Genomic DNA, 134,044 nt, shown 5'->3' on the forward strand with positions numbered 1-134,044 from the left:
GCTTTAGCAGTCCAGAGTTACCCATTTATGATAACCAGCCAGTGTAAGGAAAAGGTGTCATGAAGCTTCTTTACCTCTCAAAAGAGCTAAATTTCTGAACAACGCAGAGACATTCGTGTCACGTTTACTAGAGATGTATTGGGGATCTTTAACGTTTACACTACTCCTCGGGAGAATTGAGTTCTGTTCTAAGATTTAGTGAGTTAAAACATTTGTCAGTCTTGTAAGATGCACATCAAGAAAAACCTGCACTTTGAAAAAGAAACAGGAAAAAAAAATCAACAACGTTTTTGTACACTAACGTGCCTGCTTTTGTTGATAACTTCTTACTGTAAAAGCTTTCAGAAGTCTATAGTGAAAATGTTTGGTAAATTCACTGCAGTTTAAAATCGACGATTAGTTCCTTTACTAAAACAGCTGAGATGTTGCTAGGATATGGCAGTTACAAGGAAGTCCAAATGTCATACACATTCCTTTTTGTAAACAGGTTCTGTGTTTTTATGCGAGGCAGGATTTCTTTTTGGTTTACACAGGTGAAGGTTTAATTCTATTTTGTACAACTACATGGTTTACCTTGTAAAGAGTTCCATTTTACCTGTTACGATCCATCAATCTGGTAAGCTTGAATATTAAAGTTTTATTTGAAATATATATATATTGTAAAACAGCCTTAACCGGTGCAGTGGTCACAGTTTTAAAGGAAAAAGGGGGACGAAAAAAAAAAAAAGATTTAAAAAAAAAAAAAAAGAGATAACCATCTTGGAAGGCATCTTCTGAATGTGTTTTCAGAGCAGTATTTATACTCCTGTTACAGAGATTTATTTTATTTTTTTCCTTTCAAAGAGGCCACTTTAATTCTGCAGGAGGGGGAAAATAACAATAATAATAATAGGATTGTACACTGTTAATTCTTTCTGAGCTTGGAGGTGTGAAAAAGGCAAAGAGAGAAACTGGTAAATACTGTTCCTGGATTCTGCCTTGGAATGCCAGAGTCAAGGTGGTGTCAGAAAGTGCCAGCTAAGGAAGTAGGTATGGCACGTTGTCTTTACATCTGCCCAGGACAGGCAAAAGCTTAATTTCACACATAGAACCCAAAAGCAGCTCTCCAGATTGCTTTCAGTTCAGCACCCCCAGGCATCCTATGCTGAAATGGAGCTTAACAAAAATAACCTTTCTGATCCTCCAGTTTGGAGCCTGCTGCATAGCATCCCCGTCTCAGGTACCAGAGAGAGAGAGTTAAGGGAACGCAAAGTTACAGTATATTTCTGTGGTGGTGGAAAATTGTTCTAAAACCTTTAGCTGCAGAGAGACTGACGTAATTTACAGCCTTAGAATTGGAGATAGATGATTTTAGCCTAAAAATAACCAAACCTTTCCGCATTGTTTTGTTTTCTAAAGTGTTTTCACTTGCACGCTTTGTATAACCTGAAATTCAGAATGCCTTAGAAGTCTTGAGATTGCAAACTGTGGTCTGCGAGTCTGATAGTGACAGCTCTCACCTTGGGAAGACAGTCAGAAGCAGCATGGCTAGGCTGCCAGGGGCTGCAGAAATCTGAGACAGCTCCTTTAGGGCAGCAGATTTCCTTGTGTAGAGGGCTAGGCTGAAACATCTGCCCTGGGCACGTCTGATGTTAGCGCTGGAGATGGGCTCTGTGCTGGCTGCGTGCTGGCTGTATGGTTGGTTGTGTGCTGGCTGTATGGCTGCCTGCGTGCTGGCTGTGTGCTGCCTCTGCAGATTACCTCCTTAACCCCTTACAGAGAAGTCAATTAAAAGTCTTTACCTATGATACCAACTGAGGCATAGAATCAAATTGGCAGCATGCTGTCTTGCTTACGTACCCAAAATATCTTGCAACAAATGAGTTACAAAAGTGAGGAGGCTAAAATCCTTACATAGGTCTTTGTGCAGATGAGTTTATAGCACAGCACAGCACCCTGTGCTGAGTTAAATAAAAATTGCCCAGCTGCAGAGTGAGTTTGGAAGACAGACCAGAAAGGTGCCTACATACAAATTGAGAAGTGAGTTGTTGGCTTTAAATAAAAGTAAAAAAAAAAAAATTAAAAATACAATTGGCTGTTCATGGAAATCGTATCTTAGTTTTAATTAAGGAATTGATTTTTGACATAAAAAGACAGTATTTTACATAACTCTTATAGGATTTGTGAACTAGACAATTCTGAAACTCCAGATGTTCCAAAGATCAGTGCTCAGGGAAACAAATGGGAAGTCGAGAAAGCTACCTATTATACTCAATTGTTTAACGCGAACAACTTGAATCTATGAATTTTTAAGATTGTTAAATTCATAACTTTCTTTTGTGTGTGCGTGTGCACGCGTGTGCGTATGGGAGTTTGTGTTTTATTTGCATCTGTTCGGGATGCCATTGAATTAGAATATTTCTTTGTGGCTTAGTTTCAGTTCCCGGATTTCTATTTCCTTCATTTAGGTTTTGACCCCTGCAGGAGCTCAGTTTAGTGGTGGACAGCTTGCCAGAACAATGTCCAAGTCGAGTTCCCACAGAAGCCAGTAGGCATCATTTCTTTGACTTCAGTGGGTCTGGGCACAAATGATACTTAATACCTATTCTAATCCCCAAAGGAATATTGATCTTCTGGCACGACGGGATGCAGCAGAGGTATATTATTTCTCAGTTACTTATTAGTTGTATGGACGGCCGTATTAAGGGAGGTCACTTATGGTTTTATATACATTTTTTTAAAAAATGATAATAATAATAATTGGCAGGCAAATTGACCAAACAAGCCATGTTTTCTTAAAGATGGTATGCAAGTGTTTCAGGTATCTGGTGAGTAACTTTTCGGATAAAACACCACACGTATTTATTTCTCAGTGAGAAGAAGCTTATAACTACAGGATTCAAGATGAAGCTTCACGAGCATGATTGCAGTATGGTGAAGCCATTTTTAGCAAACCTGAATCATCACTCTATCTTCTGAGCAATAATGTTAGAGTGTATAAACTGTACTGTGCCGAAATTGAAAATAGGCTGGTGTGGGAAGCATTGGAGCGTAGGTTAATTACCTGAGAGGACTCATCCCGTCCCTCTGTTTTCCATTCTCTGTCACATGATTGTCAAGGCGAATGCAAACCTGATCGATTCATGTCACCGGAGGATGCTAATTACCAGGCTTTTGCCTTAAATAGCAAAAACGGTGAGAGCGGAAAAGAGATGTTGTGTGTGTGCTATCAAATCTCCATTTTGCTCAGCTGAAGTAATGACAAGACTGCTTTTTGCCCCACGGCTTGTGTTTTTAATTTGCTCACAGCTTTACTCACATCTGTTCAATGGGAGGGAAGAATAGATGCAGCTCTGCTCATTTGGTGACATGGAGTACTGATTGGGTTGCAGGCTGCTCCCAGCCTTTCTGGTCCCTCTCACAGGTAACAGCGGTGAGTCAAGGGATGAAACAGTGGAAAATCAAGTCTGCTGTCTTTGAAGCGACAGGATTTGCCTTCATCTGGAAAAAAAAAAAAAAGAAAAAGAAAAAAAAACTTAAAAAAAATGTATTCCCACCAGCCTATTAGCAATTCACATGAATTCTTTTCACACTCCAACATCCTTGCTTAAATCTGTTACTTACACTTTGCATTGTAATTGACAGATTATATGTGAATTTAAAAACAGGAAAAAAACAAACAACAAAACGATGCTTGAGGGAATTCGTATTTAAGTAGTACAGATATTACTCAAAACTTTGATTTCACTGTAGGACTTCTTCGGTTCACCAAAAAGCGCTATAGTGGCTGGTATAACTTAAGATATATTTCAGACATAATGTTTAATCATCAGAAAAAGATTCTGAATGTTCACATGAGGAGGGCAGTCTGTTTCTGCTTTTGGACGTAGTACATATGAAAAACTTTTCCTCATTTTGCCATTTAATCCAAGATTGATCCTGAACAAAATGTCAATAATTGATCTTGTAATTTTAGGATCAATAAAATACATTTTAAAGCACAGCATATCCTATAAGAAAAGCCTAATGCTCTTCATTTAATAATCTCCTCTGTCTTAGACTGATGCCTGATATTACAATCGAAACTAGAGATTTAGTTACCCTTTTCATTACAAAACACGTTTTCCAGGCACTTGCAACTTGTACAAGTGGAACCCTGGCAAAAAAAAAAAAAAAAAAAAAATCCCTGGTTTTGCTGTGAAGTCCAGTCTGTTTCAGTAAGTTGAATATTTCCTGGTGACAGGATGTTCCACTGTTCTAGATGCATTCATTTGGTAAAAATCTACATCTGTCAGTCTTGTATGATGGCAGTCTTTATGTGCGCTAACGTTACCGCTCCTTCATTGCAGGCTCCTGTCTCCAATTAAAGTGTGTAGGGGTAAGACTGAATTCCTCATGGTTGCTGTCCACTTCTTAAATCTCTTCATTACCTTGCAGGGGAACGTGACTACTGCTTAGCATACATTCCAGAGTCAATATCTAAGAGCAGTTTAGCAGGTCAAAGGTGATGTCCAGGAAGCCCATGCAGTGCTATGAGTAAACCTTCCTATCCAGGCTGCAATAGCTCAGCATTCAGGGTGTTCTGCCCAAAAGGGGGCACTGCCTACGCAAAACAACAGCTGGAGACCTGAACACCTTAAGTTGCGTGCAGGTCTCTCATATTTACTTTCTACCGCAGTATCAGTGCTGAAGCTCTTCTCCTACATAGCTTTCTAGGAGTGAATCCTCAGCAGTGTGGGTGCCTCACAGAACAGCTGCACACGAACTGCTGTTCCCCAAACTTGGTTCAAATCACAGCCACTCTTTCTGCTATCCAGCTGTGCTATGGGCTTTATACTCGGTGTGTCAGGATGTGGTGAAGGCATCCCAGAGTTGACCTATACGTCATCCTGATGTTATCCAAGATAACCTGAGCTTGAAGATTATGTCAGTTAAGAAGCCACGACTCTCCCCATAACAGCATATTTTCATGCATAGTGGAAAACAAGACTTAAAACTGATGTCCCCTTCCTTCCTTCCTTCCTTCCTCCCTTCCTTCCTTCCTCCCTTCCTCCCTTCCTCCCTCCCTCCCTCCCTCCCTTCCTTCCTTCCTTCCTTCCTTCCTTCCATTCTTTCCTTCCTTCCTTCTTCCTTCCTTCCTTTCCTTCCTTCCTTCCTTCCTTCTTTCCTTTCCTTCCTTCACCTTCCTTCCGTCTTCTTCCTTCTTCCTTCCTCCTTCCTTCTTCTTCCTTCCTTCCTTTCCTTCCTTCCCTTCCTCCCTTCCTCCCTTACCTCCCTTCCTCCTTTCCTCCCTTCCTCCTTCTCCCGTCCTCCCTTCCTCCTTCTCCCTTTCTCCCTATCCTCCCTTCCTTCCCTTACTCCCTTCCTCCTTTCCTCCCTTCCTCCCTTCCTCCCTTCCTCCCTTTCCTCCCTTCCCTCCCTTCCCTCCCTCCCTCCCTCCCGGCCCTCCCTCCCCCTCCCTCCTCCCTCCCATCCTTCCATTCCTTCCATCCTTCCATCCTTCCATCCTTCCATCCATGCAGCTGCCTCTGATTTCAGTGAGTTTATCCTGAGGTAAGGAGTGGAGATGATGATGCAGGCTGCTACTCCTTCACTCACTGAGCTTTAGCTATCTGAGACCCCTACGAGCTTTATGGAAATAATGCTTTTAGTGAAAAATGCATTAAAAATATCTCTGACTCATCTGCTGACCACAGAAAAGTCAATGTCCTGAGCAAAGCTTTACAGTAGATGTATCCTAACAGCAATACAATCTAACAGAAGTTGCTAGAGTTTCACTTCTGGATTTCTGCTCTTGGCTGGTTTCTGTCTAGTGGGGTATTAAGAAGTTTGTTTCACGATCTTGGCAGATGAATCCTTTGTTTCAATACAGTACACAGAGATTAAACACCTCTTAAAACAGCATGAGCATTTTCACCAGTTGTTCTCCTCTGTGGCCATTGTTAGCAGAGTATGAAGCAAAGTGTGGGAGGAAAGAAAGCTTATCGTGATCCTCTTAATGGGTTTGGAGGACTAAACGTTCCAAAGCATTCATTTGTTTTATACTGAGACACTGGACTAGGAGATGGAAGAATACCCATAATATCAAAAAGGATTATTCCTAAGAATATATTTTTGGAAACCTAATGCTTGGGTTTAGAGAAGATTCTTTCAGAAATTTCTTTTTCTTTTTTTTTTCTCTTTTTTTTTTTTTTTTTCCCAGGTTCTACATTTTAAATGAAATTTCATTTCACTAGAGTAATCAGTAAAATCTCTGGGATTTAAATTATTAAATTTAGGGAAGATGAGTAGAGCTGTCCTATAAATTAATGCATGCCACTAATCCCTGTAGAAGTTGTGCAAGCATCTTGGCACATGAGGGGAATGGAACTGTACATGCCTTTTGCCTTTTCCTCACAGCTTTTCCAAGTTGCAGTATGGAGAGGAAAGATCCAGATGAACATATCCCATCCTGGCCTACCAGTCATGGAGTTTGCACAAGCTACATACAGTCTTTAAGCATACATAACTAGTGCATTCATGGCTAAATGAATGCCCTGACAAAGTACTCCAATAGGTGCTGTTGGTGGCTGATCTGAACAGAGGCCCCTCCTGAAAGCTCTAGACCAAACAACTCCCAGCAATGTGGGAAAAAAAGTCCATCCAGAAGGAGCCCACACTTGCACCAGAAAGCAGAAAGCCACTAAGAAACGTTGGCTCTCCTGCAGGTTGTAATAGCTATCTCTTCCCAAGTGAGCTGGAAGCTACCATCATATGTGTCGTGGTTTAACAACCATAGGCTGCTGCTGGTACTACACAGGTCATCTAAACTACACGCCCAGAAAAACACAGGAAACTGAAATGAGGGTTGAAAACTACTAAATCAATGCAACATTTATGATGTAAAGATCTGTGTTCATTCTCAGAGCAGGGCCTCTTGCCTTCCTTAGGAACACACTCAAATGCTGCAGAGGGTGAAAACACTTTTTATGCAATACTGAGCAGTCAAAATCATTAGTAACCAAAATAAGATAGGAAGACAATCTACTGCCTTCTGATTCATCCCTTGCTCTAAATTGAAAGAGAAGAAACTCAGATACAGCTCTCTCTGCATCAGCTCATGGTCCAAAAAAAGGACCCAATCCAGAAAAGGGAAGGATGCACACTGTCAAGGCTATTCTAAAAAGCAGCTAGTGGAAATGCATCTTGAAGCTGTTGCTAAGAACTATTGTTTGTCATGCTTAACAGAACAGAAGGGTGCTTTTTTCAGCGTTTTGGGAGCAGTTTGCTACACAAAACAGCATTTGGCTGGCAGAGAGGCTTCCTTTTCAGTAATGTCCTTGGAGAACTACCAAAAAAATTTGAGGGACACCGTCATTCAGACCTAGGTGGGCCATTACTTAGTGCTTTGATCTTCACGTTCTCATATCCTGTGGATGACATACAGTCAGTCCTGTCTTGCCAGTGGGAATGAGCAGTTGACTCTCATGGATTTAATAAGGGAACAACTTCTGGTTACCTGCAGTGAGCCCCAAAAATGTGTGCACTGTGAGGACGCAAGCCAGGACATGCTGCAGCCCATGTGAAATGCAGTCCTGTCCTCTAGGCTGGGGAAGGCTTATTGCTGTCATGATGCCAAGGCTCAAGACCTGCTGTAGTTATCTTGGGTGTGTGTGTAGAACTGCTGTATGGTCACTTTTACAAAAGCAAAATCACACACAGAATCACAGAATCACAGAATTACCCGGGTTGGAAGGGACCTCAAGGATCATGTAGTTCCAACCCCCCTGCCTGGCAGGGCCACCAAACACACGCCTTTACTAGATCAGGTTGCCCAGGGCCCCGTCCAACCTGGTCTTGAACACCTCCAAGGACGGGGCATCCACAACCTCACTGGGCAGCCTGTTCCAGGACCTGACCACTCTTCTAGTAAAGAACTTTCCCCTAACATCCAACCTAAATCAAGTGGAATGGGGCTGTCTAATTTCCCCTGAACACCTCAGGAATGATCACGTTGCAGAACAAGTAAGGCACTGTCCCTGGGTTCATTTTTCATCCTCTGCTCCCCACAGCATCTTCTGCAAAGGAACAGTGTGCACACACTTAGTATGCTGCCTCTGTGCTTAGGGGGAGAGTGCTAATGGCATGCTGAATGAGGCAATAAATAGAAATGAGCAATAAGACATGAGAAAACTTTACCTGTGGCCTATGTTTGGCACACTACAAGAACTGTATGACACTCTTGAGTTGTCCTTCACTGAAGACTATGGTCTTCAGTGAAGTTAAGAACTATGGTAGTTCTTAACTGCTTAAGGTCTGCAAGATCTAGAGTTCTAAGAATGAGCATTCCTGGGAGTCCTCCTGCATGAACTTAGCTCAAAAAACAAAAAGCAACTCTGGCCCTATTTCAGTAAATGCATCTCTTCATCCAAGCATGAAAATAAAAAGCATCAACAGGGCAGAGCTGTTCATTCATTCATAGTTCATTACTTTTTCATCAAGGGCAGTAAAAAGACAAACATTAGCGTTAGCATCTCAAATCCAGAGATTTGCTTCACTGTGAGAGGTTATGAAGCTGCTGATAAGGAAGCAGCAGAAGGTAATTACACCAAAGGAAAATGGATATTTCACAATTCTGCTGTCATACTGTTCGTAATGTGTAGCAAAGAGTAACAATGACAGGAATTTCAACTTGTCTTACATATGCAGCTGGAAGTGCTTCAGATCTCCAGATGACTATTCAAAAACTGTTTTATATATGAGTAGACTAGACATGCAGTCCAGTACCAACTGTGTTCACAGCTGCACACTGGTAGTTCTCAGTTTTGTGTGTGCACAGCCAAAATGAGTGTGCTGGCTGTAGATAGATGTCATCTTCATCAGCCAGGTCACTGCCACTGGTGAGGCAGACTGGCCATGCCATTTGTCACTGCAGCAGAGCAGAAGCACCCGTGCTGAAGCATCACATCTCTGCAGCAGCACAAACATTTCCAGCACTTTCTGGCCATATGTGGGTAGGTGGAAGGAAATGGAGTGAGAACTGGGCACTTAACCAACTGAGTACAAGTGGACCAATTGAGGAATAGTGGGTGGAGTTATAACACATACAGAGGCACATTTCTTCACAACCTGTCCAGGGCATACACCTGGAGAACTTCAGCATGTAGGGACACTGTGGGGAAAAAATTTAACTGCATCAAGCTGGAGAAAAAAACCAAACCTCTCCACTGCAGTAACGTCTTGGTATTTCCAAGAAAAATTGTTCATCATATTACAGAGCAAAATGGAAACCCACCAAAAAATTCTCAGAGAAAGTAATTCAAGCGGAGAAATCCAGCACGAACTGGGGAGAAACTGATCTCTGAAAATTTCACACTTCTTTCTTTTGGAACAGTCACGTCAATTTGTCCTTTGCATTTTCAGCTCTCAGGCAAGAGAGAAGCTGATAGGAGGCAGACACTGATAAAGGCTTTACTGGCAAAGTGTCAGGTAAAGGGAAACCATTTTTACATTTCTGTTCTGACAAGAGAGAACAATATATTCTAGCCTGGAAGCTTAGATGGCAGAAGCAGCAGTGATTAATTGCTCTAATTAGGGCTCCAAATAGGAAAGAGCGAGTTTCCTGAGCTATTGCATTCTAAATTTCCTCACTTCTATGAATAACTGTATTGCTCAGAGGAGAAGGGCATCAAAGTGCATCTCCAGAACAAACATTTACCTGCTTTAACTTAGAAATACAACCAGGACCTCAACACAAATAACTAATGAAAAGAGACAACAGGCTATTCCAGCACTTGGGAAGCAACATAATAGCCTGGTTCAGCTTCTATCTGAATGAGCCTTATAAATCCTTGCATGAGCTCAAAATGGGTAAACGTGTGGCTTGTTTGCCACATCTATGCTTCTTGGTTCCAGTGAACCACCAGTTTCAACATTTCACAGCATCAACAGGACACACTAAGGCTAACCAGCAACAGGGCTGTTACCTTGATCCCTTCATTGCAGAGACTTGTTTTCCTCTACCACCTCCACCCACATTCCATCCAGCAGTGACCTTTGTGGTGCCAGTGAATAAATACCAGCTCCCAGTTTTGACCTCTTTGATGAGGACAAATGGAAACAAACCATTATAGACAACGGAATGACACCAAAACCTGTCTCTTTTCACCAGAAGCAGACCAGAGCATGTAAAATGCTGACAGTCAGCTTTGCCAAATGCCTTATGGGAAATTCTGAGTGCATTTCTTAAAAACAAACAAACAAACAAAAAATGGTTGATGTTTTGCAATAGATAGATCAATGGATAGATGATAGATAGATAGATAGATAGATAGATAGATAGATAGATAGATAGATAGATAGATAGATAGATAGATAGATAAAAAGGAGAAAAAACCTTTTACTTTGAATATATCCTACGCAGTCCAGGAGTCAGCCAACTTTAACAACACTCTTCTGTCATATGCAGAAAAAGCTTTTGCTTCAGCTGAGTCAAGCTGCCTCATTGACAATCAGATGTACTGGCACAGAGCATCTAATCTGGACTGTGGCCATCTACAAGTAGCTAGAAGCACACAAATAATAAGGATTCATCACTGCACACTGCTTTATATGAGAAGGGCAGTGAGATGCATATGTCCTTTTTCTGGTGTTTCTTTGAACTGCTCAGTTGGCTGACTAACAGAAAGCACTAACACAGGCCATCGGGAGAGGAAGCATTTAGCACAGGTGCATGCCAGCAGTGCTTCACATGCAGTAAGTACAAAACTCCTGCCACTGCTTCAGCATATCACAGGAGTCTGCAGCACTACATCTCCAGAGAGCAGGTCATCCAGGGCTGCACAGGGCTGCAGGCTGGTTCTAGAAACGTTCCTGCCAGTAGAAGCAAAGTAGAGCAGGAACGCACAAAACAGTCTCCACTGCTGATTGCACCCTCTCATTTGTATGCTCAGCACCCTTCCAGTAATGAATCATCAGCCCAAGTTCTACTCAGCTCACCATGGCTGCAAACACTGCAATGGCACTAAACTGGGGGGGAGGAGGGTGGGGACAGATTAATCCCCACATAAAGAAGCACAGGGGATACTAAATGCCCATGGAGCTGGCAATTATTTTTTTTTGTTGTTGTTTTTTAGCCTGCTGATTCAGAATGTGACATAGCATACAGATACCCATAGCACAGATCAATATAGGAGAGATACACCATGGTAAGTTCCCTGCATTGCAGTGTGCATCATCAGTAGAACAATTTTATTCCCCTTAATCATTGTGCTTTAGAGAACAGCCAAATTACCCATCTATAGGCACGCTTCCTTTCATCGGGAGAACTCTTCATCTCAAGACAGGGGTAGGCAATGCTTTCTGTGGGGGAAAGGTGCTTACAGCCCTTTCCAGTCATCAGAACAGTCCAGGAAAAACCCACTGTGCTTTGGAGAAAATGTTACCAGTTCTACAGGCACCTGGGACCAGACATGAAATAATTCCCACCAGTCACATCTCTGGAAGAAGACATGCCTGCTCCTGCCAAGAGCGGTGGATACGTGTGGAGATAACAGTGCAACATGGCGCTTTTTCAAGACTTTATGAGGAAAAAGTGTGATTTTTTGTTAACAGCTCATTTTTGGCTACAGATGTCTATGCACCGATCCAGTCATGTGAAGCAAAGCACAGGGCTAAAAGAGCTTTTGGGACACTACCAAACCAAAGCTCAGATGCCTCCTTCATCTGAACACTTGCAAAGCACACATTGTCAAGATCCTTTCTGGAGGAACTGAGGGAGCAGAGAGGGCAGTTCCCCATTTTCTTATAATGGCACCCTTACAGCAGTGCACAAAGAGAGACAAATATAAAGTATGTTATCTAAAGAAACAAGAAAACACTAATTTTGGATGAAGGAATTATTAAATGGAGGCAGAAAAGAAGGGAAGGAAACTGAAGAGGTGAATTTTTTGAGAGAAATGGAAATGCAGAGGTTACATGATCCATAAGGTATGCAAACTGGCCACACATCCCAGCTCATGACTAGAGAATAGTTTCCTACATGGTTCCTTAGCCCACAACTGCTCATATCCCTCTTTCTCAGTGACAGACAAGGCAACATTTGCTATTTTTGCTGTCCAGCACTGCTGTGAAAAGAAGCAACATCTCTCCATGCCATTACAGCCAAGCCAGACAGCATCAACGGGCCAACATCCCTGCACAAACACACTTGTTCTAGGATTTAACACACTTCCTTTTCCTACTGCATGGTTGCTAGGGAGCTCCTGAGGTTCCCTGGATACAGTGCAAGAGATAATAAAATTCTCTCATCTGCCTGAACTGAGCAGCAACTGTTATCAGCAATTCCTCTTGTCTAATTTCCTTCTGGTTTTGTTTGCTTTACCCCCAAAGCACTTCAAAGACAAGGGCATTGACTGGGACTGTCATTAGCAAGAAGGCTCTAAGACCATGCGCATCAAACCTTTTTGAACTGAAGCTGTTAAGCACATCAGCATTTTTGAGCCTGCTTGGAGAGGCAGGGAGGCGTTCCAAGGCTGTGATCAAACATTTACACCAAGACCAAGTCCTCCACACTTAGACTGTAGATCAGCAGCATTTCTGGGGTGCATCCATGGCTCATCCTTACCTCTTTGTTGCCTGAGCTATCTGTTGCCACTCTCCTCAAAACGTGGGAGGTTAACTAGTGTCTGCAACTAAGCCAAAGAGCTAAATGTCTTTGTAACAATCACCACAAAACTCGTGCTTCCTGGGAAGACTCAAACTGATGTAGTCTCTGGAGAACAGCTGTCCAGAAGCAGAAAAGGCCAAAGGAAAAATACTGGCTGGCATCATCAAGTAATACCAGAAAAGGGAAAACATTCCAGATTCACTGATAATTCCTCTCCCAGCAAAATCTGGAAAAGACAGTTTCTTCTGTCACATATCCAAACAAGCCAAGAATCAAACACACTGCACCACTGAAGCCACATTCATGCATCTTCCAACTTAGCTGGAAATCTCAGTGTTTTTCTGTATCCACAGTGCCTTATGTTTAAATCACACTATAGATGCTATCTGCAGAAACAGCACAATGGAAAATTCTGCAAGACTAGAACAGCAGGTACAGACGGTCAATGTATCAGATCCAGCTGAGATCAGGCACTAACGGTGTTTCATTAACTTATCTTGGCTTAAGCAATAATAAAAAGCTGTCTGTCCAAGGCTGTTAGTGCCCTAACACATCACAGGTATGCTAAAATTCCAGCAATATTAAAATAACTGTACCAGTCAGCTCCAAACCTTCTTCAATACTCTTCCATTGTTCCAGGGACCACTCAAAGCCCTTTCATGAAGGTAGCCAAGCACATCTCCATCCATTCAGTGGGAGTCACCCTGCTTACCTTCAAAGCCTGGGACACTGTGAATGGACAGTGAAATTCCTTTAGGTCTCCCAGATACTGGCCATGGAAGCGTGACTCCTCAGTTGCATTACGTTTCCATGCCAGGACAGAGGTGCTGAGTGACTGATACTCGAGTCTCCATATTCCTTTGGTGAAAACATGTCTCAGGAGTGCCTGCGCTTCTTTTGCAGCAGTTGACCATGCAGAAGAATGACAGCATCTGCACCTTGAGACAAGCAAGCATGGAGCCTAGAACTCAGAGAAGAAGCCTGCAGTCAACACTGTGCCCACTTTTTGCTTATATATTACATACAGGCCATAACACCAAAAGAGATTCTGCTGGCACTCCAGATGGAGCAGGCTGGCTTGCCTCTGTGCAGAAAGGCAGTGGCTGCCAGGTCACAGCTCCCATTGGGTCCTGAGTTATGAGATACCACCAGAAATAAGTCACGGCCACTATGGACAGACTGCATTTGGCCTGGCTCAGCCGGGAGCATGGGGTGCTGTCTGCCCCCTCAGAGTTTGGCAGGAGCCATGTGTCCACCACTCTCAAGCCCACTCTGGGCCTTGGCAACACATTACCAAGGTGAAAGACTCAGCGCAGCAGCAGGTCTGAGCTGCTCAAATCCAGACAGCCCAACAGAGTTATTTAAAACACAAACCTGCCTGAACCAGCTTTTCCCACAGCCTGGGAAAATGTTAATTTCTCTCAAGTTTATCTCCTTTCCTAACAACCTTTTCATCCAGACAAGCAGTCAGGGTTGTCAGGTAAAGCAGTCTCATCAGATTCATTAGCAGCAGCATGAAGGGCGATATGACTCCCATGTCCATGTGCAAAGGTGAAACATACCAATAAATGAGACAGTGTTCCAGAAAGTGCTCAGTATGACTATTGGAGAGCACCACATGGTCCTCCTACACACTCTGTGCTGAGACAAGGGCATAGGGAACTGCTGGGTGAAGCCATTCATGGGACATAATGCATGCTGATGACAACACGCATCAGCTGCTCCAGGCCAGGGTAAAAAGGTGAAAGAGCACCATGCCAACAGTATTTTGCTTTTGCAAAGCATCTGGGGCAGGAAAAGATTCTCCAGACCTACACAAACATGGCACAGTAAAATCATAGGAATTCCTGCCTCCTGTTAATTCCAAGGTAGGTATGTGTCAGACAGACGTTAGCACTGAGAGCTCCCACTGTCCACAATTGCTCCACACAATAATCTGAGATGTTCAGGCAAACTGAACATACACTGGCACAGTGTATCTTAAAGAGTCTCAACTAATTTCAGAACAGGCACAGACTTAACGTTCAGCTTGACAGAGCTTCTCACTTCCAAGCAGAAGAGGAAAGGAAAATGGGTGCCTGGAGCACAGCTGCTGCTCCCTATAATTCATTGCCAGACCATTCTTCCCTGCAGGCAGTTTCTTCCATGTGGGCCTGTCCTCCTTGCCATAGCCAGTACATACCCACGGGCACAAGTTTAAACTGAACAGGGACCAAGATACAGCAGGAGAAGGTGACCATGGCTGCTGACAGGGCCCCCTTTTTATTAGACGATGATGCTTTGTGATATGGCCACCACGCCTGTGTCATTTTAATTCTGCGAGGAATATGGGGCCCTGCCTCTTCCTGCAGCTTCAGCAGCAACATTGTGGCAAGCCAATCTGCTGGTTGCATTTAGTAAGCCCCAGCTCAGCAAAGATCAGCTTCTCAGCCGCCACAAACAGCTGCAAGGGATTATTACAGTGGACAGGCACAAAAGCCCTTCCATGGTGGCCATCTTGCACCCACTGTTTGTGGATAATAAATCAAAGCTGCAAAAAGTCACACTAAACCTGGTAGCCATGTTCTGTGTAAGAGATATGATCATGGGAGTGGTGAAGTACCTGCTGCATTTCATCTCCTCCCATCTTCACAGATCCCCTGCAGGACAAAAAGGTGATGTCAGCTCGTTTCTTTTTCAGACACCATCTTCAGTCTTGCAATGCCAAAAGTAAAAGTTACAGAAACAACAACAACAAACTAATTAAAAAAAAAGCAGATTTTTGTTAAATTCCTACAGACTAGCATTGATGAAAATAGTGCCTAAAATACATCACTGAGATTTCCCTGCAAAGTACAAAACTCAGGCAGGTCTTTGAATGCATGACTAAAACCCATGTCAGCATGGCGCTGATCATCTCCCTTCGTCACCCTCAGCATTACACATCCTCTGCTCTCCCATCCACATCTCTCCCTAATTTACGTCTTGGAGAGGATGCCTCCCACAGGGCCAGTAACATGTGGTGTCAGTTCGCAGATGTGGACCAGGGGAAATCAGCAGCACATATGTCTAGCATCATCTAACTTAAGTGAGTGAGCTGGAAGCAAGTACTCCGCAGTCATTAGAGAAAGGCTTTTCCACAGCACAAGGCAAGGCAGGAACATCATTTAAAGTGCAGTGAACTGCCCTCTGGAGAAGCACGCTAGTGCTCACAGTTAGATTAGGAAGATAATCTCCTTGGATAATCATTGGATTTGCCAGAGAGACCGTAAATTATGGAAGTGCAAGCACACAGTTGTGCAGAATGTTGCAAATATTGGGAGTGGGACCCAGCTCAGAGTTACCATGGCTGCCCCACACTCCCCAGGTGTGGCATGGGACAGCAGCGCATGTCCTGTCCCTGGCCACAGGCTGCTGAGCACCAGCTTAGAGGAGGCCTGGGCTGCCAGGGCTCTGAAATCAGCCATGCCTGCAGGCAGGGCACAGGCTGCCCCATGGCTGATTGGAGGGCGGCCACCATTACTGCCAGCTCCAGGGCAGGGGAGTACAGCACTCCAGCTGTGGGGATAAAAATAGGAGAGGCCTCCCTTGCTCCCTTCAGCCTGCTCAGTGAGCACTCACCATGCTGATTCACTCCACTTAAACGGTTTTCTGCCTATTTTCCTCCTCAGCCTTTCCCAGCTGCTCCTTCCTCCTCTGGCCCGCAGGTCTTTGGCCACCCTCCCCCTTCATCTTCCTCCTGCCCCTCCTTGCTTCCCCAGCTCTTCCCTACCCCCAAAAGTTTCTCTTCATCCCCACTGCAATGTTGGGGGCATCACAAATGTGGGTAGGGAGTATGCAAAATACGCATTTGCAGCCCTGCCATGTCTTCTGCTTGGGGTGGTTGGCAGGAAGGTAGGCCTGGTGCGAGCACCAGGGCTGCAGGTCCCAGCCTCTGCAAAGACAAGGGTGCAAACAGGGCACCAAGGGGAATCAGCGCTGCAACTGTCCTCCCACAGCCAGTGTCACTGCAGGGCAGCATGCTGCCTGTGCCTGGAAGGAAGGCAAAGGGTGAAGTGAGCCACATGGCTGCTTGGAGCAAACCCAGGGTGCAGTCTGCAGCAGCTGCAGATGGGCTAATTTTGTCTGTGTTCTTGGATTTGTACTGTGTTAAAATGAATCCAAAGTTTTATGTTCTGGCTTTATGTTCTGTTTTTGCATGTGTTATTACAGGGCTCCTTACAAAGGACTTTAATTGCATTTGTAAACACAGAATCTGTGATGGTAGACAATTCCAGCAATGTAAATCCTAAAGGCTAAAATCTTTTGGTCAGAATCAGCTGCTCCACGGAAAGACATTACAGTTTTGGGTACTGGGTTATTTCCAAGCAAACTTCTTGTAGGATATTTCTTTCCAGCCTCCACTGCAGCTGAAGTTTGGTCTGTGCCTAAAAGCATACTGACTGAGCTGATTACTTTTGTAAAACTCCTTTTTGCAGTTAGAGGTGAATACCTGTTTTGGTGCTGTTTATGAAGGCTGCGGGCTTTAGCCCACTAATGAACATTAGAGAGTGCAGCTTTTAGTTCAGTGTGACCTGTTTGCTAGCTACCAGAGTGGCACAAAGGAGTCATTGTGGTGTTTCACATGAAAATTCATAGGTAGAGAGATACCTTCAGGAAACATTTGTATTCTGTTCCCAAAGCTGCCACGTCATGCTTATATAAGATGTGGAGCACTGACCACTTACACCGATATTAATTCACTCTTCTAATGTTTTTGAAAACTCAATCCTGTCATAACTGTGCTATACAGAAAGTAATAACAAGTTTATCATAGTAACACTGGCATAAATCAAGAATTATTCTTCTGAAAATACAAACCATTGAACGTTTATTCCAATCAAACATAGCAGAATCTGTCCCATTCTCTGCAGAAAAAGTGCAGTGAAAATCAGAATTTACGCTAGCTGAAGCAAAGCATCTCTGGTGTAGGAGATGCATAATTACACTGAAAATGTATTTCCCAAAGGGAAAAAATATCCTACAACTTCTCATTAGGTAATTGCAGATCCTGTTATTAGACATGTATTATCTACCCAGTTCCTAAATGGCACTCATCCCTTCCTAAGGTGTGAGGGCAGAGTTACCACTCAGAACACTTTAATAGGTTACCGTCACTCAGGAGAGCATAAAAGGCCAGCGCTCAGCGGGACATTCAGCACCAACTCATTAAGGCAGTTGTTTGGAGTCATCCAAGAGCCTTCCCTCATTACACAGACCTAATGGCCATGAATTGCTTTCGAGCAAAACTTGTAGTTCTGCAACAGGTGTCTGCTGATTTTGGAAGGTCCCACCTCCACCTCAAGGCGGCAGACCTACTGGTTCCCAGCCATCTGCATCTCCTGCATGCAGGGACACAAGAGACACATGCATAGAGTGTAGCTCAAGCACCAATTTATTGCTGTGTTACAAGCTGTTATATACCATGACACGCAACCACCCTGGATCCCTGTGACCCCTTGTGACCGCCCACACCTCACCCCAGGTCCACCCTACTACCCCACATTTCCCCCCTCCATATGACAATTCATATGATCCTGTAACAGTACCCCACGTGAACCCAGTTTCCCTACACCCCTGGAGATACAAAGCAGATGGTTATATCTCTTGGTTTAGCATATCTGGCAACAGAAGGTAGCGAGCACTGACCAGGTTTTGCCTGATCAAATCGTTTAGCATTTGGAGTAGCATAGGGACGAAGCACATGATCAGCAAAATAATCACAACCCATGTGAGTGTGGTTCCAAGAACACCGCCGAACCACAACCAATTCCAGAAGTCGTGGATTCCCAGCTTGCTGCCCCACCAGTCACGACTGATGTACCCTTTCTTTTCTGAGATCCTCTGCATGGCATCCTTTGCTCACTGAAGGGCAGTAGTGATGTTCTTTTCCCTGTTGAAGCAGCAGAATCCCTTCCTTTTCTAGATCAGAGCAGCCCAGCCACATCCTCGCTAGAATGTAATCCACCGCCATTGTTGTTGCTGACAGACCCTCTCGCACAGTTTGCATGCTGTTGATTACACCAGTCAAGGCCTCCTGTGTTTGGTTGAAGTTCTTCAGGGCCCAACAGGCAAGTCTTTCAATGGTTTTCGTGTTCTGGATTATTTGCAGCCATATGATGAACACCTTGAAAAAGGTCTGAGCTCTGGTATTCAGATACCAACCATCATCACAGTCCAGATCAAGGGTAGGGTCAGATAAACCTGCAGCTTGGCAGTGTCTGCTAAGAGTGGCGTCCTCGATACAGCTTTTCTCTGTGGGGCCAAGCGCCTGTATTTTGCATGACGGGATCTGCAGGGGCACAAGTCTGAACTGGGTCATTTAGGAAAACTTAGATTGCCAGTTTGACCCATTTCAATGGCAACCACTGTGGCCCTTTGCGTGTATCAATGCAGGCATATCCATGCCTCATGATGAACAAGTATACATTCAGTGCCCCATGGCCTGCACCCTTCGCTGCGGATGTGGACTTGTCCTAAAGGGATGCTCTCTGCTAACAAATGATAGGTAGTCTGCCGTTCAAGGTGATTCAGGCTGAATAACACGGCACGGTACAAATGCATGGGGACAGAGTTCCGGCCCAGTAATCTCTCCCCCGTCCTTAAGAGCATCAAGGCTGGCCTTCAGTGTCCAATGGGCATGTTCTACAATGGCCTGACCCATGCTGTCTGTGGGAATACCAAAAAGATGGTGGATGCCCCAAGCTGTCAATGTTGTTTGTAATGGCGTTGAGTTCTTAATTAATAGCCCCAAGAAAGCAGGGTCCATCTCAACAGTGATGGTTTCTTGTAGCCTGCGCTACAAGAACCCCCCATCATGGGAACACCACACGTGACATGCTGACATACCTGAAGAGAAGTGGGCGGCCCAGCCGCCCCTAATGTAATATCAGCATAGCTCTGGCATGCTGTAGCAGCACATGCACGAAAATGCCCTTAAAGATATCCTGTCGCATTAAGGCAGTCTCGCATCAAGCATCAACTCTGGAGACGTTGAAAGAACAGAGACAACAACAGTTTGTATTTAGGTGATAGTTCTTGTGGGACTGCTAGGTCCGTTGATCCTTTTAACAAATCAGTGAACAGACGCATTTCTTGCTGTGAAAACAGAGAGCACTGCAGCCATTGTAAGACACCTAACAGAATCTGGAGCTGGTTTGGTGTTCTCACACTTGAGTCAGGGACAAACACCCTCTGAGGTTAACTACACGGGCAGACAACTCAGTACCCAGATATTTGAACAGGGGTTTTGTCTGAGTTTTGTCATCTCCTATAATGAGCCCAGCACCAGCAAGACTCGCGCACCTGTGGGACAAGCTGAATGGGCAACTTGGAGGCCAAGAACAGTAAATCATCCATATAATGGAGGATGATAATAGAGGGAAAGCGCCACCTAATAGGTTCTAATGTGCTGTGGACATACATTTGACAAATTGTTGGTGAATTCTTCATGCCTTGCGGCAGAACCACCCATTCAAAATATTGGCCATTGTGGCACCTCTCCAGTGGCCCCTACTAAAAACCTGACGGGTCTCCCATCTTCAGGAGTGTCCCAGCAGAAGCCAACACATCCCGGCCCAGAAGGCCTATGGGAATGTCCAAAATGTACGGCCATAGCATGGCAGATTCTTGCTCTTGTTTGCCATCGAGCCATACAAGTGTCACAGGCTTGGCACTCCATCAGCCTGCACTGGGACCCCTGATGCCACCTACCATCCAAGGTTTCCGCTCTAACGGCCACATCCAGGGCCATGAGCTGAGAGGTACAGTCATGACATCAGCCCCGGTGTCCACAGGGAAATACGAGGAAATGGAGAGTGGTGCAGGATCCACTGCCCCCTTCAGGTGGATGTGCACTAGCATTTTAGGGCGATTTTCCAGATTGAATGTAAGCACCATAACAGGTAGCTCCGGGAACTGCTGCTCATCTGAGAGTAGGGACTGAATCATGATACCATCCTCTTGATATTTCTGTGGGGGAATCTCTGTGCCTTGCTCCAGGGCCAAGGCTCCTGCAACCCAAACACCTGTCTGCAAGGGTGACATTAGGGGAACCTTCACCACCCCTTCCCCAACCGTTGTGGTTTCCTTTGTATTTAATACTCATCCTTGTCCGGGCAGGGCCATGGTCCCACCCATACCTGAGCAAGTGGTTTGTAGTTCAGGGTCCAGGGCTGAGGCCGGGCTGCTGCCCCAGCAGTGACCCAGCTCCCCTGTTTCCCTGGTCCCCTTTAAACTTCTGTGGGCACTGACAAGCCATCTGAGAGCCCCCACACACCCAGCATTTGAGAGGCCCACCATTCCACCATGTGGTTTTGCCATTATTGCAATCTTTTGCACTGTGGCCCATCTTCCTGCAACTGAAACATGAACTACTTCCTGACACCTGCATCACAAACACCTGTAGAGCTTGTGCCATGGATCAAGCTTCTTGGGCTCTACCAAAATCACACCCACACTATATCAATTCCCTGGTGGTGGCAGAAGCAGGGAGGGAAGCCAACACTGCTTTACAGTGAGAGTGAGAGCCCCGAATGCAAACGTTTGTGAACCACAATATCCTGTTGTTCTAGAGGTAATGTGCTTCCTGATACTGCTGTCTGTACCCTCTCAGACAATGCGCAAAGTGTTCATCAGGTTTCTGCCTTACAGGGAGACAACTTGGTGATCCAGACTGTATGCTAGGCATACATTCAAACACAGAATATGTAATTTAATTTCTTTGTTTAAGCAGAATAAAATGTCTTGGGAATTTCCAGTGTGATGCCTACTGTAAAAAAGAACAGGTCTTACCATCAGCTTCATAGATCTTGTGAAACCTTGTGATTTTGTCAAAAGATGAAGTTTCCCCTGATGTTTTGGGATTCTGGGATCACACAGGCATAACTTTTAATCTCACTTTGTAAGCCTTTCGCTGGTACATAAAATCTAAAAAGCTTCATAAACCTCCCATCCGCTTGCCCCAGTCATCCCATCCACCTACCCAGCCCAGCAAGAAAAAAAGATTAAAGAGAAGCCCACTACAATCTTTACATCTCTGTCACAGTATTCTGCGGAATGAGGTAGGGGGGTTGGCAGGAGGGACAACTGAGCAATATTTCCAGGTGGAAAAAATATTAAAAGTCATTGCTACAGCAAAAATTATATTCCCTGATAATAATCTGAGCTATTATAAGAGATTTGTCCTTACATAAAAGAGACTGGAGCATTTAAATTAGCCTTAACATATTAGATTGAGATAATTTTCTCTAATTAACCATTCCAATTTCTTCCTAAATGACTTCCCCCAGTAAGTCAAAGATACTTCCCTTCTTAATTCTGTTACTACCGTGTCTAAAATAAGTCTACACTCGGTTCCAGATTGTATTTTCTGCCACAGCAAACCTAACAAAGCACCTGATAACGCATGTAGCTTCTGCCTCTTGACTTCAGAAGATAATTAAAGTTTTCTCTCACCTTCAGATAACAGTGTATCAGGGGGATTTTGTGATCTCACTTCTATGAGTTCAGCAAAGAGAGCCATGGCTGGAGGTGGCTGGAAGGTGCCATGCTGTAAGGACCAGAGTTTAGGAAGTCGGGGAGAGGGAGAGACAGTGGCCACCTGGTGCCACAGCGGTGGCTGCACCAGGCAGAGGGACTCAAGGCAGGCAGTGGTGCCAGGGAATGGACTGAGTGATGAGTCCTCAGCAGGGGCAGATGGGGGAAAATGAGGGCAGAAATGAATCAACAGTGGGTACAGAACAGTGGCCTGCCCCCAAAACAGACAAGTTTTTCTTCACACAGCCTCTAACATAGCTTGCGAAGGTGTGAAGAACAAGATTTTAAGTGAATTGTCTTAGCGTTAGCACAGGCATATCTCCAATGTTATGCTTGTCTAGTAAAGCGTTTGTCACAGATCATAGCCAGAGACCAGCTACTGGATCAGGATGGTGCCCATCCCTTCCAATCACTGACATTCTGTGATTCTGCAGTTCTCTGCTTATGATTACAAGGGTTCATCAGCAATTGTGGGCTCCTAGAATCAACAAGAAGACAGCATGCCTCCCTTTGCCATGTGGAGGTTTCCAGCAATCCATGAGACATGAAGATACTTCAGTTATTCAGCCACCATGTTTCTCAACACGGAGAGCTGTCCTGTAATCAATCGCTGAGAGGCCTGCCCAGCACAAGCCCCACCACAGACAAGCCTCTGCAGTAACCTCATGGCATCGTCAGCACATGATCCTCAGTGCATCACAAATAAGTTCAGCACAGCTATTTTAGTGTGAAGCAAGTACGTCACTTGCACAGGACACACCATTTCATCTCCAGCATATGGACTCTGAATTTCTGAATAACAGCTCTGGCCAGGCCAATGAACATCTGGAATTACTGGCAAATGCCCAAAGACTGCAGATTTCAGCCAAACACAATTTCCAACAAAGATGGCATATCGGGAAAAGCAGGAAGCATAACAGTTTTATGAGCCCTGAGCCAGCCCATCCTGTCAAAACTGAAATCTCCTACTCACTCATTAAAAAATCAGCTTTCCTTACAAGCGAAAACAAGTCATTTCTGGCTTTTATTAAGGAATTTCATCTGAAGGAGCAGAGTGATCCAGACTTTCTGTTCTCTCCCCTTCTCCTGCTCATATATGTGCTCTGTTTTTCCTGGCTTTGCCCACTGACCCATGCCCCATTCAAAGCCAATGGAGCCACTAAAAAAACTTCTGACAATTCAAGCCTTGGGCATTCACGCAGTTTGTCAGGGGAAAACTGGCCTTCATGCAATCCAAAGCCATTTAGACTGCAAGCTCCAGAGAGGCCTTGGGGTTGACCAAAGGGAGGTCCCCATGTCTCCTGAGTCTCACCTCACTTCTGCAGCTGTTGCCTGGCATGGAAGCACACCAAAGGCAGGCTTGTTTTGGGAAAAGATGGTTGCCATCCCAGAAAATGCTACGAATAAAGAAAAAGGAAATAGCTGCAGCCAACCTTCCCAGAGGCCAGGACTCAAGGGGAACCTGGGAAGTAGGGAGCGCATTTGTGAGAGTGGCTATGGGCTGCCAAGGGGCTATGAGGTCACTAGTGGTGCACATCACCCCAGTCTACAGCCTGCAGTCTGAGATGTGCATTCCAGCATCACAGCTCTGGTTGGAGGAGTGTTACAGCTTTGGGTAATAAATAGTCCCTTTTATTATCTAAGTGAAATGTGTTTAAAAAGGGAAGAAAATTGGGTATAAAAGCAGCTTGTATCATGTACTCAGTATTCTTCTCAGCTCCTACCAAGGGAGGCAGGGCTGAATCCAACTGATTTTCAAAGCTCCCTTGCAAGCAGAAAGTATCTTCCTTACAGGACTTCAGCGATACAATACATATTTCACCAAGGAAAGCAGAACATCCTCTCCTAGGGAGCGGGGGTTTGCTATGAACAAATACCATGTTTTACTAAAAAGTGGAGCAGATCAGCTCACAGAAAATGTCTGTTCCTTTTCATTCAAGAAGTCATACAGTGTCTCAGAGATGGCATCAACTACTCCCACTGCTAGGGAAGAAAACCACGCAGGCGTCTAAGCACTGGAGTTAATCTTTGAGATAACAAGAAAATTTGACCATTTGGATAGAAGGGAAAACCCTACTGAGCTTTTGTGTGAGGTCTTATAAAGCATCAGTACAGCCTGGTGCAGCAATGGCAGTGAAGTAGTGCTTCAAAGCAGCTGCAGTCAAAGCCACATTGATAGCCCAGGCATAGGTACTCAGTTTGTTTCACTCCCAGTCTCTGATCCCAGGCTGGTTGAAATGATTTCATGCCATCCAGATCCTGCCCAGAGGAAACTTGTGCCCAGCTGGCAGGGTGATTTTTTCCACTGTCTTTTCCAGACAGACAGTCCTGGGAGCCTTATGCCCAGCACTGCTCCCTGAGATCATCACACAGATTATCACCATGAAAAGTTTTCCTGTTTCATAGGCACAGTAACAGTGCATGGGATCCAGAGGACACAAGAGCTATCTGCCACAAGGTATGGGTGTGCTGGTCCCCAAAAGAACAGACACAGGTTCATCCAACCAAGCTGACTTGAGAAGCTGTTTTAATTCTGCAGACCACATTAGAGCAGTGGCAACACAGCCTGCCCTAACACAGGTAGTTCCACAGACAGGGTTTCCCTTTAGGATGGCATCCATGTCTTGCCTGTGTTGTCTTGTCCATGTCTTGTCTCCTTGGCCAAAGGAGGACAACCAGCCTTCCCACGTGCATGTGAAACAGAGAGTGCTCCTGCAGAGACCCTTCCTTCCTGCTGGCAGGAGCACATAAAGGCTCAGTGGCAACCTCTGGTGCATGACTGAGACCCCACCAATTAACCCTGCAGGTAAAAGCTAACCTTCACTTCTGCTTTGAATTTATTTTCTTTTAACCTCAGCTGCTGGGTCCTGCTATCTGACTGGCTGGTTGACCAAAAAGCCCTTTTGTCATCATGTTCCTGCTTCCACCAGGTACTTACAGATTGGGATGAAGTCAGCAGTTGGCCTCCTGTGTAATAAGTCAAACAAATTGAACTCACAGCTCTTTCATTACAAAAGCAAGTCTTCTGGTCTCCTAATTGTTCTCACTGCTCTTCTCATGGCCTCCTCTGAATTGCCAGCATGTTTGTGAATTGCAGGCTCTAAGGCTGAACAAATCATTTCTTCTGCAGTCCCTTCTGCAGTCCCTTCTACAGAGCAGTACCCCAGTGCTGTTTCTTGACTCTCACCCTTATGCTGGGACCTTTTTCCAGGTTTTTTGCTGGTAGTTGAAAGACTTTTGCTTGCCCAGTTGGTCTTTTTGCACACAGCTCAAATGGTCATGTCATTTAATACAAAAGCAACCTATTTCTGCAATTATATTTTCCTTTGTGTACGTTGTAACTTATTTTTCACCCCTGAATGTACAGCAGTAGTCCCATTAGTGGTCGCATCCTTTTCCACACCCACCCTACATAAACTGCTTAGACTCCAGACAGCACAAGCTGGAGAAGACCTCACAGGTCCCATCCCTGCAGCCCACCACTGAAATAGTGTCAGGAGCATTCCAAGCATGGGTAACCAACATCAGATTCACAGAATTAGAGGCTGAACCTTTCTCTTGCCAAACCGTTGTTTCCCCAGACATGCAATGAAACATTTCCCAAACCGAACCAGCACACCTCAGTGGGCTTTAATCTTATCTATGGCTGTTCTGTTCCTGGTATGTCAGGCAAACTAAGTGCTACCACAACAGGTACCATTTAAAAACAGAAGGATCACTGACATTGAGAGCCACAGGAACAACCACATCCCTTCTCAAAAGCATCTTAGGAGAGTCAATCCTTGCCCAGCAAACTAATTTGACTGTGGGCAGAAGCCTTCATAGCAACAAGGGCAAAGCGGTCCAGCAACGGGTTGCTTCTCATCCAAGGCCATCCAGCTTCACAGATCCCATCAGCTATCTGCTTTGGAAGGGCTGCAGGGGATTTCTGGTTACTGGGCTCACTTTTCATTACATGTTTTATGCAAAGTGCTCCTTGAGCGGTTATTGCAGATTTAAAGATTTTGCTTAGCACCAGTGTGAGCCCAAAATACAATGAGGCACTGAGGCAGAGAGAGCACTGGGAAACACTTTTTAGAGAAACATTTGTTTAGAGTCTTTTTACTTAAAGGCATTTTGATAAAGAGTTCCACTGGATTCTATTTAAACAACCTCTCAAGGTCTGTTATCATGATCCAGCTAAGGCAAGAGCGTGGTGGGTTTCTATTTGGTTTGAATTATTTTTACAGCATGTCCAGGAGGTGCCGATAGCCATAGCTTTTGTTGGTTAACAAATTTCTGCTGTATGAACCTGTCAAACTAGAAGAATATTTCAACAACTCCCAGAAGCTGTTTGTCTTCACTATTACTCAAGACACTCAGAAAACAAAAATTGATATTTCATTTGTTTAACACAGAGTTGTTGTTACAAGGCACTGAACACAAAACAAAGGAGCTGGAAGGCTGAGGCAGTTTTGGGTAAGGGGAAAACCCCAAGTGCAGACATTGCCCTTCAATTCTAACAGCATAGCTGCTAGTACAGTGCATAAGGAAAACAAATCATTAAGTTCATGTACTCGAGGTCATTTTATTAGAGTAGACGCAGATTAGACATATTTTATTTTGTGGAGTTTTTGGTTTTGGGGTTTTTTGTTTGTTGGTTGGTTGTTTTGTTTGTTTGTTTGTGGGGTGTTTTCTTAATGGAGAACTGTGCAGAGCTGTCACATTTTTGTAGGTGCACATGCACCTGTGTATGCGTGATGTCTTTGTGTTGAATTCCTTGGCTATGTAGCAGCAACTTCAGTAACTTATAAAAGTGGACTTAGGGAGAGCTGCTGCAGCCCATGCATGGGGCACAAGCACCCTCAGTACAGCACAGTTATGGAGATATGCCCCAACTGCTGGCTCCAGCCAGTACACTCCAATCAGCAGGCCAAATGAAAAAGAGCATGAGGTTTTTACCATGTTGTAACTTCAGCCCAACTTTTTGTCATTCTTTATCTTCCATGTTTAGAGAAATTGCTGTACATATGAACACACACTACAGACAGAGTGTTAGAAATGGGAATGTGCTCACACGAACTGAGGAAGGGTCCATCATGCACACTGCAAGTAGAGCTGCAGAGATGTCTGCCCAGAGACTTAACTGGGAACTGGACACTGGTTTCACCATCCCTACAGGCTGCTCACACACTACAGTACTCCTTTGTTTTTAGACTATCTGCCATAATATCATAAAAAATGCACTTGCAAAGGACTGCTGCTCCTCACTACACCACCTGAGGTGTGTTTACCTCTTTCTCTGCACCACAGCTGGCCTTAGGGTCAGCAGGCAGGAGGTCAGTGGCTGCTCTGGCTGCATATTCCCCAAAAGTGCTATTGTCCTTTCCCTTCTGTACCCAGGGCACAGTGCTGTGACCACCTCCTCATAACTGTAGGATGGAGAAGCAGGTGACAGCCTAAAGATGTAACCTCAGATGCCAAGGGGACCCATTCTAGATCAGCTGGAAAGCCCAAAACTCCATTAGGTTGTTGGGGAGAAGAAAATACGAAAGATCCCCAAAATCACATGGCTCCCAAGGGACAACAGAGCAGCCAAAGCTACACCAGGCAGAAGCTTGCTTCTACATCACATGGCTTTGGCACACACCTCTCCATCCACCATGAAGATTCAGACAAAAGGGTGTTCTCTCTGATGTGCAGTGGTCATTATTTTTACACTCTTGCTACATACAAAAAAACCAAAACAAAACAAAAAACAATAAAACGTGTTATACAATAGCAAATAACAATATTATTTTCTGTAAATTGGCTAAGATTAGTAGCTCTGCATGAAGTTCTCAGATCACCAAAACTGACTCTTAGACTAAGTAGTTTTTAAACCAATTATATCTGGATGGATATTAATAATGCTACAGTGATGGGCTGAGGGAGTGCACACATAAACACTTAATGCTAATTCAGAGCACATACATGCTGCCAGCTCCCTGCATTTCTCAGAAATTCACATTTCCTACTCTATGTCTTTTAACTGCCAAAGTCGCATTATGATCATTTCCAACTGTAGGTATCTTAATTTGGAAATGATCACTTCAAACTGTGTTAAAGCTTTAAGCATCCCACACAGAACTGATTGCTCCAAGATCTCCATTATTCTTTTTAGCATAGTGAATGCACACTTAATATTTCCTAATAGGTACTCAGAAGCTCAAGGCAGAAAAGACTTCTAAAATAACTCATGCTATTTTAAGAGAATCCAATTTAAACAAGTGCCAGCTAAAATATTTCTAGATTGAAAAGTTTTCTATAGTAACTTGTAAATGCAAAATCAGTCACCAGGACAATTCTAGCTGCCATATCTTCTTATCACAGAGCTACAGTTCAGTCCAGTTAAAAATTCCCCATTAGAAAATGGAGGGTGTGGGCTGATCCTTGGATTTTTATCTGAATATTTTAAAAACATACTCATGTGTTTCAGCCACAACTTGCTGTGAAGGTCGGAGAAATGCTGGAGTTAGCTCAGAAGTTCGCAAACCCCCTGCTGCACATCCACCAGGGGAAGCAGAGCTATGGTCTCCAAGCATAGGCTCATTGCTCAGCCTCCCACTGATGTCTAGTCTCCAAGTTTGGGGCTCCTGACACCAATCACAACCTTCACCAGAACCTGCATCTCAGACAAGCTCATTTGCACAAGCAAGACTAGAAGGCCTGATGTACCTCCCTGGCTCCCTATCTAAATATCCACTACAAAGCAACTAAAAGTTTATTTGTGGTAAAGAGACATGGAGAGAGGAGGGTGGGGGAAAAGAAAAACATTAGACCATGACATAAAAAGGAGGTGAAAACTTGGTGGTAGGCACACAGGTGACACATCTGTTAGGCAGCTGTGTTGTTTGTTTCCAAGCTGTTGCTGCTAAAGCCTATGGGAGATGTCGTATTCTCGGCCCTTTTGAAAGCCACTCTGCGCTGCTCAGCCTATACATCTGACTTGCAGCAGGTGTTTTGCAGCCTCCTGCAAACCATCCCTTCCAAAGATACTAGGTGTTGTCTGTGCCCAGACAGGCATGAATTGAGATGCAAAGGCCAACAGATTTCTATACAGAGGGATGTCAAAATCTCACGTCTCTGAGGGTGCTGCTTAGCATATCCCCGTTTTCCTCAGAAGGCCATCTCCTACCAGCCTGTATCAAAAAGCAAGCAGGCTGCAGCAGCTGCATTGGCCCCAGGGAAGCAGCTGCCAGGCAGAAATACTGCCATCCCAGGCGGGCCCAGGCTGCACAGACCTCCAGTGCAGCACAGCCTGCAGAGAAGCAGTTCCCACAGGCAGGGAGGTCTGAAGGCTGACAGCTGCTGCTGGAAGCCGCTGTGATCAGTCCCACTGGGGACAGGGAGGCCACAGCAGCCCCAGGGCTGTGCTTCTCCCCTGATGCTGTGCCTACTCGCCGTGGGACAGCCACACTGCAGCTCTCTTAGCACAGGCACAGTAACCAAACCCAAATGGCTGCGTCTGCAGAGGCCAGCCCTATTACCAAGGACTGTCAGAAGTTTCCAGCACCTTTCACCCAGGCTCAGGCAAACACTACCCAACTTACAGAGCACTATATGAGGCCCACGAGTCAAATTGCTGGGAGACAAAGCAGCAGAGATCTCCAGGCAGTGCCAGTACACAGCATGGTACATAAGGGCTTTCTGTCTTCACTGATGCTCCAGATATGCCAAAGCTTTGCACTTGAAAAATAACCACTCCCAAGACAGCACTTACCCGCTTGGAGAAACAGTGTGTCTTTCTGTACTGAAGGAGCCAGCCGCACAAATTAAGAGCTCTCCACCTGCCATTTCAGTTATCAAGTCTCATCCATTGGCACTCTGGGGTCCTCCAAGCAGTCCCTGGTGAATCGCACTCTCCCCTGCCAGCATCTCATCAGCCAGCTTCCTGCTTGCACCAGCTGTGCTCTGCAGGGTAGCGTGCCTGCCAGCACCCTCCCCACTGGATTAGATACCAAAGTTCTGTGCACACCTTCAGGTGAGTCTGTTCTGAGCAGGCCACAAGTCTGTTGTAACACTGTGCAGTTTTTCTTTCAGGCTCTCTCTCTGCATCAAGCCACACTTCTGCTCATTCAATACAGTTGGATGAAAACGCTTCCCTTTTCATCACAAATCGTGTGTAAGATGATGAGAACACTTGGTCTTGCTATCAGGAAAGGCTTCGGCAGCTTCCCTCACAATCTTGCCTTATGAGGCACCAGAGACATTACTCATGCCTAGACACACTTGTGAGTGTGAACATTCGCAAGTCAAAATGGAGTCAAGCCTTGCCCCATATGCCATCCATCTAAAAGCCACTCCAGGGATCACAGAGACCTCCCCTGCTGTCATGTCAAGTGGCAGGGACTATTTTCTGAGTGTGATGTTACCAAGGCCTTCTCCAGCCCACCTGTGCTGAAGCAGAGTGGCCTCCACCACAATTCCTTGCAGAAGGCCACACACTGGGAGATGTTTCATTTGGCTATGTGCAATCATGTCACTGGAGATAGATCTGCAGCTTCTCACTGTTCTCACTGTGATATATTTTAGAGCAGGCCTCTTAGAATCAGTAAATCTCTTTGCTATTAGGGAAAGAGCCTATATTAAAATACACCTATGGATATCACAGGCTCCTGGCCCTTTTCCCAGTGGTGTATATCCATCAGATGTACATATACTCCTTTGTGTACACATGCATACAGCAAGAACTTGGCTGATTTTTACTTTACCAAATAAAACACATTCTCTCTTGCTTTGAAACAGTCCTCATCTCTCTCAGCCACGATACAAGAAGTCTTGCCCTTCCCCATGGTCCCTGTGCAGAGAGGAATCCCACCCAGATCCCTGCAGGTCCAAGTGCAGGCTGTGATGAAGGTGGATCTCCTTGGTTCCCACAAGGATTTTCAGCTTGCAGTAGGTAGCTCTCTGTCAGAGCCATACCTGGTGGTAAAGGTTCTCTGTTCCAAATGCCTAGCTCTTCACTTGTAGCCATCATCTCTCTCCCTGCAGGATCAAAATTGGACACTGGAAAGCTGTGCTTGCCAGGTAGCAATGTTCCTTCTGCCTCATCAGTTACCAGACTCAAATATTCATGATTTCTTAAGTTCTTGTCTCATATGACAAACAGTAGTTATGAAGAAGCCTGCAGAAAATGCTGAGATGGATCACTGTCATTTAATTTACTGGAGTAGGATCCCAGCGCCCTGAGTGTACATACCCAAAGGCAGTAATTACCAAGTGGAGGAAGAGATATGAGCTATTGAAAGGAGCCCTCCCTGCTCTTGAATCCAAACTGGGCGTCATCTTTCAACACAGATATGTGAAATACAGGAGGTAAACAAACACAAACACGGAAAGGCAGGGACAAAGCTGTGAGATGGACTCTAGAAGTAGTATGTGACACTGATATTCCCTCAAGCTCTCTTGTGTGTACCTGAGTAGTGTAGGACTCTGTAGCTGCAGCAGTAACAGCAAGAGAGAGCAGAAGATGCATGGGAAGTAGGAAAGCTGTCCAAGAAATAGAAAATGCAAGCCAATGCACACACAGTTCTACTTGCAGTCATCTTGCACGTTCCTGTAAGAGGACAAGTTCAAAAAAGCTGTTGTTTTCTTTCACCAGCAAAGAAAACAAAGAAATTCCCAGCTGCTATCAGGACTTCAGGTTTGGTCCTTCTTAAAACAGGCCTCCCTCCTCTATTCACATGGGAGGACCTTTCCTCAAATGTTACCTTTAAGAAGAAAGCCAACTCAAGGAAATGAGATGCATCAAATCGCTCTTTTGTAAACATTCATCGATGAAAAAAAGGAAATTGTTCCATGCTATTAATTCTAGTAATGCTCAGGATATAATTTCCATGGATATTTGTATACTGCATTTACAGTTTTCCCAATACCTCCCTGTTTTTCTACTTCCACTGCACCAAGACACAATGCTTTGAAAACATCTGTAGCTGTGAGGGTGAGCATGGTAGGATCCTATGATGTTATGGCTTGTCATCAAACCAAGCTGAAGATTAAAAGGCAAGACAAAACGCTATGGATCATCACAGCAAGTTTGAAAGTGTGAGAGAACGCTCATGAGAAATCATGCAATGTAGAAATGAATGAGTGTTCCTCAAAACGGAGGTGACGGGTACGGTGTACAGTAAAAGTAGGCAATCTGAATTTTCAGCTCTTATTAATGCTACTGCTCTTCAGACTGGTCTCATTTTCCAGGCTTTTCTTTTGGAAAAGACCCTTCTTTTCTTGGTATTTCAATTGAGCAAGAGACACTGCTGAAGCACAATAAACCTTTCCCAAACATCTTGAAAAACAATCTCAACCTAACATCTTCATGAAGGATCCGCTCTGACCCTTCATTCACACATGCCCTAGTCTTCCTTGAAATGTTCTCTGTCCATTATTGCTTCTTGTAGTTTTCGCTGCCCCATCTGGCCATTTGTATTTAATTTCAAGTACTTCATCCCCTTTGCTCTTCTTCTCCCCACATTTGTCCTTACAAGTCCTTCTCCTTCCCCCTGTAAAGCCTCTTCTTACCCCCAACAGTACTGCTCAGGGAGGCCGTGCTGGATTCAATCTGCTAAATATGGACCACAGCCTTGAGTACAAGAGTAGCTGGATGCCTGCATCATCCCTCGAGAGGGCTTTCTCCACATGCTTAAGCATTTGCAGGATTTGGATCTTTGATTCTGAAACCCTTGAGTCAGAGGATGCATCATTCTCTTTGCATGATCAACAGCACTTAAGGCAATTACACTCAGAAAATAATACTAAATATGCATATGCCTACATAAAAGCAGCATGACACTGACATTTCAAATGCAGAATTAAACTGATTTGGCCTTTATTTTCTAAGAGTACTTAAGACATTTTAAACAATACAGCATCAGGCAAGCAAAAGATTTCAGTGAGAGGAACTGGAAACGATTTGCATGTTAGGGCTCTCTTGGCAGCATGAACACAGCTCCCTTGATTTCTGTGGAAACGGAGCAAGGCCATAAAACAATAATACTAAAATGTCCATTCCAGGCAAATAGTATCTTTAGAAGGTTTGGGGGGGATGACACGGGTATAGAGACAGCAAAAAAATCTTGCTGGTCTAAAGAAGAGGATCCAACAGTGGGTGAAACCCTACCAGAGAAGTTACACTTGCTCTGTATTCAGCAAAGGCATTTTAAAACCATCACATACAGAAATACGAACTAATTATAATCTTTGCTTCAAAGAGGAAAACTGCCCAATCTCTGTGCTTTTGTTTCAGCTAATCTACGTTCGCAGCACTCTTCATGCAAATGAGTACATTTGTTGCAAATGGAGTAAAATTACTTTGCTAATCATCCAGTATTTTATCATCAGAATTTCGGGCTTTAAATAGCTTGTTTGTGCTATACCTGTCTGCTAGCCATGCACTCTTTTGATATCTAACAATGGCTTTGCCAAATTCCTGCCAAAAGAGCAGGCAAGCAGGCTCCAAACAAGAGTTTTCTAGGGTAGGCAGAAGGAATGACTGACCAATACTGGAAGTATTGATGATGACAGTAGGACCGGATCTTGGAGGTCTTTTCCAACCTTAGTGATTCTCTGATGCTGGGTCAGAGGCATACTGGGAGGCAGCAATTGTGAGTTTATGTATATATGAACTGTTACTCCCAGTCAGTTTTTTTCCCCTGGGGTTTTCATAAAATGGCTTCATTTGGCTCATTCAGAGATGCTGCATGTGTGACAAGGGCACATGGGATTTGCTGTACCCTCCCCGCTGCCTACAGTCTCTTATTGCATTCTGTCCCTGCACCTTCCTGGCAGTGCTCTTTCTGTCCCACTGTCTGTCATCTCAGCTGTCACAGCACTTCCCCATCCTCCCTCCAGACCTGAAGCATGTGAAGCAAGGACACCTCCTGAAAGCTGCCTCTGGGAGTCAAATAGGTGAGAGGAAGAGAACAGTTCTTCATGCCTTTGTCTTCAGTGTGCTTCATGCATCAGCCTGCCTGTGCTTTGTAAACCAAGGCTGTGTCCCATGGTGCTATTCACCAAAGGATTTATCACACAGAGGTGTCTCAGTGCAGGTGCCGATAAGGCATGCTGTGTTGCAGCCTCCTTGGTAGTATGAGCATGTCTCTCTTTGGTGGTACAGAACCACAGGCAATCTCAGTGAGTTATGGGAGGGCGGGAGGGAAGCTGAGAGTTCCAGCAGACAATGCTGGGCCCTTTCGCTTAACACCAGGAGCAGAAGGGAGGTGTTCACTTACCCAGAAACACGCTACTGTCAGAGATACAGACATCAAAGAAACTCACAGTACACCTCCAGCTGTGGCAGTCCTTGCTACCACTGGGGAACAAGATGATTTCTGTGGCCCAAGGCGTGCTTCAGCTGCATGTCTTCTTTAATTTGACCTCATGCCCTGCCACAGAAAGGACCTGCACACTAACTTTGCTCAGTAACTGCTTTGCATAAATGGTGGCTAATTAATGAGACAAACCAGCAAGCCTAAACTCTCCAGCACCACCTCTGCGACCAGAGACCAGCTTCTTCACAAACAGCTTTTGCAGCATGATAGATGCTTGGGGTGATGTAGGGTTAAAATAATGACCCATTGTGAAGTCCTACATCCAGAAACAGTGCTCTGCTATCAGCTTCCATTTTTCATAACAGGAAAAACTCAGCCCATGTGCAACCATGTAGGGCTGGGTGCACATTTGCTGCTTGTGTCCCGTCCGCATCACCACTGGTTTTTGCAGTAGATATCCTAAATACATGGCAATGAAAAAATCAGCGGAGTGAAAAAAAGCATGACAGATGAAAGCTTTACCATGTATAGCCGATTTAGAGACTAAATGCTATCCTTAGTGAAGCCCGTCTCTAAGTGCCTAAAAGCCTCATTCTTGAAATGACAACAGCCTTGTGCAGAAAGTGTGTTGCTGTGAGCTATGGATCAAATTTCATCTTCAGTTTAAGCTAATGTGATACTGAGCATGTGCCCTCCTCACTGAGAGGGCCTGGGAAGGACAGCAGTGTTACATAGAGTGGAAGAGACAGCTGCTGAAAAACGTGGTAGCTCCTGATAGCCATCCAAGGGTTTTACCAAATGCTAGGTGTTATTAGGTCCTCTGGGACAACCTTATGTACAGCCCTCCTTGGGCAAAATGCACGAATTTGTGCCCATCAAAGCCAAACATAAAACACCATGTTAAAGCTTACATCTCTTACTATATATCTGTATCTATATCTATATATATAAATACAATACAGCCTGGAGAAAGCAGCCTGAGAGGTTCCTGGAATGTGTAGAAAGTAACTTCCTGACACAGCAGGTAGGAGAACCTACTAGGGGAGGTGTTGTCATGCTAGATCTGCTGTTCACAAATAGAGGACTGGTGGGAGGTAAGGTGGTCATAAGCTGTCTTAGGTAGAGTGACAACAAAATGATAGATCGATTCTTCTGGCATTCAGGAAGTGGGGTCAACAAAATCACTGTCTTGGACTTGCAAAGGGCAGGCTTATAGCATGGACAGGTACACCCTTGGCTGGGTGAAGAACAGGCTGGAGGGCTGATCCCAGAGAGTGGTGGTGTGTGGAGTTAAATCCAGCTGGGGACCAGTCATGAGTGGTGTTCCCCACGGGTCAGTATTGGGGCCCATCCTGTTTAATATCTTTATTGATGATCTGGATGAGAGGACTGAGTGTATTCTCAGTAAGTGGCACAAAATTTGTTGCCTCAGCTCCTTCTGGTGATGACCAGATTTGCAAATCCTCCTGGTTAGATTAAGGTAAAATTAATACTCAAGTTACAAACGCAATCATTGGCCTTAATAAGAATCTCTGTGCTACAATTACATTAAAATACTGGCACTCTTACAGTTCTGTCTATGCTGTGAGGGTAAACAACACAATTTTACAAGAAATCTAAGTAAATCTTGCATTACTCAACAATGTTAAGAGAGAAGAAGAAAGAAGAGAGAGAGACATGGGGCTTGAACACTTCAAGATGATCTGAATAAAGCAGGTAAAGGAAGAGAAAGAATGAGGAAAAGGGAAGAAAAAGGAAGAAAAAAGCCCATCGGAATGAGCAGACCAGAGAAACCCCTCCCTCTGCATACTGAAGGAGGCTGCTGCCTGAAGGACTCATAATGGGACATGATGGGAGGAGTATCTGGGGACTCCTTAACAGTTACTACAGGATATTTTTAGGGGATTGAGAGAACACACACGAGTTACTGTGTGATGCTTAGGGAAAGAACTCAAAGCAGGGAAAAAGAAATATCAGGATTGCTTGGAAAGGAACAAAATGTGGGAAAATGAAGGAAAAAGTGGATAAAAGGGCTGGCTGAATGAAAGTGGGTTGTTGGTGTATTTTGACACAGAGCCCATCATTTCATCGTTGCTGTGTACTGCATCCTCTCATTAAACCCTACTTCTGTCTTCTGAGTGCTGATTTTTAGTGAACTCAATGGAACCCAGGCTGGTAAGGGGCACTTACCAGCAATTCTATGCACCAGCAAGCACAGCATAGCCGCAAACCTCTGGGGTTCCTCTGTCCAGATGCCAGCAGCAGGGCAAACATAACATGTACATACAGGCACGTGTTCATGTATTCTGAGTGTCCTGAACAGCTGGAGGAGAAGAACAGGACTGGGCTGCCAGAGTTGCTCAGAGTTTTGCACGTGCTGTGGGTTTATGTGGGCACCAGAAAAGCTCTGCTTGTCTGTGTGGTTGTGTGCAGTGCGGCACTGTGCTGGTGTGTGCCTGCCAAAAACACACGCTCAGTCTCACTGCTGGAAAGCCATGTTCCAGTGTCTCCGCATAGAACGAATCATAGAATGGCTTGTGTTGGATGGGACCTCAAAGATCTAGATTTAAGCTCCCTGCCTCCTCATCCCTGTGGCCTCCACTGTGCTCACTCCGTCAGTGCTGTACCGGGGAGCCCAGACTGGATGCAGGGCTCCTCCTGGTAGCTGCACTTACTGGCTGGGTGGGAAGGACCTCTCTGATGATCAAGAACAGCCCAAGTCATAGCAGCCCCCTCAGACTGCAGGGCCCCTTACTAATACATGTCAGGATCCCTTGTGCTCATCAGGATCCTGGAGCTGTTCTCTGTCTGTGGACCCCATCTTGCAGCACCAGCCTGGAGCAGGGCTGCCATTTGCCCAGGCTTCAGGCTCCTCCAGAGGAGGTCTTCTCCTACAGTTCCTCCAAAGGGTTGCATCTGCTGCATCCTCTTATTCTGTGACTGTGCAGTTGTGGAGACTAGTATCATTCCATTTGCAAATCTCGGATCAACTGGCAAAACTTTGTGTTTGTTAAAAATAAAATCATTTTTTAGGTGATTTTTCAGTTCATCTGCTTGAGGTGAGAACCAGCTCCTTTCTTCCCTGCCCGGGCTTTGTTTGCAGCCCAAAAGCTGATAAAGAATCCATATAGAATGTAATTCACCAATACTCAAAGAGAACTGATGATTCTGAAGCTGAAAGCACCATTTTCTGGTGGTATCGCCTATACTCAGGTGTTAACACTCCACAGAATTGTGGTCAAAATTCCTCCTTCCTATCCTGAAGTCTGAGATAACAGTTTTTCCAGGCCATTTATTTTCTCCTGGATATGAATATTTTTCAGTTTTAGAGGAGAAAGGAGACACTGTGATTAATTAAGCAACCCAAAGCAATTCAGAGTTAATACACAGATCAATTTAGACCCAGCCGTTAGATGGTGTACCACACACCAACTAGGAGCGGCAAACAGAATTAGTAAGGAATGAAAGATACTGTGAATGTAACCAACAACTCCTCTTTTGTTATAGGATTCTGCATCCCAGAAGCAGCTTCTCCCTAACCCGCCCCCATCTCTTCATTAGCACCTTTGCCTTTGAGGCAAACCTCCTAGATACTCATTCTGTAGTAGCATTAGGGATTGCTCAGGAGTTAACCAAGCAAACGGAGGTGTCAATAATCTCCCCTGTGTCGCTAGGCAACAAGATACCAGACAATTACTGAGAGCGATGAATGTGGTACAAGTGTAGGACATCCCAACCACAAACTGTTTTCAGTATTCCATTCTGACGACGTGCGTCCCGCCCCAATGTCCTCCTCTGGCCTTCCCTGCAGCTGCTGTGTGATTTCCGTCCATCACGCCCGCACGTCAAATGAAAAACAGTTTATTTGAAACACTGAACTTTCAAGAGGTCACAGTGAATGATGCTCCAGCATCCAGCAGATAGGAGAGCAGCACAACACAGCCAGAACACTGGAATTCTTTTACCATCATACAGTTAAATAAAGTCATTAGTGATCAGGATGTCCTGTTATTAATATTAATGTAGGTGCCATATATAAAAAACAAAAAAGCTTTTTTTTTTTTTTTTTTTTTTTTAAAGATTTGCTGTGATATGAGATGAAAACCATCTAGCTGACCCTTGTAAATGTGCTGTCACCTACCTAGGGCTTAAAAGCATTTCCATTTTAGATTTTCAGCAAACAGTGAAGTTCCCCATGAGCTCCTCTTTTGGTACACCTCTGATAATCTATTTAAATTAAATCCTAATGGCTGCTAACATGGACAAAAACACCAGGGAAAATAGAAAGTAAAGACTGATGATTGGTCTTTCCTTTATCCCGATGATCAGGATAGCTATCAGTGTTTTTTTTCCTGACAGGAGCAAGGAAAATGTGGTTAGGAGTGTGTGGTGGCTACGTATGGCACTAAGAGGAAGGTGATATAAGCACACCTGGTATCCCTGTGGTACCTCAGCCCACCGTGCTCTGTCCCTGCTCATGGCTTACGACTCTCCATGCTAGAAAACATGTTTCAGCCTTCAGTTCAGCAGCCATCAACCTGGTTTACCAATTAAACGTTAATGAAAAGAAATACAGCATTTTAGCAGTAAATGAACTCTGCAGAAGATTCATTACTTTGTCAGTCCATTAGTGTTTCTCATCCAGTGCCTGAAGTACAGAAATGCAGATGGAAATCTATCACAGTTAATGACTGCACTCAGGAAGAAAATACTGCCTTTAATAAAAATGCTAAGTAACAAAAAAAAAAAAAAACCAAAAAAAAAAAAAACCACTGAAAAAGCAAGGAAAAATAAAATAAATTAAAAAAAAGCCTCTTACCTGAGATATCTGTATGGTTATTCCATTATTTAGTTATATGTTCGATACACACAAGGAGCAAAACAAAACTCATGGCTAATGAGCTCTGCTGAACAGCAAGAAGACATCTCACATATTTTTAGGGTGCTGTAGGCTAAGAAGCTAAAAAAGAAATCACATGTACAAAATATTTTTTTCAGTGCCTGTGATCAGCTACTCCATACCTACATCAAGAACTACCTTTGGAAATTCAAACTGCATTTATATATATGCAATTATTTTAATTAAACCACAAACACTGAACAATTAGGCCTTTTTTCATGTTTCAGTGAACAAATCACTTAGTGTTTTTTTTTGTGTCTGCACTCAATGCCTTTAGTAGTGCCTTCTTCCTACACGCTGATTAAATAGATGTGTGAAACAAAAACCTTTCATTGCCTGTGTCTCAGGAAAAAAAGAAACCACATTCACATGTACAAATATATACAGATTGCTGACTTAGAGTTAGGGTAGCCCTTACATAAGGTTACAAGTTACTATGAGTTTCCTGGAGGGGGAGTGAAGGGGGGGAGGGAACAGAGCAGTGTTTAATGAACTTTTGCTTCTTCATCTTCCAAGTCAATAAAAAGAGCCAAACATAAAAGTTGATGGAAAAAAGTCAGAAGCTCAAGAATGACTTAATATGAGACATAGTGTTCATCTCTTTACCAGAGTAGGTATTTTTCTTTAAAACTCAAGAACATTCACTTAAATCTAGCCTTTAAATTCATTAAGGAATTGGAAGAAAAAATCAGTGTTAGATATCTCTCCAAGTTACATCTTAAAAATACAACTTGATATTTGGCATACAGCAAAATTGACTGTCATGTAATATTGCAACTCAGTTATTCAGGCATTGTCATAATGACAGCTAAAGAACAAATTTATGTATGATAAGAGAGAACAGTTTATTTCGGTTCAGCATTTTTAAAGCAAACTGTGTAACACAGGTCAAGCCCTTCAAGCCTTGTATGAAACTGGCTAAAATACACAGCACTGTTCTTCACACTCTGCTCAACAATTTGAAGCCTCTGTCCTTCTTCCATTCCAGAGACACACGAGGCATCGCAGAACAGAACTGTGTGCTACATGCTTATTTTCAGTCCTGCACATTCTGAAAGTGGTTCTGGTCCATGGCTGTAAAGAACAAGCAGATAGCGGCTGTGATGAACACATGCACTCCCTCGTAAAGCAGCTTTGGCGAGAAGACGCTCCATATGAACAGGTGGTACCGCAGGCCTGTTACCAAAACGATGTAGATGGCAACTGGGATGGAACGCATCAGCGCATAGCAGAAACATCCGTGACCCACGGCTGCGGAGTTCCTGGTAGAAAAAACAGAGGAGCTCATTCTTGGGCAAACACAGTAAACACATCCTTGTTCATCCACTCTTTAGCATTAGTTCACATCACCATTCACAAATCTCCACTTTGTGTTAGAAGGCTGATTTCTGGTGCAGTGATGAAACTAGGAATGCTTTTCCTTACCACCTCTATATATCCTACTGTGTGTTAATGATGTTTAGTGTTTGCATAAATACACCGCAATAAGAGCACCCAGTAGTTCACCTCAGATGTAGAAGTTTCTTTGTTTTAACACACTTTGCTCTAATTGTTAAAGACTCCATTAAGTAGTTTCAAGACAATTTCATCTCTTGTTGGCCGTCCAGTGCCCTTCCACAGGGTCTGCCTGTCAAGGCAGAAAAGAAAGACTTCAGCACTCCTCCACAAAGCTGCCTACCCGTACAGTAGATGATCAGATGGAGCCAGCCCTCCTCATGAGGAGCACAAAATGTGTCAGAGCACAATGCTGACCAGAACCAGAAACATATAGAGCACTTAAAATGTTTTGCTATCATCAGAAAACTTTGCAAGGCCAGCTCCAGAGAACACTGCATTCTTAGGCTCACATGAGCAATACGCTGTGTCCCTGTCAAAGGAGCTCAGCTAGGACCACTTCATTACAAGAGATGGCCACCCCACGTGCAACCTACATGGTCCAAATATGCCACGTTGAGGTATTCTTGTGGTTGACAGGAGTCAGGTGAAAATTGAAGTGAAATGGTTTTTCTGTACTTCAAATGTTCTCCCTCCTCTAAGGCGCCAACACCTTGGCAGCAGTACCAGGTTGGCACATGTCCTCTTTCCCCAAACCACATCTGCTGTGATTAACTCACAGCAAGTTCAGATGCTTACCTGTCCAGACAAAAGGAAGGAACAAAGCTATTTCACAAGATTAATGCACAGAACATTTTCTTTCCCCCATCACAGTATTTTACTTCATCAGTTCCCAAAAGAACGCATCGGCAAAAAGCGGAAATGATTTACACTGAAATTCTTGTCTGAGAATCTGTTCTGCTCCTCCCGGTTCCTAATTACGATCTTGTTCCAAATAATAAAAATTTGAGATGAGTAGCACTTCTGTGAGATGCAAATTAGTCACTTATAACTAAGCAAGCTACAGAATGCAGTATTTTACATGAACCATTGAACTTATTATTCTTTAAATCAAAATAATTAGGATACACTCCTGTTTTCCTGTGAAATCAAGAGTAAAATTCCCAAGGCTTTCAGTGGAAGGAAGAACAGAACAGGTCATGAAAGCAGAGCTGAAAAATGAACTCAGAACAGCAGGAGCAAATGATTGCAAAGCATGCTTTCATTTCACAGATAACTCTCCCTCGCTGCTTAGCCAAAGGGACTGGGGCATCAAGGTGTCTCCTTCCATCTCCTGCATAGCTACTTTAGCCTTGTACAGCCTCAGCTTGTATAGATAACTAGCTTTATGTTTAATAACTGATTTTGCTGCCAAAGAATAAATAAGCTGCATTTCAGTCAGTCTTAGCTGTTTTCATGTTGCTATGAGTAAAACCAGTATATGCAGTAGTTAGATAATACAAACAAATAAACGAAGGAAATATTTTTCTTGAGTGAGGCAAGCAAACAGGAAAATTTTAAATCATTTTTTAGAATTAAAATAAATAAATAAATAAAAGCATTTGATCAGTCACCTGGATGAAATGGTGGTTGCGGCTACTCCACTTATTAAGCTCCACAATAGGATTTTCAGTTGAGTTGCAAAAGAGAGAAGTTACCCATCTAGGTCTTATCAGAACCCTGCTTTTTAAATGCAATTTTCAATTCACATATTTTTTCCCAGTTCATGGTTACCTAATAATAACACTTTTAGTACTCCACTAAGCGAAAGCTCTTAATTGCAAATAGATTATGACTTTGCGGTACTTCTAATGGCTCCTTTTAAAATCATGAAGAAATTGGTTCTAAGATTGAGCGGAATTTACTTCTTTGGCTCAAAAATTAGGTAGATAAAATATTTCAGATACTCACATTTCATACTAGAACAAAAGCATGCAGTAATCTTGATCATTAACATTTAAATTCTCTAATTCTGGATTACGATTACTAGCAAGCAATCCCCAAGTCAATAAGTAAGTGCTACCATTCTTTCTCAAGTTTGATGTAGTAAAAATAATGAACCATTTACTGCTTGGATAATACACTTACTTGTGAAAGGTCTTAGCATGCACTTAATCTCTGAACAAAACACAGTCGCCTACCTGCAGAGGGAAATCTTGGGACAGTTTCACAGTACAGTGCAGCAGAGCAATTTAGAGAAGGCAACAGAAGCAAAATGTTTCCAAGCTAAACTGCTAGTGGGGTTCAAGAGCAGGATAATGAGGTAGCTAGCACCTGGTATGGCAAGTCACTCACCTGTTGTTGCAGAATCAGCACGGGAATTTCTGAGCACAAGCAGTTAGTATTACTTGGCTACCCTGATGGTAAAGCAACACCTTAGTTCTTCTTAGCAAAGCACGTGGTGCTTCTGCTGAGCACCCAGTTTGATGAACACCTAAGTGTCATGGCTTTATAAGCTCCTTCTTCTCCTTCTACACATAGAGAGTGACGACAGGGTATGTGCAGGGCTTAGCAAGGCTACAAGGAAATCAGTGCCCGGTGACCAATCCGCTGCTACTAATGTGACCAAGTCAGTCCAGTTATTTCAGATGGATTCTATTAATCCAGAAGAGCTACTAGGAGAGCACAGAAAGCTAGCTGCAGCAGGTCACGCACCTGCCCTACCATTTAGCAGCTAGATTAACCAGAAATGAATACCCTGGTAACTCGTCCATGCTTCAAGAGTGAAAAAAGCAGGCAGAAAGAAACATCAAAAGCATCAACCTGTAACTTCTCCATACTGAAATGTCTCTGCAGCAGTTAATTCCTTTTCACGTTTGAAGAAGAGTAGAAAGAGAGGGATGTAAATTAGACACACTAATTCCATGTTCTAACAGAACCAGTTCAATATCTCGACATCTATGTAGTGCAGGAGGTTTGTTAGAGAGAGCCCAACCACTAATATAGAGCTCATTTAGCAAGCTGAATTGAGGAGGCTGACAATGCATATCTAAATTTCACATAAGACTGATGCTCAGGACTCTTAGATCTAGAAAAACAAAGGCTTTCAGACTTGCCACAAATAACAATACAGACTGACATTACCAATCTTTACGTATATTGACTGCAAGCAGTAAATATAGTCTAGAGCACTTTTAACAAAATCCTTCTTTTAATTGAATATTTATTAAACAGAAAAAAAATTGCCAAGGAATTATACTAATGTTTTTCCTAGTTCTTTGGATCTCCTAAATAATGATTGTCAATGTACTGCCAACAAATCTTTCACCTCTCACTCTCCGTGTCTAACATACTATTAAAATGGGTTATATAAGGTTTGTGAAATGAAAAAATATGGTGTCAAAATCATGAAAGAAAAAACACTCCTCTTGTAAAAGCATGTTTCCCATTTATACAGAATATCTGGCAGATGGAACCACACATTTTGTAGCTTTAAATGAAGCTAAAAAGCTCCACAGGCAGCCCTTTGAATGCTACCACAGGAATTCAGAAATGCATTACTCTACACTGTTTTCATATTTGACAACAAAATTAAATAGACATTTTAGAAAAATGCACATATATCAGTGAGAAATGCTGCAGCGTTATCACTTTCTGGGATTTGAGATGGAGAATGTATGTTGGGAGGGTTCACTAAGAAACCTGCCCAATACTTCCCACAGAAGTCAGACTCCAGTTTTTCTGTCCTTCCATCTCCTTCTGTGTGTTTTGGCTGCACTTCGCTGCCTTGGTGACCTCTCACTGGGGATACTGAATGTCCCATATTTATATTTGAAGGTAATTTTTACTGTATTAGATTTTTTTATTACACTAGTGTTACCCTCTAGTCTTCCTGCAGTTTCAGTTTACACGACCTCTGCTCAGCGCTCTCTGAGAAACAGCTGGAACTTTTGTTAAGCCATCCTCTACAAACTACTTAAAGGTTTCAGTCAGAAAAAAACTTCATAGTACTCCACGTGTCCGTCCGAATTCAAAGCATCTATAATCCATAAGATTATAGTTCTAACCAAATACCAATTAGTTTTGCAAGCAAAAACAAACGTGCCACTTTTCTCCCATATGCTCTACTCTTATCTAGGATTATTCTGGACCAGGTCTGAACAGCAACTCTTAGGGCAAGACACCAGCTGTACACTTAATATGCCTACAAATTCCTTCTAAAAATTTACCAAGCAGCCTTGAGAGATACCCGTTAGACCCAGTTCATGCCTTGCATGTGCTCATTTTGCCAAATACTGATTTTTCAACTCATAAAAGACTTGACTTCTTTTGAACTTCACTGGATCAGACTCTACCTTCCCTCAGTAGAAAGAGAAAGCACTTCACTAGCACAAATATCCATGTCTATTTCAGAGTTGCGGTCAAAGAGATAGCTAACCTGTACTCTAGGCAGCATTGCAGTATAATCTCCACATTTCTTCACCACAAAGACACCAGTCCGTTCCAACAGTTATCTTTGATTCTCCAATCCTTCTTTCTCCATTTAAGCTGTGACAGCCAATAATGAATTCCATCCCTCCTTTAAAGAAGGAGTCACGTGAAACTGAGTACTCTGCTTGATTTGTCTTCTCTGTCACACTACTTCTGTGCAGGAACGTAGTTGTATATGTGTACATAGTGACTGTCCCTGCCTGTTGCCAGTGCCTCAAGCTTCCGCATCAAGCTCTACCCAGGTTAAACCTTAGGAAGTGTTACCCTGCTCAGCTTCAAGAAAGCCAACAGAAGTTAAATCAAGCCACTCTTGTTGTCACAGGTCCAGACTTTAAAGCAATAAGGTATAAGCAAATAATTAAAATTCCTAACAAGCAAAACAAAACTCCTGATTATTTTTAAGCTCAACATTAGTCAATTTTCCGCAAGTATTCTCCCAAAATCCACTTAGCATTTCTGAAGACTTCCAGCAGAAAAGAGCCTGAAGCATTTTACATCAGCGTCACACAAGCAGGGAAGAAGAAGGAAATTTTTAGCTTGATTTTCTGTTAAGGTGCACCTTCAGGCTTTCCTGTCCCCTCTGTACACAAACAGCTCTTCATCATCTCAGCTAAAGGTGTAAACAAGCATTCCATCCGAAGATTGTTCCAGACAGGCAGGCTATGCGGATACTTAAAATAGACTGTTACCGTGTTACTTAATTAAATTCAGACTGACCAGTTTAGAATATACCCGTCCAACAGGGCAAATGAACAGTGTCACCAAGGCATTTCCAGGGAGAGGAGGCACAAATTATTTAATACTCACTCTTCGGCAAAGAGGACACAGTCAGCTCTTTCTTGTATTCTTCCATTACAGTAGCTATTTTTAATCTTGTGGCTTAACTAATATAACAGCTCTCTCCTCAAATTACGCCTGCCACCCCAATAACAACAAACACATTTGAGAAGAACTCATGCACTTTAGGAAACAGTGTGAGAAAAATGGATAGGAAAATCCTGGATAAAAGCAGAAGGAGAGCATCCCACGTACAGTCCTATCCACAGCTGCCTGAGCCAGGGAGTCCATTTTCATTGGCCACAGCAAAAGACTGAAAACTAATGGTAAAAACAAAAAAAAAAACATCTGCAGCCAGAATAGGAAAAAAATCTGCTCAAATATAAGCAAAAATTCTCTTGCTTTTTACAGTTAATGTTTCCTGCTGACCAAATGCTGTGCATCAGACCAGAAGGGAATGTCACTTTTGAGCAGCTCTACAAGTGCAAAGATTGCTTCAGCAAGCGGTGCTCAGCTGATATTATGCAGATTGGCAAGCCAGTATAAACATCTGGAGGTTGCCACTGTGCTCTGGAATTTGTATTGTCAGCGAGAGGAAATTCAGCCATGACCTCTAGCCATCACAGCGAAGGAGAAACCTTCAATAACATGGAATAAAGTGGACCAAAGAGGATGTGCATACATCATCACATGTGGCCCATAAGCAGAAACTGCAATTAGCCATCCTGGCTTACCACTGTCAACATCCATTTTGAGACACTGCATTCCGACACCTCCTGCATGCTACTGATTAGACACATCTGAGAGCCTCTAAAACAGAAATCAGCACTAAGTGTCTGCAGCTAGAAAAATGAACAATAACGAACTAAGGATTTTCTAAGTCCCAAATCATGTCATTTTCATTTACCATGTTCTTGCATGTATTACTTCTACAGCATGTATGACTAGATCATTAGACAATCTGGATAAGTAACTGGCACACTGAAGACAAAAGCATAAGCATTTCCAAAATAACTCATTTTAATTCTACTCACAAGTGAGAGGTATACGTCCTTGTCCTCCAGTGACTACAAAGGAAGTTTATCCACTTGTGGTTTTATCTTGGATCTGCCACGGTTAACTCTAATATTTCAATATAAAAGCTGAAATCTGTTTTGAACTTAGATTTCAAGGTACTTTCCAAACATGATCTACTTAAAGAAAGACGTGTGAAATGTTTTTTTCCTTTTTGCCTTGTTCTGAACATTGTTTCCTTCATCCTATCCAGCTGAGAATTAATAAGAACAAAATTGTAATACTTGTCTTATTAGGAGAACAAATAATTCTTCAGAACAATTATCAGACCCAGTAACAACTTGAGATTATCTCATAGAAGAAACTCAAGAAAAATGAGGGAAATTCAGTAAGATGCTATGTGCAGTCTGCTTGGAAGTTCTTGAATCCTGCTAGACTGATCGTGCTTTGTAACATTAAACTTTGTTAAGGGCTATAAGGACATGCTCTGAGCTCAAATCCCTAAGTCTCAGAAAGTATTGTGATAGAATTTTGTCTGCTCATATCCCATGCATTTGACAAGCAAAATCATATCAGCTAGCAAAGAACACTGGACCAGAAGGAAACAATCATACTGACCCTGTCACACATATGTGCCAGTAAAACTGGTAAGTAAAGGAGATAAGAACTCAAAGTCTTTCTGCCATATGGTTTCATCTAAATGGGCAGCATGCATAAATAAATTGTGTTTTCTTAAAGAACCTTGTCACACCACTTAAAGAGAAGGCCTAACAGTGTTTTTCATAAGGTTGATTTTACTTTTCACAATACCTAACGTACGTAGCTTAAAACCTCTACATGATTATAAGTGTAGGCTGCTGTCTCAATTCTTGCAATGTGATTTAAATTTTCAGCAAAATCTCCAACAATGTGCAAATATACAGGAAAAATAGCAAGGTATGACCACGAACAACAACTAACATACAGGTTACATCTAGAAACATTTCTATGTAAGAATAAATGTATAAATACGGCCCTCTGCTTCAGGAATCACCCTCCTGAATGACTCCATTCCTGCTTCAGCAGTAATATAAGCCACTGAGAATCCAGCAGCATCACACAGCACCTGCTAATTGTAGGGAAAAAATATGCTTCAACCAGAATACTTCTACTTCTGAATTAAAAGGAAGAAATTTCCAACGTACTGAAAAGAAAGACGAATACAGCTTCCAACTTTCTTCACAGTTTTCTCTTTGGTATAGCATGCAGTAGACTCCTCTGCATAGCCTCATTATTCCACGTGGAGCAATGAGACATACCCCTGGGATTATGCAAAGGATGTCACTATTAAGCCCAAGTATCACACGTGCTTTTTCCTTTGGCAAGTTTACTGGAGTGTTGGAGCTATGAATAATGTGCGTGAAGTTGAATAATTAAAAACAATACTCAGCATTAACATAAAGATTGTAGAGCCACACACACACTCTCTTGCAAGCAGAATGGAGTACTGCAGGATCTGTAAACCCACGCTCTAGCATTTCTGCAAACCATGAGGCAATTTTAATACCATGGAGCACAAAAGCAAGAGTAAACAGAAATTTATTCACCTAGGCAAGGAATTAGGTGCCAGAGCTCTTTGATTTTTGAGGAAGATGCTACACTAATTACAGACACTCTCCCTCAACAGACTCAAACTGAGCAGAATGCAGAAAAATAGCACAGGATTTTTCACACCATAGTTTTCTAATATTGTAAAGCTCTCACCTTGGGTTCCAATAAAATAATAAAAAAAAAAAAGTGGAGTACACAGGACATGTGATAAGTTTGAGTATGCTTAGTGACCAAGGAACACAAAGAGACAGCTCTGAAGAGATCTGAACGTCATCTGATGGACAGAAGGATAAAGAGAAATGGGGACAGAAAGAATAAGAGTAATAGTGGGGAAGTGGAGTGAGGAGTAGGGAAGGATGAGGGGAACAAGAAAGAGCTATCAGAAGAGATAACAGAGACCAGAGAGGAGGAGAGGAGGGAAAGGGGAGGAAAAGAGAATGTGCATGAAGAGAACTGCATGTGCAAGGCAGGGTGGTTGTGGCAGTGAGAGTGAGGTGGGAGAAGCTTGTGCACTGTCAGGAGGGCGAGAGGCAATGTGGAGAGATGGTGAGAGACAGGAGAGGACACAAGGGAAATGGTAGAGGTCCAGGAGAGCAGAGAAAAGAAAGAAGCAAAAAGCACACAGTGAGCCGAGTAGCATGGAGAAGGACATAGAGAAGAGCATGATGGAGTGGTAAGTTGGGAGAGTCAGTGGGAAAGAAGAGAAATGATTGGAAGGGAGGGAAGAGACAAAGCTGGAGAGCAGAAGGAAGCAAGGGAAAGGCAAGCAAGGAGCAAAGGCGGAAAGGGGAAGGAAGGCATGAAGAAAGAAGTGCAGGGAAGGAGAAAAGAGACAGAAGGCAAACAAGAGGATGTGAGGACATAGGAAAGTAGGAGGAAGAGGAAAAAAGATGCAGAAAGAATGAAAGAGCAAGGTAAAACTGGAGAAGAGTAAGCAAGAAAAGAGGTTTGAAAAGGAGAACAGACAGACCACTGAGGGAAAGACAGAAATAGAAGCAGATGAAAAGAAAGCAGTGTGTGGCTGAAAGAGGGAAAGAGCAAACAGTTTCAGGTACATGGAAATAAAAGCAAAGGTAAGAAGGCAAGCAAACAAGAAAGTATAGGGAGATGGGAATAGTATGTGTAGACATGAGTGGCACAAAGTGAGGTAAGGGAAGAAGGCAGAAGCAAAAAGGCAGAGTGAAAAGACTGAGCAAGAGGTAAAGAGACACAGTAGTACAAATTCAGCATGGCAGAGGAAAGGAGGAACAAGAGGGGAGACAGATTAAGAGCATGAATGGTGGAGACAGAGGGGAGCAGGAGAGTGAAAAGAAGGACAGCAAGGAAGGGGACGAGAGTATGAGAAAGAAAAGGAAAGAAGGGACAGTGCGTCCAGGAAAGAATAATTAGGAGAAACATTGATGGGGAGGGAAACAGCAAGGGGTAAATAGGAGGAATAATAGCAAGAGAAAGCAGTGAATGGGAAAGAGAACAAGTGAGCAGGGGCTCATGGCTGAGGGAATGAATGGCATAGAGAGCGTGAGGCAAAGGAAAAGCAAGTGCATAAGCAAAAGCATGCAAGAGAGGGAAAGAGGGGAAAGCTAGTGGAGGGAAGGAGAGAGAGAAAGAAGTGATTTCAAATAAAAGAGAACTTTTATCCAGAACTCAAGAAAAAAAGTAAACAGAAAAAGGGACAACCAAGAAAGTGTGAAGTAAGAGGGAGAGAACAAGGTGGTGTGAAAGAGCATGCAAGAGAAGGGAAGTGCACGTGCAAGTTCCTGAGAGAAAAAGCTTGATGGTGAGCGTATACTGGCTCTGGCTGGGATGGAGTTAATTCTTCATAGCTCATAGGCTGTTTTGTTTTCTAGAAATTCTCATGCGACAGAGAATGAGTGCATGAGAAATGAGCAAAAGGAAAAGTGTCAGTGCAAGGAGAGCTGTGCAAGAAAGAGGAAAGGCACAGGAAAAAGATGTAAGCTATAAGAGTGGGAATGTATGAAAGGAAGAGATGGAATGCACACACAAAAGAGAAAAAATGTGACAGATTGGACAGAAAAGTGCACAGGAGAGAGAGAAAGCATGCAAGACAGGGCTAGCATACAAGAGATGGCAAGCATGCAAGAGGGAGCAAAGACTGAGCATGTGAGAGGGAAGGAAAGACTAAGCAGGAGGGAGGTAGAAGTGAGTGAGAAGTGGGAAGAGCAAGCACCACAGAAAAACAGACAATTGAAGAGCATCAAGGCATGGAGAGGGAAGCTGCACTACAGAGGGAAAGCATATGGCTGAAGGAATGCAGTGAAGGTGAGGGAACACGCACAAGAAGGAAGAGAAAAGCATGAGGATGAAAAGGCTCATACGAGGGAAAGCGAAATGGGAGAAGGGGAGAACCCACAGAAGGGGGATGCCTATGACAGAGGAAAACCAAGCAGAACAAAGGGGAGAAATGAATGAGAGAAAGTGTGTAAAAGAAGATGTTGAAGCTTAAGGGCATAAAATTGCAGCAAGAGATGGAAAGCATATGTGAGAAGGATTACCATGCAAAACTGGGAGCACGGGAAAGCTCACTAAGGGGGAAGGGAAAGAGTAAGGGAATGAGTACAAAAAAAGGACTATGTGCAGGACAACACGAACAAAAAAGGGAAGGGGCTGCATGAGAAGGAAAGTGTGTCCAATAGACAGAACACATAAATTGAAGGAAAGTGAAAAAAAGTGAGGGGTTTGCATGAAGGGTGGAAACCTACATATGCAAGAGAAGAAACATGATGTATAAAGAGATGGAAGGGAGATGGAAACTTGAGATGTGAGGAAGAAAGGAGCAAGAGAGAAGAGAGAGGGAAGCTGTGTCTGTGAATAAGAGAAGAGTGTGCAAGAAAGCGCAAGGAAAACCATTTGACAGATGGGGAAAAGCATATGCAAAAAATAAAAGCATGCATGAGAAAGAAAACAAGATAGGAATGGGGAGCTTGCAAGAAAAGGAAAGATTGAGAGAAACAGAAATAGGAAAAGTGTGCAAGAAAGAGAAAATGAGCAAGTTTTCATGAAGGAGGAAGAGAGAAAGCAGGAGAGAACTTCTGTGAGAAGCAAACATTTGAGAGAGAGTGCACAAGAAAAGAGAAACACTTTGTGGGGAAAGGGGGAAAAGGCATGTGAGAGAAGGATGGGATGCTGCAGAGATTGTAGCCAGCACATGAAAAAAGGGAAAGAATATGTGAGAAGGAAAACATGCTACTACGGGAAGCTGTGTGAGGAAAGAATGGTAGAGTGTGCAAAAACAAGAGATGGGAAATGTGTTGACAAAGAGGGAAAGCCGAACAAAGAGAGCAAACATGAGCATGAGAGAAGAGAGGGAAGTGTGCCAAGAACTCCAAAGACATAGTGAGGGAAGCCCAAGATATGTACAGAAGGAAGTGAGGGAAAATAAGAGGGAGACACAGAGAAAAAGCACATACATAAGAGAGATGTGATTCATGCATGAAGACGGGAAAGAAAACTACGGCATCACAGAACACTTACAGACTGGGAACGTGAGCAAGTAAGACATGCAAGTGGCATATGCAATTGAGCTACAGTGCATACATAACACAGCAATGAATCTCCTCTGTATTTCTATTTTATATCTCTCCTTGTTTAGTTTAAAGCCAATTTTATCCCTTATCCCACCCCTATGCTCCCTGATATGGGAAGCATAGTCCATAGGAAGCATCAGTCCCTTCCTATGGGAAGAAAAGCATGTGCAAGAAAGGGAAAGTGTATGCAGGAAAGAGAATGAAAAGCACACATACAAGAGTAAGCAAGCACACCTAGGAGAGTTAAAGAACAAGAAAAAAAAAAAAGAACTGGAGAAAAGGTACAAGAAGCAGCAATGGCATGAGATGGATCACACAAATGAGAGGTGGAGCAGATAAGACGGAAAGTGGATAAGCCAGATCACATGCAGTAGTGAAGCTGCAGAAATTAGAAGAAAAGAATGAGAGAGGGCAAGGCAGCCAAAGATCTGTCACTACAGTTAAGAAACAAGGCAAAAGAACAAACAAACAAACAAAAGAAAGGCATTAAATGTCTCCACATTTTCCTCAACTTACTTATGTGACCACCTTTACCACGTGAGATCACAGAATCATAAAGGTTGGAAAGACCACAAAGAGCACCTAGTCCAATGATCAACCCATGCCTGTGACCGCTAAACAGAAGAAACAGGCATCAGAGATGCAAGAGTAGGAAAGACACAAAGACAGAGGGAAATCAGATATAGATAGAATCACAGAACAGTTTGGGATACAAGAGACCTTTAAGACCATCTAGTTCCAACCCTCCTGCTAGAGACAGGGATATCTCCCACTAGAGCAGGTTGCTCAAAGCCCCATCCAGCCTGGCTTTGAATACATTCAGGGTGGGGACATCCACAGCTTCAGTGTGCAACCTGTTCCAGTGTCTCACCACCTTCACAGCAAAGAATTTCTTCCTAATATCTAGTCTAAATCTACACTCTACCAGTTTAAAACCATTGCCTCTCATCCTGTTGCTACCTGCAACAAAAACAAAAGTCCCTCCCTAGCTTTCCTGTAGGCCCCCTCCAGGTACTGGAAGACCTCTATAAGGTACCCCCAGAATATTCTCTAGGCTGAAGAGCCCCAGCTCCCTCAGCTTTTCCTTGTAGGGGAGGTGCTCCAGACCTCTGATCATCTTTGTGGTTTGCTCCAAAAGCTCCATGTCCTTCTTGTGTTGGAGGCCCCAGAAAGCAAGTGAAAGACGTGTGACAGTGCAAGCACATGAAAAACTGGGTAAAGCACATGAATGAGAGCAGGGAAGTATGTGAGAGAGTAAGAAAACACATCCATGGAGAAGGAAAATGTCTTTCAAGACTGAGAAGGGAGGGAGATGAAAGCCGGAGAGAGATGCAAAGAAAGGGATGCCTGAGAGATAACATGCATATGGGAGAGCAAACACTCATCAGAGAGAGGGAACATTCATCAGTGAGAGAGTGCAGTGAGTGTCATCTACAGAGGGAGTAGCCAGTGGCAGAGAGGGAAAAGTAGAAGCAGGAGACTGAATGCTTAATGAGGGGAAGTGCTAGAATGAAAAATGTTGCAGAGAGAGAAAAGTATGCAAGGGGTGGGGAAAACAACAGACTTGGCAAAGAGGGAGAGAGGAACTGAGACAGAACCAGGCAGGGGATCATAAAAGACTGAGGAAACCATGGGTGAAAGAAATGCTAGTCATGGGAGCCAAACAGTGTCCATGAGTGTGTGGGGGGAAGTGCAATGGAGAAGGTTAAACACACACTGAGAGGCAGAGAAATATGTCTGCAGAAGAGAAGTAAAGCAAGGGAGAAGTTGCAAGAGCTTGGGAACAACCCAGTAAGAAAGAGGAGGAAGCACTAGGAAAAGAGAAAGCAAGAGGGAAAGTCTCCTTGCAAGAGGGGAAGATTTTATGAGTGAGAGAAGCATGCAAGAGGTGAGGGAAGTGAGAGAACATGAGAGAGAAGACCTAATAATCCTTGAGGTCTTTTCCAACCCAAGCTATTCTGTGACGGTTCTGTCAAGACATGTTAAAGTGTGAGCACCAAATGGAGATAAGGAAAGCAAGGAGTGGAAAAGCACTTGCAGCAGGGAAAGCATACCAGACTAGGAGAGCACACAGACAAGGGCAGAAACATGCAATTAGAAGAAAACACAAGTAGATGAGGAAATACAAGCCAGTGAAGAAAACTGCAATGGACAGAGAGAATGCAAGACTGGAAAGCAAGAAGCAGGAGAAAAGGGAGGAGAGTGCAAAGGGAAAAGTGTGAGGAAGAGGCAAAGTGAGAGAGAGAAGCAAAGCGAGAGTGAGGCAAGGGAAATGCCAGCCAGAGCAGAAGCAGGAACAAGGAGGAGAGTGGGAGATACAAGGGGAAGGCTCAGGTTAGAGATTGAAAGTTTGAGGGGTGGGAAGAGCAAGAAATGGGGAATTTGATAATGTGAGAGAGACTGGAAACCATGTGAAAAAGGAGAAAATGGAGAACAGGGAAAGGAAGTCAGAAGGGAAAAGCAAGAGACAATCAGAATGCATGGCAAAGACATACAAGCAAGAGGGAAGGAATGAAATAGAGAAATGAAGCATGTGCAGGAGGTTTACTGTTAGAGAGGGAGAGCATGCACAAGGACAGAGAGCAGTGCACATGTGCGAGTGGACAGGTGCCCAGAGGAAATGTGAGAGTGGGAAGTAGGGGTGTGCCAAGCAAGAGGAATTGCAAGAGGTGGGGAGTGGAGACAAGTCATGTAAGAGATGGGGAAAGCACCTGTGACACGATGGGAAAGCAAGAGAGAAGAAAAATAAGCTGTGGAAGGAGGGCCTATGTACAGCATGACAGACAGCAAGATAAGAGGACAGTAGGATATTAGAAGAAAAGTATGAGCATGCAAGTTTAGGGGGCATACCAAGAAAGAGCACAAGGGGCAGTGAGAGAGAGTGGAAGTACAAATGCAACTTTATGCAGCAACTCCAAACTTCAGGGTCCGTCTTCCACTAAAAATGGCTGCATGGACTAATCAAAGAAAGCATCTTAGATATGAATATAGAAAAACCTAATCCCTTCCATTAGAATTTACAATAATAGCCTTTATCGCACATCCAGTGCTTATAGTTTTTGAAAGAAGCATGCTCCAGGCTTGGAACTCCAAGGAGAGCTAGATTTGCTTTGTCACTTTCAAACAGCCATGGTTCATCCACAACAGGAGGGATTACCAGAAGTTTCTTTACTGACGCAGAAATTAATGAGCATTCTCTTCATCATTTTTTCATGTTTTCAGAAAGTCCTTTTCAAGTTTTTCCAAGTCCTTTTAGAGTCAAGCAAAGAGATCCTATCTAGACTGTTAGTACCCTCTGAAGAAATTCTGTTTTTCTTATCATGTGATCCAAAAATTTCTGCCTGAAATTGACATCCTGATGCTACTCATGCCCAGTAGTGTAACTGTTGATTCTCCTAACAGAGCCAATAAGCTTAGGTGTGTATTAAACTCAATAAACTGGTTTCTGTAAACAGCATCTGGATCTAAGCATGTAGGTCTAGACATGCAGGATATCAGGAAAATACTGTCTCATTGTGCAGTGATTCCAAACAAGAATAAGGGTCAAATACTGCGTAACAAAGCAATACAGCACATCTGCACTCTCTATAGAGCAAAAAGCAGCTAGTAGCTCTGCAGATGCACTGAAACCAGATGGCTGTACAGCCATGCCCTTTTGAACCTACTTCTATAGGTCCGACAAACACCAGCAGATCAAAAGAGGAGAAAGATAGTATGACTCTAAAACAATTACTTTCATCTACATAGAGCAGAAAACAAAACACACACACACACACACAAAAAAAAAAAAACAACCAAAAACCAAAAAAACCCCAACCCACTCCAAATCTGGGTGTTTATAAATTCTGTGCTCGCAAATTCCTTTAACATTTATGTAGAAAGTTTTTCAGCTCCTAAAACACAGCGGTATAGTTGGTCCTTAGAGGAAGAGAACGACAGTTATTTTGCAAAAGACTTTCAAGCAACTTGTCATTTGTTTCTAATGTTGAAGCAACTGATAAAGAGGTCTCCATCACAGAACTTTAATGATGACTAAGAGAAATCTCCTGCTCATACTCACAAAGACAACATGTCAGGAGATGCCAAAGTGAGTACAATAGTCTTCCAGCCTGTGGCAATAAAGCCACATTTCTGTTTTGAAATGATTTCCAGATTTCTCTGCACACCAAGGAAGGAATAAGATAATTTCTATACATTTTATTTTAGACAGAGAGCTGAATTGCTGGCAAACACAGTATAGAGCAGGTATTACTACTCTAGAAAATGTAGTTGCAGTATATTCATTGCTGTAAACATTTCTTCATCTTTAATTAACCTAAGGGAGAGAGAATGGATTGAAACCAGAGGAATTAAATACTATTTACGTACAACACTGAAGGGTTCAGAAAAAAAAAGGGCTGGATTGTTTCTTTGTCTTTTGGGAGGACTGCAATTTCTACCTGGAACTCAAAAAAGAAATAATATTAAAACACTCTCTGCAAGTTCAGTATATGTAAGAAAGAAAAAGGATTAATATCCTAGCACAAACTGTGAATGGAGGACTCCATAAATGAAATGAATTAGATTGAAAATGGCAAAAGCTGAAACTTCAAATTTAGATATTCCTATAACAAGTATGCTTTCCTTCTTTTTAAGTCAGCATTGTAAAAGAAGTCACATTTAAGTGTTTTGCAACAAACATCCCCTCATTGGGAATAACTTAGATTTTCAACACCTGAATGCATTACTGAAACATCTGATCAGTAGGGAAGGGAAGCCAGCAGGCTTGCAGCTTTCTTCTAATGTTAGGAGACATCCAGCATTCACACTGAAACCTGACTCATTAGACCCATTAAAACACAGATTCCAACAAACGCGTAACCTGAAAACTACGATGCTGTCTATTTAAAGAGCACTAATTACACAACATTGTGACTGTCACCCACAAGACAACTTTGTTTGGGTAGGAATGTAAAAACTGAATCCATCTGGAGTGATATGAGTACAGTGAGGCCATGTAGTACAGGTCTGGTTATACAATAACAGCCCTTCCAATCATAAGAATCCCCAAATGCTAAGTTCTAATTCAGACTAGAGCAATACAGTGAGCACTCTAAAAACTACTCCTTACATGACTCATGTGCTCTCTGGAATTTATGCCAGTCACAAAGAGAATGCTTGTTTAAGTTTAGGCATCTGTTTCATCAGTGCTCACTGTCTCAGAAGTATAGTCAAGAGTTATTGCACAGTTTCCATGGAGACTAAAGCAGAAGAGTTCTTACTATTTCTGTCTGTGAAAATCCCATCACATTCCAGCTGCCAAGTTTTTTATGAGAGCATGAAGGACAAAAAGTGGCACTAGTATCCACGTTCCTGTCTATCACATGCCATTAGTTATTTTAGAAGCATATTTACCTTTGCACGTGAGAAGGAAATCTTGTTCTTCCATGTGCCTGATTAAGTGGATGCAAATTGTTTAACCAGTTGCAACCAGATTTCCAACGTGTTATTTCAAGTCCTTATTCTCTAATCTTTTTTACCACAGAACCCTGACAATGCACAGACGTTCTAAGTCTAATGCACTTGCTTGCCACTGTAAAATCCTAACAGGTAAACTGATGCAGTGCAGATCAGATAAGTGCACAGAGAAGCGGACTGAAAACTGGCTCTGCTGCCCAGCTCACAGGGTTCTGAACAACAGCACAAACTCCACCTGGAGGCCACTCACCATTCAAGGCATTCAACCCCAATTCTTCACACTCTGGGGCCATCTTACCTAAAGGAGGATGGCAGAGAGGACAACCTCAGCATGTCTGCACAAAGTGCCATTCAGAGCGATGTAAGCAGGCCAGAGAATTGTGCTGACAACAGACTCATGAAGTCCAACAGCAGGAAATGTCGAACCTTGCACATGGGGAAGAAAAAACTCATGTGCCAGGATGAGTTGGTGGAAGACCACTGGGAAAGCAGCTTGGCTGAGAAGGACATATGTTGTCCTGGGTCACAGAAGACCGATAACACCTGGGACTGCAGTGGATTGCTAGCTGTCTCAAGTCCTTCTCTTTAGCAGTGGTGAGATTACACTTGTGGTTCTGGCTCCAGTTTTGGGATCCCAGTGTAAGAAAGACATGGATATTCTGGAATGAGTCTACTGATAGACCACGAACATGATGCTGTGAATGAAGCATCTGACAGAGGAGAAGAAGCTATGAAAACTGGAAACGTTTGGTTTTGATGAGAGAAGGATCCTCTCAGTGTACATAAATATCTCACAGGCAACAGCAAAGAAGACACAGACACTTACTACATGGGTCCAAAGTAAGTATGAAGGGCAACGGACACAAACTGAAATAGAACAAATGACAAACATCAGAAAACAACCATTTTAGTGTCATGGTTGTCATCTAGTTTTCCCAAGTAGGTTGTTGGGTGTCTAGCCATAGAGATATTAAAGTGTGACTGGACATGGCCCTGAAGAACCTGTTCTGTTTGGATAGTACTGTTCTTTGAACAGAAGAGTTGGCATGGATGATATGAGGAGATGCCCTCCATACTCAAGCAATTTTATGACTGAATGTGTGCAGGAGGAGGAAAAGTATGCATGTGTGTTTGTTCCTTGAAAGTTATAGTCACAATAGAGTTCAGCTTCTAAAAACCTCAGAATGAGTAAGCAAAGTCAGCTGAAGCACCTTATTGGTTACATGGGGCTCCAGTAAGTGGCTGGACTAAGTGAAGACAGCTAGAACTGAGGTCAGGCTTCTCTGTCCACAAAGATTTCCCCAGATGCAAGCAGCTCCAAAACAGATTGCAGGATGCTAGAAACTGCAGAAAGGACAGCACTGCTATACTGTTCTGAACACATCAGTTCAACTGTGACTGTTTCAGGGTGGGTCGGCAATCCTGATGGCAACCTCAGCATATTCCACAAAAGCACGGCAGCTGGATTTTTCTAGACCTTCCTATCTGGAGTGGGGAAAGGATCTTCATTCAGGATCACATAAGAAGAGGAAGACTTTGAATTATACTAACTGAGACACTACATATAAAGCACTTAGTAAGAAGCCTTTAAGAACAGTATCTCATACTTTTTTTTTTTTTTTTTAAATAAACCCAATCATCTACACATTTAAGAAATGACATGGAGCAGCTGACCTGTGCCTTCTGAAGTTTAAGATTTTGCTCCAAGGAATAACAACAAAGAAATATAGAAACCATTTTGCAGTTTAAGATTTTGCTCCAAGGAACAGCAACAAAGAAATATGGAAACCATTCGGCCAGCTACAAAACACAGAAGTAAAATAAAAAGCATGTAGACCGAAGTTCTGATCATGATGACATTCCAACAGAAATAAGTCCCAGGGGCTTGAGAGATTTCAATCCACAGTTATTCAGTGTTCAGTAGAGGAAACAACCTTACCAGTTGACCCAAATGAACCTTACAATTTCTACACTGGAAAGGTGCTTGATGGAATCTACTTACATAAGTGATGTGGGTATAACAGGTCACAGCTACCCACTTGATAGCAGTTTAAACCAGCACTGTACCTGGCAACACTACTAGTTGAGCTTTTTATCTGCAAAAATTCAACCAAGAAAATATGAGAAAAACCCACACTACTATGGAGGCACATTATTTGAAACAATACTAACCGTGTAAACATCTTCAAAGATTTTGTTACAGAAAGTTTTTCATTAATTTGTTAGAAGTGCTTTCAAACAACATGCCATGTGCTATCATTTTTTTCTTAATTTTATGTTAGTGCTGATCAGTCTGCCATCTGGAGTCTAAACAACATTAAAACTTCAACTCTTTGAACATGTTACAATAGCTTTTGTTCTTTTACTCTCCCTCCCCACACAACAGCTCCGAGGCTGTTTGCTCCTCTGTACTCTGAGAAAATTTCTAGTTCCAAAGCACCTACAGTGTAGTAACGAAGAACAGAAAGCGGAACTGCTAAAAAAACAGTGCAACACAGACATGACCAGATGAATCATTTTAAACACAGCATGGTATAGCTTAACAGAGATATAAAGGAATTGGGGAAAAAAACAGTAGATTAATAAAGCATAAGTAATAGGGTCATGAGTCACATATTTACTAGAATACAAGAGGCAGGGATTTTTATACGTATACGTCAATTCTGTTTTTAAAGAGAGTATAAAGAATGGAAGTTGAATGCTTGAAGAGCTTGGATATTGGAAAGATATACTGATGGATTATAGCCATAACAAAAGAGTGTTAGAATAACACAATAACAACACATGCAGTGCAGGAATTTAGGCTGCAAGAATAGGTCATTTCTGGCACAAAGGCCTGAACTGCTCTATGTAGCTATGTTAGTTGGGGATATGAATGCATATGTGCCAACGTGAGAGTTTACAGTGCATGTATAGTCAAAGCAAACAAGTAGAAGGAAAATTCAGATAACAAAAGGCATAAACAAGATGAGACTGGACAACACTGTAGATAAAGGAAAGTCAGACATGTTTACAGAATGAATATGCACAAGGCAGAGAGTTGTAATAAACTAAATACTGTCTAAAATCCCATTTGATAGCCCTGCTCCAATGTTTGGTTTCTAATTTAAAAAGAAAAAAAGAGTAAATTTAAATTCCAAAGATAATAAAGAAAAGATACGTAGCTGACTCTAAGTTCTGGGATGGTAAGAACTTGGTCTCTGTCGAATGGTATTTCAGTGAAAATATACCAAGTTTCTGCATTTACAGAAAATGTTATGGGGTACTGAACTTACAGCCACTCCTGTAAACATATTGCACCTCTCGAGTGACCTGGATGATGAGTTAAATGTGATAGTAAAGAGTCCAGTTGGCTATTTCATGCACACTAACATGCATAACAATTTCCAACTGTGTCTTCTTGAATTTCCAAATGCATTAATTTATTTTGCATTCCTTAATGCCTCTGCTACACTAGATATGAAAAGTACTAATATTTTAGCTACAGATGACAGCAATAACCAGTAACGTACAACAGACTTGTTTGATCTATATAGAGTTGCATGCCAATATGCCAAGCAAGTAGAGCTGTTCAGTGAACAGTATATTAAGTTTGAATTCCATGTCATTATTTTGAAAAGGCCTTTCCAAGCCTCCTTCTTAACAGATTATAAAAAGAATGTTTTTAGACAACACACCTTGTTACAACAAAATATAATAAAATTGTAGATAATTTAGCATAGCAAACTGAGAACTCATTAAGAAACAAAATTACTAAAACAGTGCAAATAAAATGAAAACTGCAGATAAAATGAACCCAGGAGAGTGAGGTGATACAAACAAAAATTATCATGCATTTTCTTAATGGAAAACTAACTGAAAGGATGATGCAAAGAAAAACACTTGTTGGAAAAGGTGTATTTTTAAGAATAGTATCTGCAATACATAAGGAAGCATTATTTTAGTTCAAAGCATGATTACCTGCTGACTTCAGAACTCAAGTAGCACAGAAGATGAATGGCCCAAAGCAGAGGTCCTGCATATGTTGCAAATGCTGTAAGGAAGATTGCTGGTATCTCCACGTAGCTCTCTAGTCCCACAAACCCTGCTGAAACATCTACGGTAGCAATGCCATTTGAATTTCCCTGAAAATAGGAATAAAATCCAAAAGATTCAATTATCTCCAAAGAAACATCTGGGATACATTAAAATGCAAGTAATTATTGCATCAACTATTTGTACCAATTATTGTATCAACTCTTTGAGCCACTTTACAGTACAGTCATATTATTTACAATCTTTACACTGCAATTTCAATACAGAAGCTTACCAAACAACAGCTTCAATTTAGGATTTAAAGACTACTTTGGGCATGAACAACCTCTTGCTTGTCTTTTTTTTTTTTTTGTCTGCAAATTCACATGCCTGATGTTTAATAAATTATATTATAAAAAGATATTGAAACAAGCAGCTACATTTTCTGATTTCACTCACAGTGATAAAAATACACATTTTTCACCACTCATGGCTCAAAACCAAGACTTCAGGTTTGTGGCTTAAAATTACACCATATTTCTTGTGCTTAGACAGAGAGGGGCTCCAGTTTGGAGCACGTAGTAGAAAACAAACTTCCACTCCATCCACAATGCAAGTTGCATGTAACTGGATTAAGACTCACAAAGTCAGAGAGGTTTCTGATTCCTGAATCTCTGCATCACAACAGATTTTACTGAAATGGACAAAATGGCTTAAATCATCAGTAAAAGGCATTTTTAAGAAACATAGGAAAACATACGACATTCACTACGTAGCTCATCCCAGGGATCTATGAATTTGTTTGAAGTGATGTAGTACCAGGAGAGCACTAGGAGAAACAGGTAAAAGAATACACATCATACAACAGCTGAGGTTAGAAGGGGCCTCTGAAGGCCATGCACTATAACCAGACGGCTTCCGCAGGGCCACTCAGAGGACTTGCTCAACACCATGTTCATGTAACTTTTGAAGATCTCTAAAAAAGAGTTTCCACTACCTCTCTGGGCAACTTGTGCCAGTACTCCATCACCTGCTCATTAAATAAGTGCTTTCTGATACACAGAGAGAACCTTCTATGTGCAAGTTTCTGCCTACTGCCTCCTGCTCAATGAAAAAAGCCAGGCTCTTTTCTCTTTCCACCTCCATCAGGCATTTCTAAACATTGATGAGACACCTTGAGGTCTCTCCCAGACTAAACAGTTTCAGCTCTCAGCCCATGCTCATATGTAAGATGCTCCAGTCCCTCAAGTCATCTTGGCTATCCTCAGTTAGGACTATCTTCATTAGCTCTACATCTCTTTTGTGCTGAGGAGATCAGAATTGAAGAGTTGTCCAGATACGGCCTCACCAATGCTGAATAGACATGAAGCATCCACGCCCTTGATAAGATGGCAGTATATTGGCTAATGTACAGAGGACAGCAACACTGAATCCAGCCAGTTTAATAGTGGTAGCTCTTGTAACCACAAAATTTGAGGAAAGGAAGGCAGAAAAGACACTGAAATGTGTGCCAGGAATGGATCTCATGCCCACACAATAAACAGCTGCTTCCCTTCCATCACTCTCCCAGGATACAACCATGGACACCAATCAGCCCAGAAGTGGCAAACAAATGATTAGTTGTACCAAGGTAGGCTGATGTCAGGTCAACATGGAAGCTGAGAATTTGACGGACTTGTCTTGCAGAAACAGCCCAGTGGTATTTCCTTAATGCTTGTTTTCCTTTTGAGAATAATTCTTTCTCTGAAAAAAAAATCTTTTCTCAGTCCTAATCTAAGACCTCAGCATTGATGGTCATCACCACACACACAGTTGGTCTCTAGGACACCTGCAGTTCCCACTACAAGAGCAGTCACTGGAAATGCAAAAAGGAAGGGATCAAGATGTCACCAAGCAACGCTCTTTCCCTTCATACAATCTTTAAGTTTGGAAAAAACCTCTCAGATCATTGAGTCCAATATCAGAGAGAAACACAAATTTTTATTGAATAAAACCTTCTTGCTGTACGCGCCTGGGGCTACGTGCCACAGCCAGAGCAACCCAACGGGGCCCATGAGAAGATGTGGCCAAGACCCTGGTGATTGGTTTGAAACACTGATGCCAAGCACATGAGATGTGGGGAATGGAGTGGGCAGTGGCACTGGGAAAAGCCCAGAAACTTGTGGAACTTATGCCGGAGCTGAAGCACATGCTGCAGGTGAGGACGGCTCACTGTGATGACCCAGCAGTGGACTGTGGCATCGCTGTGGGCTGGGCAGAGATGTCCCCAAGTGAAGGTCAAATGAAGGTCATGGGGAGCGCGTTGCCATCTCCTGCTCCCCTTGGCCCACCAAATCTGGTGGAAGCATGGAGGCAGAATTAGAGACCCGCTGCCCTGTGTGCCTGGAGAACTGGGACAGCGTGGCATATGCCATGCCATGCTGCCACCAGTTCTGCTTCCCCTGCATCCAGCAGTGGGCTAGCACCAGGCCACAATGCACACTCTGCAAACAGCGTGTGAAGTCCATCATCCACGCAGTGCAAGCGGAGAACGACTATCAGGAGCTGGTCCTCAGACCAGCTAGTCCTCAGCTGGTCCTCAGACCAGCTGCCATGGCACCCACTGCCACCGAGAGGCCTGCAGACCTCCGCGCAGCCCAGCCATGGCCTGTAGTGCCAAGGAGTTCTGTGGGCGGCCTCTCTCCTGCCACCTGGGCTTCCCTTTTCAGGGAGCACCCAGCCCTGCTGCAGCCCCTGCGCTCCTGGCTGCAGCTGAAGCTCCACCGCATCCTGGGCACTGAGGATCCACATGCAAATGCACTGGTCAGAAGAGTCATCTCAGCCCTGCGCCTCGCTGGCCTGGAGGAGGAGATCCTGAGACAGAGGCTGGATCCCAGCCTGCAGGGCCACACGAGGGACTTCATAAGGCAGTTCATCGCCTTCACTGTGCAGAGGTGGGGCAGGGAGGCTCACCGCTTGCTGGGCCTCAATGCCACCCCAGCATCGCAGCCCAGAGCTGCCCCACAAGAGGAGGCTCCTGTCCCTGGCCCAGCACCCTCCAGCAGCCCTGCCAGCACCAATGGGGATGAAACTCAGGGCAGGGCAGGAGCAGTGCTCAATGGGAGTCCCAGCCGCCCACGTTCCAACTCTGTGGCAGTTACCATCGGGCAGGCAGCGTCCCATGAGGAGCCAGCACAAGCTGCAGCAGGGCCCTCTGGCACCAGCCAATCTCAGCGGCCCCGGAGAGCCCCAGAGAGGAAGGCCAGTGACTCCCAGGCCTCAGCATCGCCGAAGAAGAAGGCCCCCCTGCCGAACAGACCAGGGGCAGAGCTGATGAGACTGGGGCTGTGTGGCAGCTGGGACACAAATCAGCTCCCATGGACTCCTGTCATTGCTGTCCACTTCCACCATGGAAATCAAGCAGAAACAGAGATGCAGAATCGTGTTGGTGCTGCCAACAGCATAGTGGTCATTGCCTCCCTACCCCAAATGCTTTCTCCCCTTTTTCCTGCTGCTGTGCCACTGTTACATTTCAGGCAGGATCCCCGTGGGTCTCAGTGAAGGGAAGAGCAAATTTCTGCAACTGAGCAGGGGCAGGGGAAGGGAATATCCCCAGAGCATGCTACAGCTGGTGTTAGCCAGCTGGTGCATACTTAGGAGGCCTCCTGAACACCAGGGAGAACAATCAGTGAGCCCAGGACACCCTGGTGAATGGTATCCTGGGGTGCACATGGCCAGGTGCTACAGGCAGGCTGAACTGACTGGGAGTCATGAGACTGTGCCTTTTTCTTTTCACCTGCTTACTCTCTGCATGTTCCTTAGCCATCCTTTCTACAGCATTAGAGTAAGACCTTCAGTTTTGTGCACACTCTCATTTTTTTTATTAGCCTCAATTTAAATTATATTGGACTACATTGTATTATCTCTCATTCTGCTACCATATTCAGTAAATCAGCTTTCTCTCTTAGCTCACTGCTGCTGTTTTTTTCCCCATCTAGGCCTGCCTCCCCACCTTTTCCCTTCCCCCCTTCATGTTTTCACAGGGCATAGGACTGTGGGTCCCTTCATCCCCTGTCACAGAACCAGGCCAAACTTGTTTAGAACAGAACACTATGTAATAAGTAAAGTTCTTTCAGCAGAACTGCTGGAAGAAGTTTCTTCCACCTATAATTCCAAACAGGAGATCTTACTTTCAATACAGAGTGAGTGCTACCTACCAACTGAAGAGTCACCTTTAACTAGATTTTGAGTTTTGTTTGTAGTCTATGTAATTTTATGAGCTACCAACACTTCTGCTCTGCTTTTCTACAGCAACAGTTTGCACATCAAATAGCAGCCTTTAATTGTGAAGTTGCAAAAAGCAAAACAAAACAAAACCCACCACCTGTTATGCTTGCATGATTCAGTTTCTCCCTCTCATAGCTACCAAACAGTTTCTTTGTTAAGGAATAAATGAAACAAACTATTATCCTGAAGAGGAACACTTTGGTACAACTTTTCATCCCCATCCTATAAAGGGAATCTACTTTAAGTGCAATTATAGCATTTTTAAATGACAGCAGAAAACCTTCTCAGACTGATGGATAGTGAAGAATTACATCTACCTTGAAAACTTTTTTTTTTTTTACTTAGCAAAATTGATTGCTCTACTTTCAAAAAATCTCTAGGAATACGAAGGCCACAATCAAAACCAGTACTCCTAAAACCTTCCCTATTATACCACAGTCCATTTGTCAATTCACTCTGTCTTGGACATACAGTAGAGGCAGATACATGCTTTGGTTTACAGAGTAGATACCAAAAAAAAAAAAAAAAAAAGAGACATCTTCTAGAACAGATATATTATTTTAATGGCATGGTGCTGAAAAGGACACAAATTAAGGAATTAGCAAAATTATCTTAAATTCAAACAAATTTCTTCAGAGCTGGAATTTACAGACAAATGATCAGATACAACATGGCAGCTCCTTATCTGGGCTTGCTCTGTGTCCTATACTGAACTTAATAATAAACCAATCTCAGAAAGAATATAGCAGGGGGAGGGTGGGAAGCTTTGGTCAGCTTCTACTAGAAGCTTTGAGAATTAACAATTGCTCTTCTAATCCTGCAGTGGGGGAAGGATAAACTCATGGCCACGATGAACTGGGGAGTGACCACTAGGACAGAAGCCTGGCTGAGAAGGACTTAAGTTGTACAGGTGGACACCATGTTGACAGTCAAGCCAGCCACTTCCCATTGGATTACAGAAGACCAATAACACCTGGGACTGCAGTGGGGAGAGCACTGCTAACTGTCTCAAATTAATACTCCATTCCCTCTCTTTAGCAGTGGTGAGATCACACGTGTGGTCCTGGCTCCAAGGACAAGTTCTAGGCTGCCCAGTATAAGACATGGATATGCTAGAATAGGTTTACTGATGGACCACAAACACAATGTTGGGGAAAAATACCACAGCTGTTGTACTAGCATTACCAGAAAGACAGTCTGTGTTCTGTTTGCTTCTGGGAAGAGAAAGCTAAACAAGGAACAATGTCTATAAATACATTAATGAGAGGCATAAGAAGATGTAGTCAGACTTTTCAGACTTTTGGAGGCAACAAACAGGACGCGAGGAAATGGCCACAGCTTGTATCAGAAGAGGTTTAGGCTGGACATACAAAGGAACTTTTTTCTCAGAGAGTGGTCAGGCACTGGAATGGCTGCCCAGGGAGGTAGTGGAGTTACCATCCCTGGCAGTGTTCAAGAAGCACCTGGATAGGGAGCTAGGAGATATGGTTTTGGGGTTTCCTGTAGGTATGGTAAAGGGAGGACGGTTGGACTAGACGACCTTATAGGTCCTTTCCAACCTTGTGATTCTATGATTCAGTACTGTCCAATAAAATGCAATGGGCATGATCTGAAATCTAAGTTTTTTCACTAGCGAGGGTGCACACATGCTGGGAGAGATTGCCCAGAGAAGTTTTAGAACATCCATCTTTGCAGTATTTAAAATCAGACTGGATACAGCCCTGAGAAATGTGAACTTGCTGACCCACTTGCTGATAGGTGGATGTTGGACTGAATAATCTCCAGAAGTGCCTCTCAGCCTCAACTATTTCCTGATTTGATAATTCTGTGAAATTTTCAGCCAACTCCAGCAATTCATCATCACTGAAAATAGAATCATAGAATGGTTTGGGTTGGAAGGGACCTTCAAGTTCATCTAGTTCCAGCCCCTCTGCTACTGGCAGGGCTGCCTCTCTAGAGCAGGTTGCTCACAGCCCCACCCAGCCTGGCCTTGAATGCTTCCAGAGAGGGGGACATCCACAGCCTCTCTGAGCAACCTGTTCTAGGGTCTGACCACCCTCACAGTAAAGGATTTCTTCCTAGTAACTAGTTTAAATCTACACTCTTTCAGTTTAAAGCCATTTCATCTCGTCCTGTTGCTACCTGCACTTATAAAAAGTTACTTCCCAGCTTTCCTGTAGCCTCCTTCAGGTACTGGAAAATAGATGCTTTACAAAAACATTACAATTATTCCTTATTAGTCTCTTTTCCATAACTATGGCTTTCTTGGCAGCCTACACACCATTACATTTCTGATAATTGGTTCTGTTAAGTAACTCAGTATGCAGAGGCCTTCCAGCCTCTTTCCAGTCACACTAAGGGCTGCTCTCAAAAGGCAATCATCAAAGTTGGCTGTACGAATTGTTATGCTCAAGACATGCAAAAGATATTCAATTAAAAAACGTTACCTCCTTAGAGCAGAGTAGAAGGAAAACTGAGTAGGAAGGGATGAAATGTGATGATGGTACGCTCACCAAAGATTCCCTGTCCTGATGTGGAAGCTCAGAACAAAGTTACGCCAACATTCAAACTGTACTAACAGGATTGGAAAGCATGTGAAGTACCATAAGCTTGACTACATTTTAACATCCTCAGCCATGCCTGGAAATTATATCCAGCACAGCCCTTTCCTTGAAGTCTGCAGCAAATCAGAAAGCCTCTCTTCCTAACAATGTGACTTCCAGCTTAACTAATGCTCTCTTACGACATTGCTACACTAAGTTCCCAGCACTAGCAGAAGAGCAAAGAGTTTCTCTTGTTTTGATGCTAAAAAAACAACTTTTTGAGTAATTGCACCCTTATTTGCATTGGGGTCAACAATGTTACTGAAATTTGTAGATTCTCCAGAAAAGGTGATTCGTTATAAAAACAGCAGTTAGTTTTGATTCTGCTAAGATGCCTTACAATGACAAAGAGATTCCTTTCAATTTTGAACTGCATATAAATATATTTTGATGCTACCAAATGTTTTGGAATTCTCAAGAATCAGGTACAAAAATGCATCTTCCTGTTATTGCTATGAATCAACTTAGCTGATACTTTTCAGTTTACTACCACCACAGCAGTAGCTATGAAGTGTACAAACAGACCAAAGTCCCATAGTATACACAGCTAATATTCCTGACAATTGTAGAACTCTGCTCTGAGAGTATCATGTTATCAAGCACATACCCTTCCCTGATTCTCAGACAGAAACATTAATTAGAAACATTGTTAGAAACATCATAATTCTGAGACCTCAGTGAACTCTCCCACTCCGTGACTTAGTTGGCACTTCATATTCCATGAGCATTTCTTTTAACAAGTATCCCCGCTCCCAGCCCCACAGCAGGAAGAGCATTCAGCTTACCTGAAAATAGAAGAAAGCCTGGCCAAACCAGTAGTGCATTATGGTAATCTGTGCTGCATCAAATTTCAAAGGTCTCCAGATGTATTTCGTCATCACTGTCTGTATCAGCAGACAAAATACCAAGACTGGTAAATTGTGTGGTCTAAATAGAAGGGCTGACAGTAGAACCAATCCACTGTACACTTCCCATAGTCCTGTACTCTTCACACTGGAGTCTGCAGAAATAACCTGCGACTTTAGTAAATCTTTAGTGCCAGTGAAGACTATTCCAAGAACAAAGACATAAACAAAACGAGCTTCAGTAATCCCCCTAAAAAGAAAAGAAAATAATATATGTGTATCTGAAAAAGCAAATAAACTAGAAACATAAATAACTTACTAGTATCAATATCATAGGTAAAAAAAAAAAAAAAAAAAATAGTTTTCAAGAGGGATGCAATAACTATTCAGTTCTTCCAAACAGACCAAGTTCTAATGCTAGTATAGTACTGGCCATTTTTATTTATTTATTTTTTTTAAATCAGTGGGCTTTGTCAAATATGCAGAATTCTATAACTGGTTCCCATTTAATAACTCCAAAGCAACTTTCAATAAAATAGATTGTGCTAAAAAGTAGTATTAACTAAAATATAAAAATAAAATGTCAACTGAAGTAACCAAAATAAACGTGTTATTACTATTCAAGGTATAGATCCATACATACTATCCTTATAAATGTTCCACTTACATAGCATAAGGAATTTCCCTACAAATATTCATTGGGGTGATATAAAACATGCATGTCAGTAAATAAACTGACTTAAAACAGCTATCCTACTAAGCTGTTCAGCAGTTTTTCAGAGCTCAGTAACACAAGTTTATATTTCTTTGTAGCCAGTTGATGGCAATTGAAGAACCTTATTTCAGTCTAAAATTCCTGCATTTCTTAGAGACTTTGTTACCTTACACTACTGCATATCTAATATAAATCAGCACAGTTTCCCTTGATATCACATGCTCTTTTCAATTCCCTAAAAGATACAAAAAATTACGTACTAACTGCCATCTGAATCACACCTACAAACTGACATCACACTCCATTTCCAATGCAAGCCAATTTTTGGAGAACACACAGTATCTCATCCAAAAAAAGCAGTCAAAGGTAAGGGCCAGTAGGCTCAGAAACTGTGACCTGTTCTAGAAGCGTGAATGTCCATTAGAACACACTGATAGTCTTATATTAATGAAGTAAAAACAGTCACAAAGAACCCATCAAATGAGTAGAATAGAATATTGTTATTACAATTTTATTTTATTTTTTTAATTTTGGAAAAAATAGAAATACCTATTATGTACATGTCCAAAATTTAGAATTCTTTATCCCTTGGAATTATTAGGTCCTTTATGTATGAGTGATGAATGACAACAGTCTTCTACAAAGGTAATACAGTTCACTTGGAAGTGAGAATTCTTGAGTCACCTGAGCTTTAAAATACATTATTTTGTAAAGCATAAAGAATTGTTTCTTCGGGGAACAGAATAGTAAAGTTCACAGAGTTCTTTTGCTTCTGGCTCATGCAGAAATTAATTGCTTTATTTCAGTATTTCTGGTAATTCTGATGTAATTATTTCCAAAAAAGTGTTCATATACATTCACGCAGCTTTATGGATTGACCTTTATCAGGGGGTGTAGTGATAGGACAAGATGCAAGGTTTTTGAACTAAAAGACAGCAGGTTTAGATCACACATTAGGATAAATTATTTATGCTAAAAGTGGTGAGGCAGTCGCATAGGCTGCCCAGAGAAGCTGTGGTGTCCCATCTCTGGAGGCACTCAAGGCCAGGTTGGATGGGGCCCTGTGCAGCCTGAGCTGGTGAGGCGCAGCCCATGACAGAGGGTTGGAACTGGGTGGGCTTTGTGGTTACCTCCAACCCAAAATACTCTATGATTCTATGACCTCAGAAGCAAAATTTTAGGTAATTTTTGGATATTAGACAATATTAAAGGAGTTAAGTGAAAGAATGAGATTAACTGGTTCATGGAATTAAAACCAAAAAAGTTTTTGGTTTGTTTGTTGTTTTTTTTTTGCAAGAGCAGCACCCCCACATCAATACAGCATATACACATCATTTTATTGTACAAATTACCATTATAGAGAAGAACTCAAAAACTTGAAGGCCATATTGTTTCTTTGCATTTATTTTTTTTTTTAAAGTTAGAGGTTATAGCTCAAGCCATAGAGGAAGGGACATTCTTCAGTTGTCTAACCCATCTTCCAGCAATTGTCATGTTCAGATAAAATACTTCATTTCAGCAAAGGGAAGAAAAATGGGGTATCAAAGCACTGATTCAGTCTTGTAAGTAAACATGAATTAAACATGCAGTGGCTACATACAGATGAAAAAGTATCTCATACAAACCATCTCGATCTGTCTCCACTTCATGTCACACATATGATAAAAATACCTCCAGACAAATTTGAAGGACAGTCCTGGTCATTTATCACATCAGCCATCTAATCAAAGTGAGCTTGAATTACGCTACTGACATATCAGCTAACATCTGAAATGTGCTAATATGTCTACCATCTTATTTGGCATGCTGTTCCAAGAGTTTTCAGAAGACATTGTGTTTAAAGAGTCAGCAAATGTAAACAAGCGATGCTTCCTCTGTTAGGCCCTGCATTATAGGTTTAAGAAGCTCATATCTTAGCATAACCAGCTCACTTACAGGTGAAAAGTTCTGCTTCTTTCAGTAGGAATGGTTTGGGGGATATTTTATAATTGAATTGACCATTCAAATCAGAGGGACAACTATTTCATTAAATGTATACGGTAAAAGAATATATAAGGACTGTCAAGTTCCACCCTGAAAGTATCTTGTTTAAAGAAGAATCATAGAAAATAAAGACTACAGCATATACCTGTCCTGAGATGTATAAAATGAGCATCTGAAGTCTTGTAGGGTATTTGTGCTCACAGAAGCACAAAGATATTTTAGTAAAAATAATAATAATAAAAAAGCTACTTGTTAATTGCTCCCAGATAAACTGCCACTTCATTTCAAGCTGTGCTTTAAGTACAAGACCACTATATCTGCCAATAAAGCTTTATTTTCTAGAGCTTTGTTTCATTAATTTTGAGAGCACCTTTTAAATCACTATATAATTAGAGATTTATAAACATCTGACATGATTTAAGCACATTATCATATTCACTATTTATTTAAGGTGAAAGAATATAAAAGCCCTTTATCTTCCTTCTTGTAATTAAAATCACTATGATGAGTGCAGAATGAGTAAGTTCTCAGAAAAGGCTTTTGTCTTAAGTACTCCACTTATTTCTCTAATTGCATTCCATTTGTATCTCAATTCCTGTATTTAATGTTTTGTCCCACGCTGCAGTTTGTTGGGTTTTTTTTTCCATTACAACTCCAAGGACCTTACTAAAACACAAAAATGAGGTTAAACCCAGAAATGGATTTGAAGCACACATGCTTTCAAAATACACCTTCAATCACAGAGCAAAATTCTGTAGACTAAGTTTACCATTGCACCCATGAGTGCTGAAGGACCTGGCAGAACTGACTGCCAAACTACTCTCTGTCATCTGGGAAAGCTCACAGAGAGCGGGAGACATGCCAGTAGATGGGAAGAAATATCACCCCACTCTTCAAAAAGGGCAAGGACTCCAGAAAGTACAGTCCAGTCAGCCTCAGCTCAGTTGACCATCCCCTGGGAAGGGCATAGAATGATTTATGATGGATGTCATCTCTGAGCAAGTGGAGAAGAAGGTTGTCAACTACTGCTGACAAGGGGAAATTACTGACCAACCTGGTAGACTTCTATGAACATCTGTGTAGGTGAAGGGAGAGCAGGGAATGTCATATTCTTTGATTTCAACAAGGCTTATGACACTGTCTCCCATAACATCCCCATAAGTAAGGTCAGCAAGCGTGGTCAGAAAGGAGTGGACAGTGAGTTGGTCAAGAGAACCGACCGGTAGAGCTCAGAGGGCTGTGCTCAGTGGTGCAGAGTCTAGCTGGAGGCCTGTAACTAGCGGTCTGTAACTAGCTGTGTTCCCCCTGGCTACAGATCACAGAGCACTGGAACAAACTGCCCAGAGGCAGGCTGTGGAGTTTCCTTCTCTGGAGATGTTCAAAACCCACCTGGACACTTTCCTGTATAGCCTGCTGTAGGGAACCTGTTTTAGCAAGGTGATACTCAGAGGTCCTTACAACCACTACAATTCTGTGATTCTGACATTACTCTCACACTCAGCAGAAAGAACGTACAATGTTAACACTGGTCCACAATTAGAACTATCTTCAATATTTGGAAAGACAGAATGTATGTAAATACATCTCCATATATATGTATATAAACACAAAGATAGTTTTTAAAGATGCCTTATTAGCAAATCTGATCTATATGTCATAAGATCTTTTCCTGCAGGACTTTTTCCATATGTGTATCTTGTGAATTTCCATTCTCTAATTAAACAAACAAACAAACCACTTGTGTCTATATCAAATAAAAAATGAATGTGAAAGAAAGTTTATTTCATTTGTAAGACAACAGTTAAACTTGTCTTCCACAATCCGCTCCTCTTTGAATGTTCTTACTAACTCTGGAAGTTTTCCACAGCACTGGTATTTACAAGCCAGGTACAATCCAATGATAAAAAGCTCCACAAGAAAACTAAAGTGACTTAGCCACGTTCTAGAAGTAGTCCCTGGTAAAAATGCTAACAAATTCCTTACAGTTGCAACGACCAGCTCGTTAAGAAATTTACCATCCACATAAAAGTCCTCAGTATGCACTATACAGCACAGCCTAGTTATCAAGAACTTTGTTACAGTCATACATTACAAAAATACTCAGCTGAGAAAGGAAAATATGGAAAAGCAACACTGAATTACTGTATGATCATCCTTCAAAACTAGCAAATAGTTAAATGAATTTGACATGTTCTCTGCTAAATGTGGCAAATCCATCTAAAACATGAGGAGATGATGTATTTGGGGCTTCTTTCTAGCAAAAATACAGGAAATGACTACTGGATTTTCTTTCCTCTGATTAGTTCCTATCTAACTTCTATTCTGACAGAGTTGCAGGACACTTCACAAGGCTTAAAATTAAACATCACAAGAACCTGCACGTCAGTCACCTACAAAATATTTTTATTTAGTTTTACTCATAAGAGTTTTATTACAGTCAAAACATAACAGCCCTCTCCACCCTATCCCCCGATAACGAAAGCGTTAACACCTTTATAGAAACAGATTTACATATCTGTTGATTAACTTACTTTGAAATATCTTTGCTGTCACGTTGCCATGGAAATACGACATTTCCAATGGCTGCCCGGTAACTGTAGACTCCCAGAAGCCCAAGTGCCATAGCAATTTTTGAAACCAGGGAGCATCTTCTTTGAACCAGAACAAAGATCATAACGAGGGAAACTGCAGCCAAGACGGAGAGTTCAGACTTATGCTCAGAACTGCAGAAAAAGAAACACACAAACAACAAGAAAAAACTTCAAACCACTGTAATTACTGTGAAGCACATTTGACAGAGCCTCAGCTACAGCACTCTATTGCCAAATTAATTATTGCACTGAGATATGCTATAAATTTTCCAAGAGGTATGGTAAAATACTTTAGTAGTTTCAAAAAATTGATTTTATTAATGAGGCTTCCCATTCAAGAATGCATGCTTAAAGTGGAATTATTGTGTTCCACTATGTGCTAGCTATTCTCTTAATTATATAAAAACTGAGCTGCTTATTGCATAATGGAAAAGAGCAGAAGCTTTTAAGCTTGAATTTTCCTATTTATGCATTTTTAAACAGTACATTTTGATTATACTACAGCCTTTCATTTTCTGGGATAAGGCATATAAGATTTTTACATTATAAAATTAGTATTATTTCCCATTTCAAAGTAACTGCACCTGCACATGTTTTAATTTTAGACATATAAAATACAACCTAAATGTGATGAAAATAAATATACTTACTTTTAAAAATATACACAAACAGCACAACATGATTATTTTACACAACTACATCTCCTTGTACAGCATCAATACATTCAAATAATAGAGACAGAACTTGCATCATGGCCAAGAGTACAGACACAGTTTATTCGTTCCCCTTCATCCTAAGTATCTAGCAGTTAATACAGACCTAAGAGCATTTCATTAAGCATGCTGCTAAAAGCTGTATATTTAAATCTACAGTGATATTACTTAGCACTGCAAAATTTAAAGGGGTAACGTAAAAAATCTGCTCTTCATATCTACTACAGCTAGCTACAAAATCCAGAAAGGCCTTCATAAGCCAAGAGTTGCTAAAATTTGCCTACTGCAAATATTCGCAGCATCTCAAACAACACAGAAATACTAATCCTACTAATTTACCATCTTTTAAGAGCATTATTCATAACATGATAACCATGTGTTCCATCTCTGTCTTCCACATTTCAAAATGCCTCAATAAAAGATCATCAACTTCAGTGAAATAACACTAAGCCAGGGCTGCATTAGCTCTGATTACATTTATAAAACTCCAGTTTTACCTTTGATTTAATTAGAATTACATTATTTCCAACAGGTCTACCTTCCTATTTGATAGTATATGCTTTCTCAGGATTTTTACCAACATTTGAGACACTATTCTGCTTGGAAATGTCACAGATGAAAGCACACAGGGCAGATAAATTGCCCTGTTAGTCTGCCCTGCAGAACCCAGTCAAGCTCTTCATAGAAGACTCCCAGGAGTTGCAGTGCTCTCTGCAGAACAGTAGAGAAAAGTGACGTGAACCAGAACATTATAGGATATATTATGTGCCCATGGTGTTTTTTCTCAGTAGTATTTTTCTCCTACAGGAAGAGAATGCATAAGGAGTGAATGGACTTTTGCAGCCTTGTGTGAAGACAGTGTATGCATATTTTCTTACCATCTATACATAAAGAACTAATTTAGTAACCAGGGCATCTTTTAAAATTTACCAGAAACATTCATTTAAAAGAATACCTTCAGGACGTATTCTCCTTATTTACTGCATGACAGTGAGATAAATCAAATCAGGCAAATTATTAAGAATATTCCTACCTGAAAGAAGTAATAAGCAGTGCTATATCCAGCAAGACTTTCAATAACATCTGCCATTCCCTATACTGAACACTACAAATCATACTCTACAGGGAAAAAAAGAAAAAAAGAAAGAAAAGAAAAAAAAAAAGAAAAAAGGGAATAATAAAATAAAATCCTTAGAAAAGGCCCAGTGGAAAGGAAGGGTATTTTTAAATACATGAGCACATCAGTCACTAATGGCACATTCTTTACTGCTAGCACAGGGGTTTATATCCAGCATGTGTCTAAGTGTTGCATAGAGTCTGCTAAAGAAACAAATAAAACAGGATTTATAACAAGTTACGTTGAGTCACTGTGGACCACCAATGGTTTCCACATTTACCAATCAGGGTTCTTACAGTCATACAGCTAAGTATATATTAAATTAGCATGTATACTGAAAGAGAACTGTAGCTGCTCAACACAGAATTCAGCCATTTAGCAAACTTCTCAATGAGTTTGACATCAGTCCAAGAAATCCAGGCAGAAACATGCTGCTCTAGCTCAGCTGAAGTGTAGTGGTGTCTGCCTGAGCCACAAGGCAGAAATCAAAGTACCAAGAGTTTCATGATAGAGAGCCTGATGCAGCTTTGTTTGTGTGCTCTTACTGCTGCAGCTGGTGGTCTACGCTTTCATACTTCTGGTGTGAAAATAAAGATTGAAGACATTTTCTTTGACTTGCTTTGACCTCACTTAATTCCTGCAAAATAGTGGACTGAAAGGAGTTGTAAATACTCAAATGAATCTCACTTTAAAGCCTTTTTAACTGCTCACTTCCATACAGCTAGCATAGAATATGAATAAGTCTCATGCAAGCTAGTTTTTTGGGAGAGAGCACTTGGTGGGAGAATTAATTACATGAATTGAAGGAATTATCATCATCTTTGCATGCTGCTGCTTCCCATCCGTTCTCCACAAGCTGATACTGCCACTGACTCCTTCGCCCCTTCCTCAGTGAGCTCTGTAGCAGCTCTGACACCTTCCAAGTACGAGCTCCGACCAGGAGCTCATGCAAACAAATTTAACTGATTATTAGCTAATTGAAAAGGAAACCTTACTACCACCAAATACAAAAACTGCATGTTCTCTTTGCTTTACCTACTGTCTATTTTTCTGACGCACTTTTTCCCATTAAAGTACATTATTTTTTTTTCCAGCAGGTTTTGCAAAATCTCTCTGCAAATTTCAAAGAATGCTACCCTAATTACTGCACTATTCAGTGTATGCTTAACAGCTAAATTCAACATGCTACAGTAAACTAATTTTCTGTGATTTGCTTCTGATATATTTCAATGCACAAATCTGTACAATAACATGTTTTGTCTCAAATGAATGGTCAGCCCATTATGCATTGTCCAGATAAGCAAAATATTAGTTTGAGCATAACAGCAGATAACTAAAGGGTCAATACAAGACGAAAAGACAAAAAAGAAAAAGGAGAGAAAAGACTGTTCATCAATTTATCTTAAAGACAAAAAGCCTGAGCAGCTGTAACACAGACCAGCAAGAAGACACACACGATCTGAGTAAGGTTCTGATTTCATATTACTAGAAAATATGCTATTAAGACACAACTATGCAAATTAAACAGGTACTAAAAATAGAACAACAATCAACCTTACAGGCTTGCAGTGCATTTTGGGAAGAGGAATGAGTGGTTTAATGCAACTCAGCCCATCACTAACTTTTAATTGATGCCATAAAGAAAATCCATCATCTCAATCCTGATTAAAGTACTCAGGAAACAGACACCTCTACCACACCATTCTTCTGTGAAAGGGAAATAACAAAGATGTTGAAATCTCTAACCAAAGAAAATTCAGTCATGCTCACCTAATAGGAGTTAGGACCCTGACAAACCAGAGGATGTGCAGAGATTTAGTTGATTCACTGACTGACCATTTGCAAACCCATTCAGTGAGGCCTGAAAGGCCCAAGACAGGATTTACCCCATCCACATCTACCACTTAGGTCCAAAAACCATGCAGTTTAAATGCTGCTATTGGGGTTAACTTTTAAACATACAAAGGAACTTAAGCATAGGTCAGAATGATGACACATACCTTATCTTCTTGTAGGCCAAAACTGCTCCTGTGATTTGTGTCAGGATATAGTTACGCAGTAGCCTGAGCCAACTTATGCCAGGATTCTGCTTTTTTGTGCTTTCTGAACACTGCAGATGCTGCTACACTAATGAAAGGAAGAAAGTAGAAATGCAGCAGCTCCAGTTACACACACTGTCTTAGCCCAACATGGTACTGCACTCTGGACTTAGGCTGTTGGAGTTTTTTTTGTTTTTGTTTTTTAAGACTGAAAAAGTAGAAGCTTGAGAATCATTAATTCTTTCTCATTTGACACGTAAGCTGAATTTTATAAGCAATACTTGACAATAAAAGAAGGAAAAATGCTTCCATATGCTGCATTTCAAAAGATGCAGATACTGCTGCTTTTGTTTTTTGGTTTTTTTTTCCTTCAAATGAATTCAGACAGCAACAGTGCTGGCTTGCACACTCATTCCTTCCATTATTAATCCAGTCCATATATTGTGGCAGAACATTTGCCAGTTAAGCTGCAGAGTAAAACAGAATGGGATATGACCCATTTCAAGTCATAGATTAGTTTTCCACACCACCCTGGGATATTTTACCAGCCACACCGGTACGGTGAGCTGTTTTACCATACTGACAAAGCAACAGCTGCGCTGGTTAAACACAGGGCCTGTGATAGGTAACACATGATAACAGGTACGTTGCCTGGTAAAGTAACAGCTCTTTTTATACATCATTACAACCAAACAAGCAATGACAGCCTATGGCTATAGTTGTATAACCTTTTATCTTCTACTTGCTTCAGGATCAAAGCAAATACACCCAAATACGATGCTGTACTTAGGAGGGAAACACAAAAAACAGTTCACCAGTAAGTTTCAGTTTTGATATCTAGCTGCCAGTACTTCATCTCTTCTCACCAAGGAGTCACGCAGCTTTAATTACATGATTGTTATGGATTTATGAAGGGGGAAGTAACTGTCAATCAACCTGATAGAATTCTGTGATGACTAGCTCATTGAAGAGCGCAGTGCAAGCAAGTTTGTTTATTGGAACATTAGCACAGCTTTTACTTCTACAGGATCCTCACAGGCAAATCGATGCAGGCCCCATATCGGATAAGTGGACAGAGAGGTGGACTGAAAGCTGACTCAGCTGCCCAGCATTCTCATCAGCAGCACAAAATCTACCTGGAGACCACTCAGTAGCATCCAATCCCAGGGCTTCACATCAGGGCCATCTTCTTTAATGGCCCAGAGGACAAGCTTGCAAGTGAAAACAATGCAAAACTGAAAGAGCGGCTGGTATAACAGATGGCTGTGTGCCATTTAGAGGGACCTCAACAGGATGAATAAGTAGGCCAACAGAAATCTCACCAATAATTGCCAATTTAAATTCACAGAAGAAAAAAATGAAACAATACAATAAACTCCTTCTTACACCCCTCTACTCAAAAGAGAAAAAAAGATTAAGCCAGAAGACTTGTAGACAACCACCAAGTTAGTATGAGTATTAGAGCTGAACTTAAAGGATTTTCCAGCTTTCATTATTATTCAGGAAGCCCTAGAAGCATCTGGTGTAGCCGCAGGCTGCATTCTACCTGTGATGTCCCCAAGTCCCCACTACAGCAGGGTGTGCTGCTCTACACAGGCACACTTCACACCATGAAGTCAGAAGTCACAAGGTGAAGATGCACTTAAATGTACAGTATCTTTGCTGCTAAGTCCACAATGTTTAGAAGGCTGGTAATATTTCCAAGTGTCAGTAAACACTCCTGGGGGACAGCAGCAGCAACAGCACATATTTGGAAAAAAAATGCAATTTTGTTTTATAGTTGCAAAAATATCAAGTCTTCTTCCACGGCATTATAGTAGTATGCTCCAAAGAAAAGAGCTGACAGCCTGAAGAAGACATCTGGACCAGAAAGTTATTTCAGAACTAAATCTGCAGAAGATACTGAGGATTAGTCTTCTAAAATAATAACTAATAACAGTAATAACAGTATTCCCAGTCACAGTGAATCACACTTATTCCTGTATTTTCTATAGCACTGGTCACACAGTGACTTACCTCACAATGAAGATGCTTCCTGCAACTACACTTGTATATAACACTCCTTCCCCAATCCCTCACTACACTGCAAGAGGATGTACAGTGAAAGCTCTGGTAATGCAATAAACTTTCTCGTAAGTCATGTCTTTCAGCACTCATGCCTGTCATAGCAATTGGCATTTTATCTGTGAGGGCTGCCAATATGTAACGAGTTTCATACTGGTTGATTTACTCATGTCTCCATTAATGAATGATGAATGACATTTCATCATTCTGGCAAGAAATCTCTTATCTTACAAAAAGCCTCCCCATCTGCTGTCTGCAAAACACTGACTAGTCAGTTGCAAGGTGTTGAAAAATCCATCTACCAGACAACATCCGGAAAACAGTTCAAATATTAAGTACCCTCAATCACTGAATAGTGGCCATAGTTCTTCACAACACCAAACAGCAGCCAAAGAACTAAAAGCTTTTCTCTAGTGCACTTCAAGTTTCAAGAAATTCCCTTTCTCTATTTCCCATACTACATCTGAAAAATTCCTTCAGTTTTCCACCCACACGTTAAATGACTGTGGCAGACAAGGAAAAACTCTTTTGTGAAGCACTTTTTTCCACAACTTAATGAAGTCTAGAATTGAGCAGAACCTTCTGCTTTTAAATTAAGAGTATAATTCTATTAAGTGTTTTTTAATTTCCCAAACCAGCCTCTGTTGACTTATGCGCAGAAAATGTTTACTTTTTGCCTCTGATAAACCTATCGTGTATAATTGACATTAATTAGGTAAGTCATGGTGCAGGGCTAAGATTATAATCTATTGATAGTACCTGAGGAATAACTCCTGCACTGAAAAATTCCTCATGCTGTTACACTATTTAGTCTCTCCATATTTACAGCAATTTCTAATATAGAGATTGTATAGAAATGTTCACATACTTCAAATGAAACAGGCATTAACTTCTAAATAACACAGAAAGTACAAAAATAAATCTGCTACCCACCTTGTCAACCAGTGCCCGAAGTCTGGCCGATGAGCCCACTGGACCCCTGTCTGATTCAAGGATCGAAGGAGTCGACAGCAAATAAGAATGATCCAGGGACTTGCTAAGCTTATCCACTTATCTGATCCTTTCACAAATTCAGCTGAAGATGCAGCCTTGCCTAGTTTTGAATCACTTGCTGCTTGTACATCTATATTCCTGCATTCTGAGGCTTCTCCAATACTGTCAAAATTTTGTTTCACAGTGGTGCCAAGCTGAAGGTCACATTCTTTCAGAAGAAAATGATTTCTACAAAGTTCTTGACACAGAGCCAAACAAAGCGTATTGATAAGAAAATACCAGGTTTGATGTTCCTCTTCTATAAAACTGCTTGCTCCCAAACTCAAAACATGACCAATTGTTCCAGCCAGGATCAGCACATCTACTTCTGACCAGCTGGAATTGGATGCACCAGCATTCTGCAAATGAAAAAATGCAACAGTGTAAAATTGTATAAAAAGCTGTTTAAGCATTCAAAGTGTGCTTACTGCAATATCCTACAAACAAACCAAATAAACCACGAGACGAGTTATTTCTACCTTGACAAATCCTACCAATTTATGAGAGGTTCATTTTATTGTTGCCTATTTACTTAGCATTACAGCAGAATATAGTTTAAGATAGCAGTCTGTTTATGGTAAAACCAAACCAAAACAACCTTCATAATCACAACTAAACAGATTCAAATTCCTTACCATCCTAAGACACATAAAAATTGAAGCAAGTTCTTTCCCTGTTGAAGTGAAAATAGAAGTCTCACAGAAATCAAACTTGAGGCATAAATAACCAGCAGTTTTCTAATTGGTTAAGTCACTAGAGTGACAGTTTTCACTACTCTAAATTAACCAAAGTTACTTGCAGACAGTCTGATGTATTATTCCTGCTTATCTTGAAATGTGTCCATCATCATAAAACATGTTATCAGGCTATTATTTACTTCACATGTTGTGGTTATCTAAAAAAAATCTATTCTTTGTCTAATGCCTCCATTAGTTCGAGCTCTTGCTCACAGCAGCTACTTCAAAGCACTCCATCATCACTGCCCTCAGTGATATGGCTAAAAAGAGTGTAAGGGAATGGGGAATGTGGGAGCATCTGGTTCACTGCAGTCATCAGATTAAAGACCTTCTCACCTCATAGGGAAGGGGAAATAAAAGGGAAACCATTAACAGAACACACAGAGATAGAAACATGATAAGTAAGCACTATGGGAGACAGTAAATGGGACCAGAACTCTCCAGACATTAATTGATGGGCCATTAAGAAAACAGAAGCAGAGATCTGAAGAGCATCAGTCTGGCCTTTGTAACTGATAAGGGGAATTAAGCTACACCAGTACTATACGTATCTGAAAGGGCCTGTGGAGATATGCATACTTAGTAGTAAGGAATTCTTCAGGAACCTGTCAAGGTTGGCAGAGATGGGGATGCAGAGGAACAGGCTGGAGGGAGGGGGAAAGAGAGGGACGAGTATAGCTGACATCTTGCTGCAAAGCCATTTGGATGTGGTGCTCAGGGACATTTAGCAGAGGGTTGTTAGGGTAGTATGGTTAGGTCAGTGGGGTTGGACTTGATGATAACTTTAAGGTCTTTTCCAACCTCAGCAGTGCTATGAAAAGGCCAGTCATATAAGAACAGGCACCAGCCAGCCATCCCTCTACACAACCCTGTGCCTGACTGTTGCAGTCTGCTGTATCTTGCCAGTGCATATTCTATCTGTCTTCCTGTGAAACTTCACCCTCAGTCCACATATGAGCACTGCAAGGACCCATGGCCAGCGAGGCCTCAGGCCACACAGATCAGGAGCCCTGTGTCAGCAACTGGGAGACTGGCATGTGTATGGCAACATGCGAGGTCAAAGGGACATGGCTGGAAAGGCATCAGTGTGTTTATCTTTCCATCTGCTAAACTGAATCCTCTGCGTGATGGGACTATGTTTAATTTGATAGAAAATCCCAAGCCAAACTGGATGAGCAGGATGAAAACCTGTCCCTCAGAAGTCTTGAAGTCTGAGCTGGAGGCTGGCATGAGAACCTGGGCATGGCTCCAGCAGAAAGGAAGAAGACATGCCCAAGCCCTAGAGTCCACCTCAGGCAGCAAGGGTTTCCAAACACATCTTTGTTAGTAAAGCTAGATATCTGTGATGCATTCCAACAAATGCCAAAATCAGCAAGGTCAAAAATCATCATTTACCATTTTACATTCTCATTAAGCTTTCCTCTGTGAGAGAGTATCAAGCAGTGTTTCTTATGCTGATATTATAAAAGCCTGATAAATAAAAGACAAATCCAAACCACTCCAAGTCCTGTTCACTTCAGAACAAAAATCTGTCATCACTTCCACAGTAACCTCAAGTACATACTTCAACCATGCTTCATTGGCCTTATGAATAAACTTAAAAAACAGTCTTGAATATTCATAGAAATAAACTGCACATAAAACATACAGATAAACCTAGCGTACCACAATTTATGAACTTTTAAAATCATTTGCACTAGAATATAGAAACTCACCAAACTGGGAGCAGGTAACCAAAAAGAGGGTATAAACACATTAAAAATGCTGAACATCTAGATGCAATTCTCAAGTCTCACTTATGCTTAAGCTTTATTGACAGCAGCTTAGGCTTTTGTTCAGGAATCGAGAACATGGGGAGGACAACAAACACACTTGATCCAAGAAGCTCATTAGTACTGCCTTGATTTTGCTTTGAGGACAACTCCAGTCTGGATATTAAAAACTTTATGCTCAGAAAGAGTGGTTAGGCATTTGAAAAGGCTGCCCAGGGAGGTGGTGGAGTTACTGCCTCTGGAGATGTTCAAGATATGGCACTGAGTGACATGGTTAGTGGGCATGGTGGGGAAGGGTTGATGATTGGACTAGATGACCTTGCTGATTTTTTCCAACCTTAATGATTCTGTGATTCTATGAACTTCTGTGAAAATCAAGATTGAATAAGATTAATGAAAATGATTGCAGGAGGTACAATTAAACCAAATCACCTATTCATTTCATCTCCATTTATTGTGCTGTTAAAGAAATCTATTGCTCAAAAGTCACAGCCCTTAAGAAGTAAAACAAAACAAACAAGAAGAATATGTAAAACTCTGTAATACCAAAAAACCCTAAATATTTATCACAGAAATCATCATAATTTCAAAAACTGTACAGACTCACAATCTGAATTTATTAGTGTTTGAAATTTCTTTGGTGCCCTGCAGATCAATCCTTCCTGTTTAGTACTCTACTTTGAAAATCAAAAACCATAAACTACATTTTGGAACAAAAGGTTCAGGTAGAGCTGTTGTCTGCTTGGACCATGAAGTTCACAAAGACTGAGATATGATGGGTGCATCATTGAACTACAGAAAGCTTAAACTGCAGTAACTTCACTGTGCTGACCTTAGAAGTCTTGACTAACTGAATGATGAGTGAGAATGTAAGCACCATCTGCTTGTAGAGACAAAGGAATGCGAGACCCTCAACTAATGAGAATGAACCAGTCTTCGATACCATTCTTTTCTTTTATAAGACCCAAAATAAAATCACTATAAGGATTGCTGTGTTGTGTTGGGTGGCTGTCAGCTCTGTCAGGAAAACAAGTTCTTTTGGCAGAACAGTAGGTTCACAAGCTGAAAATGATGTATTATCAATAGGAAAATGCAGAAACTCATAAAAATTACTGTATTAGTGAGAAATGTCCCAGTGTCAGAAGTCTGTGTTTTATGCCTGATTAGTAACTCCAGTGAAAATGGAAAAAAGTATTCCTACATTCATATCAAAAGGTTAAGTCCAACATTATTTATTGATAAGCCACATTTCGGGCCAGTTTTAGTCACCTGCGCAAATCTATGTAAGCTGAAAAATTATCCTGCAAATGATAATCTCCTGAGCCTTAATGGTCATAGAAATAATGAAAACATTTTAATGACGTTTTCTAAATTTACTGGTAATCCCTCATATGAGCTGTGACATGTTAGGAATATTATCATTAAGGTTTTTCATTGCTGTTGTTGTTCATAATGTAGAATAACCTTAGATTACTTGGACTGTGCTTACTTTCTAGACCTGTTTTACAGGCACAGAAATGCAGGTCCAACTTTATTAATATTCAGTGCTCTGAGTTCCTAGTCGCTTAACACCTCCAGCTCTCAGGAAGCCAGTAGGCACTCCAGATAGTAAATAGCAAAAATGACTCGCACCACTATCCTGGTACACAAATTTAGTAAGAAATCTTCAGTTTATGAGATTTCTAAATGCCAGGCTTTCAATTTCAACCTCTCATTTGCCAAGCTAGGATAGCTTTAATATTTGATGTACAGGCATTAGTAACTAAATAATACAGAAACAGATGCCTGAATGTCTTTTGCTAGCCTGCAGAAGTACCAACTGACAATAGAATATATGTATCCCTGTCCATGGAAGTTACATTTTCTTTATTTCTGAATAAGGCCTCCAGTAAATAATCTTCCAGGTCCAATTCCAGTTATGTACTTTCTGTTCAGCTCAGAGTAAAGACCTTTTCCACAATAATTAACTTTCCATATTTAATGCCTGAGAAATCCGACATCGAACATTTTATTTTTCATATCCACCATAATCCAAAATTTAAATACTTGTCATTTAATTCATGTCGGATTCTTGAGCTGCCTGCATTCAATCTTGTTTTCTAATAACGAGTGCTTCCCTACAGCAAAACACTATAGATCACACTTGTTCCTGATACACCTTCACAGCAGGTTGAGGTCACTTTTAAGAGCGACCCAGTCACGGCATTATCTAACCACTCCTTTGCTCCCCCTCAAATAAAATAAATGCAAACATTTTTATGTACAATTGTGTAAAATATTTTTTACTTTTCGTGTCAGTAGACAATACTGCACAGAGGAAGAAAAAAAAACATTTTAAAATGAGCAGAGTATTTTAAAATAAAAGGGGGACATTTTGTTTTAGTAAAGAAAAAACTTTACAATAGTGCTCAATACAGCTTCTCAAAACTGTATTTGACAAGCTTAATTTATGAGCTCTGTTTTCACAGAGCTACTGATTCTGATTTATATCAGAAATAGGGGGGGAAAAAAGCATTTTTAAGTAGTAGTCAATACTGTACTTAAAAACTGCCATTACAATAATCCTATGAAGAAGTAGTCAACGTTTTTAAAGACCTGCTGCTGCTCCTAACAGCCTGCAGAATTATTATAGCCTTAAGTGTCATTAAAAGAAGGGACTAGTGCTGCTAGAAACATAGTAATCAGAACCTATAAATAACAGTCAGGAAGCAGATGCTAACACTGCCGGCACTGGGCTTCAGAAAATTCATGAACTTGGTAATCAGTTTCTATATTCAGTCACAGTGGGGGAAAAAAAAAGAGCATTATAAATGAGGAGCACTTGAAAAAATCTTTAGATGTGAACGGAAACAATTTAAAGAAAAAAAAAAAAAAAAGAAAAGCTCTGAAGTCATTAACAGTAGAAGTTATCTTAATTGCTTTTAAAATACCTGCAGTTTACCATACAGCGTGAGCTTAGGAAACGCTTTTAGCGTTTTTAAATGGCAAGACCTTGATTTAGGATTCTTCTCCTGACATCTGAAAAGCAGGAGCTCATAACGGTTTCAAATGCAGAGGACACATGCAGATTCACAGGTCATGGACACTTGGACTCAGACATTTTAGCATAATAATACTCCTAATAGAAGACACTTCAGGATCGACAGAGAGTATATACAGACAATCAGTTTCTTCCCTAAAGTCTAAGTATGCTGCTGGAAAAGAGCATAGAAAATTACACAGTTGTGTGTCTATTTTTACTGATTGCCCTCCAATTACTTGTCAGTAAACTCTCATGCCCACAACAAAGGCAGTACTGGATTATTTTCTGCTCCCTATCTTTGTATAAACAGCTACCTGCAAGATGCCACCAGTAATCTTTCCCGCAACAGCCCTGAAACTGGAAAAATGTAAATCAAATAAAGTGTCACTGCTTTTACAGATCAGGAATGGAAGCAATTATTAGCTAAGCATATTATAAGCTTGCTCTGGAACATGAACAGGGATAGAGAGGCTTATTTGACAATGAGATGAGATATGCATCCATTAATCCAGTCATTTATGGAGTGGGATGAAGATAGGTTGATGAAAATCAATTTCTACAGGTCTGCCGCCTAGGTCTTCATAAGACATATTTCAGCTTCTCACATCTTCAGGAATGCCATGCATATGAAATATAAATACAGCCCCAGAAAGGAGAATCCAGTACTTCTTACCTGTACCTCCCCTCACCTGAGGTAGATCTTGAAAATACTGCTGAAAATGTCCTTATTCATTTATTATCAGTTGGAAGCAGCTAATCTTTTCCTGGCCTGTGCTGATCTTCCACTTAGGTAAAATGGCAGAAAATGTGTACGATTCATGATGCACCAATTTCACACATTCCCTAACCTTTCCAGTCTAAGAAGAAACATTTGAGTTGATCAATCTTCTATTACAGCCAAATACAGGTATTTTCTAAGGTGAGAGACAAAATCTCTGTGCCCAAGAGACACTATACAATCACTTTCCTAAAATGACAGAAGTGTTACTGTCAGTAACAACACTTTTCACATGTGAACAAAGTTTTTCCCATTCCCTAAGTTCCATATGGGCCAAATTTCTGGTACCAAAGAGGAGAAGCAGGCAAGCTGCTGCTGAATCCTCCATCTTCAAGCAAAAAAGTACTGAGCTTACAATTCTTCATCATCCAGGAAGAAAGCTGCAGCTGATGTGCTCCCTTATGAGCAGAATGTAGGGTGCTGGAGGCAAGGACACAAAACTAGAAACAATATCTAGCATATTGCACCCAATCAGTCTATTTTTGCTCAATTAGTTCTCAAAGACGGATGTAAGGGGAAATCAGGGTAGGGAAAGAAGACAGAACAGATAAATGCTTTTCACACATACTTGATGTGTTCCTTGACACAATTATTTGCGCCCATTAGGGTGGCAACAGTTCGTTTGTTTCCCAAGGAAAACCATTCCATCCAATTTTGAATACTAGGAGGCATTTTGCAATTTCTGCTGCGATCGTTGACAGAGCAGCATGATTAGCAGTGTCTGAGCCATCTGCAGGAAGTGCGCCAGCAGCTGCCTCTCACCAGCAAGGATGTAAATATGCCAAGAACAGATGGGGATGATACCCTAAGACTCGGGCCAAACTAGAAACACAGAACTCATATCTATAAAGCAGTATGTGGTAAGAACCTATTCTAAATTTATCACTGAAAGAAAAGCTGATTCATGGTAGGAAAGAGTGTGCCTTGACCCTGAGCTCCAGATTCCCAGAAGAGCTACCACTGTCTGGGAAGCCTCCAAATGTCTGGGTCAAAGCTCACTCACAGGAGGACTCAATGACTTCTCTGAAGTTTCCTGGGTCACCCCAGACACTGAAAGGCTAACAGGTGTCAAAGAACCACTCTGTGTTCACATTCTCTTTGATCAACTCAGTGCATTGTTGGTTCTGGCACCAGTGTTTGTGTCAATGAAGCTGAAGGCCTCACTCTGCACACAAGACACCTCACGGTTTACAGCTCACAAGTGTTTTTTCTGTAAGGAGCCCTAGTAAGATCCTGTTATTCCCTGACAGTTCCCCAAAAAACAGAAATGAAGGAATGGAAAATGTTACAAAGCAATACTAGGATACTGCCATATTCAAAACCCAGCAACCTGAGATGGGCACTGTCTGTCCATTTCTAGGACACCTGTGGATGGTTAGCTAACAAGCATTCAGTGGCCAGAGAAACAAAACTCTGCAAAAAATTACAAGGCCTTAACTGTCACAAGAGAAAGCATGATTCAATCCCTACCACACAAAACATTATCTCATGTGAAGACCTCATAAATCACTGAGGAAAAGAAAGTAAATAAATAGAAGGAAGATCAGATCAGACTGCTTAAAGGCAGAAAACTCCAAAGAGAATCATCAAACTCACAGACAAACAATACTGTTCTAACAGCTCTCCAGGTCAGCCTCATCTCAAATGCAACAAATATAAATAAATAAATGAAACAAAATAAAAGCAACAAAAGGTGTGACAAAATGACAAAATTAGGCAAAATGAAGGGATGACAAAGGTACAGAAGTGGCCCTGTTAAAAAGTTTAAAGGCTACCCTAGGGAAGTCCCCAACAAACAAAAACTTTGAAATGCAACTTAAGCAGAGGCTGCTTTATAACAATTTTGCATAGTACTTCAAGCTTACTTGTTATACCTTGAGTATGAAGGAACAAATACAAACAAAAAAAAACAGTAAAGAAAACAGGCCTTCAGGCATCTAAAGGCGAATGCAGACCACTAGCCTCCAGTGAGATAAGCACTTTTATGTAAAGAATATTTGCACCACATCCTCTCCTATAGAAGCTTCAAGCTTTATCTTGAACATGCAAGTATTATGCTCATTTTCTCAACAGACTTCAGAGATAGATAGAATACAGTTCAAACTGCTGTTTAAAGACTAGTTCTCTTTTTATCTTTAATGAGACTAAAAGTAAGAGACCACTCACACCCACTACTCCCACAGTGGTGGGTGGGTGTCACAGAAATTAACTCTCTCCTAGGTATAAAAGGAAGACTTCACATCAAAAACAGTCTGAGTTGCTCTGTGACTGCCATCACTGCTCTTGATCCAGTTAGTCTGTAAATTTTATGTAGATATAGAACATCATCATTTTTAGGTTTTTCCCGTTTATTAAAATCAGGAAAAAAAAAAAGTTAACACTTAAGATGCCAAATGAGCGTGTTTCCTGTAGTTGCTTTTGTTTACAGCTGCACAGCAAATAAACATTAAGATTCTACACATCCCAGTGATCATTAGCTATTATTTCAAGGTATTTTATTTTCCTTCCAACAAAAGAAAACTCCCATCTCATTATGTAATCCAGAAAAGGCTAAACTGAATCCATTTAAAGACCAACACACCCCTAGGTACCAACAGCGTTAACAAACAGTATAGCCAGACATCTTCTCCAGCAGATTTTTCCATTCATACTGATTAATTTTGTGTTCTTTCATTTGCCTTTGAAAATAATCCAAACAAGCACCACTAGGCTCGGTATCAAAACATTACAAGTAGTTTGACACAATAATGAAAATTATTGTAGAACTAGAAGCCAACTGTGATCTACACTTAGAAAGATTCATGCTAGAAGTTATACCTCAAATGAAACTTCTCTCCCTGATATCACTAGCAACATTCTACACTATTTCGGTGTAGGTGTTCAACAGACACACAAACTTTACACCAATAAACATGAGTGTAAGAATGAAACACCATGACCTATTACAACTCCCTTTCTTGATCAATTTTATACACCAAATTGCATAAGAGAAAACTGAAAAGGAGAAAAAAAAAAAGAAAAAAAAAATACTCCCTTCAAGAGAGGAGAATGGAATTACTTTTAGCCTGAGGCTTCCCTCAGAAAAATAGGATGTCTGAGAGAGAATGACACAAATTCAAAAGTTAAAGAAACCAAATGACAAATTCCAACTTGCACAGCTTGAATAATAAAAATCAGCAGCCTCACTCAAAGACTTTACATGTATAGTTAAGTTCAGGAATTCCAGCATATATTTATAAATACTGCAATATCAATTCCGCTAAGTACTGTCTATTTTCAGTTACACTGAATACAGCAATTACATACTTATATAAGTCAAAAATCTGCTTTCAAGCTTGGGAAAAAAAAAAATGTTCTTACACAGTATCATACATCTTGCATCAACTGCAGTTGTGAAACATCTCTGTGTAAGTGTTTAAAATAAGGATAAACTGCTTCTGACCTCATAAAATCAACTGTAAAATAATTTAATCTGATTAGAATTTTTCTTAAAGTAAGGTGAAAATAAGCACTTCTGTGATCTTCTTTACAGCAATCTGTTATTGTGCCACAGTGAACATACTGCATTTCAACACTGATTTGAATGATCCTAATTACGTTACAAGCTGCAATTTCTCTATGTACACACACAAGAAAATCTTTCACAAAACTTTACTTACAGTATGCCACAAGGAGCAAAACACTGTGAGCCATAATTAATGCATGCTCTCACCTTCAGTGGAAGCCTGGAATTCTCCAGAATCTTTCCGACGGCAGACAAAATACCACACATGAGTGCAGAAATCAGCATCATCACTCCAACTGCTGTTAACCAGGACATACTGCAGAAATAGCATAAACTTTCTGCTGATGTGCATACAATGACGTGAATGGCACACAGCATCAGACACATCAAGTAAAACAGCAGAGAGAAGAACGGAGGGGAGAGGGGTACTTCAAATTCTGCCCGACTGCTCAGAGCTTTTGGCACACTGAGAAGAAGCAGCAGCAAAACCTGCGGGGGGGAAAAAAAAAAAGCAAAGAACTGACAGGTAAAGAATCAGGATTAGCTATGGCATACAGCCAGAATTCACACACAAAAAAAACTCATGCTCTGTCATCCATGTCACTCTAATATATATACTCTTCATCTTAAAAAAAAAACAACATGCAACACTATGCTGGGTGGTCTAATCAGCACAAGGCTTCACCATATAAAGGGGCAAAGCAAAAATAGTGCTTTTATTTATCAGTTTACTAAGTGCCTCCTGACCTGCTGTTGCTGACCACATGCATGATCTGCTTTCACTGTGAGCTTCAGCTTTCTACAGAACTAAGTGTTTTAAGTCTCAATGCCAAAATAGTTCTTGAATAAACAAATCTGAGGCATTATTTATAGCCTTCAAAAGCCTAAAGTGACATGCACACTCTGACAATGGCCATTTATCTCAGATTTCTTGCTGAGTCAAGTAGCTTCCCAGGCCAGAGAAAGCGTTCATCTTATCACATAAGTGTATGCTGTTTTCAGAGCTTAAGAATTCTGGTGTTTATTTTTGTGCCTCTCCTTATCTTAATTTGATTTACCAATTTCACTTCTGCTTTGCTATAGCCTGCACACCAATCACTTAGAATTTTTTCCACCAGGTAACTGTAGCAGTGAAGATGAATACCATCAATAGCAATTTCAGCTACCCACGTGCGTGTAAAGAGAAAATCCAGTCATGTGCTGGAAAGATGCTCTGCAAGAAGCACACACATATCTAATATTAAACTGAGCTCAATCTGCTTGTGGTAGGGCAAGATTAAAACAAATCTAAATAAAAACTATTTTATCAGAGCACAGCCAATCTATAATCATCACTTGTGAATACCTCTACCTAAACTTAGCCATCGTTACAGCTATATATAGTACACCAGACTTTAAAAAAAATTTGATGCATTGCAGTAGTCCATTCACTTACATTGTACATTCCACAATTCACTTTCATTTGAAAGCATGAGGTTTCACAGTATTATACTGGCTCAGGTTTTACTTTTTAATACAGGACTAAAAATCAGAACAAAGCACTCATTATACTAAAATACTCCAATTGTAGTTCTCTATAAGTCTATATTTAGCTCTTTTGAGCAAATGCATGGTTATTAATTCCTAGACATATTCTCCTCATTTAAAATACAGGACAAATAGCAGTTATAGAATCATGTAGTTTGAAGTCACCTACAATATTCCCTGCCTTTATTTCTGCAGTGAAGGGTGGAAAATACATAGAAGACAAAATGATTATGGAAAGTAAGGCAATTTCTTGAGTTCTGAACTAGAAAAAAAAAAAAAAATAACCACACAGAAAACCAAATGTATTGTAAAGTTTTCCAATGACACTGTGCAGGTTTCATCCGGCAAACCGTTCATTGTTAGAGCTATTAACTGCAGGTTTCTGTTGATAGAGAGCCATTAACTAAAATACTGATATCTGCTTTGTTGAAAAACTAAGCACTGATAATTGCAAATAAAAGAAATCCAGTACTTTGAGTACAAAGTGACTGTAAGGGCTTGAATCTTTAGGTCCACAAAATAAAGGAACATGAAATGACTATAAGCACTTCAGCTTCAGAGAGGCATTGTCTGTCTCCAGATTTGCTGTCCTAGAGTAGGCACAGAATCAACCATCTTGTGCCCAGTGTGGACTATGGAACTGACTCCCGCCAAGAGGTAAGCAGTGATAAACCCCACTGAGAAGTCTAACAGAAAGCCACCTTAAATGTGCTCTGTGCACAAGATGAGGAATACAGCCTGCAATGGCTGAGAAGACAAAACACAAAACAGCCACTCATCTCCCATTATCCATTCCAGGCACTGAACATAACTAAATGCATAGCTATTATACAGCCTTGTAGGTGTATGGTGCTGTACATGTGCAAGGTATGTCCATCATCAGGAGTAACTAACAAAAGTTGACAGTAATGTCACCTAAACTCTAAGTGCAAGTTATGGCATATACAGGTGCAGAGTAACTTAGCAGAGTGTTTCTGAAGCATTACCACAGAGGCTATTTTCAGCACAAGACTTTCCTAAACTATAAATTGCAAAAAATCACTTAAAATTCCAGAAATGTGGTATCTTATCTTTACTCCTACAAGAGATACGGAATGGCAACCATGCCTCTTCCAGCAAGCACTTGTTTCAGGACTACTGACTTATCAGTACCAAGAATTCTCAGAATAGTGGGGGAAAAAAAAATGGCCATATAGGGTTTAGCTTGTTCTGAGCTGTGTTTGTTGTTAGATAAACGTGAAAAAAAGTAGGTACTTCACTGCAGATATTTTTATGCACGGAGTTGGAACTAGATCTTTAAGGCTCCTTCCAATCCAAGTTATTCTGTGACTCTGTGATGTGCATATTTACCAAGTTGCACCAAGACACTGGCAGCTTGTATCAAAAGTTCTCCTGAATAATTTCAAAGGGTAATAATTTAAAGACTGCTATGTTCATCTTTCAAACACAGACAGTAAACCCTAAGACATGAAGAATATACACTAAGCTGTCAAATAACAGGAACTTTTATGTTTTGCATTTAGCTTTTTCCATAAAAAGATGTAGTTGTTTGTTGTTTTTGTTTTACCTCCATAATGATCACAGTCCCCACCATCATTGAATACATGTCATATTGTGCCACTTGTTTGCTTAGCGAAGAACTCAAAGTCCTCAAGGCCTCCAAATATTGTTTCAGGACCTTTTTACCAAGATTTAAGAGTATTTCTGAATTATTCCCCTCTAGGTACAGCTTGATCCAGTTACCGTGGGATTTTTCTGCTATCTTAAACTGCTCGTATCCAAGATCTAATATGGGGAAAAAACAAACAAACAAACAAAAAAACAAACCAGGTGAGAGGATCCATGAAAAGGAAAATAATTAGAGATCTAAACATACTTCTACATATTTTTATATTTGCTTATGCAATCTACAGAAAAACTACTACAGCAGTTGAAACTTATTTTGCACACAGAAAGTAGCATTACCTTCCAGCGGGAAGACCATGACCATGATGAAACAGTTATGCAGAATAAAAGCAATTAATCCCCAATCAAATAAGATGTCGAAGACTCTATAAGTGACAAACATACTAAAACAGCCATTTGCTTTTACAAGAAGTTTCCAGAATAAACATATCCAAATGCTTTAAATTCTTATATCTTTTTTTCTTTTTTTCTTTTTTTTTCCTCCACTGGAGCTAGTCACTATCCAGGCTGTTGTTTCACAAGTGGGAAATCACCAGATTGCTGAAGCAACTACTGAAGCATCTACACACAACAGATCAGAGGCCCTAATTTTGCTGTAAGTCATGAGAATCTGGTGGTAACACAAAGCAAAACACAAAGTAAGCAGTATTTTGATGCAGGCATAAGAAAGTTAACAACTAAAATGCATGGTTTGGCTTCAGGCATTTGGATTATCAATCTAGTGCAAAACAATCCTCCCATGGAACTTCCAAAAAATTCTTGCTATAGTATAAGAGCTAACTGTAGTCCAAACTGGATTTAAAAAAGAAAAGCCTGATAGTGCTGCTAACCTACAAAAGAAGCTTGTAACAGAAGGTGATTTCATGATGGCCTATCCACATTTAAGAGGAATTTGGCCAGAATTAAAACTTGTGGCAGGCAGGAACGCTAACCCTGAGTGAGGACAATATGTGAAATAGGATTTGGACATTTGTTTCGTACCTGTTTTAGAAGTCCTCTGCAATTACAGCAGCAATAGCTTTCATCCTGCATGTATTTTCCCTCCCAGAAGTACCAGTTGTTTCACAGAATCCTTACTTTATACTAAGCTATAGTTGAAATATGAGACAGGGCGCATGTGGACAGACAATGAATAAATGTTACAAGATCACCCAAAGGACAAAATAGGGAGTTCCACTACTTTACTTTCCTATCACTAATGCTGTTTTCCCACTGCCAGTTTTGCCACTGCTAAATATTCACAGAAAAATCTGCAGCACAGTAATTCCTGACCAGTCTTGACAGCATCTTTTACTTCACCAAGTCATGTATTCAGCAATGACAGTAAGCAGATACTGCAGTCAGGCATAAAAGAGACATAATTTTCTTCACATGCAGAATAAAATTAAACAATTAGTAATTATAAACATGAAGTTTAAAAATACATCTGTAAAAATTAATAGTTTGAGACTTATATCCACTTCAGCATTATCCTCACTTTAATTTCAAGAGCATGCATTCACAACACAGCAAATTAGATCAGCTGCTGTGTTTTACTGTAAATGTTGACAGTGGTATTGTATCTTAAAGCACTTAAGACATGCTTTTCCTTTCCATTTTATAGGTGCTTTCCCCCATACTTCAATATACATTATTTAAAGACCGGTCATTGGGAATAGTGTGTGACCACAACACAAGCTCAATTTAGAACAGAAGAAATTGTATTTCAGTAGAAACTATGCTATGTGAACATTCATATTGATCCACACTGTTTACAAGAAACGTTTCTTACAGAGAACATCCCAAGTCAGAAGGGAACCACATGGATCAATGAGTCCAGCTTGTGGCTCTACACAGAATCCTTGCTATTTCCATGCCATTTCACTATGAAGTTAATGACAAGGGCAAAAAAGAACAATCTGGAAATGGCTATTTAACAAGCCTAACATTGTTCACCTAAAAATTTAATTCCTTAACTTCTTACTTAAAAGTAAGTTAAACATTTACTGCGGTGTTTCAGAAAACATGGGTTAAAGTAGTCAGTAGTGGTGATTCACAGAGCTCAATCCCAAGACCAGTTCTGTTCAACATTTTTATCAATGACCTAGATGTGTGAGTGGAGTGCCCTAGCAAGTCCACTAAACTGAAAGGTACTGTTGACTCCCCGGAGGGACGAGAGACCTTGCAGATGGATCTATATGCACCAGAGCACTGGATAATCATCAACACTGCAAAATTCAGCAACGAAAAATGCCAAGTTCTGCACCTGGGAGAAGGCAATGGCAGGTGCAGGCACATGCAGGAGATGACTGCCTTAAGAGCAGTGCAGTAGGAAGGGACCTGAGGATAACAGTAACAACAGCTCAGCGCGAGCCAGCACTGTGTGCCTGGCAGCCAAAGGGCAAACTGCATTTTGGGGAGCAGTAAACACTTCATTGCTGTGTGCAACTTTTTGAGGAGGGGAAGTGGAGAGGGAGGCACCAGTGGTTCCTTCTCTCCAGTGCCTCATGACAGAATGCAGGGGAATGGCACAAAGCTCCACCAGGGGATGTCCAGGCTCAGCATTATGAAAAATTCACATGGTCTAACAATGGAAAAGGCTTAACAGAGAAACTGTTGAAGCCCCATGGCTGACAGTGTTCAACAGACATTTAGACAATGCCCTCATTAATCTGCTTTAACTCTGTTTAGCCTTGAAACAGTCAGACAGTTGGACTTAATCACCTTTTTGTAGATCTTTTCCCAACAAACTATATTAAAAAAATACACTGATTCTACTACACTGGAGGTTTACAGGTATCTGCTGGTTAATACAATTCAATCAGCAGCAAACACTTGCATATCAAGATAACTGCCAGTGTGCATTATGACTTTCAGAACATACCTCTTAAACAGCAAATTCCCTAGAAAGTTTCTCTTCCTGTATGTAAATTCAAATAACTCCTACTTGAAACAGGAGTTAAATATGCACACTTTTGAGGAAATACAGAAACCCAGAATGGATTATCTAAAATGAGCTTCAATCAAACCAAGATTTGGCACAGCACCATTATATTACACAGAACGCTGAAACTTGGCTCAAGTTATTTCTTCAAATCTAAACAATTTCTGTCTACATCTTCTGTTCCTGTACCAATTCCATTTCCTTTTATTTTTTCCCCAGTCTCCTTCTTTCTTCCTTTTAACATATTCATTTCACTCATCTGCCTCTCTCTTGGTTATGCTTCCCAAGCATCTGGTTGATAATTTTATTTAATTACAGTCACATGCAGTAACTGCATATTTATCAAAGTTCTAAACAAAACGAATTAATTAGGTAGAGGCAACTTTTAGTATGACAGATGTTCCAGTCCTCTCACTCACTCCATTATAATGTCCATGTCTTCCTTGCACTGGGTCAAGGACCTCACAAGTGATCTCACCGTAACTGAGGAAAGAGAAAGAATTGACCTACCGGTGAAGACTGTTGACCTTCTTTCCACAGTGATGTATTATTGGTTTATGTTCAACACCATATCCTACTAGACCCCTTGTCTTTTTTCCACCAACCTGCCCTCCAGCCACTCAGCATCAAACCTGCAGTTAATTCTCTTCTCCCTGGATGCATTTCTCTGCATCTGGATAGGGAGCTAGAAGATATGGTTTAGTGGTTTTCTGTAGGCATGGTAAAGGGAGGACGGTTGGACTAGATGATCTTGTAGGTCCTTTCCAACCTTGTGATTCCATGATTCTCTCTGCTAAACTTTGTGAGGTCAGGCCATTTCTCCTGTTTGTATTAATAGTAGTAAACTCATCTGGTGTATCATTCTTCAAGTTCTGCAGCATCTGCAGTATAGCTGAGGGATGTTCTGTCACATCGCCTAGCTCATAAATGAAGATGTTCAACAGCACAATGCAAACAACATCCAATTCTATGCACACATTTTGTAAGGTGGTGTGAAACATGGGATACTATTTGCCCTCTATTAGCAAACAACCCAGGGTTAAGCACCATCTATCCAGACTTTTGAACTACAGGCAACATTATTCACCAATTTAGTGATTCTCAAGTATTTCTAGGGACTGAAGTATCAATTAAAACTTACCAGAAAATAAACAGCCAGACATCTTTTTTCCCCCACCAGTCTTAATGACACTCAAAGTTACCTACAGTATGTATTAAGATAAAGCCTTATTCATCTAGGAACCTGTGATGACAGCACGACTCCTTAAGACACGTACAGCAACATAGAAAATTCATCTTAATAAACTGCACAAAAAACTACAGGGACTTAGATCTGATTCCATCTTACAGAGGCTATGTTACTGAAAAGAGAGGACCTAATCACAGGTGCTCAGTTGCCCGCTATGACCATATCTCCAGTTGTATAGCACTCCTCATAGCAGTTCACAGTCACAAGCAAGTAGCATTAAAAAATCTTTACATTTTTTCCATCCTGAGTAATTTTGATTTCTTATCTGAAAGGAAAGATACAAGTTGAAATAATGCTGATCCTGGAAAAGAAAATGAAGTAAAATAGAAGCTGGTAGAAGCTGTGAACTGCTTAACAAGTGCTTGTAGAAATTGCCAGATGGAATTTTGTGTTGGAAATTTCAATATAAAAATCATATTCTGAACTCTACCAGTAGAGTGAGTTTCTTCATTTGACCCACTTGCTGGAGAAAAAAATACCAGGAGTAGGATTCATTACGATAGCATGCTAACATTTCACTACCATATGCAACTACTATGCTAACATTTCACTACCATAGGCAACACTTGTTTTATCAGACTCCTGGACAGGGTTTAATTATGATTAGAAGCCATGATGTTGAAAGATAATTATTTCTTGATCTACAGTGATCATTTCGCTGAACTTCACATGGTCTTCATTTTAACTACTCATATCTGCAGTACAACTTTACATTCCTGTGCAGGTATTTATGCGATTCAGATACAGCCAAGTGACAAGGACTTCAGGTTTCACAGTCAGTTTAGTCAACGTTTTCTATTGTATAGGGTAAAATATTCACCTGCAGCCTCTATGTTAAGTTTTATTCACATATTTATATTAACTTGCTTATTTATGCTGCAGCCTGCATCATATTTCTTAAACAAATATTACATTATGCTAGGGTAGACATATGATGTTTTGGTTATTTTTTCAAACCTTGTTTTTTATTCTTTCCTCCTCACATATACAAATACGTATGCCTACATCTAACTGTACTTCTAATTAGCAATTTTGCATTTGAGTTCTTACTCCCATGTAAATTCACACACACAAAGAAAAAATGGGAAGAAATTCATCATAAGTTATCTCTCACCATTATTGGACATACACTTGCTAAACCAGAAAATTAATTCCACTGTGCTATTCCTTCAAATAGCACTCAGAATCAGTGCCCCGTATCTCAAAAATAGTACACATGAAAACACTGAGATTTAACTACACAGATAGTGTTACTTTAATCTTACCCCTCCATCATTATTTCTGCTCTTTCATCTACTAGTAGGAGTACTGAACATTTGTATAAAAAAAGATTTTATTTGGAAGCAGTGTGCCAGAATAAACAACAGTAAGAGCAAACTCCACATCATTCCTCTAAATATTGCTCTCAATTAAATGGCTGATTTGCAGTGTCACGCTTAAATTATCAAATGTAAAAACCCCAAACTGTTAGAAAGAATCTCAGATTACTGGGTAAATATCCTTCTTTTCATGTATTGCTTTTTTAGATTATTTACCTTTTCCATAGGCAGGTGTATTCTCTTGCAACAGTGTGCTAAGCTGGAATCCATTCATGTGCAAGAAACGCAGTTGTTCTCTCATTGTCCTGCTTCCCACAACTGGTAATATAATGTTTCCAACATTGTTCCTTGAAATTGGTAGACCAAGACCTACTGCCAGTGTACTAGCCAAATCAGTTTGTTGCACAAGTTCAAGCTGGGTTAGAGGACCTAGAATCAACAAGAAAAAAGAAGAAAAAAACCCGCTTCAATTACAGGCTCATTCTGTTTACACAGCAAAAGCTGGACATCCTGTTAGCTAATAAGTATTTTCTCTGCTGTTACAACGACTATTTCAAAAGAGCTACAGAGTGATTATTTTAGTTGTAAAACCAGAATTCATTAAATTCTCAGAAAATATAACTCCTCAGTGTGCGCAATTACTAGAAACAGAACATGAATGTTATAAAAGCATGTAAAAAGATTGTCCAGGAGACTACCCTAATGGTATCAAGTTCCAGTTAAACCCTGAGAGTTGGTGACTTTCCCATTAGAAAGAACAGAAATCATTTCAGTAGACCGGTTTATGCATGAATGAATAATAAGAATCTAATGAAATGCTGGCAGTATTCTAGATGCTTCTTAATATTAATATCATATTGCCGTCGTCACATTAGCTTGCTAGGCAAACAGAACAAGAGGCCAGGTAAAATAACGTTGAGTCCTAAGTCCTGGAGCTCCATGCAAACAAAGCCAGACACTTTAAAAGGTTCTGTATAAGGATGCCATCACCTGACTGCAGTTTTCAGTCTTCTGTACAGATGAGAGATTTCATCAATGTTAGTAATTATTTAATATTGCAATACCAATTGTGTCTTCCTCTGCTTACTAGTTACATAACAGATTCTTTAACCATGCACTTAGCTAGTTCTCTTTGCAGATCTAGGCAGTGAATATTTTGACTTAAGTACATGAAAAAAAATGATATACAGTGCTTATTACTCTCAAGGCTCCCTTTAAGAGTATTAGAACTTCATCTCTCATTTCTCATTGACTTGTTCTCATACTTGTTTAGAATGCCATCTATAATCCTTAAATCCTCCTTGCTTGTATGTCAGCATATTTCAGATTTTTTTAAGGCATGTTTTCAACTAGTTAGAAAAGTAAAATTAGAAAACAGCTACCAAATACCTTCAGTTAGTCATGGGTGGCAGAATTGTGCAGAAGGCTACAAAAATAATATTCAGACCATACATAAAAGGTGAAAGCTCGAAGGATTACTGTTTAGAAGTCTATTATTTTAACCACAATACACTTCATTTATAGTAGAATCATAAGAAGCAATCAATGGAATTTTGCCTACTACAGCAATAAGACGTAAGCTGTTGGATATTAAAAATGTGATTTTTTATTTTAATGTGACTTTCTCTCAAAAGACAGTTAACTAGCCATATTTTATCATTTTGTAAAAATCGCATGTTCAGTTTAGATATAACAGAAACCAATCCAAATGAATAAGAAATTGCATTTACAGGATCAACACTTGCAGCTTGGTTGTCAACATATACCAGCAACGTCTGTAAACCAAAAGCTTACCTTACTTAGTCAGCTTTTGAAGGTGTTTTGCCTTTGTATCTGAAATGTTCAAGGACATCTCAGGCAATCCTTTCTACTACTGCTGGATAGCATCTTTACAAATGACAGACAGATAAATGTACTTTAATTGTGCTACAGGAACCTCCAGCAAAATAAATAAGGCAAGGTTTGGCAAGCAGGAAATGAGATGAAAATGGACAAGAGGCAGAATGAAAGGCAGAAGGGGAGTATTATGTTGAAGAAAATGTTCATTCCTGTAACTGCATTTCACTGATTAACTCAGTGTGTTTATTTCAGAAAGATATTTTAAGCTACACAAACTACCACACCATTCCCTTCATTTCTCTTATCTTAAGCCATATAATACAGGTAGAGAGTGAGCTGCAGAAGCAGACAAGCTCACTGTAATGATTTAAAATTGACTGCCTGTTCAGTGCAGGAAATAAACTCATATTTTAACTTAGATACTTAACAATCAGTGGTCCTGTTTTCTTTGCTGTCATCTCCCTCCCTTTAACAAGAGCAATTCTTCCTCTTTCCTGTTATTCCCAGCACATGAAAATGGCATTTATTCTTCTGTCACAGTTGTTCAAAATGGAAGAATGATGGCCAGAGAAAGGATTGCCAGAGGAGCCCTTGAAATCTTCAAACGTTTGGTCAAGGAACTGGCAAGAGCTCTCAGGGAAGTTCTTCCGTTACAAATGTCACAGGTATACACTGACAACCAGATCACAAAATTTTTGATTCTAATGTGAAGTAAGACAGAAGTTAAAACTCATTTCATGCAAGACTTAAGTTCTAATCATACCTATTTACCAGTATTCTGTGATCCAGACAAGAGATCTCATTAGTACTGAACATTAAAGCAGGACAGTACTTTGTAATCTGAGAAATACCTAATTCTGTCTGTGGTTATACAGCTTAAGCCACACATTCAATATGACATAGTTGAAAACTGTAAAAAACACATCAATCACAAGGAACACATTACACATCTTGAGAGATGCGTAGAACTAACAGTGAGCTAAATTCCACTACCAGGATGATAACATGATAAAAACAATGTATTTTCCAGGAATAACGTAAATTAAAGTCAGAAACATGTTCTAAAAATGATATTCTACAAAACCAAGGTTCTTTTAATTCTTACCACTTTTCTTTTCAAAAGCAGAGCTGATAAACAATAGCGGTGTGTGCACTTCACCTTCTGAAGAACCACCGTGACTGCCTGTTTCAGACATCCCATGGTCCCCACAAACAACCAGCAAACTGGGCAGAGAAGCCTCTCCTTCCTGCAAGCCACAGTAATAAGGTTTAATATATGAACAATACTTACATTGGTTGTTCTGAAAGCAATGTCTCCTATTTCATTATGTTGGCCCATGCCATCAGGGGGTGGACATTAGTGGGATGGCAGTAGAGGTTGAACCTTCCCACCAATATCCCCTTACATGTTGTTGCTGTGTGGCAGATGGCAGCAGAGGGACACTGACACAGTGGCATCCAATGTGAAAGTGTAGATGAAGCAAAGGAGGGTCACTGAATTCCTACTTGTGGAAAAATGTAATCTACTGACATTCAACAATGCTTGCTGAACTTTATGGAGACCCAACAGTGGATGTGAGCACACTGAGGCAGTGGCTGGTACATATCAGCAGTGGCAACTGCAAGTGGGTCAGCTCTGCTAGTGTAGGTTGTTACAAGTGTGGTATGCATGCTTTTGCTTATCCCTGGTGGAAATATGCAGCTAGGGGCAGTGACTGTGTGGAAAAACAGTGTTTTGTAAATGAGAATTTGCTCTGTGAAACATGTTATTGTAGTGTTTAAATCTGTTTTAGTTTCCATAGGAATAAATGGAAGACATTACATTTCTGCTGGACCTGTGTGTATGTGTGCGTGCATGTGTATATACATATATGCTCCATTACCTTTATTACTTTCAAGCATGAATATTTATTGAAATAAATTCATATTTCAAAACTGGCTGCCAACAGACAGCGCAGGTCACCAGGACACATCTTCAGCTAAGAATTATCTAGCAAATACTTATTTTTAAGTTAAGGCACAAATATGTATCACTATAACACTACCATGAGAAGATTTTGAAATAAAAATGAACACAACTGATTTGTAAAGTCAGAAGAATCTGACTTTTTAAAGAAAATCAGCAGTACAGGAATGGTAACACAGAAAGAAGCCTGTTCCCTCCAGCTGAAGACCATCTTCAGGTTCACTGAGATTCTACTTAGAAAAATATCTATATATGTGTAATGTGATAACTCTATTTTATAAATCATACTGTAAGCAATGTGCTAACAAAGATTTAAACGAGGTCAAAGAAAATTAGCTAATTAGTAAAATGAACAAAATTAATTCTACGCTTCCATTTTAGATTTTAAGTTACAACGTTTAAAGTTGTAAACAATCAAGAAAAATATTAGAAGGTTAAATTCAAATTCCCTCTCCAATCTTTCAAGTGTTTGGGGGGTAGAAATTTGACATGGCTGATGTCAAATTATGTCTACTTTTGAAAGCAAAGAAACAGATATATAAGCAAGGCCCGTCCAGCACTTCTGAGCTGTCAAGTAGAAGACAACAAATATCATCATTTCATAACAAAACAGTTTTTTGTCATCTCGAGTACCTGCTGCATTGAGAAGAAAATTGCTTTTCTTACTTCCATATTCTGAAACTGCTATAAAGCTTTGCAGATTGTCAGCAAAAGCACTGCATAAAAATTGTGCCAAGGTACATGTGATTATAACCTTCACAAACAGGATTTTAACTTTTCCTTTAATTTTATACTGCCCATTTGTACAGATACACTGCTGAAGCTTTATGGGGAGCTATTCTGAACTGCAGCTGCCTTAAAAAATAAATAAGCTTAAGGCCACTTGGAAATAGGATGGTGCATTTCAACATCCAGACTATTTAGATAAGTGACAATTTCTACCTCTAACTCTAAAAACAGACTCAGATTTGATAATTTGCTGTTCTACATTGAGCATAAGGAAAAATTATGTCTACAACCTCTACTTATATTTGATACTTTTTAATATCTGAAAATTAGGCATGCCTTCCTAATTATAAAAACAAGACACATAGCTACTTAAACCCATTACTGCTTCTGCTAAATTACATTACTAAAAAGGACATCAACTACAGTTGTAATTCATGAGCAGTAAGAATTTTTGCTCATGTTGCTCTTCTCTTCCTGCACATCAAGGGGAAATTATTTCCCACAACTATTCAGTAGATGCAGTTAATAGAAGTTACACATGTCGGACAGTAAATCCTTTAAAATGCTACATCGCATTGTTAACTGGAGAACCGGCAGGAAAGGAAAAAGATCAGAAAAACATTCACTTTCATCTAAGAATAAACTACTACTCATGAACAGGCAATTGCATTGAAGAATATTAAAACAATTCTATAACAACCAGATTTTCATCCAAGAACAAGATACATTACCTTTGACAGAAGAGAAATATGAATCTTCTTCAAGATGTTGTCCATTTCACGAAGTTTTGGACCCACTAGAGGGCTGTTTGGCCCAGTCACGTGTCCAATATGGTCCAATCCTAGGTAATGTAATATTAGGAGATCCCAGTCTTCTCTCTTCAACACTCTATCCAGATGTCTAGTAACATTATCATCAACCTCAGAAGCAAGAGGAAAACAAATAATTTCCCTTTTGTAAAAAGCATAAAAAGATTACTTCGTACCGCTCATGAAAGTTCTCTAGAAGATAATGAGAATTAGTCATTCACAAAGTTAAAAGAAAAAAAAAAATCAGATTGATCACTTCAGTGCTAGGTAGAGTCAAAGACTATCTTAAAAAAAAAAAAAAAAAAAGATTCTTCACCCCATTTCATTCTCTCTTGTTTGTTAAAGATCAGACTACATAAAGCAGAGAAAACAGAACTGACAAGATTTCACAGACACTTCTAAAAACTCTTTCAAAACACTTTTAATCACTTTCATCTTTCACACTTCTGATTTACCGCTTCTGAGAAGCGGGTATAGGGAACAGCCTTTCTTTAGAGCTTGGAAGTACAGAAGCAAAAATAACTGCTAACAAAAAAACATCCGCATAGCAAGAATGAAAGATTTAAAAAAGGCTGTTTGGAGTCCATCCCATGTTCTCCTACCTAAGCTGATAATTCATTTAGTGGCATGCATTCATGTCCCTGGATATTAAAAACACTTACTTAAACATTACACCTGCAACATCAGACCTAACAGCACGTTCCTTTCACTTCACTGTGCAAGCCCTGAATCTTCCACAAGGCTTATTAGGATAAACAATTAAAAGTATCTTTCATTCACAATAGGCCAACCTAACTTACTTAAACATGACAAAGTACATATGCCAGTAGCATTGGGTTAATGGCACAAGATTTTACAAATCGAAGTTTTAAAACATGAATTAGAACTGCTAGCCCACTTCCTCTTTTAGTATTCTCAGAAAAAGAACTTTCACAATTTGTTTTGTTTACTATTTATGGTCCCTCTTTTCCAAAACATTGAAACATGGCTCATCTTAAACCTAAAAAAGCAATACTATAGAAAATATGCCTCTAGGAGAAGAAGATAATCCACTAGCAGGCCTTTTAAAGACGGCCTATACTACCACAAATGTGCCAGGAAATCAGAACCATGGATAGTGACATTTTTAAACACTCTGTAGGTAACACATCACCCATTACTGTATGACTCAAACACTTCCAATGCTCTGTACACGAAGAACTGAAGTCTTTAGCTCAAGACTTCTACTTATTTGCCAGACTAATGTTTCAAAACACAGATAGTCTCGTTGTTTCATTTTCCAAAGTCATCACTATGTGTTTGTACACACATTATTTAGCTTGAGATTATAAAAAGCTTCTCACCTCTGTAAAATCTGACACGAAAAAAGATGTTGTTCCATCATATTCCACAAAATGCTTTGGAAACAATTTTACCCAAGTATCATCACCGTAAAAGATTATTCTTTTCCCAGCTGCTTTTGCCTGCCATATCAGATTGTCAGTCATCAGAGCTGGAGAGTTGAGGTTCACAACAACATCAATGAAACCAGGAATGCTACCTGTCATCAGAGCCTCCATAAAACAAGAAAAGAGATGTATTAACAGAAACTGAAAAGTTTACGGTACCCAAAATAAAAGATTAGTGCTAGAGGAAATAATGAAGCAGTGAGGAGAGAGATTACTATATGTCATCATTGAAAGTACAAAGCAAAAGAACTTATGAACTCCCATGCCACATCATACTAACTGGCACATACATGCTGCCAGTTGATGTCAAGAATACTACCCGCTTAACAGAAAATTACACTTTCTAATTAGTGGGCAGCAAAACCACTCTCTATCCCAGTTGAAATTTCCTTCATTTATCAGCTCAGTAAATCACCCACAAGACTGTATAGGTGGCTTAAGTAAATTAACCTAATACAATACTAACAATGGTAGAATGCTCAAGACAGAAATAAGAAACTTCTGAAAAAAAAATATGAAGCTCAGCTATGAAAAGCTACCAGACTGTCTTCTCCTCAGTCTCCTTCTGGCCTTCTAGCTGACTTACCAAACTACTGCCTCTCAGCTTCTTCCAGGAACAAAATGCTACTCGCATCCATTACAGACAAGCCCAAATGACAAAATATTTTGATGACAGACAGAACTCAAATTTTACTTCTGTTGAGCTTGGAACAAAATGAATATACATACAACTGGACTTCCTATCAGAACACAATGAGAAATACCAACAGAAATGTTCTTGGAAAGAAGACAACTGGAAAATTTGCTAGCCATGTGGCTGCCTTCCCAAGATTGCAAATTGAAAGATCATGTCCTCCTCTAAGCTGGCACCAGGGCTCTGACTGTGCTCAACTGATTCCCACAGAGCTTCTTCCCACTGAGCCATGAAATAAGGGAACAAAAATAGGCAAAGTGCCATAAGTGAAAGCTACCACCATTCACTCATCCCCTCTCCCTTCCTTTGAAGCCCCACCTTTTCTACAGGATGCATATTTCGATCAAGGCAAATCACAATCTCATCACATGCATCATGGCAATAAAGTTCTAGCTACAGATTAACAGCAGTACCACAAACTCACACTTCACAACAACTCTCAGCAAATGAAACAAACCAGCCTTTCCAGTTTCCTTGAATGAGGCAACCCTAAAGGGAAACTTACCTTAATTCGAGGCATAGTCACGGTGGGTGGCTTTGCTTCAGCAATGAAACTGTAGGATGTCCCTTTTTCAACAACTTGTGTAGTGTAAGGCATGAACTGTTTACCTTTGGATCCAAATACAAAATCATCTCTCAAAGCATCTATCAGGACAATGACAACTTTTCTGAAAAGTGGTGGTGGAATTTTGGTCCAGTTGGAAGCTATTCCTAAAGCACAAGAAGAAGAACATATTTTAAATCACCAAAAATGTTAATGTTTCTTAGACATAAGTTAAAGGACAGATGCACCACAGAAATGTGTGCCACAATGTTCATTAACTTTACATTCAGGAGCAAGAAGCTGCAAAGAATGGCAAATATTAGATCTCATCTGGGTAAGTTGACTCAGGCCATCCAGCACAAGAATGACACAAAAAGAAAGAAAATCTAAATCAGGAGTTAGGAAGAAAAACAAAAAAGATAAAAGAATGAATGCAATGCACCATGTGAAATGGTAAGAATTGAGGAAAAACTCCCTAACAGAAAGTTCAAAGGGATAAGAAGGAACAGTTTCTGCTTTCTGTTTAAGTTAGGCAGACCTGTGTATACCCAACTGACAGTCACTGTAAGAAAAAAATACAGCATTGACCTGTGCTAATATCCTGTCCTGTATAACAGAACATAATTCAAGCAGCGCCCCCAAACAACTTTCCCTGTCAGAGAGCAAGAGAAACAAAGAAATGAACAGAACTTAATTGACATTGGAAGTGGAAAGACTTGTACACGCTTACATCTTTCTGAGTTGAAGGCTGTATGGTAGGATAGTTAGGTGACAGAAGGTGCAGGGCCAAAACCCAATTCCAGAATACACTGGGAAAAAAAAAACTACAGCCTGTGCTCAGAGTACAGCACAGCATCTCATTCTCCTCCTCGTGCTCACTGACCACAGCACAGCCATGCCTCCAGCACTGGGCCACAGCATACCCTCAGGCCCACCTCTTTCCTTGACGTGGTGGGCTTACTGGTGGCAGCAGCAGCAGCTCTTCTTTTGCTTAGTCACACAACAACATTTTAATTTTACAGCAGAAGGCTTGGGTCAAACCACTACAGGCCTCATATCTCCGCCAGGGAGACAAAACAGAAGCACAGAAGCAGAGTGGACCCCATTCATAGATTTCTTCCTAGACAGCACTGTGGTGGATCAGTATACGCATTATATAAAGTTACAGCTTTCATGTTCTTTCAGATTAAAAGACGTTTCTGATTAAGTAGCAGATAAGCGGGGAAGGACATGGATAATTCTGTGGCCAAAAAGAACCTAAAAATAAGCAAAATAAGCTGAAAAACTGTATTTTAGGTACGTGCATAAGCATCAATAAATTGACATTCACAAACATGCTAGCAGTAGCGATTTTCCCAGGTAAAGAAATTGGAGATGGGCACAGCAGAGGAGAGAGGGAAACCTCAGCAAGAAAAATTGTAATTCTCAGTAACTCTGACAGAAAATAAAATGTTGTTTCTGAATGACCTGAATGACTAAATTGGCAGGCTTCTCTGGCATTCATGCATTTCACTTAGATGAAAAACAAGAAGGCAGAAATGGATGTTCTGTGCACTTAAGTAAGTTTTACTTTTACTTTACTCATAATTGACTCCCACACACTCGCACAGGGAAGGAAAACTTGCTGGATACCAGTGTGCAGCTCTTAGGATGCGGCATGCTTATTTATGTCTGCTAAAGTTCTTTAGAAAAGTTATATCGTGTGTGAGGGAGTCTTTGTAAGCAGTGAAAAGAACAGTAAGTTCTACCATGACCTTTTTAAAAAGAGGCAAAGACTGGAGGGCAGTCAGATTTCAAGGAATAAGGGGCTAGCAAAGACCAGAGTCAGCATTCTGAACATCAGAACAAACTTCCAACTGTTCAAGGAATTTCCACATGGGATTTACTGGGAAGCTCTCCTTAGGAGCGCAGGAATGGAACAGAGCTGGCAGCTTTTGAGGACACCTTTCCAGCAGCACAAGAGTTCATAATCCTTCAGTAGAAGAAATAAGGCAGAGGAAGCAGAAAACTGGCTTGGCTGAGCAAGGACTGCTGATCAAACTGAAGATAAAAAAGGAAAACTCCAGGCGGTGGAAGCAGGAATCGGTGGCCTGGGAAGAAAATAACAGTGCCATCCAGACGTGTAGAGATGAGATCCAGAAAGCCAAAGTGCAAGTGGAAATGAACTTGGTGAAGGATGTGAAAAATAACACAGGGATTCTATAAGTACATTGGTCAGAAGAGACAGATCCTCCCCCTCTGATGAATGAGAAGGGAGAAATTTCAACGGGACATAGAAAAGGCTAAGGTACTCAAGTAATTCCTACCCTCAGCAGCCTCCACTGGCAGACAGCTTCCCATGTCCCTCAACCTATAAGAAGAGATAGGGGCAGCAAAATCCATCCCACTGTAAGAAAAGAGCAGGTCTGAGACCACCTGATGAGCTTGAATGCAAACAAGCCTGATGACATGCATCTCAGAGTACTGAAAGAAGTGCTTGGTGAGGTTGCCAAGACACTCACCACCACAGCAGAACAGTCATGACTGTCAGGTGTAGCCCTCAGTGACTGGAAAAAGAGAAACACCACTCCCATTTTTAAGAAAGGGAGAAAGAAAGACCTGGGGAAATACAAGCTGGTGAGCTTCATCTCTGTGCCTGGGAAGATCATGGAGTAGGTCCTCCTGGGAGAGATGTTAAGGCACATGTGAGAACAGGAGGTTATGAGAAACGCCCAGCACCATTTCAACAAGGGTACAATCATGCCTGACCAACCTAGTGGCGTTCTACAATGGAGCGACAGCATCAGTGGACAATAAAAATAAACTGATATCATTTACCTGGACCTGCGCAAGGCTTTTGACATGCTCCCACACCACATCATTAACTCTGAATTGTAAAGCTATGAATTTGAAGGGAGGACTATTCAGTGGATAAGGAATTAGCTAGATGGTTACAGACAGAGTTGTGGTCAATGGCTCTATGTCCAGGTACAGGTTGATAATATGAGGTGTTGTATTTCAGGGGTCTGCCACCCTTCAACATCTTTTACCAATAACATTGATGGAGTTGTTGGAGCAGGTACAGGTGAGGCCATCAGGTTAACCAGGGGCTGAAGCATCTCTCTTATAAAGAAAAGTTGAGGCAGTTGAGGTTGTTTAGAATGGAGAAGGTTGTGTGGAGATACCATTGTGGCCTTCTGGTTCTTAAAGCGAGCTTATAAGCAGGAGAGGGATGGACTATTTACATGGTCTGATAGGAAAAGAATAAGGGAAAGCAGCTTTAAACTAAAAGAGGGGAGATCTGGGTTACACGTTAGGAGGAAATTCTTTACTCAGAGGGTGGTGAAGCAGTGTCACAGCTGCCTAGAGGAGCTGAGTGCTCCATTCCTGGACACATTCAAGGCCAGGCTGCATGGGACCCTGGGCAGCAGAGCTGGTGGGGGGCAGCCCTGCCTGTGATAGGGGGATTGGTGCTAAAGGATCTTTAAGATCATTTCCAACCTTGGTCATTCTGTGATTCTACAATTGTCTAGCACAGGTTAGGAAGCAATGCAATGGTTTTAAGTGCTTATCAGTGAGACCTAGAGATCACTTTGCACTCAAGCTCTAACACAAGAGCTCAAAAGAGAAAATAACCATTCCCATCACTATTTTACCTAGGATTACCAACACGTCTACATTTAATCTAAGAGTTTGTAGAGAACTCTGGCACACATGTATACTCTCCAGGTCAAACCAACCTTTTCAAAGCCCAATTGTCTGCTCCCTCTTCCCCCTCAGCATCTACTGAGAATGTTTACATGGGAATACAAAGTTTCACTTGTACTTAAACCTGATACTGAGATCTCTATAACAACCTGTCAAACATCTCTGACAGCTTTGGTAATCTCCAGCTAAATACTTAACTGCAGTTTAGCAGCCTCAGCTTAAGTCTGTAAGATTAGAGCTTTATACTGTTCCTGCTTCACTGATGTTGTGATGCCACGTTCTGAATTAGGCAACTATCTCTCCAACCCACCGTTCTCACAAATTCAGTGAGTCTGTCCCAAGGTGCTGCTTTTGTGCAGTTCAGAAGTAGCAACGACAAGATGCAACAAGCAGCACGTCCCATTAGGGCTGACACAACCCAAAGGTACCACAGAATCACAGAATGACCCGGGTTAGAAGGGACCTCAAGGATCATGTAGTTCCAACCCCCCTGCCTAGCAGGGCCACCAAACATACACCTTTACTAGATCAGGTTGCCCAGAGCCCCGTCCAACCTGGCCTTGAACACCTCCAAGGACGGGGCATCCACAACCTCCCTGGGCAGCCTGTTCCAGGGCCTAACCACTCTCCTAGTGAAGAACTTCCCCCTAACATCCAACCTAAATCTTCCTTCTTTTAACTTAAAACCATTTCCCCATGTCCTGCTATTGTCAGCCCTTCCCAAGAGTTTACAGAGTTTACCACCAGCAGACATCTCTCCTACCAGCCGCCTCGCCTAAACACAGCTCAGTACAGCCGTTCCCTGAAGGTGAGGGGGTTCACCCTCATGTACAGCCGATGATTAAGGCTTCCTGCAAGCAGATTCTTCACACAGTGACCAACGCTACACACAGAGCTACATCTGCTCGGAAACAAGACAGCACCACAGAACGGCACTGTAAGCACAAAAGCCGGAGAGCACCCGTGAAGCCGCGAACCAGCACATCCTCCTACCTGTGCCGGGCGGTGCCGGCTCTGCGGGAGGCTCAGCGCGGGCCTCCCCGCGGGACACAGAGCGGACGGGCAGCGGGAAGAAGCCGCGGAGGAACAGCGCGACCCCCAGCGCCTCGGCCAGCAGGCAGCCGGCCGACAGCGCGCCCGAGCGCAGCCGCAGCCGCATCCTCTCCTCGCTCCGGCCTCAGCCCGTCCCGCTCCCGGCGTCCTCCGCCCCGCCCCACCTCCGGCCAATCAGCAGCCACCGCACCTGCCCTCCCGGCCCTCCTATTGGCCAGCAGCGCTCCAGCCCCGAGCCGGAAGTGGAGTCCCGCTTGGGAGAGGGTGGAACGTCCCGGCTGCCCCCCGCGGCGCCATGTTGTGTGTGGGGCTGGCCGTGAGGGGGCCGGTGTAAAGCGGTGTGTCCCAGCGGTGTGTTCCAGCACCACGGGGATATTTTGCACTAAATTGCCCCAAAAGGCATCAGGCAGATTAGCAACGAGACTTTGAAGCCAGTTTGAGGGTGTTGGGCCAGTGGAATTTTCTTTTGTTTCCTTAATAGCATCGTTTTAGGAGCCTTTTCTAGCAAAACCCACGGGGAAGGAAGCAAGATAAATAATAAGAAGAAAGGGCTATAAAAGTTAATTTTCTGGAAGAGGGAGCAAAGCTGTTCTGTACAGAAGAGCTGATGGTGTTCTCGCCGTGCTCCTTGGTTCAGAGGGACAGGTGCAGAGGTCAGCACTTAACAACATGCTGCTGCTAATCACCCTGCCTCTAGAGTTCCTGTATGTGCCATGTTTGCGATAGAAAGGCATTGAAAATATAGAGAGGACCCGCAAGGCTTTGAATGAGTAGGAAGGGGCAAAACAAAACTTAGGGGCTTTACTCCAAGCCAGTGTGTGTGTGCCTCAAGTTCTGTAGTGTCCATAGATCTCACTTCCAGAGTCACGTTATTTGCATGCCTAAAAGAGGTGTGTTTTTTACTGTCAGTGAATGTTTTCTGCTTTCTTCTAAATCTCGAACTACTGAGTGAGGCTGTTCAAGCAGAAAATTAGAAAAGTTAATTCCTATAGCAAATAGAAGGCACACCAGTGCAGGCTGAGTTTGTAACACAGGGCAGCAGCAAAGAAATGTCATTATTTTTATTTCCTTAGCAATACTCATCACTTTCCCTTTTACGAGGAAGGTGAGAGTTCCACAAATGCTGTTTCCACCTTCACATCTTCTGATCCGTATGTAACATTAACCATTTCTGTGCTCATTCAGAGGAGTTCCCCCACAGAAAGGGATGTGTTGACTGGCATATGATACACTCAGCAGCAACTACCTCTAAGCATGTTGAAATCACAGCAAATTTTAGTTATGTTGAGCTTGGAACAAAATGAATATACATACAACTGGATTTCCTATCAGAACACAATGAGAAATACCAACAGAAATGCTCTTGGAAAGAAGACAACTGGAAAATTTGCTAGCCATGTGGCTGCCTTCCCAAGATTGCAAATTGAAAGATCATGTCCTCCTCTAAGCTGGCACCAGGGCTCTGACTGTGCTCAACTGATTCCCACAGAGCTTCTTCCCACTGAGCCATGAAATAAAGGAACAAAAGTAGGCAAAGTGCCATAAGTGAAAGCTACCACCACTCATTCATCCCCTCTACCTTCCTTTGAAGCCCCACTTTTCTACAGGATGCATATTTGGATCAAGGCAAATCACAATCTCATAATGTGCATCATGGCAATAAAGTTCTAGCTACAGATTAACAGCAGTACCACAAACCCACACTTCACACCAACTCTCAGCAAATGAAACAAACCAGCCTTTCCAGTTTCCTTGAATGAGGCAACCCTAAAGGGAAACTTACCTTAATTCGAGGCATAGTCACGGTGAGTGGCTTTGCTTCAGCAATGAAATGATCCAGAAAGCCAAGGTGCAAATGGAAGTGAACTTGGTGAAGGATGTGAAAAAAAAACACAGGTCGGAAGAGACAGATCCATCCCCTCTGATGAATGAGAAGGGAGAAATTTCAACAGGACATAGAAAAGGCTAAGGTACTCAACTAACTCCTACCCTCAGCAGCCTCCAGTGGCAGACAGCTTCCCATGTCCCTCATGTGCCTCAACCTGTAAGAAGAGATTGAGGAAGCAAAATCCCTCCCACTGTAAGAAAAGAGCAGGTCTGAGACCACCTGATGAGCTTGAATGCAAACAAGCCTGATGACATGCATCTCAGAGTACTGAAAGAAGTGCTTGGTGAGGTTGCCAATACACTCACCATCGTAGCAGAACAGTCATGCAGTCAGCAGACATGCTCCCACATCACACTGTTAACTCATTTAAAAAGGAATTAGCTTCAAAACCAGCTGCAGGTGCCTGGTGTTCAGTAACTGTCTTTGGTTAACTTGAAGGATATTTATCCATAGTTAAACACCACACTGCATATGTTAAAAAATAGCAGTGTATAATGTAAGCACACCTTGCTTTAGAAACAAGACTCTTCTCTGACAGCACTTATCACAAATACACATTTCCAGGAGGGAAGTCTTTATGCGCTGCTTTTCACTGCTGGCAGATAGCTTGCTGATCCAAGCTGGCATCAGAAAACTGCTCATCTTAACACTCAGACCTGATTGAACCATTTAGATTAAAATTATATAAGTGAGAAAGGCAAGCAGACGTAAGGAGTGCAGGCTCTTTGTCTATTCATGCTTTGTTTATCAAGTCTGACACAGAATAGCCAAACTGTCACCAAAGGAGAAGCTGAAAGAAAGATCCTTGCTCATATCTGTCAGTGGCTGCAGGGAGGTCAGGAAGTACATTATCATGCAGATACAGCAAAGAACTAAGTGTCGGAGGGTAGAACTGGTGGTGGGGAGGACACAGTAACTTGATTGCCTTCTAGTCTTGCAAGGAACATAATGAGCACTGTGGCATCAATACACCGTCAGAGAAGATAGCAAGCACTATACTTTTAGGATAAATCTCGTCTGATGCCCAGTAGCTAAAAGTTGTTGTCTTGCTAGCTTCATCACCAATTAGCAGCATGCTAGGCCAGTGTCCCTGCTTCTTTGTAGGAAAAGAAGAGATGGTTGTCCATGTACCAGCCAGTGAGCGAGACGCATTCTGTGTTGGGCCTGAGCCTACTCCCATCCGTGCTCTAAAGCAGCCAAGATTCCAAGACCATTGCTGTGAGTGCTGCTTGTGTTCAAGAAACTTTTAGATGTTGTTCTGAGGGACATGGTTTAGTGGAAAATATTGATAAAAGTGGACATTTGGACTGGATATTCTTGGAGGTCTTTTCCAACCTTGGTGATTCTATGATTCTATGATTCCCAGCTTGCCTCTGCCATGGCAGGGTGCTGTGTCTTCCATGGGGTGAAGCTGAAGGCCAGCAGGTGCCCTGGGAGGAGAACAGGCTGAACATGGGAACTTAGCATGGGTTGGATGGTTGCAGAGACTGGCATGTTGTGGGTTCATCTCATGGAAACCAGCCTCCAAAACAGATTGCTTGTAGCACCTCGTATGAGTTACCCAGTTTGCTTCTGGAGGAGAACATGGGAGCGAATCAAATACATGCAAATTCAGACTATCTAGCATGAAGATATGGGAGCTGAGTTTTGATCAGTGCAGACGTTCCTGAGCATGGTGCCTGGATAAGGATTGCCCCAGCTTCTGTCCTCCCATTCATTCCTGTCCATCACTGCCCTGCTGAGAAAACAATAGATTGCCAAGCGAAGTAATGAAACCATCCAATTTGTCTACAGTTTCACTTAATCATAGAATCATAGAATGGCCTGGGTGGAAAAGGACCACAATGACCATCCAAGTTTCAACCCCCCTGCTAATGTGCAGGGTCACCAACCACCAGACCAGGCTGCCCAGAGCCACATCCAGCCTGGCCTTGAATGCCTCCAGGGATGGGGCATCCACAGCCTCCTTGGGCAACCTGCTCCAGTGCGTCACCACTCTCTGAGTGAAAAACTTCCTCCTAATATCTAACCTAAACCTACCCTGTCTTAGTTTAAGACCATTCCTCCTTGTCGTATCACTATCCACCCTTGTAAACAGCCATTCTCCCTCCTGTTTATACACCTCTTTCAAATATTGGAAGGCCACAATGAAGTCACCCTGTAGCCTCCTCTTCTCCAGGCTAAACAAGCTCAGTTCCCTCAGTCTTTCTTCATGGGAGAGGTGCTCCAGCCCTCTGCTCATCTTAGTGGCCCTCCTCTGGACCTGTTCCAAGAGCTCTGGACGCAGTGCTGCAGATGGAGCCTCACAAGAGCTGAGTAGAGGGGGACAATCACCTCCCTCTCCCTGCTGGCCACCCCTCCTTTAACACAGCCCAGAACACAGCTGGCCTTCCAGGCTGCAGACTCACACTGCTGGCTCATGTGCAGCTTCTTGTTCACCAGACCCCCAAGTCCTTTTCCGCAGGGCTGTGCTCAAGGTGCTCTTCTCCCAGTCTGTATAAACACCTGGGATTCCCAAGTCCAAGTGCAGCACCCTGCACTTGGCCTTGTTGAACCTTATTAGGTTCTCATGGGCCCACTTCTCTGGCCTGTCCACATCCCTCTGGATGGATTCCCTTCCTTCCAGTGTATCAACTGCACTGCTCAGCTTGGTGTCATCCACAAACTTGCTGAGGGTGCACTCAATGCCATCGTCTGTGTTACTGATGAAGATGTTAAAGAGCACCGGTCCCAAGACTGACCTCTGAGGGACAGACACCACCTCTGACCAGCCTCCACCCTGACACAGAAACACTGATCACAACTCTTTGGCTGTGTCCAGCCAAACAGTTCTTAATCCATTAAGCAGTCCATCCTTCAAATCCATACCCCTCCCATTTAGAGAAGGGTGTGGTAAGGGACCGTGTTAAAGGCTTTGCACTATTCCAGGTAGATTACATCCATTGCCATTCCTCCATCCATCGAAGCTGTCACTCCTTCATAGAAGGCCACCAGATTGGTCAGGCAAGATCTGCCCTTGGTGAAGCCATGCTGGCTGTCTCGAATCAGCTCTTTATCTCTTACGTGCCTTAACAAAGCTTGTTAAGCTTTCCTGGGCACAGAGGTGAGGCTCACCAGCCTGTTGTTCCCCAGGTCTTCCTTTCTCCCTTTGTTAAAAATGGGAGCAATATCTCCCTTTTTTCAGTCATCGTGGACTTCACCAGGCAGCCAAGATTTTTCAGAAATGATGTAGAGTGGCTTGGCAACCACATCAGATTAATGAGATGTCTAGAGCTCTTGCTTTTTCTGCTGTAAGAGGTGAGGTATTTATGGAGTCTCATGAATTTCCAAACCTAATGAGACAGAAGTTTGTTCTACTGCTTCCAGCCTTAATGAGCTTCTCCCCACTTTACTAGCCACCAGTTTCCTCAAGACAAGTGGATTATGAAACTGAAGTGAATTGATGTGGATACATACAGATGCTGGGAACCTGTGCCTTATTTCTAGAGGATATCAGGCAGAGTCGTTACATCTGATGGCAGGCTGCTAAGCTTACCTGCTTTTGTAACTGACAAAGTTTCCTTGTCTGAGTTTTCCTTTCATTTCTAAGACAGCTTCTGGAATAGCCAACAAGTGAAGCAAAGCTTAAGCTCTCTCTTATTTTGGTTATTCATAATGACTATTTTCTCCAACTGAAGATGGAGAATTAGACTTGGATCACAGCAACAAAGAAATTGGCTGAGCTTTTAGAACATTTTTTAAGGTTGCCAATTTCTCTGATATCGGGGGGAAAAAAAAGCTGGAAGTATTTTGTGATCTTTCCAATTACCTCTGAAACTTTTCAGTAAGGACAAGAATTACTCCAACTAGGAATTGAGAATTGTCAAGGAAGTTGAAGTTTCTATGTAGTCCTTAATAAAAATTTTTTTTCATTTCCTAAATACCTTTATGAATAGGACAGGCATCTGAGTGTTTTCTTCTATTGATACCTAAGTCTTCCATTGCCCACTTCACTTAATACTGCAGCAAACAACTATGAGTTTAATTATCAGCATATCCAAATAGCTACTGTTGCAAGGAGGCAAGATACTTCTTTCCACCCCCCTTTTTTGTTTGTTTGTTTTTACTTATTGTAATGATTAAGCTAAGCCCCCAAAACTATCTGATTCATAGAATCATGAAAATACAAAAGTTGGAAAAGACCTCTAAGTCCAGCAGTCAGCCCATCATAACCATGCCCACTGCACCCTGAGTTCCACTGCTACGTGTGTCTTGAGCACCTCAAAGAGCACTGACTCCACCACCTCCCTGGGCAGATTGTTCCAATACACTGTCACTCCTTCTAAGAAGACATTTTCCTAATATCCAAACTGAACCTCTCCTGGCCCAGCCTGAGGCCATTCCCTCTCATCCTATCTCCGGTTACATGGAAGAAGACCCCCACCTCACCACAACCTCATTTCAGGTCACTGTACTGAGCAATAAGGTCTCACCTGAGTCCCCCCCTCTCCAGACTGAACAATCCCAGCTCCCTCAGCTGCTCCTCATAATACTTGTGCTCCAGACCTTTCACCAGCTTTGTTACCCTTCTCTGGACACATTCCAGGGCTTTAATGTCTTTCTTATATTGAAGGGCCCAAAACTGAACACTACTCAAGGTGCAGCCTTGCCAGCGTTGAATATAGGGGGTGATCACTCTTCTAGTTCTGCTGGAGACATTAATTCTGATACAAGACAGCATGATGATAGGCCTCAGCCCATTGATCCAGTCTTGTCCAGATTGCTCTGTATTGCCTTCATGCCCTCAGACAGATAAGCACTTCCCCCCACTCTGGTGTCATCTGCAAACTGAGCGTGCATTCAATTCCATCATCCAAGATTATCAATAAAGATGTTAAACAGGACTGGTCTCAGTACTCACCCCTGTGGAACATCACTCATGACTGATCAGCAGCTGGATTTAAATCCCGTCATCACTACTGTCAGGGCTCAGCCATCCAGATGCTTTTGTACCCAGCAAATAATATTTGTCTAAGCCATGAGCTGCCAGGAGAATACTGTGGGTGACAATAACAAAGATTTTCTTAAGGGCTAGGTAGACTGTGTCTACAGCCTTTCTCTCATCCAGCTTACATCTCTTTTTTCTCAAGTTCAAAACTGCATATGGAGAGGGCAACCCCTCAGTCACCGGAGTTATACCTTTCCCATCATGTTATATTTTCCATAAACTTGTCACATTGCATCTTGTTATTTGGGCTACTTAGACTATTTGAAGAAGATGGCTTGCAGTTGCTAGAAAGCAACAATTTCCACCCAAAGCATATTGGTGATCTCTTGTTCATGTGACAGCACAACATGTCATCCAGCTTAGCTCATCTCACTCCCAGCTGTTTTTCCTTCCCTCAGCAAGGATTCCTTTAAAGAAGGCACTGTCACTGCACATTATGCTGCACCTGCCATGATCATGATTCGTCATGCTGGGCCACATTCTGACACTGCAAGTGACCCTTCAATGCACATTGTGTTTCAAAGGAGGGCTCAGTAAATGGTTCTTTCTGCTGAGAGTGGCTGTGACGTAAATGAAAAGCTTCTTTCCACCTGTGCCCCACCAGTAGTCTGATCATCACGTAATTGTTATGGTATCACTTGTTCTGTTACTCCTGCATCATCTATAACTCAATTCCAGGTGATTGCAAGGATTTCTGCTGCTGGTTCTCAAGAGCATTATCTTGCCACTTTGTTACTGACACTATATCATCATTCTCATCTTTTTAAGTAATCCAGCTCCAATTATTGCACCAAAATAAGTAATAAAAAGGCAACTGAATATGCTATCACAGTCAGTGCCCACCACCTCTTTCTCCTCTGCTTTAGGAGCAAGTATTCTTCAGAATCTAAACCAGGTAGTGCCTTCCTCATTTTGTTGCTTTAAAGTGACTTTCAATCCAAACTTCAACACTTCCCCCCTTACTAGATGGTGAAAAAAAAAAGATGATAATTACTAAGGAAGATATCAGGCTGCATTATGCTACAGAATATACCACCAGTACATGTACAGTTACTTCTTGCTATTAGTGTCTTGTTGCCTGCAAAAAATGAGGAGTGTTCACTGTGTGAGAAGAGACTATTTGTTACAGGAAAAGGGGGTTTGAGGAGGGTAGAGAATAGTTAAACATTGATATTCAGAAAGAATGGAACCATTTCTCTCCTGAGATTCCAAAAGCACCAGGAAATTATCAAGTCAGTCAACAAGGCCTAGTTCCTAGGAAGCAGGTCTTTCTTATATATGAAAAAATACAGCATTTCTTCAAAGATTGTACACTACTATAAACTTAAAAGGAAAGGGGAAAAAAGAAAAAAAAAAAAAAAAAAAAAAAAAAAAAAAAGAAAAAAGAAACCAACAAGGCTTATATAAAACGGCCAAACAGTGCCATCTGGGGACTGCTGCTATATCATAGGATGAGAAAAAGACAAAGTTAACCAAGACCAGTTTTTCTCACTCACGGTGAGCAGAACTTTGTTCTTTTGGAAGTCAGTTGATCTTCATGGAGCCAGTCTTGGAGCTGGGTCTGACTGGCAGTCAGAGCTGCTGCAGGAAGTCCATACCAGTGTGCCTCTGGATGCAAAACAGCAGTCAGCAGAAGGTCTGTTAGGTATTCTCAGTACAGATAATTGTGTTCATTTGAAGTTTGTAGGAAAGAGAAGTCAAGGGAAAGACAACATGGCAAGCAACCAAGGTAGAAATTTTCAGACATTTCCTTTTTACTGCATTATCTAACATTTTATTTTACAAAGTCTCCAATGAACAGTGTCCTACACTTAAACCAAATATTTTAAAACAAATCCATGAGATTTTGCACTGAAATGGAAGCAGCTGACAGGCACTTTCATTTACTGAAAAAAAAGTAAGTATCTGCTGAAAGCCATATTTTCTTAGAAATCCTGCACTCTTTTAACTGGGAGAAGCTGCATTGATTTGGGTCTACTTCTTGCACAGTGTATCACCATTTTGCAAGATAAGATTGTTTTTTAGGCTAGCACAGCTGCAGGGATCACTTGGAAGAACGGCTGTGATTTTATGCCTGGCACAGGGGCAAAGGACAGTGGAGGAGCAAACCACCAGGCCAGCTGGAGAGCCCACGTTGCTGGAGGCAAGAGCACAGCCTGACTGCAGCCCAAGAAACCCTGGGGAAGCTTGCAGGCTGCTCAGCAGAATGTTGAGACCCTGGAGATGGGCCAGCTCTGCTGAACTGATGTGCAAACGCAACACAGATTGGCTATTCTTATCCTGGAGGAATTTTTTGTTCAAGAAGTGGAAAAGCAGTGAAGACAATCCTTTAGGGGCCTTTGATTTTTCTGAAAGAGTATAAGTATTCTGTTAAGACTTTCAGCCTAACATAGATCAAAGAGGATAGAGGAACCAGAGGACATGCTCTTCAGCAAGAAGCTGTAGAAGTAATGCAGGCTTTTTATGTGTTTGATTTCCCATACAGTAGCTCAAACTGACTGCAAGATGTAGAACCAGGCTAGACCATGTAGAAACAGTGACAAAACGAGGCTGCATCAGAAGTTTGTGCTATGCCTGGCTACACATCTGTGGTATTGTAACATCTTCTAGTTTTCAAAATGTTCAATACAACTATTCCCTTCTATAATGTTTATATAATTTAAAACATGTGATATTATTTCTGTTTAATATCTATATAGCATTCATTTAAATTAATGTGCTACACTACAGTTTGTATTGTATATGTAGCTTCTAATTTCCATTCCTTTCAAATACCTGCCATCTAGCAAGCTAAAACCTGGAAGTAATCTTAAAACCAGGAACTGAGAAATTAGCTTGAACAATAGTGCCTTGTCTGTCGCTTTCTCAATCTACCTGACATTTAGGATCACTGCAGAGCTGGTATTACATTGCTGGGTCTGGAGGGAAACAAAAAGCACCAAATTCTTTCCCTCTTACCTGTCGAAAAGGAGCAGAATACAACATCCTAACTTTGCTGCTGGAGTGAGCCCTGCCTTTAAGTCTGCTTTGCTGTACCCTTATCTCTGATTTGTGTTTTCCTGCACATACCTCTGCAAGCTCTGCTTCTCTGGGCTCCTCCAGTATGCAGTACAACAAAACCGCTGCAGCCAGAGCCCCCTCAGTCTATGGGGAGAGTTTTTCACACTGCATCCTTGCTGAGGCTGAGCTATGGGCCTTTCCACAGCCCATACCTGAGCCCACCTGTGCAGCTTCTTTGGCCCTTCTTTGTTCTAGGGGTCTTATCCCATCACACTCTAATAAGCAGATCCTTGAAAAGGCCAGAGCCTTTTCAAGACCTGTCAATGAGTCCCAATAATTCTTCAGCTAATATCCTCTTACCCCTCAGGGACAGGCTGCTTGCATCAGCAGCCAACATGCCAGGTGCAGTGTAAATTGCCCCATGGTCAAAAAAGCCAAAATTCTTGTGTCTGCACCAGCTCTTAAGCCATCTATTTAAGAGTAGGGTTTTTTGGATCCTCCCTGTACCTTTCCCTGACATCACGGGCATAGAAGAAAAGACCACCTGCACCCCAGCTCCTTCAAGTATTTGCCCCATTCCCCTGAAGTCTTTCTTGATAGACCTCAGGCTTTCCTTATCAACTTCCTTGCCGCCAGCCTGAATTATTAAAAGTGGGTAGTAATCTGAAGGCTGAATCAACCCAGGAATTATCTTTGAAATGTCCCTGACCCGTGCCCCAGGAAGGCAGCACACCTCTCTGCGGGTAGGGTCGGGCCGGCATATAGGGCCTTCTGTTCCTCGCAGAAAGGAGTCACCTATGACAATCACCCTTCTGTCCTTACGGGTAGAAGCAGTCTTGAGGCTTGGGGGCGACCGCTTCGCCTGAGGCAACCTCATGGGTGAACCTGTCTCCACACTCTCACTCGTCCCCCCCTCAAATTCCAGGGCCTCAAACCTGTTTCGCAGAGGCACCTGGGGAGCTGAGGATGGTTGGGATGGGGGATGCCCCCTCTGCTGAGCAGGTACATGTTTCCACTCCTCCTCCCTTCTCAAGTTGCTGCTGGGGGGAAGAGAGGACAGGAGGCTCGCTGCAGCGCTGTCAGCTGGCTAGTTCCCCTTTACCACCTGTTTGTAAGGTGGCAGGGGCTGACATGCTCCATTAGGAGCCTCGGCTGTGTGCTGAGAACCTGAGGCTGAGAGGGACTGACACCACCAGTCAGTCTCCCCTCACACTCTCTATAGTCCTCAGCCTCTCCACTTCCTCTTCAGGTCAACTACGAGGCTGAGCAAGTAGTTCACCTGGTCGCAGCGAACACAATCACTGCTCCCTCACCCAGCACTGCAAGGGCAGGCTCTGGCACTCAGTACAGCCAGAGACCTGCACACCAGCATCTCGGGTTGGGGCTCAGTCTGAGTCTTCTCAGACTTTCTGGCAGCAGAATCTATCAGGCATGTGCAGGACCTCAGTCTGGGTCTCTGCAGTACTCTTGGTTGCTGCCTCCCGTTTCTGAGAGCATGGGACCCTTGTCGGGGCCTCCTCAGTATTTCTGGGCAGCAGCCTTCCGCCGGGGAGCACCCCATGTCGGGAGCAGAAGACTTATCAGCACTGAAACAGGAAGACACGAGGTGCACGGACCCGGACCCGGACCCGGACCCTCGTGTCCGTCCTGTGGAGTCGCTGCCCTCCCTGTGCCCGTTTAAATCTCCCGCCCTTGCCAGGCACCGCCCACGTCACGTCTCTCCCGTCAGTCCCGTCACGTCAGTCACGTAGCCGCTCCCGCTCAGCTGCCGGGCTTCTCCTCAGGCCGGGGGTTCCCTGCTCGAAGGAACCGCCCGAGATCCCCCTCGAACCACGCGGTCAGTCGCTGCTGATCGGTCCGGGACGGCTCCGAGTCAGGCGACTTCGGCGATCAAAAGGCAAAGTGTTGTTCCTTTCAATAGTTTATTGTCCAGTTCTGATACCAAAGACCATCAGCAGCACCTGGAAGGAGCTGCACACTGAATGCCATCACTCCTTCCCATCCAAAACAGCCTTTTCAAGCTGTTTCAAGCCTGGGAGAAGTACTGCTAATGGGGGTGCACCTCTGCACTTCAGCATCAGCAATTCTGGGGTCCTGCTCTCTGTGACTCCGTCAACTCCCACCCCAGTGGCTGTTGCAGTGCTGTCAGGAGCCTCAGTGTACTTTTAACCACGTTGTTCGCTCTGGGGAAAGTGGAGGGGACCCAGGAGGCCAGAGACAGACTCTAAAGTACCAAAAACAGAGAAGCACTTACTGGTTTCGCTTTAGAAAAGAACTTTAGGTTTTTACTATCAATATTCTGCGTTGTTCCTTTCAATAGTTTGTTGTCCAGTTCCGATACCAAAGTCCTCAGCAGCACCTGGAAGGAGCTGCATTAGTACTCCTTCCCATCCAAAACAGCCTTTTGCTTCTCCAGTGGAAAGCTGCCTCTCAACCTTCTCTGGCACTGCCTGGGAGCTGCAGGAGCTTGAGGCTGTCTGCTGCATTCCTCCTGATCCCGACGCAGCCGCTGAGAGGAAACCAGTCCCAGTCCTGCCCTCTTCCTCAGGACTTGCCTGGAGGCCTCAGGAGCTTGGGGCCATCTGCTGGACTCCTCCTGTTGTCCCGGTGCAGAAGCATAGAGGACAGCAATCCACAGTCCTTCCATTTGCCTCAGAGTTTGGGAAAGAAGAGGTGGGAGGCCTTGGATAAGGATGAGGATGGGGGACAGGGAAGAAGGGGTTACAGAGAGCAGCAGCTGGCCCAGGGGCTCTCTGGCAGACGATGACTCTTCAACGCCAGGATGGAAACCGAGAGCCCCTGGTGCGCTGCCAATGGATGTGGTAATGTCTCCAGGCAAGCATGATGTTATAGTGCTTGCCCGGGCCCAAGCGAGGTGGATCCATTTCCATTGCTTTGTCCTCTGGAGGTGGGTCCACCTCCATGGGCTCCACATCACTCTTTGGAGGATCTACATCCATTGGCTCCGGCTCACTGCTGCTCTTGAGAAGCCAAGGCTTCTTTGGTGGAGGAGGATCCATCCTGCTCCACAAATGCTCCACAATGGGAGAGAAGGCTCTCTCTGCAGCTCCTGCTCACAGATGGGTGCTTCCTCAACACAAGTCGGTCAGCGATTGGCATTCTGTTGTCAGGGTCCCCGTATCTATAGTGGTCAGCAGGAAGGTGGCTTGTGACACCACATGGCCACGGTGCTGTGACCCTGAGTGTCCTGTGACAAGCAAACCATGGTGTTGTTGGGTGAAGGCAGGCTGTGTTGCCTACTTGCCTCCAGTGAGATTCTGCAGGGCTCCATTTTAGGGCCCGTTCTCTTTAATGTTTTCACTGTTGATTCCAATAAAGATCTGGAAGTTATATTAAGTAAATTTGTGGATGATGCTAAACTGGGAGGGGCCTTGACTCCCTCGAGGGTAGAATTGCCTTGCAGCAAGATCTGGCCAAATTTGAGCATGGTCACCATCTACGTGAAGAAGAGCAGCCGCTGGGTTCTGCAGCTGGGATGGGCAGCCCTGGCTCTGTGTACAGTCTGGGGGAGCAACGGGTTGGAGAGCAGCCCCAGAGAAAGGGATCAGGGCGTTCTGGTCGGTGGCAAATTGAACCTGAGGAGGACATAAAGCTATTGGAGAGTCCAAAGGAAGGCTACAAAGATGGGGAAGGTTTGAGGGAATGGTCTGTGGGAAGTGGGTGAGGTCGCCGGGTGTGCTCAGAGCAGAGCAGAGGAGCTGAGGGGAGCCCTCATGGCGGCTGCAGCTCCTCACAGGGAGCGGAGGGCAGCGCTGAGCTCTGCTCTGTATGACAGCGACAGGGCCCGAGGGAACAGCATGGAGCTGTGCCGGGGGGGTGTGGGGGGGTGGATGGGGGTGAGGGAAAGGGGCTGCACCAGAGGGAGGTGGGCATGGAACGGGCTGCACAGGGCTGTGGGCACGGCCCTGAGCTGCCAGAGCTGAGGGAATGTTTGGACACCACTGTCAGACATAGGGTTTGAGTTTTGAGAGGTGCTGTGTGGAGCTGGGGGTTGGACTCAGTGATCCTTGTGGGTTCCCTCCAACTCAGGATATTCTGTGATTCTAAACAACTTTGCAAATTGCCCAGTTCATCAGAAATGTTGCACTCAGGCTGACAAAACTGTGGGGGCTGAGTTCCATATCCCAGGTTGCATTTAGAGAATATTCCCTCCTCTGTAACTGTTGTTTACCTCCTTTCTGTTCATCATAACAGGCGCTTGTATGAAAGGTCTTGGTTACCCTTGAGGTCAGTTTCCTGAATAAATTTCAAGTACTCCTATGGTAATGTTAGCTACAGGTAGCCAGCAAACAGCATATCTCAAGGCACATCTGTGTTTCTATTCAGCACCAAAAGCCTGTGCATCTCTCTCCCACCTACCAGCATCTTACTGATCAACATGCCATGCAGGTGTACCCAGGATGGCAGTGTGTCATGTAAGCTGCTGTCTTCTTACATCAAAATCAGTCAAGGAACCACTGGGATTTTGGTTTCCGTGCAACTTACTCCTACCTAGAAACCTACTTAAAGGAGAGGGAAAAAAGCACATTTATTCCTACCAGCAGAAAGGAAATTTTGTGAGCTACTAGGTAACAGGTGTGAGGGGGTGGTGAGGAGTTAGTGAGTTCATAGGATTGTTTTTAAGAGCTGCTTGGCTTGTAGTGTCTGCTAGCAACAACTGAACATAAGTGTCATCTCTGCTCCTTGGGGCTTCCCATGATCAATCCACACACCAGGACTGAGAGAAAAGCTAAAGACTTGTCAAAGAGCTTTAGGCTTTTCCTATACAATGAGTAGGAACTAAAAGGAATTTCATCTTATGGGCTATCGTGCTATCAGCATAGTGCAAGACTACTGAGCTGTGCACAGGCCCTCAAAGAAATCTTCTGGTTATAAACAGGCTGCAACACTCAAGGGAAAAGCTGCCCAAGTGAACAAGGGAGTCTCTGTAGGAGGGCTGATGGGTCTGTGTCATTCAGCTCTCCTCCTCTCTGGTGCAGAGAGAATCTCTTCCTGAGAAGAACCTGTCTGTGTCTGATTAATGCAGTGACTGTGGCCCTTAGCCCACTGCAGTTCAAGCAGCATTTGGACAATGCTCTCAGGCATAGGATTTGAATTTTGTGTGATCCTGTGTGGATCTAGGAGTTGGAATCAGCTATCATCATGGGACTCAGGATATTCTATGGTTCTGCAATTCAAACAGCGTTTTAGGCATGTGGTGAGAAACATGCTGCCTTGTGTTGGCCAAAAGAAAACCTGCTGTTGCTTGGTTGTTATAAAGAAATCCAAATCCCTTTGTCAAACACTCCTCATCAAGCAGGGAGGATGAGGAAGCAGTGTATTTTCCCTGTTCTATTTGCTCCACCAGCCTGAAGAAAAAGCCTTCTAGAGGAACCAGTTCCCAGCAGTGGAGGAGAGGGGCGGCACATCTCTGAGAAATACTGCTGTGCAGCACTCAGTAGCATAAGGTTCATCACTGATTACCTGCCTTCCTCCTCAGCTGAGCTACACTGAGATGTGGAACTTAGAGAAACAGTAATAGCAGAGAGGACAGTGACTGCATGGGTTTAAGAGTATCAGAAAGACCAAATGTGCATATAGAGTTAGCAAAACTGCAACCAGTGGAGAAGAAGTTAGGAGTGAGTTGTTTTATGTGGGAGGGTATCAAGCTAGGAAAGGGGAGGATGAGGCAGCAAAAAGATCCTGAAACAGGAGTACTATTGTATGTGATCATACATACAGAGACAACCACCATGCAGCTCTGCACCTGACCACTGCAGTCTGGTGCAGAGAAATAAACCAGATCTTGTTCATATCACATGTAACTGACTGCAGCCAGGAAGACAAGGAGCAGAGCAGGCAGCAGAGACCCAACAGCCTCAGCGTCTGCTGGATTCCTAATGTTATAGCCTTTGGTCTCCACTTTTTTACTGAAGGCACATCCACATATGAGGGCAAGCATGCTTTGAACCTCCGCATTAATATGTAGTCCCATGTCAGCTTCAAATGCATGCGCAGGGAAGCAGGGAGACCTTCACTGTGTGAGATGCTTCTCAAAGAGCTCTGGTTAGGTTGAATATGTTGAACATTTCCATGATAGAAAACCATTCCTCTCATGTGAAACTTCAAACTGAAGCTCTAAAAAGGGATAAGAAGAAAAACATTCATCTTTGTCAAACTCAGCAGGAAAGTTTAAACACAAAGACAGATAGAAGAGTTTTCTTTGCACTAAGCAGAAGGTGCAGGTAACCAGAAAGAAACCCGAAGTCAAAGGCATTTTCTGAGAGGTGAGACTGAAGTGGATCAAAATGAAAACTGAACTGTTAGCAGCCATGAGTGCCTCTTTAAGTTGCCTTCAAACATTCCTATTTTCATACAGTTAGCCCCACTAGAGCAGCAAGTGCTGCCTGAAGTCCCCTTCATTTAATCACTGCTTGTGGGAATTTTCTCTTGCCTCTCTGTTGTGGTTTCTCACACAATATTTCTCTCTGGATTTGTGAACATGGAGTGGGAGTAAACATCTGGATTTATCTGGTTCAGTTAAAGTGCTTTGTTGCAGATGAAGAACGTATCATTTTCTGTTCATCTTGTTGTATTTCTCACTTTCATCTGAAATAAGAGCACACTTGGAGATGCTAATTATTTCATGAGCCATCTAACATCATACTTAATATATCTTGTTTTTGTTATGCAGAACCCTTACTCTCCCTTTATTTGTCCACCTATAACAATATAGAGCTGCTTGGCTTATCTTACTTTGCAGCTGTCAAAACTCTCCTTGCAGTGTAGCAGACGATGCAGCAGGCAACACACCCCACATATTCCAACCATCCTGTTAGCAAATTCAGTCTCTGTGTGCTTCCAGGTGCAGTCACAGAATGTGGGAAGACACTCCTGCTGCAGTACCAGCAAGTCCTGAAGCACACTGCAGCAAGAAGTACCCCCTGCAAGTTGCTGAGCTAGCTCTGTGCCAGATGCGAGTGCTGAGCCCACAGCAGCAGTAGAGGTGCCAGTCCTGCACAAAAGAATTTCTGCACTTCCAGCACCACTCTGCACAGCTGCAGCCCCTCAGGCTTGTGCAAAGCCCCATGGTTTAACCAGCCATCAAGATGTACCTAGTCCTGATGACTCTGCAGATGCTCCAAGGAGAGGGAAGAGCTCGTGCCACCTCATCCACAGAGCCCCTAGAGCTGAAAGGTCCATTTCAACAAATGTGAGAACAGGAAAGATGCTTAAATGAATGTTATTTGCCAGGGATCGGTTATGATGCTGTGTAAACAGCTGATCTACTGAAATCATTTACTTGTTACATAACATTAGAAGATTATTCAGGCAGCTCAGCTGTATCTTTTTAGCTCTACAATATTTATTCTTCTCTTCAGTGGAAAGGAGAAGTGCAAAGCACACGTTTCCGACTTGTTCCTCCTACTGTGAGGAGACCCTCACTCCTTCCTCTGCCTCACATCGCCACCAGGGCTCGGCCACACTTCTAACAGGCCCTGAGCTTTAAAACAGTGATTTACTACACTAACTGCACCAGTCCTGAGTGTTTGTCAGGCCTTGAACATAGCTTGGCTTGATTTCAGCCATACCTACAACATGAGTTCTGATATGTCACCCACATCTCTTTCACCTTAGGATGAGGGAATCATGTCCCATTTTTCCTACCTCTGACAGTAACACTGCTCTTTGTCCTGTGGTCCTGAGCTTCTTTTGATTGCCTTATTGCCCACCTTCTTTAGCTTAAGTGTTGTTTATCTCTTGCACTTGTGGTTCTCCCTTCCTAAGAAATCATGCCATATGCAAAGAAACAGCAAACCTAAACATTTGTTCTAACCCCCAAGCTCCTCAGATGAGACACAGTCTTTTACCAAATCCTTCCTTGTATGCTTCTGAACAAATAGCAAACACTTGTGCTAAGAAGAAAAAAAAAAAAAAAAAGCCTTTAGGATAAAAATTTGCATGTCAGTGTCTCTGTAGTGAAGAGTAAGTATTAAATATCATTATGGATCATGGTAGCAGATTTTTTCCAGCCGATGCTCATCTTCCAGCACATCACTGATCTTCCAGCATCGGGGGCAATCTTCTAATAGTATTTGCACAGCACTGAAATTAAAGAAGAGCATTTATCATTTCTCAGTAAAAGCCGCTACTTTATACTTGACGGCAACAGAATTAGAGGTTGAAGCTCCTCTAATTTTATTCACCATACACAAGATTTTTTATCACATTAATGATTCATTTTCTAGACATTTCTGCAAGTAAATCTCAAATTTAGCTGGTATCAACTTCCCATGAACTGCTGTCACTTTTACACCTTCTTGCATAGAGGCAAACAAATCCTTTCTAACAGGTCCTTCTTCAGACAGAACTAAATTCAGCAGTTAAGTACTTCAAGTTCTGAGAGGATGAATTTCATGGCATTCATGATGGGGCATAGGAACAATGGGAGGATATTGGTCTTTACTATGGACGTGCACAGTGCTTGCAACTACCTGGGAAAAGGTCACGCTAAGAAGCCTCACCAGGCCACCCCCACCACGTCCACCAACAACATCGCTCAGTGCCACATCCATGTGGTCCATGAGCACCTCCAGGGGCAGTGACTCCACTACCTCTCTGTGCAGCCTGTGTTGCTGCCCCACCACTCAGTTGTTTTTCCCAATATCCAGCCTGACCCCAAACAACCTCTGGTGCAACTTAAGGCTATTTCCTCTCATTCTATTGCAGTTATGCTGGATGAGAGGCCAAACCCCACCTCACCACAAACTCCTTTGAGGAGTCACAGAGAGCAACAAGGCCTCCCCTGAGCCTCCTCTTCTGCAGGCTGAACAATCCCAGCTCCCTCAGCCGCTCCTCATAAGGCCTGTGCTCCAGACCCCTCACAGGTCTTTTGCCCTTCTCTGAACACACTCCAGGGCTTCAGTGTCTTTCTTGTAGTGAGGGGCCCAGAACTGAATGCAGTACTCAAGTTGTGGCCTCACCAGTGCTGAGTACAGAGGAAGAGTCACCTCCCTGTTCCTGCTGGCTTGCTCTATGTCTAATATAAGCCAGGATGCCATTGGCCTTCTTGGCCACCTGGGCACACTGCTGGCTCTTGTTTTAGTGTGACACTGCTTAGTCTGCAAAGCACCACACGGCACAGCTCGAAATGGCCATGCAAGTCCTTCACTGGAATGCACTGCCCAGGGAGGTGGTGGAGTCACCGACCCTGGGGGTGTTCAAGGAAAGACTGGATGTTGTGTTGAGGGGACATGGTTTAGTAGGAGCTATTAGTAAGAGGTGAACAGTTGGACTGGATGATCTTTTAGGTCTTTTCCAACCTTGGTGATTCTATGATTCTACCAGCAGGTGGCAATCAAAAAGCACAGTTCCTTCTGAGAATCAACTCCAGCCCTCAGTAAAGCCAGCCCCGGGCAGCTCCTGCCCTGCCACCCCCCTTCTGACCACTATGGGGCCTGAAGTGGCAAGTACAGACAGGAGGCCTGCACCAGGAAAGCAGAGTGAGGTCCCTACAACCGCCCTGCTATAGGTACGAGCACCTTCCACTACACCAGGTTACTTGAAGCCAATCCAGCCTGGCCTTCAGTGCCCCACAGGAGATTGGTAACCACAACCTCTCTGGGCTATTGGTTCCAGTGTCTCACCACCCCAGCCCTTTATAGCTGAAGATTCATCTCCAGCTCAGAGGTATGACTATAAGGAGCTGAGGATGCAAGCCTTGCACATAAGGAAAAGAAGCAGCAATCTGAAGGCAGCCCCCCTCAGCCTTGCACACCTGTTCTAATGCTGATGTAGAAACATAGAATGGCTTATGTTGGAGAGAACCTTAATAATCATCCAGTTCCACACTTCTGCTGCGTGCAGGGCTGCCCCCACCAGCTCAGCTGCCCAGGGCCTCATCCAGCCTGGCCTTGGCCATCTCTAGGGTTGGGCACCCACAGCTTCTCCAGACAACAGTGCCAGGGCCTCACTGCCCTCTGAATAAAGATTTTCCTCCTGTCATCTGTTTGGGTTCTGCTTTGCTGAAGAACAGTTTTCCTGTGAGGCCTGGTCAATCCTTTGCTTTAGAAATTCCAGAAGCCCAGGGGAAGCTGATATCTTGGAACCAAATATGACAAAAAAGGCTCAGGGTCAAACACCTCATTAAACATACTAGGGAAGACTGCAACATCACACAAGATTTTTGGGTGTTTTTTGACAGGAGCTCGCTAGCAGGGAGGAGCGGAGAAAGGGAAGCTGTTAGGAGCCCTGTGGAAGCATTGAGCTCAAATGTTAAGCTAGAGAACACCAAGCAATTCTCTGTCCACAACACGCTTTCACTAACTCTGGGCAGCCTGTTCTAGTGGCTGGTGAACCTGCCTACAGCAGGAAGGTTGAAACCAGATGATCTTTGAGATCCTTTTCAAGCCAGACTCACCAAACACAATCAGAAGTTCACTGATGGTAACCTTATTCACATGAGCCCCAAAATCGCTAATTTTCTGGACTGCTATAAGCGTTACAGACCAGAGAACATCCCAGCCATTATTTTGTTTACATCCAAAACTTCATTTAGGAGCATAGGCCACTCCTAGAAGGCAGTCAGCCCTGTCCTAGAGATGACAAGAGATGTCAGACAAGTTGAGCTTGGGAGGGACCTTTCAAGGACACCTGTTAAACCTCCCCCTGCTTCTGCAGGCTGAACAGTGTTTTCTCACTGGAAAGCTGCTCCTCTTTTAGCCTTTCCTGGCTGGAAAGCTGCTCCAACCCCTTTGTCGTTTTCATGCCTATACAGTTGGGCCTGTTCTGTTGCATCTGTTTATTGGCGTCCTACTGAACTTTGCACCACTTACTACTATGCTCTGCACCTCACAGTCCTGCTAGATTTTGACACTCCTTGCTGTCTGCTCATCCAGCCCATACTTCAGCAGCTTCTCTGTGAGGATCTTATGAGGAGCAGTGTCCACCTGGACTCCAGTAAGGCCTTCACAACAGTCACTGCTCTCCCCTCAGCTGTCAGCTGGGCACTTTACAGAAGTCTGTCCATATAGTCAGGCATGACTTTCCCTTTGTGAATCCATGGTGACTACTCCTGGTGATTTTCTTGTCCTTTGTGTGCCTGGAAACATACTCTCAGGATTAGCTGTTCCAACACCTCACCAGAGCTTGAGGTGAGGCTGACAAAGGAAGAACCTCTTGCAGTATATACTGCATACCACCTTACTACTATGGCAGGCTTCTGGGAACCCTGCTAGTACCATGCTAGCCCAGTTCTCCCTTCTCCGGTATTCCAGCCACCCACAGTGCTTCACCACAACCCACCCACCCAACTCCCTCCCCACATGCTGCTCCATTCCTGTCCC

The 134,044-nt window shown here is 42.3% G+C and overlaps 2 protein-coding genes across 4 annotated transcripts in view; one reads left to right on the forward strand and one right to left on the reverse strand.

Annotated features, from left to right (window-relative positions):
* The window catches only part of TMEM271 (transmembrane protein 271), a 5,768-nt gene extending 1,606 nt beyond the window's left edge, over nucleotides 1–4,162 (forward strand). The window contains exon 2 of the mRNA XM_032441365.1: nucleotides 1–4,162. This exon is cut by the window's left edge and continues 988 nt beyond it. The gene's annotated coding sequence lies outside the window, so the exon portion shown is untranslated.
* A 34,150-nt stretch (nucleotides 4,163–38,312) lies between these two features.
* Nucleotides 38,313–112,978, reverse strand: PIGG (phosphatidylinositol glycan anchor biosynthesis class G). Of its 3 annotated transcripts, XM_015849555.1 has the most exons (14): nucleotides 112,765–112,978; nucleotides 108,046–108,251; nucleotides 106,742–106,951; nucleotides 105,321–105,509; nucleotides 103,000–103,141; nucleotides 100,272–100,484; nucleotides 94,446–94,663; nucleotides 91,559–91,840; nucleotides 81,439–81,896; nucleotides 74,513–74,704; nucleotides 69,224–69,533; nucleotides 61,516–61,679; nucleotides 40,874–40,994; nucleotides 39,956–40,629 (listed from the first exon to the last, which is right to left on the reverse strand). In XM_015849555.1, exons 1-13 carry the CDS (start codon nucleotides 112,928–112,930, stop codon nucleotides 40,913–40,915), a joined length of 2,832 nt encoding a protein of 943 aa, XP_015705041.1. In that variant the 5' UTR covers nucleotides 112,931–112,978; the 3' UTR covers nucleotides 39,956–40,629; nucleotides 40,874–40,912. The 3 variants fall into 3 exon arrangements, with proteins under 3 accessions (XP_015705040.1, XP_015705041.1, XP_015705043.1); XM_015849554.2 differs by lacking the exon at nucleotides 40,874–40,994 and having other exon boundaries at nucleotides 38,313–40,629; nucleotides 112,765–112,977; XM_015849557.2 differs by lacking the exons at nucleotides 39,956–40,629; nucleotides 40,874–40,994 and adding an exon at nucleotides 59,181–59,651 and having other exon boundaries at nucleotides 112,765–112,977.
* Nucleotides 112,979–134,044: the final 21,066 nt, after the last annotated feature.

The sequence above is a fragment of the Coturnix japonica genome, chromosome Z (genome assembly GCF_001577835.2).
Source record: "Coturnix japonica isolate 7356 chromosome Z, Coturnix japonica 2.1, whole genome shotgun sequence".
NCBI classification, from domain to species: Eukaryota; Metazoa; Chordata; class Aves; order Galliformes; family Phasianidae; genus Coturnix; species Coturnix japonica.

What these genes read in the sequence shown, in the direction of transcription:
- PIGG (XM_015849554.2), bottom strand. Translation starts at nt 112,930, where the DNA reads ATGCGGCTGCGGCTGCGCTCGGGCGCGCTGTCGGCCGGCTGCCTGCTG. An exon ending in TCGTGTCAGATTTTACAGAG is followed by an intron (nt 105,510 to 106,741) that starts GTGAGAAGCTTT and finishes CTTGCTTCTGAG; the next exon opens with GTTGATGATAATGTTACTAG. An exon ending in TTGAGTTCTGAAGTCAGCAG is followed by an intron (nt 40,630 to 61,515) that starts GTAATCATGCTT and finishes TTTTTCTACCAG; the next exon opens with GAACTCCGCAGCCGTGGGTC.